This window comes from Puma concolor, chromosome B1 (assembly GCF_028749965.1).
Source record: "Puma concolor isolate L17-30 chromosome B1, mPumCon1.1.hap2, whole genome shotgun sequence".
Lineage (NCBI taxonomy): Eukaryota > Metazoa > Chordata > Mammalia > Carnivora > Felidae > Puma > Puma concolor.
In genome coordinates, this window is record NC_141670.1 from 55,557,777 (window position 1) to 55,679,672 (window position 121,896).

The following is a 121,896-nucleotide window of genomic DNA, read 5'->3' on the forward strand; positions in this document are numbered from 1 at the left end:
CGGGGCTCGAACTCACGGACCGCAAGATCGTGACCTGGCTGAAGTCGGACGCTTAACCGACTGCGCCACCCAGGCGCCCCGAAAATAATTTTGATATTGGTCTTAAACAGCAGATTTTGCATGGTACCTTCAAAATGACCAAGGGACAGACGGTGGCATTTTAAATGTTGGCCACTGTAGCAATGCTACTATTTATTTACTATTGTAACAGGCCATAAGGGATGCAGTTGAGGCTCATTTTTCAATCAGTGGTTTCTCAAACATCATGAGAACTTTCTGTCTTCTTGATGAAGTTCTTGGTCAGAACTTAGTGAAGAACCCTGTAGCTGTGAGACAGAACTGGAGGAGTAAAATTCAGGGAAGTCTGTGAATTGAGCTCACTTGTGGACCTGCTCACCCCTGGTAGATAGGTCTCAATTTGGATTCCAGCTTTGCTATTTAGCTCTTATGTGATCCTGCTCCCTTAACTGAACTTCGGTTTCTTCATCTACAAAATGGTAATAACAAAACTTTCTTTATACTAGAGGCTTGCTAATTTTCAATCCCATTCCTCCTAGTTACTCTAAAAAAAATAGGATAACTGGAAGATAAGAGACTGTGGCTACATGCACTGGAATCTTGGGGAATCTGTACCTCACTTCTAGTGTCCGTAAAAGACTAAGAGATTAAAGCTGTCAGAGACATTTATTGGAGAAACAACTTCAAAAATTGTGTCAGGTGGCACTATATTGGATGACCTCAAACCAAAGAGAGGCCAAACTGTGAAATAGACAAAGTATGTTTTCAGTACCGCCAGCCTTCTAATTTCAGGCCCTTTCTCTCTCTTGATAAGATGTTCTTGCTTGGACACCGAGTATCCCTTTGTTTCTCATGGATGCTCTGGGTCAAGCCTTCCCTTCTGGGGAAGCGCAGTGATGCAGGCTGGGTCTCAGTTCTCATCCCTCTTACCAACTATCCTCATCACAACTGTCTCATGCACAAAGCTACTCTAAATTAAGACTCTTCTCTCTTTTTTTTTTTTTTAAACTTTTTTTTTTTTTTCCAACGTTTATTTATTTTTGGGACAGAGAGAGACAGAGCATGAACGGGGGAGGGGCAGAGAGAGAGGGAGACACAGAATCGGAAACAGGCTCCAGGCTCTGAGCCATCAGCCCAGAGCCCGACGCGGGGCTCGAACTCACGGACCGCGAGATCGTGACCTGGCTGAAGTCGGACGCTTAACCGACTGCGCCACCCAGGCGCCCCAAGACTCTTCTCAAAGAAGATCCAATAAGGCAATTCACTGTGAGGTTAAATAGCTAAAATTTTTTCTTGGTTTCCCTTTGCAAGACAATTTGCAATTCCTCCTGTAGGAGATTTTAAGGCTAAAACACCATAAAGGAACCCTTTTACTATCCTTTCTAATCCCCATCCTGAACCCACTTGTAAAAAGATTTTTATTTGCCAAAGAGGCAAAGTAATGAGCAGTCAACTTGCTTGCTATCAGCATGAGATCACCAGTGTTGTACCCTGACCCAATCTAATTACGACTGCTGCCCAAAGCTAGGTTGTCTGAACAACCAGCAAGGCGGGGGCAGGGCAGTGAGACAGTTCCAGTGGCTTGTGGACACCTGTCATTAGGCTTCAGGGATGACCTTTTAGGAATTTGTAGCCTTAAAGAAAAAAAAAGATTTTGAGCACAGGCTGTTGTGGAACCATTTTTAAGGCAACCAATTATGTAACTGTCCACTTAGTCTACCTACAGGGGATGTATATCTTATCCAAAAGCATTTCCTCTGCTGTTTCCTAAGACAGGCAACACTGTGAAGGGGGGAGAAAGTTATTTCAGCCTCTAAGATCTTTCTAGTTGAAAACATTCAATTTTCAAGTGGCAAAATAAAATCGCCAATAAAAGCTAATGAGGGGGCGCCTGGGTGGCTCGGTTGGTGAAGGGTCCAACTCTAGATTTCAGCTCAGATCATGATCTCGCAGTTCGTGAGATGGAGCCCCCTTTGGGTTCTGTGCTGACAGTTCGGAGCCTGCTTGGGATTCTCTCCCTCCCCCTCTCTCTCTGCCCCTCCCCGCTCCTGCTTGCTCTCTCTCTCTCTCTCTCTCTCTCTCTCAAAATAAATAAACATTTAAAAGCTAATGAGGAACACAGTCCACCTCAAAGTGATTTTCTCACAAGTCACAGTAAAGGAAAGAGGCCTTGCACTAGCCTGCCTGGCTAGCTTTGGCACGAGAGACAGTAAGCAGATCAGGCAGGAGGTATAATCAACACAAGGCCCCCAGGGAAAGATGTTCAAGCAAAGGAGACATTTGTGGAAGGCTGGAGCCAAGAGGCTGTAACCAGAGCAGCTAGGACTGCCGCAGACAGAGACACGATGATTCTGTGACAAGGGAGGCCTACAGACACAAACCAAAAAAAAAAAAAAAAAAAAAACCGTTCTCCACATACACTCTGCAGAAAGGCCTTATCATTTGTCACACTCGGGTATTTTCAGCCACACTTGCATCCAGGGATAACCACAGTGTCAACAGTGTCATCCTTGACTACAAAGGACAACAGTGACAAATCTCAGGGCCCTTGGAATTTGAAGATAGCATTGTTAACCACCATGAATGCCAGATTTTCTATTGTCAACAGAGCTTTTCAAGTTATTTATGCTGCAGTCACTTGTATTAGATCAGCCCCCTCTTTTAGCTGCTTCCCTGTGACATGTCAGGATGAAAGTGAGACTGTTGTCACCAGTAACATGTCCTACATTGCCTGAATGACCACTGAAATTGGAGTTCCCAGATGTAAGCTTGAGACCTCTCACTCTGTAACCTCTCCACTTTAGGCTGTCTCTGTGATTCCCTTGGGAGCTTATCAATGGCATAAAATGGTATCTCATTCTTCATTCTGGAAACCTTGAAAAACTTCCAGAGGAATAAATCATTCTTTAAGGCTCCTTAAATGCCCGGTCCAAACCATGCCTGCAAGGATTTTTGAAGAACCTGCACAAGGAGGCTATTGTCTGCATATACAAATAAATGACACAACCCAATGGTTTAATGCTATCTGCCAAGTTAAACTATTTCAGAGCAGCTGTGCACATTTAAAATGATGCCTGGCACGACTGGTGATCCATAAATCAGCAGCAGCATACTTTCATCCAATTAAGAGAGTTAAATAAGAAAAAATCCACAAATTAAGATGTGTCTAAGACAGGCATGACATCATCATTCCTCTCTGTATGCAAAAATAAATAAAAATAAAAATAAGCCTTTATTTTCGCCACGCTAACTCCCGGGTTCCTTTTCCGGGGATGCAACTTTTCCAGCATGTCAAATCCTGGCATGAGATCTTGTTCTTAGGAGGTTCACTTCAGCCTCTTTAGTTTGTCTTTCTGTTAGCAGGGCAAATAGAAGTGATAACTCAACCTGAAAAGCAGTAATTCTTTAAAAGGAAGGGATGGGTAAGCCAGAACCCAAAGCTTTCCAGGGAAAATTATAACCATATTGTAAGTTTGGTGCCCTGTCTCTGTGCAGTCAGTCCCTTTGTTCTGGCTTGTTCATCTGCAGGACAAAGACATACAGCAGCAGGTCAGAAGGCTGGGCCCTACAAATGTCTCTATCCTGCTTTGGTTGGCCTTGAGTGTATACACTTGGCTAGAGAAGCCAGGTCAAATTAAAATGAAGAGAAGTTGCATAATTATAAAGTTGGGTCACTGGAGAATAGAGTGGCCAACCATCGTGTGTTGCCTGGGTCTGAACGGTTCCTGGGATGCATGGGTTTTAGTGCTCAAACTAGAAGAATCCTAGGAAACCTAGTAGCTGTCACCCTATTAGTCACCCCGATTGAAGAGCAAGTTTTAGGATATCTAAGGATGAGATACCACCTCACACCTGGCTAAAACTAACAACACAAGAAACAACACGTGTTGGTGAGGATGTGGAGAGAGGGGAACCCTCTTGCACTGTTGGCGGGAGTGCCAACTGGTATAGCCACCCTGGGAAACGGTACAGAGATTCCTCAAAGAGTTAAAATTAGAGCTACCTTCCAGTCCAGCAATTGTGCTACTAGGTACTTACCCAGAGGGTACAAAAATGTATATTCCAAGGGGGACATGTACACTGATGTTTATAGCAGCATTATCAACAACAGCCAAACTATGGAGAGATCCCAAACGTCCACTGACAGATGAAAGGATAAAGAAGATGTGGTGTGTATGTATATATGTGTGTGTGTGTATATATATATATATATATATATATATATATATATATATGATAGAATATTACTCAGCCATCAAAAGGAATGAAATCTTGCCATTTGTGATGCCATGGATGGAGCTAGAGTGTATTATGCTAAGAGAAATACGTCAGGCAGAGAAAGACAAATTAGATATGACTTCACCCACATGTGTAATTTCAGAAACAAAACAGATGAACATATGGGAAGGTGGAAAGAAAAGAGAGAGGGAAATAGACCGTAAGAGACTCTTTACAATAGAAAATAAACTGAGGGTTGATGGAGGGAGGTAGATGGGGGATGGGCTGGGCATTAAAGAGGGCATTTGTTGTGTTGAGTACTGAGTGTTACAAGTAAGGATTAACTACTAAATTCTCCTTAAAGTACTATTATACTATATGTTAGCTAACTAGAATTTAAATAAAAATTTGAAAAAAAAAAGGAAGAAAAAAGTTTTAGGCTATTTAGAAAACCTCAATTATCCATTAGTCTAAACAAGCTCAATAACAAGTCATTATTAACAATCCAGGCCCCAGCCAGAACTATGTAGAACATCACAGATGCCCCAATTAATATCAATTCATTGAGCCTTTGTTTTGTGTTCAATATTGTACTATGTACGGAGTAGGGATAAAAAAGGAAAGTGCAATTAATTCTTCGCTCTCTCTTAAGTCACCTTCATAGAGTACAGCCAAGTAAACCTATGCCAGCCACGACAGGATCTCACATTACATGGATAGACTTGCTTTTATTTGGAGACGGAGGGGGCTCTCCTGGGTAACTCCTCTACACGCTGCTTTGCAGCCTTGCTTTATTGCTCTCAACACCTCTCCAGGTCAACATCAACCACCACGCACGTGGTTAGCTTGAGTTGGCAGAGGAGGGAGGTAGACAGAGTGCCATATCTTTATGAAGATAGAAGACTAATTTCCTCTGTGGCTGACTCTCTCTACACAGAATTCTTCAATAAAGGTTCCAAAAAAACATCGTTTGAATAAGCATATAGCCTTCTAAGGGAACTCCTAGAAAGAAATACACTCATTTGACTTTGTGTAGTTTCTTTATTCAAAAACTTCATCATCTTATAGTCAGACATATTAAATCCTTATACATAACTAATAAAAGGAAAACATAATGTTCTTTTGGTAGCTGCCATTATTATAATGCAAATGTATGATCTGTGGTTAGAATTGAAATCTTATTCTTCCTGATTATAAAGTCAATTTTTTTTTCTTATGGAAAACTTAAGAAAATTCATGAAAATAGAAGAAAATTTGAGTTACTTAAATTATTATTGTTTTTTGTTGTATGTCATCCTATTCCTTTTCTGTGTGCATACATATATTTTTACTTAATTGGAATCACTGTATATCAATTTATACATTCTGATTTTCACTCCTTAATATAAAGTTTCCACTATTTTCAGTTTCATTAAGTATTCTTCTAAATCAGTGTTTGGTTCTGGGTCGCTTTACAGTCTTAAAAATTATTGAGTCCCCCAAAGAGGTTGTGTTCATGTTAGTTGATTCTACTGATAGTAAACATATTGGGAATTAAAATGAAGAAATTAAAAATATATTATTTACTTTATGCTAACAATATTCCTTATGAAAAATAACTATTTTCCAAAAAAAGTAGAGAAGTATTGTTTTAACACTTTTGCAAATTTTCTTAGTGACTGATTTGATACAAGACAGCTGGATTCTCATATCTTCTTCTGCAATCAATTCATTAGGATATGTTGTTTTGTGAAATATATGAAGAAAATCCATCTTTAAACAGATAACGTAGTTGGAAAAGGGAGGAATATTTATTTATTTATTTATTTATTTATTTTAAAAAATTGTTTAATGTTTATTTATTTCTGAGACAGAGAGAGACAGAGCGTGAGTTGGGGAGGGGCAGAGAGAGAGAGGGAGACACAGAATCGGAAGCAGGCTCCAGGCTCTGAGCTGTCAGCACAGAGCCCGACGTGGGGCTTGAACTCACAAACAGTGAGATCATGACCTGTGTCGAAGTCGGCCGCTCAACCAACTGAGCAATCTAGGCACCCCGGGAGGAATATTTAAATAGTCGTTTCAGTCAACTGTAGCTGTTCTTTGACACTACACCACAACTGGACAAGTGTTAATTTCTTAAAGTTACTTACAATGTGATATCTGAAACCATATCAATGAACTATGTGTTTCTGTTTCCTTAAAATCCATTAGTCCAGCCTGCACTTTGAATGGATCTCTTACCCATGCATGAATCATAACTTAAGGCATAGATTATTTGGAAAATCATAGTTCATTGAGTTATATATGTATTTTAAATGTTTATTTTTGAGAGACAGACAGAGAGAGAGAGAGAGAGAATATGAGCAGGGAAGGGGCAGAGAGAGAAGGGAACAGTGGATCCAAAGCAGGCTCTGCACACTGACAGCAGTGAGCAGGGCTCAAACTCATGAACTGTGAGATGATGACCTGAGCTGAAGTTGGATGCTCAACCGACTGAGCCACCCAGGTGCCCCTAATTGAGTTATATTTCAAATAATAACATTAATTAATAAAACAACTAATCTCATCATGCCTTTAAGTATTGAGAAGCTATCAAATTTGTAGTGGCAAATACAAATTTTTCAAAATTCAAATTTCACTTTAAAACTTAAATTTTACGACTGGCAACATTCACTCAAGTAACCAGCTCACTTGGTTCATTTAAAAAAAATATATCTACTAGGGCACCTGGCTGGCTCAGTCAGTGGAGCATGCGACTCTTGATCTCTGGGTTGTGAGTTTGAGCCGTATGTTAAATGTAGAGATTATTTTTAAAATAAAAATCTTTTGGGGTGCCTGGTGGCTCAGTCAGTTAAGCGTCTGATTTTGGCTCAGGTTGTGATCTTGCGGTTCGTGAATTCGAGTCCCACATCAGGCCCTGAACTGATGGTGCAGAGCCTGCTTGGGATTCTCTCTCCTTCTCTCTCTCTCTCTCTCTCTCTGCCCCTGTCCCACTTGTGTGTGCTCTCTCTCTCTCTCTCAAAATAAATAAATAAACTTAAAAAAAAATTTAAAAATTTCTCATTAAAAAATGAGAAAACACTCAAAAAAATCTTTAATAAATAAATAAAAATAAGCGAAGAAACAAAGAAATAAAAATAAAAATAAGTATCTGCTAAAACTTAATCTGAATCTGAATAACCATAGTCTGTCAGTCATTCTTTCAAGTCAAAGGGCATTCACTGAAAAAAGAGGCTAGTGAAGTTCATAACACAAATGTCACAAGTGCTTATTCTCCAGACATCTTTCACACCTCAGTATCAGCAGACGTGTTTTATCTGTGTGCCCCATTTTGTTTCACAGAATATTAAAAACATATATACTCAGGGTTGAGAATATACTGAGGGTTGCAATTTTATGAAGGCAATAGTTTTTACTGATTTTTCAAGAACATTCTTTTTGTTGTTGTTCCTGTGAGTTCACGACGTTGAAGAATATAGTGACTACTCACACAGTTAGATGACACGGCCTTGTTTCATGCTAAGGCACCAGCAGTTTTACCCACCATTGCTTTTGTGCCATTAGTGCAAACTTCAAACCTGGGAAAAAGGTAAATAATGTGTTACTATTGTAAAAATGGTTTTGATCTCACAGACTTCCTAAAATATAATGTTTATACTGGCTACAGGGTAATCATAAAGAAGGAAATAAATATTAGTATCCTCAGGTGCATAAAGGGGGAGCCATTACTTTTTACTTCTGTATTGTCTGAATTTAAAAAAAAATCATGTATGACTTTTGTTGTTAATAAAATAGAAAAGTTAATGGGTCTAGAAGCATCTCCATTAAATCCTCCATTGATCCATGGGGCGCCTGGGTGGCGCAGTCGGTTAAGCGTCCGACTTCAGCCAGGTCACGATCTCGCGGTCCGTGAGTTCGAGCCCCGCGTCGGGCTCTGGGCTGATGGCTGGGAGCCTGGAGCCTGTTTCCGATTCTGTGTCTCCCTCTCTCTCTGCCCCTCCCCCATTCATGCTCTGTCTCTCTCTGTCCCAAAAATAAATAAAAACGTTGGAGAAAAAAAAAATAAAAAAAAAAAATCCTCCATTGATCCTCAACAAAATAATTCACAAACTGAATTAAATAATACAGTAAAAAGATCATATACCATAATGAAGTGGAAGTTATTCCAGGGATGCAAGGATGGTTCAATATTTGCAAATCAATCAATGTGATACACCACATTAACAAAGTAAAGGCTGAAAATCATATTATCATCTCTATTGATGCAGAAAAAGCACTTGACATAATTCCACATCCATTTATGGTAAATTTCATAAATTTATTACAAATTTGATATCTACTTAAGATAAAATAATCTCAACAAAGTGAGTACAAAGGGGACATATCTCAGCATCATAAGGTCCATATATGGGACCTTATATGGGACCTTGCCTCAGGTCCCATATATGGTCCATATATGGGACCTTGCCTCAGGAATGAGACAAGGATGCCCACTCTTACCACTTTTATTCAATATACTATTGGGAATCCTAGGCAAGCAATCAGGCAAGAAAGATAAATAAAAAGCATCCAAATTGGAAAGGAAGAAATAAAACTGTTTGCAGATGACCTAATATTAGGTCATCTAAAGACCACACACACACACACACACACACACGCACACACACAGTTAGAACTAATAAACAAATGCAATAAAGTTGTACGATACGAAATTGATATACAAGAATCTGTTGCATTTCTATACACTAACAATGAACTACCAAAAAGAGAAATTAAGAAAACAATTCCAAACAATTTGCAACTGCACCAAAAAGAATAAAATATCTAGGAATATATTTAACCAAGGAGGTAAAAGACTTGTACACTGAAAACTATGAGACACTGATGAAACAAATTGAAGAAGGCACAGATAAATGGAAACATATTCCATGCTCATGGATTGAAAGAATTAATATTGTTAAAATGTTCATACCACCCAAAGTAATCTACGGATTCAGTACAATCCCTATTAAAATTTCATGGCATTTTTCACTGAAATAGAAAAACAATCCAAAGATTCATATGGAACCACAAAAGACACTGAATAGCCAAAGTAGCCCTGAGAAAGAAGAACAAAGCCAGAGGTATCACACTTTCTGATTTGAAACTATATTACAAAGCCATTGTAGTACAAACAGTATGGCATTGGCACCAAAACAGACACACAGATCAATTGAACAGAAGGGAGCCCAGAAATAAACCCACACACATTACAGTCAATTAATTTATGACAAAGGAGGCAAGAATATACAATGGGGAAAAGATACATGATGTCGGGAAAACTGGACAGCCACATGCAAAAGAATGAAACTGGACCACTATCTTACATCACATCCAAAAATTAACTCAAAATGGATTAAAGACTTGAATGTGAGACCGGAAACCACAAAACTGCTAGAAAAACACATAGGCAGTAAGCTCCTTGACATTGGCCTCGGTAATGATTTCTTGGACCTGGCACTGAGTGGGAGGGCAACAAAAGCAAAAATAAACAAATGGGATTGCATCAAGTTAAAAGCTTCTGCACAGCAAAGGAAACCATCAACAAAATGAAAAGGCTACCTATTGAATGTGAGAAAATATTTACAAATCATTTATCTGACAAGCAGTTAATATCCAAAACATATAAAGAACTCATACAACTCAATAGCAAAAACAAACAAACAAACCAAACCAAACCAAAATCAAAACCCAAACAATTCGGTTAAAAAAATGAGCAGAGGATCTGAACAGACATTTTCCCAAAGAAGACATACAGATGGCCAAGAGGTCCATGAAAAGGTGCTCAACACCACTGATAATCAGGGAAATGTAAATCAAAACCACCAGATATCGCCTCCCACTGTTAGAATGGCTATTATTGAGAAATTGTAACAGGTGTCAATAAGGACATGCACTATTGGTAGGAATGTAAACTGATGCAGCCACTATGGGAAACAGTATGGAGTTTCATCAAAAAACTAAAAATAGATCTATCATATGATCCCACAATTCCCTAAGAATACAGAGAAATATTCTTCAAATTTCCTATCCCATCTGTCCTATAGGACCCCTCTGAACACTAAGTTTGAAGTTAAGGTGGTGATTTTAGATTCTTCATAAATGTCAGGAGGTGAAAACGAGATGGGAAGTAGTCCTGGCAGTTTGAAGGAAAGAGAAAGATCTGCATCATCTGTCCCACCAAGGAGTCAGTGATGGGTTTGTCCTATCAGTGACCCTCAGACTATTAGCAGGTGCATCATCTGTCCCACCAAGGAGTCAGCGATAGGTTTGTCCCATCAGTGATTCTCAGACTATTAGCAGGAAGTTCTGAGAGACACATCTGAGAAATGGTTGCTCCCAGAAAGTTACACACCTTTTTAAGCCAAAAACAGGGTGAGAGTCACAACGGAAATATAACAAGGTGGCAGGGATCCCAGCAGGGTTAAGTACTAAATTTCAAAGCTGACGATGACTCAAAGGCTTGAGGAATTAAGCACACTTAAAAGATCCAAGCAGGCAAAGGCCTAGAATCCAGCTCTCAAGAAGTTTAATGTCAGGAATAATTCCTTCTGCCCCATAATGTTTAAACCTTTTTATTCACTTCGGCAAATATCTCTTGAGTAATTATTGGGTGCCAGAAAACATATTGTTTATGTTTTCTTTTTCCCTGTTAGACTATAGAGTTTTTGAGGACAGGACATATGCTATATTTATCTTTTTAAACATCTTCACACTAGGGGCGCCTGGGTGGCGCAGTCGGTTAAGCGTCCGACTTCAGTTAAGCGTCCGACTTCAGCCAGGTCACGATCTCGCGGTCCGTGAGTTCGAGCCCCGCATCAGGCTCTGGGCTGATGGCTCAGAGCCTGGAGCCTGTTTCCGATTCTGTGTCTCCCTCTCTCTCTGCCCCTCCCCCGTTCATGCTCTGTCTCTCTCTGTCCCAAAAATAAATAAACGTTGAAAAAAAAAAAAAAACATCTTCACACTTAGGACAGTGGTTTGCACACTTAACACAGTGGTGTTTTGAGTTAGTACTGAAAAAAAAACTTGTGGAGTGAATGATTGAATGAATGAATGAATGAATGAAGTCGGGTCTGATCCTAATGCAGTCAGCTTTTACACTTTCTTATGAGTGAGAATAGTTTCAGACTCCAAATCAGAGGAAAGTGAGAGGCCTACAGGTGTTTCATGTTTACAGTTGGAATAAGGCCAGGAGGCTGGGATTACAGTGAGATTCTTGCACTAGGAAGTGTTAATGTGATATGTATTTAGCACATGGACTCTAAATATTTCACAGCTGAGAATAAAGTAGGATTGCCTGGATTAAAGCAGTAAAGGAGACATCGCTAAAAAGAAAGACAAAGTAAATGTTTGAGACGGAACCTTGTCTCAACCCAATAAAATTTTCTGTTTGGAAGGCATTTTTAAAAATCTGCTTTCTGGGGTAACACACATGTTTAGGTGATAAGCCATCTTATTTCTATTTTAACTTCCATTTATCCTTCGAGATACAGCTCAGCTATCATCTCTTTCTTCCTCTAGGAAGTGACCTGTGATCATCTTTCTGACTCTCATGGAAAGCTTATACTGGATTAAACAGTGTCCCCTCAGAATTCATGTCCACCTGGAAGCTGCGAAGGTGACCTTATTTGGAAATAAGCTCTTTCGGACATAATCAAGTTAAGATGAGATCATACTGAATTGGGGTGGGCTCTGAATCCAATTTGACTGGCGTCACTATAAGGAGTAGATGTGGACCCACACATGGGGGAGAAGGCCATGCGAAGACAGAGCCAGAGAGAGACTCCAGGGATGCGTCTATAAGCCACTGGGTGACAAGGACTAGCACCAGCCACCAGAAGCTGGAAGAATCAAGGAAGGATTCTGTCTGGGAGATTTCAGAGGGAGTATGGCCCTCCCAACACCTTGATTTCACTCCTCTAGTCTCCAGACCTGTGAGAGAATAAATTTCTGTTGTTTTAAGCCACTCAGTTTGTGGTAATTTGCTACAGTAGCCCTAGATAACTAACTCGGAACTCTTTTCCTTTTATATCCACCTGCATACAAGGCCTCCACACCACTGTGGACGTGTCATTTTGTGTATATGCTCCTCTCTGAGGTTATAATTTCTTGAACACAGAGAATGTCTTACTCATTTCTGTGTCCTTAGTACTCATATAATGTCTGGAAAAATAAATGCTATTAAAGTAAACTGATTGGGGGGAGTGCCTGGGTGGCTCAGTCAGTTAAAGCGTCTGACTTCAGCTCAGGTCATGATCTTATTGTTCATGGGTTCGAGCCCTGCATCCAGCTCTGTGCTGACAGCTCAGAGCCTGGAGCCTGCTTCGGATTCCCTCTGTGTTTCCTTCTCTCTCTGCTCCTCCCCCATTCATGCTCTGTCTCTCTCTGTCTCTCAAAAATAAATAAAAGTTTAAAAAAAAAAACCAAAAAAGTAAACTGATTGGGATATGATTGGCAATTCTAAATGTCCACCAAATTCTCATTTCTTTTTTTTCTTTTTTTTTTTTTTAATTTTTTTTTCAACGTTTTTATTTATTTTTGGGACAGAAAGAGACAGAGCATGAACGGGGGAGGGGCAGAGAGAGAGGGAGACACAGAATCGGAAACAGGCTCCAGGCTCCGAGCCATCAGCCCAGAGCCCGACGCGGGGCTCGAACTCACGGACCGCGAGATCGTGACCTGGCTGAAGTCGGACGCTTAACCGACTGCGCCACCCAGGCGCCCCAAATTCTCATTTCTGATGTCTACCAAAATTCAAAACTTGTACTAGCCCCTGTCAAAGCGTTAGAAAGGCCCTACCTTATCCTGCCACTTATTCCAAAGTGAGAAGTAGGAGAGAAGTAACAAAATATTAAACTCAAATTTATTACCACTTAATAAAAGTCTTTAGTGATTTAAGATCCTTCAATATACATAGATTTTGTAGAGGGCAACAGTTAGAAAATGAATTCTTTATGGTAAACATGCTGAATACCGCTCGCCCAACCCATAGAGTATTCACAAAAACACAAAACCTGTAGGGTTTACCAGTTGCCAGACGGGAAAAATAGGGAGAGAATATGATGTTCATTCAAGCACATTCTAAAACATAAACCACCTAATTTTGACAGTAATATCACAATATTCTTTGCAGAAATACAGCTAACATCTCAGAAGGATTCTCTGAGTCTTAACCTAGGGGTGAATTTCTCTGAATCTAATTCACTTGTTCATTAGTTGAATTAAGAGCCATAAAGGAAGTTATCCATATTAGAACCTAAAAGAAAAAATAAGTTTGGTGGAGACAGTGTCATATGTCCTTGTTCAAAACAAGGAAATAATAAGTAAGCAATCATTCTGTGTCAAAGGCTCCAGCAGGAGCATCTAATTGCTGGGGTGAGGGCCGTATACCATGTTCTTCCTGTCAGGGAGAAGAGCCCTAACATTAGCTATAGTGGTAGGAGGTGAGGACCTGTCCTATATATTTGCCCCAAATAGAATATTTTTATGTGCTAGAGAATTTCCCATGTTTTATAGTAACATATATATCCAAAAATTTTTTAACACACAAAAAGCTTTATTCTTTGACCATATAAATGGATATTCTTGACCAATGGGAAGTGTTTTTTCAATCAGTAATTTTTGGTACCCAACTTCCTTCTATCATGTGACTCTGCTATTTTCAGTACATGGTTTTCAAGGGCCCTGCAGTTATTTGCATTTAATTTGGTTGAAGAGGAAAGAAAGAGCATCAAGAAGTGGTCATGAGACGCTCTCAGGGGGAGAGTCCCTGAAGTGCCCACATCACTTCTGCACACGTCCCATTGCCTCAGGACCTAGACTCAGGGCCACGTCTGAGAGCAACAAGGGCCTTGGAAACCATGTGCGTTCGGGAAGAAGAGGAATCTGGTTTAGTGAGTAACCAACAATCTATGTCTTACTGTTATTATTATCCACTATAACATTTCAAAAAAGTTTAAGTCTTAAATCAGAAGAAGCAAAATTATCATGATGCAGTCTTACAAGAAAAATTAAACAATGAAAGCTTTATTGAAAAATGTGAACTCTGACAAAAACAAGGTACGTAGACATTTAGAATCCATCAAACATCTGGATGATATTTTCATAACTTTCCTTGTAGATGTTTGATTTTTTTTATTTTTTTGAAGTTTATTTATTTATTTTTGAGAGAGACAGAGACAGCATGAGCAGGGAGGGGCAGAGAGAGAAGGAGAGAGAGAATCCTAAGCAGTCTCTGCACGGTCAGCACGGGGCCCAACGCGGGGCTCGGACTCACGAAATCACAAGATCATGACCCGAGCTGAAATCAAGAATTGGACGCTTAACCGACTGAGCCACCCAGATGCCCCTCTTGTAGATGTTTTATTAAGAAGCTCATGATTGGGATGCCTGGCTGGCTCAGTTGGAGTAGCATGATCTTGTGGTCATGAGTTTGAGCTCCATATTGGATGTAGAGATTACTTAAATAAACTTAAAAAAAAAAACAAGTTTGTGATTAATCTGTTAGTCACTGACTAATCAATATATTTCTCAGATTCCAATATATATATATATATATATATTGGATAGTACATAATTTATATGTGTGTGTGTGTGTGCACGTGCACATGTGTATGTTTCTTTATCATCTCCAATCAAAGTTTAGAATCTAGGGAGTGATGTCAAAAGATGGCGACATAGGTTGTTCCTGACTTCACTCCTTCTCACAAGAAGAACTAATAACTATTCAAGAACAAGACAATACTGAGAGAATCCTAGCATATGGGGGTAAGGCTGAAGCACCTCCCTGTACCACAGAGACTAAGTCACAATGCATTAAGTGGATAAGAGAAGTGGCTACACATTGACCAAACTGCCCTTCCCCTAGGCCAGTGCAGCCCCACATGAAGAGATCTCCCTTGAACCTTTAGTTCTCCCAGTGGGAAAAGGGAACCCAGGGGAAATAACCAGCCATGCCTAGTATTGTGGGTGACTTTGTAGGAGTTCTTACTCTGATCTCACACCACAGGAATTGCAGGGGTATCTGCAGGGCTCAACCACTGAAAATCTAACTCTGACAGAGATGGGTATGGGGCTTGAAATAAGCAGCACATGGATCCTGGCAGACCAAGTTCATACCTGCAGTTCCCAAGTAGTAATTCCAACCAGCAGTTTTGCTCATCTGCAGAACCATGTCAGGGGCACACTCTAACCAGGAAACTTGGTTCCCTATCCAAATAAGGCTGCAGGAAGGACTCCACAATTGCCTGGATTACCTGGTCATACTTACTAGATGGGACTGGGTATTACATTCAGTAATAGGTGGGACTATGAATGAGCTTCCCTTCCCTGGCAGGGTAGCAGGACAGCACCCATGGCCTGTACAGCTCATAGTTTGGGGATCCAAATCAGGCCAGAGTGTGCACTTAATTCCCTGGTTAGGTAAGGCCACCAGTTTTGCTCTGCAGTCAGGGGAGGCCACTGGCTGTGCTTTCTGTTTAAGTGCCACTGTATGTGGGGCTATTGAATGGGTTATACAGCTTCCATATGCTCTGGTTACATTCCCTGGTAGGACAGGCTGACAGCTGTATTCAGCTACAAACAAACAGAAATCCGAGAAAGTATCAGTAACCTGGAGGATAGGACATTCGAAATTACCCATAAGAACTAAATAGAAATTTTCAAAAGAGTGAAGAAAGCCTCTGAGAATTATAGGACACCAAGAAAAGAAACAATATTTGCCTTATGGGAATTCCTGAAGGAAAAGAGTAAAAGAAAGGGATGGAAAGTAGAAGTAAAAGAATGCTAATTAACATCATAAAAACATAAAAAGGTAGTATAAATCTCACTGGTAATGATAAATATATAGTCATAGTTAGAGTCTGCAATATGGCAATAGTGGTACATAATTTATTTATAACCATAGTTTAAAAGTTTAAAAATATAATACAAATAACCATAACTACAATAATCTGTTATTAGTTTCATATGATAAAAAATATGTAAATTGTAACAGCAATAACCTAAAATGTGAGGGAGAGGGGAAATAAAAGTGTAAAATTTACAAGTTCTATTGAAGTTACAAATGTAAACTTAAAGTAAGTTTAAGATATTTTATGTAAGTCTCATGGTAATCACAACAGAAAATCCTGTAGTAATTACACAAAAGAACACAATAAAGAAGTCAAAGTATACTGATACCAAAAGACATCCAAACAAAACAAAAAGCAGAATAAGAAACAAAGAACAGTGAATCTACAAAACAACCAGAAAACAGTGAACAAAATGACAACTGTTAAGTCCTTACCTATCAATAATTACTTTAAAAGTAAATGGATTGAATTCTCCAATTAAAACAACAGAGTTGGTGAATGGATAAAAAAACAAGATCCAAAAAATATGCCGCATATAAGAGACTCACGTTAGCTTTAAAGACACACATTAGGGGCGTCTGGGTGGCTCAGTCGGTTGAGCCTCTGACCTGGCTCAGGTCATGATCTCATAGTTCATGGGTTCAAGCCCTGCATTGGGCTCTGCTGACAGCTTGGAGCCTGGAGACTGCTTTGGATTCTGTGTTTCCCTCTCTCTCTGACCCTCACTGACTTGTGCTCTGTCTTTCTCTCTCTCTCTTTCAACAATGAATAAACATTAAAAAAATTTTAGAGACACACATTGAGAGTGAAGGGATGAAAAAAATTTCAAGCAGATGGTAACAATAACAACAACAACAACAACAACAACAGAAAACAGGGGTTGCTATATGTATAGCAGACAAAAAAGACTTCAAACTAAAAATGGTAGGGGCACCTGGGTGGCTCAGTTGGTTAAGCATCTGACTCTTGATTCCAGCTCAGGTCATGATCTCATGGTTGGTGGGATGGAACCCCACATTGAGTTCTGTGCTGACAGTGTGGCGTCTACTTGGGATTCTCTCTCTCCCTCCCTCTCTATCCCTCCCCTGATCATGTGCTCACTCTCTCTCTTTCAAAATAAATAAACATTTAAAAAAACAATAATTGTATAAACTAAAAATAGTAAAAAAAAAAGACAAGGAAAGTCATTATATAATGATAAAATATTCAGTACATCAAGAAGATATAACATTTAAAATATTTATGCACCCAGCATTGGAGCACCTAAATATATAAAACAAAAGGAATATATATAAAACATATATATATAATATATAAAACATATATATATGTTTATAATATATAAAACATATATATATAATAAAATATATAAAACAAATATATAACTGAGCTAAAAGGAGAAATAAGCAGTAATATGATTAGTTGTGGACTTTAATACCCTACTCTCAACAACAGATAAATCAGACAGAGAAATAATACAGAAACAGTATATTTGAAAAACACTATACACCAAATGAACCTAAAAGACATATCCAGAACATTTTATCCCAAACAACACAATACATACTTCTCTTAATAAGAGACTGGAAAATTTACAAATACATGGAAATTAAATACTCTCCTGATCAACCAATGGATCAACCAATTTCTTCAAAAAGAAATTAAAGGATAAATAGAAAGTTTCTTAAGACAAAGAAAAATGAGAACACAACATACCAGAACTTACAGGATGCAGCAAAAGCAGTTCTAAGAAGGAAGTTCATAGTAATAAAACACATGTATTAAGAAGTAAGAAAGATTCCAAATAAATGATCTAACTCTATGCCTTAAGGAACTGGAAAAAGAATAAACTGAGCTGCAAGTTAGCAGAAGAAAGGAAATAACAAATATTAGAGCAGAAATAAATGAAATAGAAAATGGAAAAACAATAGAAAAGATTAACCAAATTAAGAGTTGTTTCCTTGAAAAGATAAATAAAGCTGACAGACCCTTAGCTACACTAACCAAGGAAAAAGGACAATGGACCCAAACAACAAAATTATAAATGAAAAGGAGATATTAGAAATGATACTACAGAAATTCAAAGGATCATAATAGGTTTTTATGAACAACTGTAAGCCAAAAAACCAAACAACCTAGAAGAAATGGAAAAATTCTTAGAAACATACAACTTACTAAGACTGAATCAGGAAGAAATAGAAAAACTGAATAGAGCAATTACTAGCAAGGACATTGAATCGGTAAATAAAATTTCCCCATCAAAGAAAAACCCCATCAGATGGCTTCACTGGTGAAATTTACCAAACATTTAAAGAAGAATTAACACAAATATTCCTCAAGCTCTTCCAAAAAATCAAAGAAGAGGGAATACTTCCAAACTCATTTTATGAGTCAGCATTATCCTGACACCAAAACCAGAAAAGGACACTACTAGAAAAGAAAACTATAGGCCAGTATCTTTGATAAATATAAAAAGATGCAAAAATTATCAATAAAATACTAGCCAACTGAATTCTGCAGCACATTAAAAGGATCATACACCATGATCAAGTGGGATTTATTCCTGGGATGCATTTGACAAAATTCACTATCTATTCATGACAAAAACTCTTAATAAACTAAGCATAGAAGAAACATATCTCAACAACATAGAGATCATATATGACAAGCCCACAGCTAACATCATACTCAATGGTGAAAGGTTGAAAGCTTTTCCTCTAAGATCAGGAACAAGATAAGGGTGCCCACTTTTTTTTTTAACGTTTTATTTATTTTTGAGACAGGGAGAGACAGAGCATGAACAGGGGAGGGTCAGAGAGAGGGAGACACAGAATCTGAAACAGGCTCCAGGCTCTGAGCTGTCAGCACAGAGCCCGACGCGGGGCTCAAACTCACGGACTGCGAGATCATGACCTGAGCCAAAGTCGGCTGCTTAACCGACTGAGCCACCCAGGCGCCCCAAGGGTGCCCACTTTTACTATTCCTATTCAATACAGTACGAGAAGTCCTAGCCATGGTTATCAAGCAAGAAAAAGAAATAAAATGTATCAGAATTGGAAAAGAAGACATAAAACTGTCTCATTGCGCAGATGACATAATTTTATACACAGAAAAATCCAAAAAAGACTCAACAAAAAAACCTATTAGATCTAATCAATAAATTCAATAAAATGGCAGAATATGAAGTTAACATACAAAGGGGCACCTGGGTAGCTCAGTTGGTTAAGATCCAACTTCAGCTCAGGGTCACGATCTCATGATTTGTGAATTTGAGCCCCACATCAGGTTCTCTGCTGTCAGTGTGGAGCCTGCTTCAGATCCTCTGTCTCCCTCTTTTTCTGCCCCGCTCCCACTTGCACTCTCTCTCTCTTTCTCTCTGTCTCAAAAATAAAAATAAATAAATAAACAAATGTCTAAAAAAAAGAAATTAACATACAAAAATCGGTAACATTTCTATACACTAACAATAAATTTTCTGAAAAAGAAATAAAGACATTTATCACACTTATGAAAAACAATAAAATACTTAGGAATAAATGTAATCAAGGAAGTCAAAGAGTTGTACTCTGAAAACTACAAGATATTGATGAAAGGCATAAAAGAAGATACAAAATAATGGTAATGTATCCCTGTTCATAGACTGGAAGAATAAATATTTTTAAAATGCCAATATTACTAAAAGCCATCCATCAATTCAATGTAATCCCTATCAAGATTCCAATGGCATTTTTTACAGAAATAGAAAAAAAACTTCTAAAATTTATATGGACCACAAACCCCCCAAAGAGCCAAAGAAATTCTGAAAAAGAACATAGCAGGGATACCATACTTCCTAGTTTCAAGCTACACTATAGTCATCAAAACAGTATAGCACTGGCATAAAAGCAGACAAATAGACCAATGGAACAGAATTGAGAGCCCCAAAATACACTCAATCATTTATGATCAACAAATATTTGGCAAGGGAGACAAGAATATTCAATGGAGAAAACACAAGCTCTATAATAAATAGTGCTGGGATAATTGGATATTCACATGTAAAAGAATGAAACTGAATCCATATTTTATACTACTCACAACATATTAACTCAAAATGGACTATAGACATAAATGTGAGATGTGAAATCATAAAACTTCTACAAGAAAACATAGGAATAAAGCTCCTTGACATAGGTGATGGTAATGATTTTTTTTGGATATGACACCTATGGCACAAGCAGAAAAACCAAGTCCCAAAAACCAGTTGGGACTACATCAAACTAAAAAGCTCTGCAAAGGAAAAAAAAATATTTAACAAAGTAAAAATACAACCTGCAGAATGGGAAAAAAATACCTGCAAACATCTGGTAAGGGGCTAATATCCAAAACATATAAAGAGTCATACAACTCAATAGTAAAACAAAACCAAACCAAACCAAAACAAAACAAAAATAACCCAATTAAAAAATAGGCAAAGGACCTGAACAGACATTTCTCCAAAGAAGATATATGAAAGGTCAACAGGTGCATGAGAAGATGCTCAATATCACTAGTCATTAGGGAAATGCAAATTAAAACTACAATGAGATACCACCTCATGCTTGGTAGAATGGCCATCATCAAATAGACAAGAGAGAACAAATCCTGGTGAGGATGTTGAGAAAAGGGAACCCTTGTGCACTATTGGGGGGATTGTAAATTGGTACAGGCACCGTGGAAAACAGTATGGAGGATCCTCAAAATATTAAAAATGGACATACCATATGACCTAGCAATTTTACTTCTGGAAATATATCCAAACAAAATGAAATCACTGACTGAAAATTCTATCTGTACTCCCACATTTTTACACACACACACACACACACACACACACACACACACACACACACACGGGAGGCATATTATTCAGCCATAAAAAAAAAAAAAAAAGAAGGAAATCCTACCATTTGCAACAACACGGATGGGCCTTGAGGGCATTATGCTAAGTGAAGTTGGACAGAAAGAGACAAATACTGTATAATCTCACTTTCACGTGGAATCTAAAGAAGAAAAAACAAAAAAACAAAAACAACAAACTCATAGAAAAAGATCGGATTTGTGGTTACCAGAGGTGGTCAAAAGGTACAAACCTCCAGGTATAAAGCAATTAAGTACTAGGGATGTAATATATAACATGATAACTAGAGCTAACACTGCTGTGCGATACATAGGGGAGTTGTTAAAAGAATAAATCCTATGAGTTCTCATCACAAGGAGAAAATTTTTTTCTTTTCTCCTTTTTACCGTATCTGTATAAAAGATGGATCTATTGTGGTCATCACTTCACAATATATATAAATCAAACCATCATGCTGTATGCCTTGAACTTATACAGTGATATCCTGTATGTCAATTACTTGTCAATAAAACTAGTGAACAAAAAGTTTAGAATTTAAAGTAATGCATGTGTAGCACATGACAGACACTTAATGTGAGATTTGGCTATAAACCGCAGATTCCCTTACAAAAAGCTTAATCGTCAATTTATAATCTGTACCCTCGTTACCTATTGTTGATCTAAGAATGGGTGGGTCTACACAACCATAATTTTGATCAAACCAATTGAACTTCTAATAGTATCCATACCGAAACCCCACAAAGTTTTAGTGTTTCTTGGAATCGTATAGCAGGCTATATGTATTAACCGAAGCAAAGTTAAATTCAGCAAAAAATTTGGAACTGTTCTTTCCTTAGGCTTGTTGGCACAGTCTGTTTTTTGTTTGTTTGTTTAATCTGTGTTCCGCTTTGTCTTTTCCTGCAATTAAGATTAAGGTAGCCAGACAGGGGTTATGTCTAAGTTGTTTATCTTTAGTGTGTAAAGGGACAGATTGTCATCAGCCTATTTAAAAGATATCATATCCTAACTCAAACAAAATAAGCCTTTGGTAATTCCTAGCTTCTGCTATAGCTTTTGTTTTTTCCTTTTCTTTTCAGCTAATGTATGACCCTAACAAATTGCCATTCTAATTGTATGTTTGCTCAGTAAATTAAAAAATAGAGTTAATAAGGAAAGCAAATGAGTTAATAAGCCCTTTTGTTTTTCTTAACAAGGCATATCTTAAAATCTAAATGTTAAATTACAGAGTATTATTACAAAACCTCTCATTTGATGACATTTGTGGCTAAATGTTTAGGCCTTTTTGTAAGTTATTGCATTAAACAGTGCTGGACAAAATAAGTTGGTGTATATTTTATTAAATATGCTATTGAGCAAATGAGGTTTAAAAACAAGGAAAGATATCCAAACTGTTGTTTTGACATTGACATAGTGTGTGTGTGTGTGTGTGTGTGTGTGTGTGTGTGTGTGTGTGTGTTGTTTTGGGTGGCTTACAGAGTAAATTGTTCTAAGATTGCTCAATAACAGGGCTGCATGCTCTGAGAAGCTAGGGTAATGTTTGCTTCTTTTCTAAAGTAAGTCAGCAGAGAGCGTATAGGAGAAAGAAGACGATGAACACAGTTGACGTTAACATAAAGACAGGTTGCCTTTTATGTCTTCCTGGACTCCACAGAGAAGAATCCCAACCTCATGACTGAGTCATGAATGTTTCTGGTTAATTTGGGTATGTGGGTATTCTGGTTAATTTTTGCGTAAAAGACGGAGAGGAGAAAGCCAGCCACAGGCTTGCACTGCTGAATAACCTATGACCATCTTTAGAGATGTTTAAATGAGTAAAGCAATTAAAACCAACACACCTGGGAGGCTAGGCAGAAAACTGGAGAATAATAATTAATTAAAATCCATGCATCTAAGTCGTTATAGTATCTACATGAAGCCTGTGAAGGTGGTGGTTCGGTCAGGCATCAAGGTGTCTTGTAAGGCCTAGTAAATCACCAGATGCTCACATCTACTGAAAAACAAACACATCCACACACGGTCTATGTACAGAGGTGCATGCACAGCTTCAAGTTTACTATCACACATATACAAATAGCTTTTACACATTTGTGAACGGGATATTTTGACACACACAGAAAAGGAATGCATAGAGAACAAATGTTTTGCTTTGGTGTGGAAGTGAACTTTGATGGAACTTAGTAAAACACAGGCCGTTTATTACTGTGATGAATGGCTCTCTGGGGAGCCATTTCCATGCCCTCCCAGCTGGAGTATAGGGCTGCAGTGACAGTGCCGGGTAAGAAAGGGACGGAACAATAGGTTCTGTGAGTTCAAGGAGCTGAGGTTGCCCTCCCTGGGTGGGTGGTATGAGCATCAGTTCTGCGCAGCACATAATTCAGAGGGGAGTGATGGATTCTTGCGGAACGTGGAAATAACAAAGAGGGTAAAATGAGAGCAAATTATGAAAGTGCACTTGAATCACCCAACGGGCTGAGGATTTTTTGTGTCAACAGATTCCACTATTGAAAGGTCACAAGCCCGGTGAATTTCCTGATCAAATCCAGAAGCTACGATTCCAAGTAACCCAGCGATGTTATCCAAACTGGACATCACCGCAATTGTCCGAGTGGAGCAACTGGAAAACAAGTATCCTTCCCACCTCCTAAAAAAAAGTATCTGTTTGCTTGTTTGTTTGTTCGAATTTTAAAAACTTTAAAACAGGTAAATCAGCATGTCTGGTTCATTTCAGTTGCTTCACTGTGAAACACAGGGGCAGGGACTGCTTCAGTCTCTCTGCCTCTTCCCTTTGCCCAGCGTGTAAAGGTATCTGTTGTACTAAACTTCAAATTTCACGTTGTCTTTATTTTTCTTGATCTTAACATATTTGGTATCCTTTCCCCTGGCTTTGAGCAAGAAGTTCTTGACTTCCTCAATTTTGCCAGGTATGAGTAGGAGACACACAGGGAGAGTGTAAGGACCTGTGCTGCCAGAGAGATGCCCTTTATTACCTTTTCCACAAAAAGTTTTAAAAAAATACAGAGGTTCTTGGGGCGCCTGGGTGGCGCAGTCGGTTGAGCGTCCGACTTCAGCCAGGTCACGATCTCGCGGTCCGTGAGTTCGAGCCCCGCATCAGGCTCTGGGCTGATGGCTCAGAGCCTGGAGCCTGTTTCCAATTCTGTGTCTCCCTCTCTCTCTGCTCCTCCCCCGTTCATGCTCTGTCTCTCTCTGTCCCAAAAATAAATAAACGTTGAAAAAAAATAAAAAATAAAAAAATACAGAGGTTCTTGAAGCAAGACAACTGGCCCTAGCTAAAGTTAAATGAGACCTTTCCTTGCTGCTGACCATGGCGTGTTCTTTCATTTATTTCCTTTCCCATTTATTTGTTAAGTTCCTGGCAGTATTTGTAGACATATATGGATGTTTATTTAAGAAGCCAGGGGTGCACCTGGGTGGCTCAGTTGGTTAAGGATCTGACCTCAGCTCAGGTCATGATTTCAGGGCTTGTGAGTTCGAGCCCCGCATCGGGCTCTGTGCTGACAGCTCTGGAGCCTGGAGCCTGCTTTGGATTCTGGGTCTCTGTCTCTCTCTCTCTCTCCCTCTCTCTCTGCCCCTCTCCCACTCACACTCTGCCTTTCTCTCAAAAATAAGTAAACATTAAAAAAATGTAAAAAACCATATTTAAGAAGTCAGATGCCTGGTCACTATATCTTAGAATCCCACGAAGGTAACAACCTGGAAAAAGCTCTAAGCTCTGCACTGATCATAAAAGGGCCACTTATAACTTAGAATCTCAGCATCCTGACAGCAGGCATCCCCCTGGAGCTCCAACAAGCAGACAGAAATGGTGTCGTGGTGTGGAAACCTGCCAGGACTGCCTTGGTCCTGAGATTCCATGATTGGCTTTGACACTGGGTGGAGACCATCAAAAGCCCTTCAAAAATCAGCCTGGGAGGGAAGCCCCATTGCCTTTTGTTTCTTCCAACCCAGTGTTTCCCCGCTGCCCCCTGCTAGGATAGAGACTGTCAACACTTGTGCTCCTAGCTCAGACTTTTTTTAAAGTTTATTTATTTTGAGAGAGAGAGAGAGAGAGAGAGACAGCACAAGTAGGAGGAGGGGCAGAGAGAGAGAGAGAGAGAGAGAGAATTCCAAGCAGGTTCCACACTGTCAGCAGGGAGTCTGATGCAGGGCTCAATTTCACAAACTCATGAGATCATGACCTGAGCCGAAATCAAGAGCAGGGCATTAACTGGCTGAGCCACCCAGGTGCCCCTTAGCTCAGACTTCTAGTGGAGAAAAAAACAAAAACAAAACACTAAAACACTGAATTTTGAATCTAAGTTCTAAAAAAAATTAGATAAGTTTTTATTCTATATAATAATGGACCCTAATCCTTTCAAGTATCAGAATTCCTTGATCACATAGTTTTCCAAAAATAACAGTTCCAGGGGCCCAACCCAGTAAAGTCTGAGTCCCTGGTCCTGGGGTCAAATTCAGTAATCTGTAATTTTAATGCTCTCCCAGATGACTCTAATGATTAGTCATATTTGAGACCCAGAGATTTAGTTATTTTTTAAAACCAATTGTTCTTAAGTAGTCTTTACACTCAGTGTGGAGCCCAAAGTGGGGCTTGAACTCAAGACTCTGAGATCAAGACTTGAGTTAAGATCAAGAGTCCAAGGCTTAACCAACTGAGCCACCCAGGTGTCCCCAAACCAAATATTTTAAAATATATCCTTAGATAGGGCGCCTGGGTGGCGCAGTCGGTTGAGCGTCCGACTTCAGCCAGGTCACGATCTCGCGGCCCGTGAGTTCGAGCCCCGTGTCGGGCTCTGGGCTGATGGCTCAGAGCCTGGAGCCTGTTTCCGATTCTGTGTCTCCCTCTCTCTCTGCCCCTCCCCCGTTCATGCTCTGTCTCTCTCTGTCCCAAAAATAAATAAATGTTGAAAAAAAAATTAAAAAAAAAATATCCTTAGAGATTCCATCCAAACCTACTGCTTGCATTTTCAATATTCCAATTCCAATACTCTACTAAATCACGCTATCTCTTGCCACTGTCTTGGAATGGTGAATCTGTGGTTTATAATTATGGTAAAATATGGCCCTGCAGAAAGGTTACATTTCATTACATTGTACTAAAATCACTGGGTAACTTAACAGATGAAAAAGGACGTCATACTTCTATTTTAATAACACCCTGGAATATATCCTATTATTTCACAAAGGGTGCTGTGAAATCTTCAAAATGAAACCTCTTTGAGTTCACGTGAGTTTCCAAAGTCTGAAAAACACTGCTCTAGACTCAAGACAAGAATTCAAGGCTTTTCCTCCCCTTCTCTTCTACCCACTCTCCCAGCCTCCCTCCATCTCCAAAGGCACTCCTGTGGAAGAGCTCTCCTGTGCATTCTTTTTCCCACCGAGGTCTAGTTAGGAAAATAGATACCACACTAGGTATTCGAACAGAGAGAATTTGATATGGGAAATTTGTTGCAGATGTTGGAGGGCTAAAAAAAAAAAAACGCAAAAAGGAGCACCAAGATAAACAGAGTTAGGTAGCAGGCAGCTTCTACTCTTAGGGAAGAGGTTGGAACTGCCAGAACCGGAAGTTGGGGGAGGCCACCAAGAGATGGGACCCAACACCCTTGGTAGTCAGGTGCTTTGAGGAGAGGCTTCATGGATCTGGAGCTGACTCCCAAGAGGGCCAATTCCTGGAGCCGCTGCCACCTCACATCAGACTGCAGTAAGGCTCCGGGAGCCTAGAGAGGAGCGGAAGATACAACTAGTTATTGCTGCCAAGTGAAAGGCCACTGATAGGGCAATGCCTAGAAACAGCAAACAGAAAGGAAGAAGGAAAAACCTTCTCCCTTCCACCTGCTGCCCTGTCTCTCACAAGGGCAACCCCAAAGGAAGCCAGATGACCAAAGTGAAATATGGTGTCCAGAATTTTGGCCCCTGTATCACAAAGCAGAGGAGAGAAGGGAAGGTTTGGAGCTGGGGGATAGTATTTGAATCAAGCACAGCATCAGACAGTCCTTTGAGTCAAGACAGTAGTGAAATTTGTTTTGGCAGGAATAAGGTTAAAAGCTGTTGTTTCCAGGACTATGCTTTTTTTGATGGTCAAATAATTTTCGGAAAAGTGTAATCCACTCTTGAAGTGTCACGATGCCCATTTGCATATTAAAGGAACTGAAAAGTCCTGCAGTAAAGAAATCTGCTTTGTTTAAAAAAATGTTTCCTATTTATTATTTATTTATTTTTAATTTTTTAAAGTTTATTTATTTATTTTGAGAGAGAGAGAGCGTGAGTAGGCGAGAGGCAGCGAGAGGGGGAGAGAGAGAATCCTAAGCAGGGTCCACACTGTCAGCATGGAGTCTGATGTAGGGCTCAAAGTGGGGCTCCATATGGGGCTCAAACTCATGAACCTGAGATCAAGACCTGAGCTGAGATCAACAGTTGGATGCTCAACTGACTGAACCACCTAGGCATCCCTTTATTTTGTTTAATTAACTATTTCTAAAGTGTATTTAATGCGATTCCTTATTTTTTTTTCAGATATAATATTCCTCAGAACATGCAAACAGTATCATAAATGTTCTAATAAAAGGCACCACTTAAGTCTAAACTGTTTTTTTAGGGGCGCCTGGGTGGCTCAGTCGGTTGGGCGTCTGACTTCGGCTCAGGTCATGATCTCACAGTTCGTGGGTTCGAGCCCCGCGTCGGGCTCTGTGCTGACAGCTCAGAGCCTGGAGCCTGCTTCACATTCTGTGTCTCCCTCTCTCTCTGCCCCTTCCCTGTTCATGCTGGGTCTCTGTCTCAAAAATAAATAAACATTAAAAAAATTAAAAATAAATAAATAAATAAAAATAAACTTTTTTTATGTTAGTTTAGTCTTATGTTAGTTTCTAAAGTTGGGGACATATCCGAGTGAAATAGGAAAAAAAATAGAATTCTGTCTGTAAAGGATTTGACCTATTTCTTTTTCATGTTTCCTGATATCTGTAAAAGGAACATTCTCCTCTGTTCTTAACCATACTCTTAGGTACTCACTCAACTCCCAGAAAATCGCTATGACTTGTAACAAAAATCATCAGCTTCAACAAAATCTGAAGGAAACAGGGAAGTGTTACATGAAACTGTATAAGTCATCCCAAGAGCCCTGGGATACTGGCTTCCCTTAAATATAAAATTATCCCATGGGGCAAAGGATGACTTTATCTTTATTCAAGGAGAGAAAAGGAAACTTGATTACCTTTAGGACGATGATTATTCTACCCCTTCCATGCCTGCCTCAGGCTGAAAGAGGCATCTGACTGTAATGCCTGACACAGACTGAGACTGAAGTACAGAATATAGCACAGTAATCTTGGGGGTGGGTCTGAGGCCACCATGTGGCAGATGCAGATGAGTGGGGAGAAAAAGTTGTCTGCAAAGGCTGATGCTGAGAGAAAAGGAACAACCAGGATGGAGAGAGAGGGAGAAGAGAAAAGGGGGGAGGGAAGGAGGAGGAAGAGGAGGGGGAGGAGGGGGAGGAGGAGGAAGGGAGGGGAGGAAGAAAAGAAGGGAATAGGGGAGGAAGGAGAGAGGGAGGGAGAGAGGAAGGAAGGAATTAAAAATAACTGCCTGATGATTTTCCAGATTCCTTGGGGATTAGCTCTAAATTTTCCCTATTTAACTAGAATGTTTCATTTTATAACACCACAATGTCCAACTAATTATGAGTGTCCCCATGAAGTTATGCTAATATGGCTTTTACCTTTGAGTTGGATTTTGCTCATGAAGACAGCTGATTCCTGTCTGGAAATCTGGAAATTTCTTAAGCAAAAGCAGTGTGAATTAATTTTATCTATTCCATTCCTTATCCTAAAAACAGGTACCAGAAAGTTCCAAACAATTGATTGTGGGCGAAGGTAGCCATCACATGACTTGAGCACACTGCCTTTCATCATGATGTGCTACCTACAGACCTGATATAGTACTAACTTCGTATTAAGACATTAAGACCCAATTCTAGTTCTGAGGAACTTTTCTATCCTATTCATTTGGAAGCTGATCAGTTAAGACAGAAGACTCTGGTAGTTTTATCTCCAACAACAACATCACAAAGGACAGAAGTTCCTGAGCCAGAGACAGGAGAAACCAAGCCTACTGGTTAAGTATGTATAGTTCTAGGGGTTAAAATTTGCTATGGGCGCCTGGCTGGCTCAGTTGGCAGAGCATGCAATTCTTGATCTCTCTTTTTTTAATGTTTATTTATTTTTGAGACAGAGAGAGACAGAGCATGAACAGGGGAGGGACAGAGAGAGAGGGAGACACAATCTGAAACCGGCTCCAGGCTCTGATTGGTCAGCACAGAGCCCAACGCAGGGCTCGAACTCACGGACCATGAGATCATGACCTGAGCCGAAGTCGGATGCTCCACCGACCGATCCACCCAGGCGCCCCCAATTCTTGATCTCTTAAGTTTGAGCCCCATGTTGAGTGTACCAGTTTACTTACAAATAAAATCCTTAAAAGAAAAAAAAAAAAAGAAAGAAAGAAAAGAAAAGAAACTCTCCCATTCACATCCTAGCAGACACAGTCTTCCTCTGAAATTAGGCTTCTTTCACTGGATCTGGCTCCACTACTAGTCAAAACAACGCTTCTTAATATTTCCCCAAACCTCAGTCCCCTTTGAAGGTGACCTACAAAGGGTTGCTTCCATTTGTATTCTCTTGCCTAAAGGAACAACACGTCCTCCACCTCTTAAATTCACTGGCTTTGTCTTGCTTCTTTTTTATTTGGTTCTGGCTCTTTCCACTCTTTTGGAGTTAGTCTACATTCCAAACTTGACTTCAGCTGGAATACAAATTTAAACTTCCTTTTGCTCAATGGCCCACAGTTGAAGGCTAGCAGCTGGGCCTATCTCGTTTAGGTTTCCTCATGGAACCCCAGCAGATGCAAGAGGGAAAGTTCTGAAAATAACTCCGAGTATCCTCTTGCCCAAAAACACAACTCTGGTCCTGGGTTGTTTTGTAAGTCAAACAACCTATGAAAGAGTGCACAAATTAACCCCTTAAAGGCCTGAAAAATTAATCTTAGTAAATATTTTAGTAGTGCTTGTTTCTTCTCTTTAACACTTTTAAATATGCTTATTTTATAATCTATTTCTGAAGTTCTTAGGGTCTAATAACTTTGTTACTGCTAATGATTCTGGATTGTTTCTTCATGTATCTTGTAATTTAGGACTGTGAGTTCATGTTTGGGGATACTTTATTTAGAGGAATCCTGTGCAGGGTTGAAAATATGTCTTTCTAGAGAAGACTTTTAATTACTTTTGTTGAGGGCACCAGTATTGTTATCAGCCTGAGAATGGTTTTTATACTATTTTGTTGGAGAATCTAGGCCTTCCAGAAAGTATAAACTCAAACCTCAAATCCGACCTAGGGGAGACTGAGGTTTTCAGGTTTTTTTCAGGTTCTTTCTTTCTTTCTTTCTTTCTTTCTTTCTTTCTTTCTTTCTTCCTTCCTTCCTTCCTTCCTTCCTTCCTTCCTTCCTTCTTTCTTTCTTTCTTTCTTTCTTCCCTTCCCTTCCCTTCCCTTCCCTTCCCTTCCCTTCCCTTCCCTTCCCTTCCCTTCCATTCCCCCTTCCCCAGCAGATCAGGCTAAACAAAAGAATTTCCTTTAAACCTCCCTTTGGGAGAGGATAAACATTTTCAGTTCTCTTTCACAGATGTACAGTCAGTCAAGGGTTCTTTATTTGAGGGTCTTAGATACAAGTTTTTGCCCCTCCTGGACCTGAAATGTGTCTCCTGTACTTTCATAGCCATTAAAACACAAGCCCATTGTTAACTAGACTGGGAAAAAAATAAATCCAAAACAGTAAAAAGATCAGTTTCCAGAGTATTTTCTTTACTTTCTTATTAGCACTTCAAAGTATATTTATTATATTTGTATCCATTATATCTGAACAATTTTTAATAAGAGAGTTTTCAGATTAGTCAGCAATATTGCTAGAAATGGAACTCCTCTGTTATTATTTTTCGGGTGTTTATACTTCTAACATTTCTGTTCTTGTTATCTGTCAAGATTTCTTTGTATAGAAGTAACTTCTGAAAATGGACTTGCTTGGTAACCACTTTTGATCTCTTATAGACTTACAATGAAAATATCTTCTTAGTGAAAAGAAGATTTGTGCAATTATCTTCTGGCCTGCATCAACAGACACAATCAATACGGGGAGTGCAGCACCGCTTGTTGTATGCCTCTCACAAACATTGTTCAAAAGTTTTCTGGTACTCTCCAAAACAAAACAGATAGTGTGAGTGCTTCCTTATAAGAAAGCTTCTTTGGAATCAGTTTTGAGAAAGGGAAAGAAGGAAAGAAAGAAAGAAAGAAAGAAAGAAAGAAAGAAAGAAAGAAAGAAAGAAAGAGAAAAGGGAGAGAAGGAGGAAAGGAAGGAAAGAAGGAAGGGAGGGAGGGCGGGAGGAAGAAAGATGGCTTCCTATCCTTTAAGAAATCTAGGCTCTTCCTAAGAAAATCAGGATTTAGAACCTAAATCTAATATTTAAAATTCTCTCCGTTTTCATTTTCTTTGGCTTGACTTAAATAGAAATCTTTGAGTGGGAAAATTATAAGACTATGCTTTTATAACACTAAAATTCACTTTCAACTTGGTCAATTTAATCAAACTCAACCATCCATTAAAATATATATATTATCGAGAAAAGAGTTATACCGGAAAATTGCCTAGGGTAATGCAAATCTCATATGCTGGATAGAATATTCATAAGGCCCTATGATTTTTGAAAACTATTAATGCAATTTTTGTCATAATTTTACAAATCTTCTTAGGAATGGTATTACTTAGCCTTTCCTGGGCATCTATTTTACCGATTGCCAATACAGAGAGTATTTGGATATAACCTAAATTCTTCCTTCTGCAAATCAAACATATTTCCTCTTGTTCTATTCTTAATGGAGACCAGATTCTTAAATAATAACCCTTCATCTTCTTGAAGACCCACCCTCTCAGCCATGCATTCCACTGCATTGTCTTAGTTACCCAACACCATGGAGGATATCCTGAAGGGAAAAGTTCAAGATCAAACAAGATGTCTCTCTTCATGAAATTGCAAATACGATTTTCCCCTTTCTAGTTTTATTAACAGAGAGAATTTCTCTTCAAATAACACTCTGAAACCAAACATGCCACAGAAAATGTATCACTTTTAAACTCCATAGAGGCTTGAAAATGTTACTCTAGTAAACGTTTTCTAAATAATACTATTTGTAGAATAATTACAGTCTGAGTTTTTCTGTCATTAGTATCAAGTGGCTGATTCTCTAATGATTCTGTTTGCTCTAAGAACACAATGATTCAGACTGTTTCTGGCATGTATTATTTTGTTCAAAGGTAAACTTTGATTCTGTGTCTCTCTTTAACTCTGTTTTCAAAGTAGCACCGTGTTAATCAATTCAAAATCAATCAACCTGGATAATTAAATTCTATGCCCTTCATTCATATCTATCCTATATCCCTGCTCTTTCCACTTCTACCCCAAACACGTACAAAAATATAAAGCCTTTTATTCTCAATAATTGTTCTTATGTCTGACATTTTTGGTATATTTATACTTTTCCCCCATAGAGACCCTCTCTATATGTGTCTATTAATCCCAGATAGTAACTACGTATTTATAAGATCATTACAAAAAACAGAAGGAAAAACCATTAACAGTAAATAGATAGTTGCTGTTTAAGTACTTGTCATAACCCAAGATTTCTGTTAAATACTTTATATAAGTTATGATATTTAATTGCTTTAGCAACCTGTTATGAGTTGAATTTGTTCCTTCCAAAAAGATATGTTGGAATCCTAACTCCTAGGATCTCAAAGTGTGACCTTATTTGGACATAGGGTCTTCACAGGGGTAACTGGGTTAAAGTGAGGTCCTTAGGATGGGTCTTAATCCGGTATGCCTGGTGTCCTTATAAAAGGTGTAAATTTGGAAACAGAGATGCACATATGGGGAGAATACCATGTGAATATGAAGACAGCCATCTAGAATCTAAGGAACAAGGCCCCAGAGCAGATCCTTCCTTCAGAGCCCTCAGAATGAACCAACCTTGCCAACACCTTGATTTCAAACTTCCAATCTCTAGAACTGTGAGAAAATAAATTTCTGCTGTTTAAGCTACCCAGTTTGTGGTACTTTGTTATGGCAGCCCTAGAAGACTAAAGCACAACCCTACAATTTAAGCCTTATTCTCTTTTTATAAACAAGGAAACTGAGGAATAGGAAGATTAAAGACCTTCCCCGGAGCCACACTGGTTTTAAGTGCGGGGCTATCATTTACTGCAGATCTGTTTTGCTCGACGGCCTGGGTGCTTTCCACTATACACACTGTCTCCAAACTTAAGTTGTTAGCTCTTTTCTTCATCTGTATATATAAGAAAGCACACACAAACACACGCATGTACACAGGCTTACAGAGTATACCTAAAATTGTATAGTCAAGGTATTTTTATATTGTTTGTTCTGAGGAGAACTTGTAGAAGACACTTCTCCATGTTTCAGGAGTTACCACAGAAAGCTCAAGAGGTAGTAGAACCATTGACCTGATCTGGGAAAGCAAGGTTATCCACTGGTGCCAAGGGTATCAATTACCTTGCTCTGGACATCAGTGAGCAATTGAACAGACATGAGTGGGAGGGCCTTTGGTTGTGGTGGGAGACTTTGTCCTTCCCTGACTGATTGAGATTAGCTCTGGGGAATGGAAGGAAATATTTGATTAGTTTTCTTGGGAGAGAATCCCAGTTCAAGTTGGGAGGGAGGCAGTAAGAGAACCAGAGAACAGGTCGTTTAAAAAACAGACAAAGATCTGAGAGGAAAGAATTTCCCCACTTGAATAGCTCCTCCAGCAGAAACGCTGGACAGATGGCCAGTTATGCCAAGAAAGGAACCATTAGCTACAGTGGAGTAGATTTTTCACTCCATGAAGGTGTCTGGCCAAGGTGGCAAATAGGGACTGGAATTCGGCCTGCATTCCCCCCACTAAGCTGTGTGCCGTGGAGGTGTGCTGTGCCTTGTCGGCAAAAAGTGCATCTTTTTTCTAATTTACACAAAGGCATTGCAAAGGTTACCTGTGGCCCAAGAAATCATTACTTCAAGATCGGGGCCTTTGCATCAGACCCTCAGATCACTCCTCTGTTCTGTGGGATAGAACACAGCTTGTTGGTTATTGTAGAATCAGAAAGTAGTACTTTATTAACATAATAATTTTATGTTTTTGAGATTTTTTTTGTGTTTCCCTTAAAGTTTTTGTTGTTGTTGCTGTTGTTGGAAAGTTCCTTTTTTTTTTTTTTTTCTTTAGCTAAAGAAATAAAGAGATGCGATTCTTCTGCTTTTCTCAAATTGGGACCCAAGTTACAAGAAAAAAAAAAAAAAAGCAGGGCTGTGTGAGCTGTTAGCAGACAGGTAGATATATGTAGAACTGTAGTGCTAGGGTCGGCTCCTTTCTTGGTATAGGTGGCCATCTGTTCATAGTTTCTGCTGGAGGAGCTGTTAAAAGTTGGGAAATTCTTCTTCCCTCTCAGAGCTTTGTCTGTTTTTTAACCACCTGCTCTCTGGGTCTCTTACTGTCTCCCTCCCAACTTGAACTGGGATTCTCTCCCAAGAAAACTAATCAAATATTTCCTTGCATTCCCCATAGTTAATCTCAATCAGTCAGGGAAGGACAGTCTCCCACCATCCCAAGATCACCACTGGAGGCCCAGTTCTGCTGTGCAAATTAGGCCAATTGACTTCCTAAGTCTCATTTTCTCACTGTAAAATGCAAGTTTGTTCATTCATCCAACAAATATTTACTAGGTGTCCACTATGTGCCCAGTAATATTTTAATATTCCCAGGGCAGAGTGCCTGGTTGGCTCAGTCCTTTAAGGGTCTGACTTCAGCTCAGGTCATGATCTCATGGTTTGTGGGTTGGAGCCCTCAGTGGGTTCTGCACTGACAGCATGGAGCTGGCTTGGAATTCTTTCTCTCCCTCTTTCTCTGTCCCTCCCCCCAACTCAAAAATAAATAAATTTACTTAAAAAAAAATATTCCCAGGGCAAGGTTCATGTTCTCATGGAGATTAAGTTCTAGTTTGGGGTAGGAGGAAAAGACAAACAATAAGCAAAATATCTGTATAATTTAATGGACGAAATCCCTCTCTTCACAAATGCATCAATGTGCCTTTCTCTTTTTCATTTCTTGGTATCCCGTTAGGCAGAGCCATTTATCTACCAACGAGTAGGGGAGGGGATAGAGTAATGTAGCAGGAATGCAAAATGATTTAAAGAGTATTTAGTTGCTGAAATCCAAATAGGGTCTCTGAATCAAGAGCAGGATAATTTATGAAACCCAGGTTTTTTTGTACAAACTGAATCAAGAAGACTGACTGACTAGGGGCACCTGGGTGGCTCAGTAGATTAAGGGTTGCTTGATTTCAGCTGAGGCCATGATCTCATGGTCTGTGAGTTCGAGCCCTGTGTGGGGCTCTGTGCTGACAGCATGCAGCCTGCTTGGGAATCTCTCTCTCCCTCTCTCTGTCCCTTCCCCATTCACACATGTGTGCACGTTTTCTCAAAATAAATAAATAAACTTAGAAAAAAAAAAAGAAGAAGGCTGACTGACTAGATACAGTTTTATGTACGCGTGGAGTAACAAGGAGGATATGAGGTGGAGGAAGTTGAAAGTCCAAGAAGGGGGAAAGGGGAGAAGGGGAAGGCAGACACCAATGTCTTTGTTCTCTGCACTCATTTCCTTGAGCAGAACTTCAAACACCTGGAAGGGTGTGGGGAGAAGCCGGGTTTGTGGCTCACTTCCACAGATGCAGCACGGGAAGGCTCCCAGATAGGGTTGCAGTATAAACTGCAGAAAGTCCAATTAAATTTGAATTTCAAATAAACAATGAATAATTTTCTTTTTTTACATTTATTCATTTTTGAGAGACAGAGAGAGAGAGACAGAGCACATGCCGGGGAGGGGCAGAGAGACAGGGAGACACAGAATCCGAAGCAGGCTCCAGGCTCGGAGCTGTTAGCACAGAGCCCCGACGTGGGGCTCGACCTCACAAACCGTGAGATCATGACCTGAGCCGAAGTTGGACACTCAACCGACTGAGCCACCCAGGCGCCCCACAGTGAATAATTTTTTAATGTGAGTAACCTCCTACCCCAGCAATATTTGGGACATACTTCCACTAAATTTTTTCCCCTCGTTTATTTGAAATGCAAATTTAACTGGGCTTTCTGTATTTTTATTTGCTAATTCTGAAGAACCTTCAGCTTGGGGGTCCCAGTACCTGATGGCTTGGCAGTGATGCCATAGAAGTGGCAGCAAGGGTAAAGAATAAATTCTTCATTAATTAATTAATTGGGACTCAATCAGTTGTACCTTCTGTGTACTGTCACATCTAAGCAGAGGTTGGTTGTAACCATCATACCATATGAAACTACCAGTGGGCATAAATCATACTTAAAAAATTTAACGTGAGAATTAATGCCCTCTCTAAATGCATATGTGCTTTATTATTCCAGTCTCACAAAGCACATGAAAACCACAGCTGTTGATAATGCTTTTGATTTGCCAGATCCTGTAACAGTCCACTTGCTTTGCCTTGAACATGGCATTTGTACCACATTAAAGTTTGGCAAGCTTAATCTTTGCTAACCACTGGCAAATGTGAACATGCTATAAAATATAAAAATATATTTCAGCCAAAGCCATTATCAGGTATATATTTGTTTGGATTTGACTAAGAACCTCTAATTTGTTCATGTGTACTTGGCATCTTTATGTTCTTTGTGGTGATTATGCTTGCAATGAATATATTACATGCTTGCTGGTCAACTAAAGCTCTAAATGTGGTAGAGGAGGAAAGGAGAGGGGTGAGGTGGAAAGAAGTCCTATTTCGCTTCTGTTGGAGTGAGAATGATCCTCCATAAACGCTTGGAGAAAACTCTTCCAATGGCCACTTGCCCATCCTCCCACCTGACCTGCCCGACACTAAACATATTTTCGAGTAGTTTGTGTATTCTCTTTCATATCATCACATAAGAGAATCTACCCTTGCACGTAATTGGCCACGAGCCTCAGAATAAAAGTATGTTATCTGGCTGTTAACCAACACAAAGCTCAAGAAAACCACCATCTCTGATATTCCAACACAATGGCGTTCTTCAGTCTGGAAATCCACACGACCCATAGAGATAGAACAGGTATATAATCTCGAGATTATTGTTCTGTTTTGTTTATCCACTCATTTAGACAAAGACAGCCAGAAAAACATCATATTTCCTCCCCAAAGGATATCACAGAAAATTTTTCATGAAACCCCCATTTATTCACTTTCCCAAAATTTTAATCACCTCTTTCACATATGTCATCTCGTATTTATCTCATGACATGTTGTAAAACAGGAAAGGTGAGAACTATGTAATTATTATTTTCATTGTACAGAATAAAAGGTAAAATTTCATAGCAGAACCACTTCATTTAGCTCTCTATCCATGCCTACCTTTCAGTATCTCAGTGAACCACATTGTATGCATACTTTTCAGTGCCCAGGAAATGGACATATGCAATGAATAAAGAACTCTGAATGTAAGTGTACCCATATCCTGGGTTTAAATTGGATTTCGTTCCATCAAGGAAATAAAACAAGCCAAACCAAAACAAAGAAGCAGATCCTTTTCCTAAAAGTCATTTACTCATTCATATATTCAGTAATTATGTGAGTCTGTACTAAATTCTAAGTGCTGTCTTTGACACTGTTTACTTCAGAGAGTGAGATAATATGTAAAAGTATGTATCACAAGGCCTGATGTGTGGGAGGTAACCAATAACATGAATTTTCCTTCCTTCTCAAATTTTTATCCTTGAACTAATCAATCAAAACCAATATGCAATCTAAAGAAAGTGATTTGCTTCCAATCCAGTGTCATTTCTTTAATCCCTCCCTCTATGTAGTTATATACTGTGACGGTTAGGGATGAGCTATTAAGCTAGGGAGAATAAAAAACACTAGGCAGAATCATGGCTTGTGACTCTTGGCTTGCCATTTTGTGTTGTAAAAGAGGAAAAGTCAGTCAAGTGTTCTAGTATTAGTACGCTTTATCTGTGAACACACACACACACACACACACACACACACACACACACTTTGGGGAGCCTGTGTTCTTAATCTAAGCAATAGCTTTGTGATTCAAATTAAGCATTTATTATCTTCTCTGGTTGTTTGAATGTAACTTTTATTCACATAAAAGTTATATAAATAATTTATATAAGTAAACATAACCCTGAAGCCAACACTTTCTGTCCCATCTTGCACCCTATTTTCTATTTCTATTTGCTCTCACTCCTACCCCCACCTGAATGCTTGGCTCCCAAGACTAGGTCATCTATGGAGGAGAAACCAATCGGAGGAATCATCAATTTTGACCTTTCAGTGGTTTTCATGACCTATGCTAATTGCCACCACCATACTGACTATGTGGCAATACACACGAATCCCTGAGACATCCAGAGTCAACAGATCCTTGTATAAACACAGACTTAGAAGTAGTTCCAGGTCCAAGACATTTAAAGAACTCATCTCTGACCTCTACTGGTCATCTTATTAAAATACAACATCTACACTTCTTTCAGAAGCACTTTCACATTTTTCATTCACTCATTTACCAAATACTTTTTAGCACCTATGATGTACCAGGCACTGTTTAAGGAGTTACAGTAAACAAAAAAAGACCAAAAAAAAAACCCCACTTCCTTATTAAAATTCAGCTGGGGAGACATTTAAATGATATGTATTATACATAATTTAATTGTAGAGCATTTTGGAAGGTAACGAGTGCTTTCAAAAAAAGAAAAGATAAGTCAAGACAAAGGGAATCCAAAGCATTGAGGCAGAGCCAGAGAAGCAGGTTGCAGAATTAAATTGGACGCTCAGAGTAAGTGTCAGAGAGTAGAAGTAAGCAGACTTGAAGGAGGTAAGAACCTCAGCAACTTAAGATCTAACACATAAGTTCTCAAATTAGTTAAATGAAACATCACCCCAGGAACAGCGTTCTTTTTCAGAGTTTCCGAGATTTTGAAGTCACTCAGACTTGTGTTTAAACCCTGCATCAGTCAGCTTTGACCACAGCAACCGAATTCTCAGCGGCTTACAAAACAAATATTTATTTTTTGCTCACGTTTTATGAGGGCTACAGGTTAACTGTGGGTCAGCTTTGACTCTGATGAGCCAGCTCATCTGGCTTCAGCTCAGCTATATGTGTCATCTCGTTCCAGGACCCACACTTGAAGAAACAGTCTCTAAGGCTTGTTGTTTTCATGAAGGAGGTCAGGCTGAAGTGTACCTAATCAAACCACAAAAGTCAAAGCTTCTGCTCACGTGTAGCACATATTGAGTTCATTCACATTCCATTGAGCAAAGAAAGTTGAACTGGACAAGCCCAAAGTCAATGGGGGCAGGGTAGTATATATCTGGCCTGTGCATAGAAGTATGGCAAGGGCAAAGAGGGAATGAATAAAATTGTGAACAAATCATACAACATAATTTTAATGAGCTCCTCAACATCTCTGAATCGTACCTTGTCCATCTGTGAAACAGAAATAAGGACAGACTACCTATAAAGAACAAATGAGATATTTATAAATGTATTTATCATAATAACTGGATTATAATAAAGGATCGGTTATTATTTTTTTTTGTCTTCTTCCAAAGGTAGCATCATCACTCTGTCTCAATTCCTTTGGAGGCTTAAGAGGCCATGAGGATGTGTTAGAAAATTGAGGAGCATGAGATTCAAGAAATACGAATTCAGTTCTTCCTCTAAATCCTGAATGAATTACTAATCTATAAAATGAGGCAGCTGTCTAAATGATCTTTAAATTTTCTTTCCAGTCTCAAGATCTGCAAATATGAACCTTGTACAGGAGGTTCTTGTTTTTCGCTACAACCACTGCTTAGTTTTAGCACAAGGTGGCGCTAGACAACAACTTAATGAAAGAATATAAAGGCTTTTTTGTGAAGACTGGAGAGTTCTAGACTATTACTATTTTCTTCTTACAGACTATTATAAAACAGAACTCTTGTATCTGATAGTTCCCCCAGAAAGCATCATTTTGAGGAAATTGCATCCAAAAACAAAATGAACACTCTAGTTCTAGTACCTTGTACTTTAGGAGAGGACCCCAGGAACCTAGTGACTTAACTGAGCAATTTCTAGGGTTCAACATTAGAATTTGGGATCTTCTTTCTTTTTTAGCAGAAGGATCAGATAATTGGAGCTGTGATCTAGGATGATACATCTAGTATCCCAGTTATGGGAGAAAGGAGTGTCTGGTAAGGGGGAGAATTGTTTAGGGGACTCTTAATAACAGACCAGAATCCACATACAAGGGTCCAAAACAGAGTAGTAGGTGTGAGCATAGACATGTTAAGAGGCTGCAATAATAGGATCTTTAGAACTTGGCAACTATTTCGATAAAGAAGCTTCAAGTAGGATAAGTAATTCTGAGAGGTGACTCTTAGAAAACTAGGTAAATGTTAGGCCCACGGACAGAAAGTGTCAGAATGACTTTGAGTTGTCAGTATTATTATTCCTGTACCTCTCATATAAACTGAGAAGAAACCATGAGTGTTTCTGCCCTCTTAGGTACTGAGGTTACCCTCTGGTGCACAAATGCTGGTCCTAAAAGGGCCAGACTTGCCTGCTAGACTTGCCTGCTATTAGAGAATATTGAAACACTCCAACATGATAATTGGCCTTTTCTCAAAAAATATTTTTTTACACATTTTATTGGTGGTTATTTAAAACATTGAGGCATTTCTCTATTGATAATGGGGAAGACTATAGGATACCAGGGTGGCTCAGTCAGTTAAGCATCTGACTTCAGCTTAGGTTACGATCTCACCACCATTGAGTTCGAGCCTGGCATTGGGCTCTGTGCTGACAGGTCAGAGCCTGGAGCCTGCTTCGGATTCTGTGTCTCCCTCTCTCTCTCTCTACCCCTCTTCTGCTCACACTCTGTCTCTTTTTCTAAATATAAATAAATGTTAATAAAATCTAAAAAAAAAAAAAGATAATGCGGAAGACTATACCTATCAGGCAGGGGGTATATGGAAAAATCTCTGTATCTTTCACTCAATTCTGCTGTGAACCTAAACCTGCTCTAAAAAATGAAATCTATTTTTTAAAACCCTAGAGGATTCTGGAAAGACAGTGGGGCAGGAAGCACTAAGAATCTGTCTCCTCCACTAGGCAACAATTTCATTGGTGGAACTAGTCTTATGTAACTATTTTTGGAACTCTGGACAGTTTACTGAAGGCTTGCAATGTTGGGGGCAAGACTTGGAACATTTATTGTGATCTCAGTTGGGGGGTCTTAGCACAGTAGCAGCTACCCGTTCCCCACCTCCAGCCATGAGGCAGGCAGCTGTGCACATGCTCCTAAAGCAGCTTGCACACAGCTTGCAGGAGCTAGGGTAGGCAAAAAGGACCCAATCTTCCAAATATCAGAGATCTGTGCTCTGATCACTGGTTGCTGCTTCTGATCACAGAGGTGCAGACAAAGAGGCAGGCAGCCATTGTTGTTGCACCTCCCTCCATTAAGCAAATCTCTCCCCATCTGGGTGAAATGACATCCAGGAGATTTAAAAGGCTAGCACCTTTTCTGTACCCCTTTCATTTTCCTTTTCCCCTTCCTAGTAGTCAGACATTAAAGACCAGAACATTAAAATACAGCTGTATACATAGGGAAAATCAGAAAGTAACCAGGCACCCAGGGTAAGGCTTAGCGAAGATCTAAGACTTTAAGTTTATACTTTGACACAGAGGCTGCCTATACAATCAAAAACAAAAACAACAATAAAAACAACAACAGCAACAAAAATAAAAACAGCAAACCCTGGGAAAGGGGGAGAATCTGATTTCCAGAGTTACCACATTATTAGAGTCAAATGTTGTTTCAACAACAAAAAAAAATCATAAGGCATACAAAGAAAGAGGCAATTATGGCTTATTCAAAGCAAAAAGACTAGATCAACAGAAACTGACCCTGAAAAAAAATCTGATAGCATAAATACCAGACAAAAACTTTAAAAAAGCTATCTTAAAGATGTTCAGAGAACTGAAGGAAGATGTGGAGAAAGTAAACAATGTATGAACTAAATGGAAATACCAATAAGGAAATAGGAAACTTAAAAAAAAAAGCAAAAAGAAATTCTAGAGATGAAAAGTACAACAAATGAAATAAAAAATTCACTGGAGGAATTCAAAGGCAGATTTGAACAGGTAGAAGAAAGAGAGTGAATTTGAACAAAAGACAATGGAAATTATTGAGTCTGAGGAACAGAAAGGAAAAAGATTGAAGAAAAGTGAACAGAACCTATGGAGCCCGTGGGACACTATCAAGTAAATGAATATACACATGGTGGGAATCTCAGAAGAAAAGAGACAGGGCAGAAAGAATATTTGAAGAAAATAATGGTTGAAAACTTCCCAAACTTGATGGAAGATGGGACTATAAACATCAGAGTATCAGTGAATTCCAAGATGAACTCAAAGAGATTCACAACAACATACATTATCATCAGACAGACATTCCAAGATATACAAAAGCTGAGGGAATTTGTTACCCCTGGACCTGCTCTGGAAGAAGTGATTAAGGGAGTCCTGCAAGGCGAAATGGAAGAACACTTGAAGCCATAACAATAACTCAAGGGTACAGAGAAATAAAGACCTCAGTAAAGGTAAATGCATGGTAATTAAAAAGCTAGTATCACTGTAATAATGGTTTGTAATTGTACTTTTTGTTTTCTACGTGATTTAAGAAACTAATACGGTTAAAGAAGAAAAATTATTAGTCTAAAAGTTAGTATTATTATAACTGTGGTTTGTAGCTCCAAAGCTTGCTTTTCACTTTTTTTTTTTTTTTTTTTTTTTTTTTTAAATTTTTTTTAAATTTTTTTTTCAACGTTTATTCATTTTTGGGACAGAGAGAGACAGAGCATGAACAGGGGAGGGGCAGAGAGAGAGGGAGACACAGAATCGGAAACAGGCTCCAGGCTCTGAGCCATCAGCCCAGAGCCTGACGCGGGGCTCGAACTCACGGACCGTGAGATCGTGACCTGGCTGAAGTCGGACGCTTAACCGACTGCGCCACCCAGGCGCCCCTTTTTTTTTTTTTTTTTGAGTGAGAGAGAGAGAGCATGCAAGCAGGAGGGGGCAGGGGGGAGAGAGACAGAATCTTCAGCAGGCTCCATGCTAAGCACAGAGCCTGGTGTGGGGCTCAATCTCAATACTGTGAGATCATGACCTGAGCTGAAATCAAGAGTCAGACACTTAACCAACTGAACCACCCAGGCACCCCCATCTTTTTATATTTTTTTAAGAGACTAATGCATTTAAAAAAGTATTAGTTTATATTTTGGGGCATACAATATACAAAGATATAATTTTTAAGACCTCATGAGCTGAAAGTGTGGGATGGAGCTATATAGCAGGGCAGAATTTTTATACATTATTAAAGTTAGGCTGGTATAAATTCAAGTTATAGTGTTACAATTTAAGGACATTAACCATGTCCTTTGTTACCACATAGAAAATAGCTAAAGTATATTAAGAAAAGGAAATGAGAAAAGAATTTAAACATCTTACTACAAAAAACCAACTAAACATGAAAGAAGACAGTAATGTCAGAAATGAGGGATAACAAATCTATAAGGCATTTAGAAAACAAATAGCATAATGACAGAAGTAAACCTCCCAATCAGTAGTTACTTTAAATGTAAATAGACTGAACTCTCCAATCAAAAGACAGAGATTGGCAGAATCCAATTCAACAATCTATATGTTGCCTACAAAAGACTTGCTTTAGATTTATATACAAATAGATTAAAAGTGAAGGATGAAAAAAGATATTCTATGCAAATAGTAACTAACATTGAGCACAAGTGGATACACTATTTAGACAAAATAGACTTTAAATTGAAAACGTTTACAAGAAGTCAAAGAAGCGCATTATAGATTAATAAAAGTTTCAGTATAGCAAGAAGATATAAACATTTGTGTACCTAATGACAGACCATCAAAATATATAAAGTAAAAACTGACAAAACTGAAGGGAAAATAGGACAGTTCTACAATACTGGTTGGAGATTTTAACATACATTACCATAATAACAGATCAACTAGACAGATGATAAGTAAGAAAATAAACATTTAACACAATAGACCAACTATATCTAACAGACACACTGAACACTTTTACCCAACAACAGCATACCACATTCTTCTCAAGTGCAAATGGGATATTTCACAGGATAGATCATATCTTAGGCCACAAATTAAGTCGTGATAGATTTTAAAAGGTAAATATCAATCAAAGTATCCTCTCTAACCACAACAGATAAAAGTTAGAAATCAATAACAGAAGGAAAACTGGAAAATTCACAAAACTGTAGAAATTAAATAATATACTTTTAAACAACCAATGAGTCAAAGAAGAAGTTACAAGGAAAATCTGAAAATCCTTAGAAACTGATGAAAACAAAAACATGCCATAACATACGGCATGCAGAGAAAGTGGTGCTAATGGGGAAATCTGTAGCTATAAATAGTTACATTAAAAACAGAAAAGACCTCAAATCAACAACCTAACTTTATAACTTAAGGAACTAGAAAAAGAAGAAAAAACTAAATTCAAAGCTAGCAGAAGCAAGAAAATAATAAAGATTAGAGCAGGGATAAACAAATAGAGAAAATCAATAAAGTTGATTCTTCAAAAAGAAAATCAAAAGTTGGTTCTTCAAAAAGATCAACAAAATTGACAAACTTTCAGTTACTTGGACTAAGAAAAAAAGAAAGAAGAATCAAATTACTGAAGTCAGAAGTGAAAATGGAGACATTACTACTGATTCAACAGAAATAAAAGGATATGAGAGTACTGTGAACAATTATATGCCAATATATTGGATAACCTAGATGAAATGGACAATTTCCTGGAAACGCAAAACCAACCAAGACTAAGTCACAAAGAAATAGAAAACGTGAATAGACCTATAACTAGCAAAGAGATTGAATTATCAATAAAAGAATCTCCTGACAAACAGAAGTCCTGGATTCAATTGCGTTACTGGTAAACTCTACCAAACATTTAAAGAACTAATACCAATCTGTCTTAAAGTTTTTCAAAAAATTGAAGACAAGGAAACACTTTTTAACTCATTCTATAAAGCCAGAATTATCCTCATACCAAAATCAGACAAAGACACTAAAAGAAAATTACGAACTAATATCCCTTGTGAACACTGATGCAAAAAATCCTCAATAAAACACTAGCAAATTCACCAGTTTACTAACAGGATTATGCATCATGACTAAGGGGATTTATTCCTGGAATGCAAGGATTATTTAACGTACAAAAAAACAATCAGTGTAATACATTACATTAACAAAATAAAGGGGGAAACATGATCATCTCAATTGAGGCAAAAAAAGTACCTGACAAAAATTTAACACCCTTTCATGGTAAAAACACCAGAAACAAAGCAAAACAAAACAAAACAAAACAACTAGAAATAGAAAGAAAATACCTCACCACATTAAAAACCATATATGAAAAACCCAAGGCAAACATTATACTCAATGATGAAAGACTGAAAGCTTTTCCTCTAAGATCAAGAAAAAGGCAGGGATACCTGGTTTCACTACCTCTACTCTACATAATACTTAAAGTTCTAGTCAGAGATTAGGCAAGAAAAATAAATAAAAAGCATCCAAATTGGAAGAGAAGTAAAATTACCTCTGACATGATCTTATATGTAGAAAACTAATGTTTACACACACACACACACACACACACACACACACACACACAAAGAAAAAACTATTAGAATGCATAACCTCAGCAAAATAGCAGGATACAAAGACAACACACTAAAATTAGTTGCAGTTCTATACACTAGCAGTGAATAACCAAACAGGATATTACAAAACAATTGTCCTTATAATAGCATGAAAAGGAATAAAATACTTTGGAATTAAGTTAAACAAGGAAGGGGAAGTCCTGTACAATGAAAAATATAAAATATTGTTGAAAGAAACTAAAGAAGACAAATAAATAGAAACACATTCCATATTCATGGATTGGAAGACATAATATTGTTAAAATATCAATACTACCCAAAGCAATCTACGGATTAAATGTGATTCCTATCAAAATCTCAATGACAGTTTTTTTGCAGAAATAGAAAAACCCATTCTAAAATTCAGATAGAACCTCAAGAGACCTTAAATAGCCAAAACAATCTTGAAAAAGAAGAACAAAACTGGAGGACTCACACTTCCTGAATTCAAAACTTATGACAAAGCTACAGTAATCAAAACAGTATGGTACTATCAGGAAGACAGACATATATGCCAATGGAATAGAATAAAGAAGCCAGAAAAAACCTTGCGCATGTGGTCAATTGATTTTTGATAAGGGTGCCAAGACCATTCAATGGAAAAAGACAGACTTTTCGACAAATGGTGCTGGGAAAACTGAATAACCACATGCAAAAGAATGAAGTTGGATCACTACCTAACACTAAATATAAAAATTAACTCAAAATGGATTAAAGACCTAAATGGAAGACCTAAAACAATACAACTCTGTGAAGAAAACAGTTGAAAGCTTCACAGTATTAGATTTGGCAATGATTTCTTAAAAGTGATACCATACTGGGCTTCATGAAACCTAAACAGTTTTGTGCATCAAAAGACACCATCAACAGAGTAAAAAGGCAACTCACAGAATGGGAGAAAATATTTGCAAATCATATATCTGATTATATCTGCATTAATGTCCAGAACCTATAGAGAACTCCTAAAACTCAACAACATAGAAAACAACCCAATCAAAAATTGGCAGAGGACTTGAATAGACATTTCTCCAAAGATATACAAATGGGCAATAAGCACATGAAAAGATATTCAACATCAGTAATCATTAGGGAAATGCAAATCAAAACTACAGTGAAATACCACCTCATACCCATTAAGGTGACTATGATGGAAGAAAAAAAAAACTGTTGGTGAGGATGTAGAGAAATTGAAACCTCTGTGCTCTGTTGGTGGGAATATGAGATGGGACAGCCACTCTGGTAAACAGTATAGAGTTTCCTCAAAAAATTAAGTGTAGAATTATCATACGACCCAGCGATTCTACTTTCAGGTATATACCTAAGAGAATTGAAAGCAGGGTCTCAAAGAAATATTTTATACCCATGTTCACAGCAGCATTACTCACAATGGATAAAACAGAGTCCATCGACAAATGAATGGACAAGCGAAACGTGATTCACATATACATGGAATATTATTCAGCTTTAAAAAATGAAGGGAATTTTGGGCGCCTGGGTGGTTCAGTTGGTTAAGCATCTGGCTCTTGTTTCAGCTCAGGTCGTGACCTCACAGTTTGTGAGATTGAGCCCCACGTCAGGTTCTACATTGCCTGCTTGAGATTCTCTCTCTCCTTCTCTCTCTCTGCCCCTCTCCCGCTTGTGTTCTCTCTCTCTCTCAAAAATAAATAAATAAACATTTTAAAAAATGAAGGAAATTCTACAATATGCTACAACATGCATCAACCTTGAAGATATTATGCTAAAATAAGACAGTCACAAAAAGGCAAATAGTGTATGATTTGACTTATATGAGGTTCTTAGATTGGCCAAATTCATAGAAATAGAAAGTACAATCATGGTTGCCAAGGAGTGGGGGGAAACCTCCCACAGTTACTGTTTAATGGATATAAAGTTTCAGTTTTAGAAGATGAAAAAAGTTATGAAGATGGATGGTGGAGATGGTTGCACTTTAAGAATATATTTAATATCGCTGAACTGTACCCTTAAAAATGGTTAAGGTGGTAAATTGTATGTTGTATGTACTTTAATACACCAAAAACAAAATGGAAAAAAAAAATGGGGCAGTAAAATCCAACAAAGAAGAAAGAACAAACTCTGTGGCAATTCTCTAGCTTCTTGTATGTTAATATGGCAGCATGGTGTAGAAAAGAGCAGTGGTTTGGGGGTTAGAGAGACTGGGTTTAAATCCTAAAGTCCAGGACGACAGTACTATCACTTCCATCCTGTGTAATATTGGCTAGAAGAGAACATGTCCCTTTAGGCTTCTAAGGTACTCTATTATCTTCAACAAGTTGCTTAATCTCTCTGAGTCTCAATCCCATTCATAACATAGGAGAAACAGTATCAATCTCAGAGATTTGTCAATAAAGGTATTGTGGCTACAGAGTCAATAATCAGTAAATGTCCATTCTCTTTCCCTTTAAAGACAAAGCTGTTAGGATCTTCTTATGTGAATTCTGTCAGATGAATTCAATATCAGTACAGAGACATCTAATGGCCTTCGTAATCTGTAGCCACTTTGTATAAGAAGTGCTGAGCTCTCGTGATACAAGATACCAAAAAATTAAATCTATTGAGTTGGCCTAGAGCTCGAGACTTAAAATATTCACTGGTCCACAGTAAATAAAGAGGAAGAAGGAGTTACACAATGCATCTGTGTTCTAATTACTCAATCTCTACCCAACTGAAACTTTGCTTCATAAGGGACTAGCCATAGCCCCTGAGAGCAATAAACATCCTGAATTGCAAACCCCATTTTGTCACCTCACAGAACCCTTTAAATCTCAGTTTCAGTGAATGTATCTCTTACCCTATTTATGAAATGAATATTTTGAGAGAATTTTTACAATAGTCGTCATTATTAGTCCTTCAGCCGACTCTCCAATAGGGAAGAAAAAGAAATTAATGTGCAACATTAATATTTCTATTTTGCATTGAAAGGGAAGACAGTCTGCTCTTTTCAAGGTTTACAGGACAATTTCTGGGATGTAAGACTAACAGATATTTTCCAGAGTTGGGTCATTGCTGCTTCCATCTCATTTTGGAGACAGGCAAAAGTTATTCATCACCAAAAGACCAATGGACAAATGCCCTACAGCAAACAAGTGTGCAGTAACCACCAAGGGGGTGCACAGGGTCAACGATCTACTGCCTAAGAGAGAGACAACCAAGCAAGAGTACTTGAAGGGTTGGTGCTCCAGCTTTATAAGAGTCAGAGATAACAATGTCGGGCAAGTCATAGAAGCATATATTCTCTTTGATAGAAAGAAATGGGCAAAGCTCCACACTCTCCCACGGCTACTGTGAGCACAGCTGACAGAAAGAAGTACCCTTCTAGTTCTGCGCTTTTGGATGAGAACACTCTACGTTCTCTTCATTTGACCCAATTACCTTCCCTTTCAAATTACTTTGCCCCTTGTATTTGATCACATGAGGGGGTCCGGGTAGGAACAGTGTTTGATAGTGTAGTCTTTCCTTTCCCACCCCTTGTTGAAAGACCTTCAATACATGATCATGCAGCCTTACCACGGCCCACCCTCTTGAGATGAAGAGAACAGCAAGGCCCACAAGAAGCTGTAAGTTTGCTACTTGGTGAAACTATATAGTTACAGTGTATTCAGTGAAACTACATGGTCACAGATAATGTGACTTGTTTCCTAAGGTTCAGGGCTGTGAGACACTAGAATGCATTACAGAGAACATAATTTAGAATTATCCTCTGCTGGTTTTAAAGAAGTAAGGAGATAACTTTTGGGGATGGTTTGTGTTGAATAGAGAGAGAGGCACAGATGTTCAGGAAGGCGGCTTAAGGCTTCATGAGTGAAGCCTACGTGATGGCAATATGGGGGTCTCATACTCAGCTCTGCAGGTCCAAAGAGTGGATTTTGTCTGCAGTTCTAGGAAATTAGGTTGCAGAACTTACTTATGCTAACCAAACCCTCAAAAGATTGACAAATCAAATAAAACACAAACTTCTTTCTTTGTAACAGGTATATAATACATCTCTCCAGTGACCTCCAAACTTCTTGCCTCAATCCTGCCCATTATTAAGGGCAGAGAGACCAAATTCATAATCAGAATGTTACTTGTTGAACACACATTTCTAAACTAGTTGGATATCCAACAAATGAGTTGGATAAACTTAAGGAGTGTTTCATCTGGGTATTAGAAAAGCCTTCTGAGGGGAATGTGCTTTCCAGGTGATCTGGACACTGGCAGCCTCCAGGAAAAGTGTCTCTCTCTCCTGGAAAATGTGAAATGATGGGCAACAAATTTTCACTGCCTAGTCTCCCCTTTTCTAAATAAATGCAGATGATCTATCTACCACCCCTCTAGCCTCATCAATCCCAGTTTTCCTCAAATGGAGCACAAGGCAATTCCCACTGCTTTGTTTTCTGTTCAGCTATTTTCCTGAACCTGTATCTGGCTCATCTTGACTCTCAGATCCGTCTTTTCAGTCTTCCGTCTTTTTTTTCCATCTTTTTCCGTCATCCGTCTTTTCAGTCTTCCATTACCAGCTCTTAGGGAGGGTCACTGATGGTCTGTCTCTTCAATTATGTGTTGGTTCTTATTACTTCCTCTGACAGAATGATTTTCAGGTTTTGGGGGCACTTTGATGTACATGTGACAAGCTCCTACAGCCTGCCTGGAGGCAGGAAGATGCCTCCCATAGGCTTGTTCAGCACCATTTATTGTGTTCATCTGTGGAATGTGTTTGTAATGTGTTTTGTTTATTTTGCCTGCGCACATTCCCGCCTTTCTAGAGGAAGAGATGAATAAACCACCCTGCCTTTTCCCCCAAGAAAGTAATTTTTTCACCTTAGGTGGGCCATCTGTTTCTCCTAACACAGCTCTGCTTTGACTTGAATTGAATACATCTTGTCCCAGGCATTTTGCCAGCTGTAGGCTCCAGGAAATGGAGCAACTAAAAGTGGTTTCCTTGTGATGTCACAGGTTGTTTCTTTCTTTTTTTTTTTTTTGAAATGCAACTTATGGAATTAACTTAAAGGAAATTGTGCATCACTGTTCATAGGAGTGGTTCACAGAGTGGCAGGAATCCCAAAGTAACAGCCGAACTGTTTATGAATTTCCTAAGAATTAATCCTGTTGAGGCATGAGGGTACATCTGGCAGTGGGCCTAATAAATGGAGGGGAAGAGTGAGTATTTGCTTTGGAGCCAAAACAGACCCCTAAGCTAAGGGTTCCCAACCTTGGATGCAGATCCAATTGACCTATGGAGTTTTCGGTCTTCGTGCCTTGGTCTCACACAACTGGCTGCTTCTGATGCACAGCCATGTTGAGAACAATTCTCCTAAACTACTGAGAATCAAAGATCTCTTCTTAAGCTCTGAAGCTATTGGGGGAAAATTTACCCAGGACAAAAAGAGTGTCAAAATCCACAGGCTTGGGGCGCCTGGGTGGCGCAGTCGGTTAAGCGTCCGACTTCAGCCAGGTCACGATCTCGCGGTCCGTGAGTTCGAGCCCCGCGTCAGGCTCTGGGCTGATGGCTCAGAGCCTGGAGCCTGTTTCCGATTCTGTGTCTCCCTCTCTCTCTGCCCCTCCCCCGTTCATGCTCTGTCTCTCTCTGTCCCAAAAAAAATAAATAAATGTTGAAAAAAAAATTAAAAAAAAAAAATCCACAGGCTGCACAACAAATGATTAACAACCTACAGAGTAAGACAAAAAGCATTTGTAAATAATATATTTGCTAAGGGGTTAATATCTAAAATATATAAAGAACTCATACAACTCAATAGCAAAACAAAACAAACAAACAAAAGATAAATAATCCAATTTTAAAAAATGGGCAAAGTTCTATTTTTAGTTCCATAAAAATAGGACTACCATATGATCCAGCCATTCCATTTCTGGGCATATATGGCAAGGGAATGAAAACAGAATGGCAAAGAGATATCTGCATCCCCATATTTATAGCAGCAGTATTTACAATAGTCAAGACATAAAACAATGTCATTATGCACATTGTGGTAATTAGGGTAATTTTTTTTAAATTGGGGTAATTTTTAAATATGTTTATATACTGATTTATTGAGTTAAATTAAGTTTATTTATAAGACTTACAGTTGTTAAATATGTTACATATCATCCTTAGATTGATTGGGCAATGTGGACTTGGGGCAATAGTGATTCAACTGGTCCAATGGCTTCATTGGACCCTTGCCCCAATCCCAGGTTGGTTTGACTTGGGTAAATATGGATTTCACTTGATTTAGAAATAAAATGTTATTTTCAATTTGTTTTAGAGAATTGGGCCTACTGAACCTAGTCAAGATTTCCCAGTCATTACTATTCTCATACTTCCTGAATTTTTAGAAGGATCTATTCTGCAGCCGCAAGGTGTAAGCTATGCAAAAGAGAAAAAAGAAAAAGAAAAAAAGAAAAAAGAAAAAGTCTATTTAAATTTTCAGTAAATTTGCTAGTGAAGGCCAGAAGTTCATTCATTCAACAAATAGCTGAACAAATTATTGAAAACCTACATGGTGCCAAACAAAGTTCTAGGCACTGAGGATACTTAACACAGTAAGATGAAAATCCCTACTCATGGAGCCAACAAGTGATTGCAGGTGGTGATCATTATTCAAAGGCAAAGGATAGATGGAGTCAAGGAGAAAGCTGTGAATATGATTTCAGCACCCTCTCCCTGTGCACTCTGCTCTCCTTGAATTAGAGTTACTAGAATATTGTCATTGACACCACAGAACTGTTAAGCGATTATATGAGTGGGTGCCATTTCCTGCTCCTTTGTCATGATTTAGTAGAGAAAATTCTACCATTAGAGCAGCATTTTCCAACAAGTGTTCCTTGGAATCTAGTCCCTCAAGGTGCCTAGTTTAGGGGAAAAAATGTTTGGTGGTTAAATAAATTTGGCAAACACTTCATCTTTTGGAGATTCGCAATAAACTAACAAAATATAATCTGTATGACCTCCACCAGTTTGGATTCCAAATTTGGGCATCTTCTTTTTTTTTTCCCATGGAATTTTTTTTCCAATATATGAAATTTATTGTCAAACTGGTTTCCATACAACACCCAGTGCTCATCCCAAAAGGTGCCCTCCTCAATACCCATCGCCCACTCTCCCCTCCCTCCCACCCACCATCAACCCTCAGTTTGTTCTCAGTCTTTAAGAGTCTCTTATGCTTTGGCTCTCTCCCACTCTAACCTCTTTTTTTTTTTTTTTCCTTCCCATCCCCCATGGGTTTCTGTTAAGTTTCTCAGGATCTACATAAGAGTGAACACATATGGTATCTGTCTTTCTCTGTATGGCTTATTTCACTTAGGATCACACTCTCCAGTTCCATCCACGTTGCTACAAAGGGCCATATTTCATTCTTTCTCGTTGCCACGTAGTACTCCATTGTGTATATAAACCACAATTTCTTTATCCATTCATCAGTGGATGGACATTTAGGCTCTTTCCATAATTTGGCTATTGTTGAGAGTGCTACTATAAACATTGGGGTACAAGTGCCCCTATGCATCAGTACTCCTGTGTCCCTTGGGTAAACTCCTATCACTGCTATTGCTGGGTCATAGGGTAGGTCTATTTTTAATTTTTTGAGGAACCTCCACTGTTTTCCAGAGTGGCTGCACCAATTTGCATTCCCACCAACAGTGCAAGAGGGTTCCTGGGCATCTTCTTTTTCTAATTACTTGCTTAAACCCCCATTCCTCTAGATTGTAGGTAATTCGGTATCTCTCGCTCTCAAGGACTCACCATTCTTCAACTTGTCCAGGAACCCTGGGAAGTTACTTAGTCCAAAGGGAGCAGTATCGTTTCAACGTTCCGTGTGGAAAGAACTAATCAGTCCACTTAAAGTTCTGATTTTAATCACTCCTACGGGGTGTTATTGTTGAAAACCGGTTCCTAAGTTTCTAATGAGCCCCTGGCTTGCTATAAGGGTGTCCTTTAAGCTGAAGAACCCTGTAGAGGCAGCAGGGTAGCACTGAGGACGTGGGTTCGCGAGACGACAGCTTATTGGCTTTATACTCATATAATCAGCCACTGTTCTCTAGACCCGACAGCTTTGCCAAAGTGGCCAGGTATAATTGGGTTTCTAACCACAGCTACACACTGTATCTAAACATGCTGTCCCTAAATACACTGTCCCTACAAACCTCTAGGCCCTGGTGTTGAGCCTAAGTCACTATGCCAGACTCCCTCTTTCTTCTTGAGGAAACTTCAATGTGTTCTCTGGCCATGGGATCTCTGTTAGGGCTTTCTCAGCCCCTCAGAAAGCTCTAATCTCCAAAAGGTAGGGGATAGGGTTTTGATCCCTTTCTTTCTGGAGGATCTTTGGCCCTAGGTAAGTTTAATTTGGCATATCACGGGGAAAGTGGGAAGAACAATCTTTGTAAATTGCCTTTCCCCAGAGACATGTATATCAACTCACTTCATGTTGGCATAATTAAGATTATTCAGGGAACTATAAAGAAGATCCAGGGAGTACATGTCTTGTTCTATCTTGCCACTTCTCCAGATAAACAAACAAAGTTTCAAATCACTATGAATGTTTCTGGAAAGTTGGAACCCTTAAAAATTATTGATTATAGTTTGTCCTTATTTGAGAGGTAGCTAAAACATGGGAGTATATAGAGCATATCATTTATAAAGTTTCATGGGAATAAAGGATAGAAAAAGATTCTAGGATATGGAGGCACTAAGGATCTGAAGGGCCCCCTGTTACATGGGGGAGAGAAAGAGAAGGATTTTCCTTGTTTTATTTTTTGTCCTTAAAAGGCGCGAAGTGCCTGTGTGGCTCAGTCAGTTAAGCATGCGGCTCTTGACTTCAGCTCAGTTCATGATCTCAGGGTCGTGGGATCGAGCCTCATGTTGTGCTCTGCACTGGGCATGGACCTTGCTTAAGATTCTCTCTCTCTTTCCCTCTGCCCCTCTCCCCCGCTCATGCTCTCTCTCTAAAATAATAGTAATAATAATAATAATAATAATAATAATAATAATAGTAGTAGTAGTAATGGGGGCTAGTGTATCTACAGAAGCCCCCAAGCAATGCATCATAAGGTATGTTCTGCTTCAGAGAGAATCTGATTCCCAAAAATTCTCTTCTGAATTTCTTCCACTGAACTAAAGCCCTAAAATCCTCCAGGCTTCTTGGTAAACCAGTCCTCATCTCTCAGTGAGTCAAGTTCCTAACAGAAAAATCTCAGAACCTTTGGTCAGGGAATGCCAGCATTTGCCAACATGCCTTTAGACTCACTAATTTTCTGATACTAAAAAGATCATAATTCCTATGGAGAGGAGAAATATATTGAACCAATATATTCCTTTTTTAATGTTTATTTATTTTTGAGAGACAGGGAGAGAGAGAGAGAGAGAGAGAGAGAGAGAGAACACAAGCAGGGGAGGGGCAGAGAGAAGGAGACACAGAATCTGAAGCAGGCTCCAGGCTCTGAGCTGTCAGCACAGAGCCTGACGTGGGGCTCAAACTCACAAACTGTGAGATCATGACCTGAGCCGAAGTTGGAAGCTTAATAATGGACTGAGCCACCCAGGTGCCCCAAACCAGTATATTCTTAAGCCCCTCATTCTCACTAGTACTTGATCTTTTCCAGTTTTTCAAATATTTGACGTCAATTAACTTAAGACATAAAATAAAATACAACATTCAATGTTAAAGCTTTCTTGATGCCAGGATATTTTATACTTCAGCTTGGCTGGACCAGTCAGCACAAGTCACTTGGATACTGTGGGAAAATACAGTGAAAATTCTATAAGGTGGTAACAATGTGGGGGCAATTTTTTGTTAATTCATCCCCAAAGAAGGAACTCTCTTTGAATACTAGTATTAAAGACAAAGACTAACTTGCAATTTGATAAAAGACAGTGTTATAGAAAGACTTTTTTTCTTTTCTTCTTTCTTTTCTTCTTTCTTTCTTTCTTTCTTTCTTTCTTTCTTTCTTTCTTTCTTTCTTTTCTTCCTTCCTTCCTTCCTTCCTTGTAGAATTGTTACCATGTTTTAGACTTTTAGTGAATATATTTGCCTCCCACTCTAACATATAGCCATATCTTATGGAATAACAAGTTATGTTTTAATAGGATTATACTATACGTAACACATTCATGCGTTTAGAGATGAAATATCTAGGGAGAATATTTCCATTGCTTGTTATTGCTTGGCATTTCATGTGTCCTATCTGATATGTATTCACATAAAGGAAGCTGGTTTTAGTTATCTAATATAGTGCTATATTTATTACTTCAACTTACAAATCCTTGTATTTGGATTTCCAAACATGTAATTTTTAACATGTTTTATTAGTGAGGGAGCAATAAAGGAACAATTTTGCAGCTAATTTAACACCTATAAATGTCCCTGTTTGTGATATGAAAGAAATGGCCTTGTCAGACCACAGGTCTGCTCATATTTCAAAAAACATTAAATGTAAATATTTCTAAAGTGCCCTATATTTAAAGTTCCCTTTATTCCATAAAATATTAATGGGTTTATTGTTTATACTTTATAAAAGATGGTACCTGATTCTGAACAGATTTATTATGTGAAACTGTTCATTATTTTTAAAACAGCTATATGTGAGAAGCCATATAAAAGCTAGATGATTACAAACCAACAATTACAAACTGAAAAATGAATGTTAAAAAGATATTAACTTGTTTCAAAATTTATGTCCAAACAAAACCTGCACACAAATGTATATAGCATCTTTATTCATGATTGCAAAAACTATAAGCAACTAAGATGTCCTTTAACAAGCGAAAGGATAAATGAACTGTAGCATATCTATATAATGGAATACGATTCAGTGATAAAAAGCAATACACCATCAAACCATAAAAATATGAATATGACTTTTAAATACATATTGCTAAGTGAGAGAATCCAGTTTATAGAGGCTACATAATATATGGTTCCAATGATATGACAGCCTGGAGAAGGTGAAACTATAGAAATGGTGAAAAGATCAATGGTTTCCAGGAGTTCCAGGCAGGGGAAGACCGAGTAAATGAGGCACAGGAGATATTTTAGGGCAGTGAGACTATTCTATATCATAATGTAATAGTGAATACATGATGCTATGCGTTCATCAAAACCCATAAACCTTACAACACAAAAACTGAATCTTAATGCATGCCGACTGAGAAAACACTTGCTGAGGGTGTATACCAAAAGGACACAGGATACAGCCGAAAGAGCTCCCAGTGGCCAAAGCTAGAGCTATTAGAACAACAAAAAACTTTAAAAGTAATATTGGATTATAATCCAAAGGATAAAGTAAAGAGCCATGAGTTCATACCGATACAAATAAATAAATAAAGATAAATCTCATGTGCAGAAGAATCCCAAAAAATGTATGTAGATACTCTGTCCTCAAGAAGATGGAATATAACTCCCCCACTCCTTCAGTGTAGACTGAGCATAGTGACTTCCTTCCAAAGAGTGCAGTATGGAGAGAGAGAGAAAAAGAACAACTTCACAGTGCAGAAACCTGGCAAACACTACCTCAGCCAGCTGACTAAGGCTACTATCAACACTGATAAGTCACATTCATAGTATGTACCTTTCATATGATGTGATGAAAACAGCGCTTTAACTCTATGGTCTTCTTCCCTGAAACATACAACCCAAGTTTAATAATATGATAAATACTAGGCAAATCTCAATTGAGGGACATCTATAAAACCAACCAAAACTCTTCAAAACTTGTCAAGATCAGGGTACTTTGGCTGGCTGTTGGAAAGCATGTGACCTTTAATCTCAGGGTCATGAATTCAAGCCCCACACTGGGTGTAGAGATTACTTAAAAAAAAAATGTTTTTTTGTCAAGATCCTCAGAAACAAGGAAAGTCTAAGTAGCTGTCACAGCCAAGAGAAGCCTAAGGAGATGTCATGTAATGTGGTGTCCTGGAGAAGATTCTAGAAAAGGATATTAGGGACAAACTTAAAAAAAAAAAAAGAATAAAGTATGGATTTTAGTTAGTAGTAATGTATCAATATTGACTAACTGTAACAAATGCACCACAATAATCTGAGGTGTGAAATAATAGAGAATACTGGGTGTAAAAACTATTCTAAAATTTTAAGTTTATTAAAATAAAATTGAGAATCATACAATTATAGAAAGTGGGAAATAGAAGGAACCATAAAAATTACCAATTAAACCCTTTAATTTACAAGGGGGAAAACTGAGGATGTATGGTAGAACTTAATAGCCTGCACTTTGGAGAAGTCCTTGAGACAACAGTGGTGGCTAGCTGCTGAACTTCGTTCTCAGGGACACTATAACATTAGTCATAGTATGTGACAGATGATAAGTAATTACTGAATGGTGAATAATTTCCAAAAACCTACCCTCTACCCAAGTGTTGTGTCCATTCAATTATTTATTTAAAAAAATTTTTTTGATGTTTATTTATGTGTGTGAGACAGAGAGTCAGAGTGCGAGTGGGGGAGGGGAAGAGAGAGAAGGAGACACAGAATCTGAAGCAGGCTCCAGGCTCTGAGCTGTCAGCACAGAGCCTGACATGAGGCTTGAACTTATGGACCACGAGATCATGACCTGGGCCGAAGTCAGATGCTCAACCTACTAAGCCACCCAGGCGCCCCTTTTCAATTTATTTATTAACCCATTCATTCATTTAACAAATATTTACTGAGTGTCTGGTATCATAATTTTTACTCCTAGAACTATAATTACTTAGAAACTCTATCCAAAGGAATGACATTTTGGCCATTTTCCATATCTGACTTTGTTGAAAACTCTGTTTAGCTGATTTAAGTTTCTAAGTATCCAAGGAAGAATTGTTGCAAGCCAAGTATTAACATTAAATAGACGGAGGAGACACCTTAAGAGAACGATGGCTCTTAGGAGTCTTACGAGAGCATACATGTGGTCCATTTACACTCAAATCATGGGCTATGACCTTTTTGAACGGTATTCAGATCTCCGATCTCTCATTCTACTCTTTTCACTATTTATGAAAGCAATAAGTTAAGAGCCTAGTTTTGTCTTGCTCTCCAGTTTCTGCTCCACTTCTCGCCAGCTGTGAGCATGATCTTGGCCAACTTACTTCATCTTTTTAAGGTTCAGTTCCCTCATCTGAAAAATTACCTCATAAAAGAATGTTGCTTAGGTTAAAGAAACCAACATTTCTAGAGTGTTTAACACACTTTGGCAATGACATTATTATTCCTAATATCATTACTATTATTGTTATCATTACCAACCTACCAGATGCTTGTAGCGGTGAAATAACTGTGGGAGGCTTAGGGCAATAACTCGGGGTCTACAAGAGAACACACGCTGGCACACTTAATCGGTCGTTTTTTCTAGGTATAATAAGTGGGTTGTTTCTAACAAACCACAGAATTGTTGTTGGGAATTGGGCTATGATTCTATTTACTGTCAGCCCAGTGCCTCTTTTAGACTGCTAGGAAACTAAAGGGGTTATTTTCAAGTTCCTTTCCTTCTTGGCCTCTTTTCCTGCCAACGTTTTTTTTTTTTTTTTTTTTTTTTTTTTTTTTTAATGTTAATATTATCATTCGTTCTAAATATTCCATGGCTCCTTAAAAGTGGATAGTTTTTCCTGATACACTCCTCCCCTGATGTTCATTTTTAAAGCATACTTAATATTATATTTAAAGATCACATCATTCAAGGTGCTCATATGTTATCATATTTTTATCATATTTAAAGATCACATTACTCAAAACCTCTGTGTATAAACGCTGAGCAAAAGCCCAGCCCACCCAGCGGGGGTGGTGCCCCCCTCTCCATGCCCAGGTAAAAGAGGTCTTGTGTTTGCTATTCTGACTAAGAGTCTCTGAGCAAGAAGTGTCCGCCTCCAATTCCCATTCTAGCCACGGCTGCCTGTGTGGGAATCCTAGCAGCTGCCAAGTACATCAGCCCTTTGAATTTGCACCCCCATAGGAATGCCTCTTGGAAGCAGTGCTGTTCCTGTAGTTGTAATGGCATCAGCTCAACACTTTACTCAACAGCTCCTTGGTACTTCTGCTGCCTCCTCCGGGGCCTCACTTGAGACTACTCAGTGGGGTCTGTTCTCATAAGTTCCACGTCAGTGGCAGAAAGCTACGTCTAAGTAATAGAGGTTATCTTGTTCAACCCAGCTGCAAAAACCATTCTAAGCACAAACGGTCCAACTTCAGAGGACATCTTAAGGGAAACTTTAAATAGTTTCAATAAAAAAGAATACTCTTTTATCAAGTTCAAAAAAGTTAATAAAGCAGGTTAATTGTTTCTTTTTAACTGATTGAAGACTTTAAAGGGATTTGAGAAAGTAATTTTATCTGTGGCTCATTAGTACTGCAACAGACAGACTGCAAATTAGTTTACAATGAGCATGATTATTCTGAAACTCCTTTTGTCAAGGATACTCACATAAAACAGGTCCTGTTTCCCTCTTGGGAGGAAACTGTGAAGGTTAAAACCAGATGCTGCTTTTCCCCACACTGCCACCCTCAGTGACTCCAGAAGGATGTAAGCCTGAGGGAGATGAGAGAAAGGGGTCAATTATGGAACAGTGGAGCAGCAGATTCTAAATCAGGGCATATGCATGAGCTCCCAGAGATCCCAGAAATCAGAGGAAGCGCTTATGTGGGTTTCCAGTTTTTCATAAGCTTTAGATATCTGATGCCTAAAATTATTTATATCTAAGACATCTCCCGAAACTCCAAATGATGGGAAGGATTTTGTCGTTGTTGTTACTGTTTGTTTGTTTATAAAATGCTAATCAGCTTGCTTTTTAAATTTAATACCAATACTTTTAACAAAATTGCTTAAGTTCTATATCAAACTTTTCTCTACTCATGAGTTGACTATGTCACTAATTTGTGGGGCTTTTCTATTGGTAACAAATCTGATTGGACATTAGATTGATGAGATATACCTATATAAATCACACACACACATACACTGTCACATAAAAATATAGCAGGGAGTATTTTCTAGAAAATGGGCAGTATATTTAAATGTCCTCACCTACCACACATAAGAGGTTTACTTTGGGAGACTCCAGAGACTGTCTCGAAGAGAGAGATGGCCTCCAGAGCAACATAAACCAGGGTTTGATGAGGTCTAAGTAACCGGCTGTCAGGAGAGAAAACAAAACAAACAAGATGTCTTAAGTCTCCATATATAAGAAGACAAACAGTGGCTTCAGATTTGAATCCCAAAGTAAAAGTCAATTAAATGCAAGGAAACAAAATGAGCAGTGCAATAAAAGACATTTTAAAAAAGAATCAACACACAGGAAAATGACCGTAAAATAAAGAGGAAAAGAGAGAATTCATCTACAAGAAAATCAATTTGTTGTTGGCACCATACTTCTGGTCTAGATTGATTGACCTGGGGTAAACAAGATGGATAGCTCACAAGATGGAGTGAAGGCTGTATAGCTTCCATTGTCCTCTTCCAATGCACATATGTCTATACTTTTAAGTCATACACATAAACTAACCCTATCTGTGGCATTTTTTTTAGCCAGTATCATAGGAAACACATTTATAAATATACAAAGAATATATGTAGTTAATTGCACATATGCCTCTCATCTCTTTTCTTGAATTCCATACCTTTTGCTCCAGCTTCAATAAAACGGAGACCAGAGATTTGATCTCTCTTAGGACTGACAACTGCTCCGGGTCTTGTTGCTTTTCTCTACACTTTGCTCTACAAACCTCCATATCAGGGTGTGCATGTATGGCTTCCCTCAAACAGCCGTCAACAGGGGCCTTTCACTTACCTCCATTCTTCTTGACATGCCTTTCTTTGACTTCCATGATAATACTCTCCTGATTTTTCCACTGCTTCTTGTTCTCTAGTCATCCCTTAAATGCCAGTGGTCCCTAAGATTCCGATTCTGATTCTGATTAGCCCTATTTTCTTCTTACTCTATAATCCATTCTGAGAAGCACAATAGTGAAGGGCATGGACACTAGAACTACATTGCAAGGGACTTGCCATTTTCTGGCTCTGCGTGAGATATGGGGCAGGTTACTTAAAATCTTTGATGTTTCCGCATTTATAAAATGGGGCTAATAACAGTATCTACTTCACGGGCTCATAAGGAGACTAAATGAGTTTCAGACATGTGAAGTGCCTGGCACACAGAAAATACTTGGCAACTTTTAGCGGGTAAAGCCATGGCTTCAACTATCATTTAGTTGAATAACTTGATTAGTTATTTAGTCAATATTTTGTTGACTAATCGGTAAACTCTACTTGTCTGGCCCATACTTTTTTCTGAGCTCCAAGTCCATTTAACCAAGGGCTTACTAACCATTCCTAGCTGCATCTAGGTCTCCTCAAATTCAACATTCATAAACTAAGTCATTTCTTGAAGTAGCAGAAAAAGAAATTAAGAAAACAATCCCATTTAAACTGCACCCAAAATAGTAAGATATCTAGGAATAAAACTAACTAAAGATGTGAAAGATCTGTACTCTGATAACTATAAAACATTGATGGAAGAAACTGAAGATGACACAAAGAAATGGAAAGATATTCCATTGCTCATGGACTGGAAGAACAAATATTGCTAAAATGTCTATACTACCCAAAGCAATCTACACACTTAATGCAAACTCTACCAAAATTCTAACAGCATTTTTCACAGAACTAGAACAAAAAAATCCTAAAATTTATGTGTAACCACAAAAGACCTTCAATAGCCAAAGCAATTTTGAAAAGGAAAAGCAAAGCTGGAGGTATCACAATTCCGGACCTCACATTATATTACAAAGCTGTAGTGATCAAAACAGCATGGTATTGGCACAAAAATAGTATTGGCACAAAAATCCTTAGATCAGTGAAACAGAGTAGAAAACCCAGAAATAAACCCACAATCATATGGTCAATTAATCTTCAACAAAGCAGGAAAGAATATCCAATGGAAAAAAAGACAGTCTCTTCCACAAATGGTGGGAAACTGGTCAGCTACATGCAAAATAATGAAACTGAACCATTTTCTTACACCATACACAAAAACAAATTCAGAATGGATTAAAGACCTAAATTAAGACTTGAAACCATAAAAATCCTAGAAGAGAACACAGGCAGTGATTTTTCTGACATTGGCTGTAGAAGCATTTTTCTAGATATGTCTATTAAGCCAAGGGAAATAAAAGCAAAAATAAACTATTGAGACTACATCAAAATAAAATGCCCCTGCACAGTGAAGGAAACAATCAACAAAACGAAATGGCAACCTACAGAGTAGGAGAAGATATTTGCAAATGACATATCCAATAAAGGGTTAGTATCTAAAATATATAAAGAACTTATACAACTCAACACTCAAAAAACAAATAATACAATTTAAAAATGGGCAGAAGACATGAACAGATATTCCTTCAAGAAGACCTCTAGATGGCTAAATGACAAAGGAAAAGATGCTCAACATCACTCATCATCAGGGAAATGTAAATCAAAACTATCAAAACTACAGTGAGATATCACTTTATACCTGTCAGAATGGTTAAAATCAAAAACAGAAGAAATAACAAGTTCTGGCAAGCATGTGGAGAAAAAGGAACCCTCTTGAACTGTTGGTGGGAATGCAAACTGGTGCAGTCACTGTGGAAAACAGTATGGAGTTTCCTTAAAAAGTTAAAAATAGAACCACCCTATGATCCAGTAATTGCACTACTGGGTATTTACCTTCAAAATACAAAAATGCTAATTTAAAGGGATATATACACCCCCATCTTTATAGCAGCATTATTTACAAGGGCCAAAATATGGAAGCAGCCCAAGTGTCCATTGATTGATGAATGAATAAAGAAGATGTGGTACACACACACACACACACACACACACACACATACACACACAGGAATATTATTTAGCCATAAAAAAGAATGAAATCTGGCTATTTGCAACAACATGGATGGAGCTAGAGAGTATAATACTAAGTGAAATAAGTTAGTCAGAGAAAGACAAATACTATATGATTTCACTCACATGTGGAATTTAAGAAACGAAACAAATGACCAAAGGAAAAAAGAGAGAGAGAGAGAAAGAGAGAGAGAGAGATAAACCAAGAAACAGATTCTTAGAGAACAAAGTGATGGTTATCAGAGGGGAGGTGGATGGGAGGGTGGGGGAAATAGGTGATGGGGATTAAGGAGTTCACTCGTTGTGATAAGCGCCAGGTGATGTATGGAAGTGTTGAATCATTGTGTACCTGAAACTAATTTAACACTGTATGTTAACTATACTGGAATTAAAATAAAATAAAAAAATAAAAACATGTCTAACTCAATGGAAAAAAATACACTAACTCGTTTCTACCTCCCCCTCTGCTCCAGCCCAAACTGCTCTTCTCTTTGTATTCTTTTTCCAAGATAAGTAATGCATTATTCATCCAAGGCTCCAAGTCTTTGAGAGTTAATAAAGTCTCCCTTTTCTCTCAACTACCTCTACCCTAAACATAAAAACCTCATTGGTTACCAAATATTTTCAGTTCTGCTTCCTAACTATCTTCTCTTTTGGGTTACTGCAAGAGCCCCTCTTCTGTTTCTAGCTTCCTTCCTCCCACATCATCCTTATTCCACACTGCAGTCAGGGGCTATCATTTTTAATACTTTTTGTCATCTTTCCGTTCACTTACAGGACAAAATACAAAATGTTCAGTGTAGCATATGAGGTACTTCATCAACTTGCCTCTTTCTAGTCCTCTAATCTTTTCCCCTGCCATCCCTACTTCCAGCTACACTGAACTACTTGTAACCCCCAAAGTTGTTACCCTCTCCTTCACCGTCATGCCTTCCTTTGTACAACCCAGAATGCCCTTCCCTCCATTCTAGATTATCCCTATTATAATTTTTCCGACTCCTGCAACACTAGTCCAAATTGAGTTTTAAAAATTAACCAACAATTAAAGGAGAGTTAACAGATGCTACAATTCCAGTGCAGTTTGCTCAAAAAACAGACTGAAATTCCTTTTGTGCCTTTATTTGAGGTACAGGGTTTTTTTTTAGTCATTTTCTTTTTTACTTTCCATTGACTGGTAATGACTCCTTGGTGAGGACTTGGAGAGTTGGAATACATCTTCAACCAAAATGTTATAAGATATCTAGATGGTATCTAGAAAAAACATGAAGAAATTGTGAAAGACGAAGAGGTGCTCAGCTATTTGCCTAAATCACATTAGCCATTTTTCCCCCTTCCTTCTCCTCTCTCTCTCCCCACTCTCCCCACTATTCCCATCTCTCTGTCAGTCTCTCTCTCTCTCTCTCTCTCTCTCTCTCTCTCTCTCTCTCTCACACACACACACACACACACACACACGCACATACTTCTCTTAAATTTAAAATTATTCTCTCTGTGTTCTTTTTAAATTCTTCAGGTTTTATATTTTATTACTCCAAGAGTCTGCCTCCCTGAGGTTCTTGTTCAGACTAGTTATTTCCCTCTGTAAAGAAGCTGTTCAGTTCATCCTTGCCTGGTTTGGAAGAATCCAAAGGAGGCAGTTCTTGCAGCCCTGTCTCACTTCCACTCCCCTCCTCCCCCAGTCCTGGCTGGAGCAGTGAGTCTGTCAATCCTAGGCAAGAGACAAGGCAGACAAAGGTTTGTTTGTAAAGGACCTCCTTCTAGCACCTCCTTTTTCCTCCTTTTGCCCAAACTCACCCGGTGAATTGGAGCATTTAAGAACATTCTTCTGCCAAGAAGACCAAAAGGAACGAAGAAGAAAGGGTATGTATTTTTTTCCTTAAAAATCATTTTGTAGTACATATTCTCTCCAAATTACTGCTATAGATTAAAGCAGAAATGTATTTATGTGTTGAGTCAAAAGAGAAATGCAGAGAGAAAGACATTCTCTAAGGAGATGGATGTATTTTGACAAAGGTGATACCTCCTGGGATAAAGGGAAATAATCAGATTAAAAAGAACTAGAAAATGCTTATTCCTTAACTGGGAGAGTCGCTTCATCATAGGTTTAAAAAGAGACAGCTCCCTCACTGTTATTCCTGATTAATGCCCGTGTCCACTCTGAATCTGATCCCATGTAACAAGACCTTGTTATTCCACCTCTTCAGAACTATGCGAGAATGATGGAGTATATAAGTTTAGTCTTTTAATGCAGCAGCTATTTCTACGTGAAGTTAACTGCAATATCTAAGAAAGTAAATGTTTTTGCTTTTAAAAAATCTTGATTCCTAAAAAGGCACTGGTATAAATGTGTGATACAAAGAGCGAATTCACGGAATTCATCCTTGGTGTTCCCACCATGGAACACACTAAAGTGTCTGTACTACTAAGATAAAGGGACACTTTTTCCTTCTTGGCCTTATAAAAATTCCTCTTTAAAATTCCTTAACTTAGTTTATGCAAGCTGTAAAAAGCTCTCCCAAACGTGGGTCCTTTTCTCCAGCGATGGTGATCTATTGTGGCCAGGAAAATAAGTAGAATGGTGCAAGACTGAGTATTAATATCATCTTATAGCATTCTCCCAGCGGCCTGAAGGAAGATCATTTTCAGGGAGGATGTGAACTTCATTTTTCCACTGATGAAGGTCTCTTGGGTGCTTAAGCTGATCATGTCTGTTTTAATGATGTTTGAAGGGCTTATCCACTTACTAATATCACCTCTTCTTTAATACACACTTTAAGAAGTTCCATTCCAGAGCTCGTTCTACCACAATCCTCTTCTGACACAGTTAATGAGAAAGAAAGATTTTTTTTTTAAAAAAATAACAGTGTTTTTTCCATCATCAAAGCAAGATGAATGGGAAACATCACAGGCTAGATGGCAATTTTAATCTCTTCCAACTATAATCTTTGTTACTTTAAATGTCAAATTCTGGGCTGGAATTGTCGTTTGCTTTTACAGCCTTTGCTTCTCTCTTGCTGTGTTTTGAAAGAAATCTGAAAATGGACTGCCCTTTCTGTCTAATTCATCAACTGTGTTTCATTCCACTGCTCCTAATACCAGTTCCCAGAATTGACATCAGTATGAGTATTGCACCATAAATCTCTGAACACTTAAACTGCATAGCCCTGTTAGTTTTGGCCATTAAATGGGATAAGTTTTCTTTTTAAGTCTTCATTTAACTTAACCATTCAAAAGCCTTCTGGTGCCAAATACCCTCACACAATCAGAATTTGCAATTCCCTATCTATATGATTCTCGCAATGATTTGTTGCTTAATTAGAAATATCTTGCCCATGATTCTATATCCTCTGCCTTGATCATTTAAAAATTATGCCACTATTGGGATATGAATAGTATCATATAGTTTTAGCAACAATATTAGTTACATAAATTTGAATCCAAAAAAATCAACAGATAGCTATCTGAGGATATCTTGCTTATTCCTTTAAATATTCAGTTTTTAGCTTTATTTTCTTTTGTAATGTGGATGTACTCCAAGAGGAATTTTAAGTGCACGTACTTCAACTGAAATAGAAAAAAAAATAGAGCAGTTTGCTTCAAATTTGCCAAAGTCATTTCACTCTTGTTGGCACATGAAAATATATGGTTTTGATGGATTGCCAAGGATTAAGGTTGGTGTCTTCTAATGAAAAAAATAATCAATGTATCACAGGAACATACTGGGTCAAACATTTTTCCACTTGCTAAATAAAAGTTAAAGCTATTTATCTGCACTCAAGTAAAAGAAGAAGAGAAACTTTCAGCTCAAACATGTAATTTATAAAGTGCTTAAAAAAAAAAAAAAAACTACCAGTAAGTGCTTGCCAGGTGTGGAACTTTCCATCATAGTATGTGACTGAGAGACTGTGACAGAAACACTATTTTGTGCTCTGGCATGGACATAGTCAGAAGAAGTTCATGGTATGGCAACATACCCACTTACTTTTCCAGCAATTTATTTGTTCATTCTTTCAGTGAATGTTTTTGGAACATTTACTGTGAGCCCAGTATTAAAGCAGGCACTCTGAGAGATGCAAAAGATGTAGTAGTTATAGCCCTCGCCTTCATGATGCTGGCATCTCCTCTTCCAGTCCTCTGAATGTTGGCTTGCTCCAGGTTTCAGTCTTTTGCCTCTTCTCTTCTTAATCTATACTCACTACCCTGCCAGTCCCATAGCTATAAATATGATCAATAAACATTCTGATCACTCTCAAATTTTTATTCCTAGCCCTAACCTTCAGACACATACTCAACTGCCTACTCAACCTCTTCACTTGGATGTCTAGTAGGCATCTCAAACTTAACTTGTCTGAAAATTTGCTCTTAAATTTCCCCCAAATTGACCCTACCCAATTCTGCCTCAGTTCAACAAATGTTGATACCACTCAGGTCAAAAACCTAACAGATATGCTTGATTTTTTTCCCTCTTGCCCCATATCTTCCATCAACCTTCACCAATAGCCTTTTTCTTCTTCCAATTTTATCTCACCACAACACATCTTCACAGAGCAATCAAGGATTATCTAAGACATTATCAGATCATGTGACTATTCTATCAAAGTCTTCCAGAGGTGGGGCACCTGGGTGGCTCAGTCAGTTAAGTGTCTGACTCTTGAATTTGGCTCAGGTCATAATCTCACAGTTCATGGGATTGGGCCCTGCATCCATGCTGACAGCATGGAGCCTGCTTGGGATTCTCTCTCTCTCCCTCTCTCTCTGCCTATCCCCTGCTCATGTGCTCTTTCTCTCTCTCTCTCAAAACAAATAAAACTTAAAAAAAAATCTTCCAATGGTTTCCTAATATAGTCAATAAAATCCAAGCTCTTCATCATGTTCTATAAGGCCCTTTATGATGTTTCCATCTCTTCCTTCCTGGTTCTAGGTAAATACACAGAGTGACCAATTTACTCAATGGCCAAATGCCTTTCAGTGAATTTCCCATTTCCAACTGAAGCCATATTCTCTATCATTAATGGGAATTATTTAATAAAATTCACAGTTCTTAAAAGAATGGATTACACATGACTGCAATAGGCACATAGAACAAGGGAGCTACTAGAGTGATATGGGCTGGATCAGGAAAGTCTTCTTAAGAGATGAGTTTAAGGTTTGTACTTAATAGATGGTTTGGTCAGAAATTAAAAGAAAGGGAAGAGGTGAGAGGGAACAACAGGCAAAGACACATATAGGATTGAAGAGATAACTGGTCTGACTTTCTATTCACTGAGCAGTGGTGAATGGTAGATGTGGAAGGAAAGTGGAAAGAAAGCATTAGGATTAATCCCAAGAAGTTCACCACCTTTTAGATACCATGGAACCACTCCAGGATCTTCCTTAGGATAAAAAAAAAAAGTGTTTTCAGAGACTAATTCATGTATTACTACATATATGGACCACACATTATTGTATTAGTCACTGGGTATGTGATGGTGAACAAAACAGACTGCCTTCATGGAGTTTCTGTCTTATGGAAATGATAGACATAAAATGAGTAAGCTCATAAGTACATAATTTAAATTGTGATAAATATTATTAGGAAAACGAAGAGGGCAGAGAAATCAAGTTGAAACTACTTTAGATTGGATGGTCAGAGAAAGTCTTTAAAGAAATGATATTTCAATGGAGACCTGAAAGTCAAGAATAAGCCAGGCAAGTAAAGAGCATTCCTTGCAGAGAGGCAGCATGTATAAAAATCCTAATGGAGGAAGAAGGATTTCTATTTAATTATAAGGAAATACTCTCTATATTTATTGCAATATTTTTAAATGGGTCAGATGGGCTATTTTCTAACAAACTATAAATTATCAAAATTAACTCAAGAGAAGGAAACTATGTGATATTTAGGACATATTTATATTAGAAATTATTTATTACTTATCTGAAATTCAAATTCAACTGATTATCCTGTATTTTACCTGACTTTATATTTTAACAGTATTAAATATCATCTGAGTGGCAATATCATGTATCTGATCAGAGACACAGGCGTGTAAAAGAGTTCAAGGAATGGGAATGGTGGTATATGGATTTTGAATTCATATGCTTTTATGCAGCAGGGTGTAGTGGAGATACTCTGAGGAATATATCTCAGTTAATACCAATCTTTGTGATGAGTTTGCCCTCAGCTTTTTACTCACTTATCCTTTTCACCTTTTCTCATTATCTTATGACCCTGTACTTCTTTCTCAAACTTCTTCACTGGTTTATAAGATCTTTCTCTGACTTTTCTTCTATCCAGTCCACAAATGTTAGTTTCCCAGTGTTCTGTCCCTGGTCATCTCAATTTCTCCTTCTTAATACCTTCATTTATGCATACCAAAAAGAAAGACACCAAAATGCTAACAACACTTATCTCAACATGGACACTAGTTGAATTTTATTCTACCTTTTCTTCTCTTTATTTTCCATATTTTACACTGAGTATTATTACTTTTTTACTAAGTATTTAAAAAAATATTTGCAATCAGGTTTCTGGCTATAATTAGAACTATCTAATGGAAAGAAAGCTTAAGCAGTTAACAGTCATGAAATGAACTCAGGAACAAACTACACCTACATGCATGAAATATATAAAGGGTAATCAGAGCCCAAGTTTAATAAATGCACAACTTTTTCCAAAAGCCACAAGGATTAGACAAAATTAAGCTAGATCACTGAAAATAAGAACATGATTGCATAGTAAACAAAACAAAACAAAACAAACCCTAGGGAGACCAAAGCTATATGAAAAATGCTATTGACTAATAAAATAGAAAAATTCTTCAAACACAATTGGCAAAAAAGTTACAAAGAATTTATAACTCTCCCTCCACCTCTCTCCCTACATTTAATTTTTTGATAGAGAGTAATCTGGTAGGAAAGGCTAGAAAAAAGGGAAGTGATCTTTGTTGTTATTGTTGAATCTTCTAATAAAAGTACACACACATATAAATATATATTTTAAGTCAGGTATGAGCTGATTGGAATAAATGATAGTTTTGATAAAAAAGAAAAATTAAACAGAAATAGAGAAGTGCATTTTATTTATTTATTTTTTTAATGTTTATTTATTTTTGAGACAGAGAGAGACAGAGCATGAATGGGGGAGGGTCAGAGAGAGGGAGACACAGAATCTGAAACGGGCTCCAGGCTCTGGGCTGTCAGCACAGAGCCCGACGCGGGGCTCGAACTCACGGACCGCGAGATCGTGACCTGAGCCGAAGTCGGCCGCTTAACCGACTGAGCCACCCAGTCGCCCCGAGAAGTGCATTTTAAAGTCAGACAAAACCCTGCCTTCCTGGAGCTTACATTCAAGTTCTGGTAGACATAATATTTTTAACAATTTAGAAGTTCACAAATGCCACAAAAAAGTAGAGCAATTAAGGCAGATTGAGAATATGTGAGGGGAGATACAGTTTTAAACAGAATACATTTTATTGAGGAGCAGAGTGAACAAAAACTTGAAGAGAGTGAGTAGTTAGACATGCCATTAATTTGTTGGAAGAGCTTTTCTTTTTTTAAAAATTAATTTATTTTGAGAAAGATAACATGCAAGCAGGGAACAGGAGAGAGAGAGAGAGAGAGAGAGAGAGAATCCTAAGTAGGCTCCATGCTGTCAGTGCAGAGTCAGATGTGGGGCTCAATCTCACAAATCATGAGATCACAACCTGAGCTGAAACCAAGAGTCTATGCTTCACCAACTGAGACACCCAGATGCCCCTGAAGGAGCTTTTAAAGCAGAGGAATTAACCAGTGCAAAGGCCCTAAGGCAATAAGGTGTCTAGCAATTTGAGGATTAGCTAGAACAGGAACACCAAGGGGGAAGAGTAGATAATTTCAGAAAGATACCAGAGCCAGATTGCATATGGAGTCCATTGCAGTAACTTTAGCTTTAATTGAAGGAATTGGAGTCATTGGAAGAGGATACGTTTAGTTAATATTTTCTGAATTCTTCTGTACTGCTGGTACTTAGGACAGTGCCTAGCATAAAGGAAGCACTAAAAAAATGTCTGTTCCATTGAACCAAATTAAACCAGCTTACTCCTGTTTTCCTCTCTCTTACATAATTACTTAATTACTGTATCAGTGAGTCCTACATGAGTGCTATTCTTTGACTCCCTCGCTTTCCCAATATTGGCTACTCTTCTCCTGGATACCCTTGCAGCTTGGTCATTGGTGTGGGCAGAGGAATTGTTTTGTTTGTTTATTTTTATTTTTGAGAGAGAGCACATGCACACTTACGTGTGCAGGGGATAGGCAGAGACAGAGGGAGACAGAGGATCCAAAGTAGGCTCTGTGCTGACAGCAGAGAGCCTGATGTAGAGCTTGAACTTACTAAATGTGAGATCATGACCTGAGTTGGGGCTGGATCCTTAACTGACTGAGCCACCCAGTTGCCCCCAAAATAACTGTTAGTGATCCTTTATTTTTTTATATTTTTTTGATGTTTTTATTTATTTTTGAGTCAGAGAGAGACAGAGCATGAGCAGGGGAGGGGCAGAGAAAGAGGGAGACATAGAATCTGAAGCAGGCTCCAGGCTCTGAGTTGTTGGCACAGAGCCCGACGCGGGGCTCGAACTCACGAGCTGTGAGATCATGACCTGAGCTGAAGTCGGACGCCCAACCAACTGAGCCACCCAGGTGCCCCGATCCTTTCTAACTTTTTAAAAATTTACTTATTTTGAGAGAGAGAGAGAGAAAAGTGAAGGAGGGGAAGAGAGAAAGGGAGAGAGAGAGAGAAACCCAAATAGGCTCTGCACTGTCAGCGTGGAGCCAGACGTGGGGCTTGAACTCACAAATCGTAAGATCATGACCTGAGCCAAAGTCAGACATTAAACCAAGTGGGCCACCCAGGCGCCCCTTGGGTAGAGGATTTCTAAGTCACCTGAAGCAGTATATGAAGATTTGAGCCTGAAGATAAAAGAATGATTCCAGGCTACTTTTCAGCAGCCTAAATAATCTAGAACAAAATATACAAGCATCATTCCAGAAGTAGGAAGAGCAACCTGAATGGCTCCTTGTGCAAACCATAATGAGTCTTATTTGTTGTAATTTGGGACCCAATAGCTACTTACCCTATCCAACAGATGAGAGTCAGAGCAACCATTAATTCAAATTGGGAAAGGTTGTAGAAGGGAGAAACAACGTTCTGAGAATTTGGCTTAAGGATTAAAATGATCAAAATACCATATAGCTCATTTTTAGAATCTGTAAGATTTGGGTATGTGTCTTTCATATGCCTCCTGAAATAGCTGCAAATAGTATTTAAGAGTAATATGGAAAGCTTTGCTTCTACCCAAGATAGAGTAACAAGAACCAGATTTACTCACTTTTCTGATACAACAACAACAACAACACCCCCAGAAAAAACATATGAAACAACCTCTGTCAAAATACTGGATTTAAAGCAGGGAAGGACATCTTCCTATAAGAGATGGGAAACAAATAAGGTATAATTTCCCCCAGTCTATTCCCTTAAAGGAATTTCCAGGCTGAAAAAATAAAAGGAGAGGGAACACAGAATCCAACAGACTACCTGAATTGAGAAATGGATCAGAGAGTCAGAGAGACCAAAGCAGTCACAATTTACAGAAAGAGTACTGGAGAGAAGAAAGATACATAGAGAATGCTGGATGTCTGCAGAGGGCCCCACTGAAGAATTCAGAACACTGATATGTGTGTGCAAATGAGGAAACTATCCATGGTCAGGGGGAAAAATCGGAAAGAATTAGACAACAGAGTTTATGACACTCACAAAAAGCCAGGCATACTTGCAGACAGATTGAAAAAACTTGTAACTCATTGACCATTGGATAGGATACTCAGGAAGAAATGGCTTCAATAGTGAGGAATAATTAACCCTTGGCTGAGTCAGAACCACCTAAGAAATCATAAAAGCAAGCCCTGAAAGAATTAAACTGTTTCCAAGGAACTTAGTTATATCCCAGAACAAAGCACAAGAATATTTGTAAGAATACAAAAATATCCAGTACCCAACAAGGCAAAATTTAAACTGTCTGACATCCAATCAAAGATTACCAGCTATGGGAATGCAAGCTGGTGCAGCCACTCTGGAAAACAGTATGGAAGTTCCTCAGAAAAACAAAAACAAAAACAAAAACAAACAAACAAACAAACAAAAAAACAACTACCCTATGACCCAGCAATCGCACTACTAGGCATTTATCCATGGGATACAGGTGTGCTGTTTCGAAGGGACACATGCACCCCCATGTTTATAGCAGCACTATCAACAATAGCCAAGGTATGGAAAGAGCTCAAATGTCCATCGATGGATGAATGGATAAAGAAGATGTGGTATATATATACAAAATGGAGTATTACTCAGCAATCAAAAAGAATGAAATCTTATCATTTGCAACTAGCATGGATGGATGCTAAAATAAGTTCTTTTGAGAGAAAGAAAATAATATAGGTCAGAAACTCAGATCTACATAAAGAAAGGAAGAGCATGAAATAAAGAATAAGTAAACATAAAAGAAAAACTTATTCTTCTTGTTCTTAATTGATCAAACAGGTAACAGTGTATTCAAAATAATAGCAATAATGTATTCAATTATGCATGTTTATGTATATATCATATATACTTATTATGCTTATATGTAAGTGAAACAAATGACAGTTATGATACAAGGAATGAAGAAAGGAACTAAGATAATTTGTTATTATAGAGTACTCACACTGCTCATGAAGTGGTATAGTCTTTTTTAAAAGGGGACATAGATTAGTTGCAAATGTATATTTCTTTTTCTTTTTTAATTTTTTTTTTCAACATTTATTTATTTTTGGGACAGAGAGAGACAGAGCATGAACGGGGGAGGGGCAGAGAGAGAGGGAGACACAGAATCGGAAACAGGCTCCAGGCTCTGAGCCATCAGCCCAGAGCCTGACGCGGGGCTCGAACTCACGGACCGCGAGATCGTGACCTGGCTGAAGTCGGACGCTCAACCGACTGCGCCACCCAGGCGCCCCGCAAATGTATATTTCAATCTTCAGGGCAACCACTCAAAAAAAAGTAAAATAAAAAAGGTATAAATGATAAGCTAAGACAGGAGAGAAAATGGAATCATTTTGTGGTTTTAATTAACCACAAAAGGAGGCAGAAAAAAAGTCAAAGAGAAAATAGGAACATTTAACAAGGGCAACAAATAGAAAACAAAAACAAATATGGTAGATATTAGCCCAAATATATCAATAATCACTTTGGATGTCAATGGTCTAAATGTACCAATTAAAACACAGATCATCAGAGTGGATTAAAAAACATGACCCAATGTTAAATTTTGTATATAATGCCTTATAATTTAAAACCATTTTTAAATTATTTTTTTCCATTGAGATAAGTGTGCTCTTTAATCCACATTTTCTGTTTCACCCATCTCTCCACCTACCTCCCTTCTTATAACTATCAGTTTGTTTACTGTAGTTGGGAGTGTTTCTTGGTTTCTCTCGCTCTTTTTTTCCTTTGCTCATTTGTTTTGTTTCTTAAATTCTACATATGAGTGAGATCATATGGGGTTTGTCTTTCTCTGACTGACTTATTTCACTTGGCTTTATTCTCTCTAGCTCTATTCATGTTGTTGAAGATGGCAAGATTTCACTCTTTTTTATGGCTGAATAATATCCCATTGTATATGTATATACATATTTACCATTTTTTTGTGCTTTGTTATTTATACTTGAAAACTATACATTCAGGATAATTTTATTTTAATATTCCCCATTTTATGAACATTTCCTCAAGTTCATGAAATGTTTAGATTCAATTATTCTAAATTCAAATTGTTATCTTCCACTTCTCTGCGCTGAAATTTGGTTAAGAAAAATAAAATGATTGCTCATATCTATATCTTTTTTCCCGTTTTAATTATTTATGTTTATACCTGTACCATTCTAACATCTTTAAATACAATCCTCTTCTGGGTCAAATAATAAAAGGACCTCTGAAGGCAGCAATGATGTTTGAATAAAAGCATGATCAGATTACAATTGTTTTTATTTGTTTTAGTGATAAAATTCAAGTCATACTGAAAAGTTCAGTAATATTTAAGAGGGAGGTTGGTTTTGTTTCATCTTTGCTTTTGATTAGTTGGTTGGTTTAACAAATAAATTAAAAATCATGTAGGAGCTCTTGCTCTAAAGTAGGATTGATGGTATTACAAATTTAAAAATAGATTACCCAACAAAATTCTCATCATTCATCATGCTGGTTGACTATTGTTGACTGGTAGATTTTATGGATCATCCACATTAAGGTTTGTTCTTCTTAAGTACCTTTCCTATTGGTATAGGTATTAGTCTATGCTATAGACTATGCTATAGTCTATGCTATGCTATAGTCTATGCTATAGTCTATGCTATAGACTAATACCTATACCATAGGTATACATATACCATAGGTATAGACTATGCTATAGACTAAATTGTGTCCCCCTCCAAATTCGTATGTTGACGTTCTAACCTCCAATGTAACTGTATTTAGAGATAAGGTCTTTTAGGAGGTAATTAAGATTAAATGAGGTCATAAGGGCAGGGTCTTAATCTGATAGGACTGAAGAAAAGGAAGAAACACCAGACACTTCTTTCTCTCTCCACGTATGCACAGGAGAAAAGCAATGTGAAGACACGTTGAGAAAGAGGCCAGCTGGTAGCCAATGAGAGAGGACAAATCTGCTGGGATCTTTGACTTCCAGCTTCCAGAACAGTGAGAAATAAATTTCTGTTGTTTAAGCCAGAAACTGTGGCTTATCCAAAGCCATTTGGATATTATATCCAAACTGTGGTATCTTGTTGTGGTAGTTATTGTAAGTTTTAGTAAAGAATTGAGAATGATGTTATAAAGAAGAAAAAAAAAAAAAAATGACCCAACTGTATGTTTTCTATAAGATACCTACTTCAAGTATAAAGACACATAAAAGGGTGCCTGGCTGGCTCAGTTGGAGAAACATGTGACTCTTGGTCTTGGGGTAGTGAGTTCAAGTCCCACGTTGAGTGTAGAGATTACTCAAAATCTTAAAAAAATAAATAAAGACATATATAGATAAAAAGTAAATGGATGGAGAAAAATACGCCATACTAACACTAACTGAAGAAAGCGGGAGTAGCTATATTTATTTGAGACAGAGTAGATACCAAAAGATGGTTATCAGGAATAAAGTAGGATATTACATAATGATAAAGGGGTGAATGCTCTGGTAAGACATAGCAATTCTTAATGGGTATGTGCTTAACAAAAGAGCATCAAACTTCACTAGGTAAAAACTGATAGGATTGTGAGGATAAAGAGATGAATCTACTATTTATCATATATTTAAATATCCCACAGAAATGGATAGATCCAGCAGGCAGAAAATCAGTAAGGACACAACAGAACTCAACACCACCACCAATGGACTGAATATAATTGACATCTATAGACTACTTCACCCAATAATAGCAAAATAGACATTCTTCTCACAATCACATGGGACATTCACCAAGACAGAGATCATAAAACAGCCCAGAGATCTGGGCCATAAAACACAACTTAATAAATGGAAAAGAACACAAATTGTACAGTGTCTTCTCTCAGATCATAATGGAATTAAACTAAAAATCAGTAACAGAAAGAGAACTGGAAAATCCCAAAATAGGTGGAGATTAACATAATTCTAAATAACATATTGATGTTAAAAAGAAATTGCAAGAGAAATTTTAGAATATTTTGAACTAAAAGAAAGAGAAAACAAGTGAAATAAGTCAGAGAAACATAAAATGCCATGACTTCACTTATATGTGGAATCTAACAAACAAAAACAAAAATAAAAACAAAAAAGAGAAACAAGATTCATAAATATAGAGAACTAGTGGTTGTCCAAGGAGAGGGGTTGGAGAATAGGCAAAATAGGTGGAAGAGATTAAGAGGTACCCATTCTCAGTTATTTTTTTTTAATTTATTTTTTTAACTTTCCACATTTTTTAAATTTTATTTTTTATTTTCTTAAATTTACATCCAAATTAGTTAGCATATAGTGCAACAATGATTTCAGGAGTAGATTCCTTAGTGCCCCTTACCCATTTAGCCCATCCCCCCTTCCCACAACCCCTCCAGTAACCCTTAGTTTGTTCTCCATATTTATGAGTCTCTTATGTTTTGTCTCCCTCCCTGTTTTTATATTATTTTTGTTTCCTTCCTTGTGTTCATCTGTTTTGTCTCTCAAAGTCCTCATATGAGTGAATTCATATGATTTTTGTCTTTCTCTGACTAATTTCACTTAGCATAGTACCCTCCAGTTCCATCCACGTAGTTGCAAATGGCAAGATTTCATCCTTTTTGATTGCCAAGTAATACTCCATTGTGTGTGTGTATAAACATATATACATATATATAATAAACATATATATATATATATATATATATATATATATATATATCTCACATCTTCTTTATCCATTCATCCATCGATGGACATTTGGGCTCTTTCCATACTTTGGCTATTGTTGATAGTGCTGCTATACACATGGGGGTGCAGGTGTCCTTTCAAAACAGCACACCTGTATCCCGTGGATAAATGCCTAGTAGTGCAATTGCTGGATCATAGGGTAGTTCTATTTTTAGTTTTTTGAGGAACTTCCATACTGTTTTCCAGAGTGGCTGCACCAGCTTGCATTCCCACCAACAATGCAAAAGAGATCCTCTTTCTCTGCATCCTCGCCAACATCTGTTGTTGCCTGAGTTGTTAATGTTAGCAATTCTGACAGGTGTAAGGTGGTATCTCATTGTGGCTTTGATTTGTATTTCCCTGATGATGAGTGATGTTGAGCATTTTCTCATGTGTCAGATGGCCATCTGGGTGTCTTCTTTGGAGAAGTGTCTATTCATGTCTTTTGCCCATTTCTTCACTGGATTATGTTTTTTGGGTATTGAGTTTGATAAGTTCTTTATAGTTTTGGATACTAACCCTTTATCTGATATGTCATTTGCAAATATCTTCTCCCATTCTGTTGGTTGCCTTTTAGTTTTGCTGTTTCCTTCGCTGTGCAGAAGCTTTTTATTTTGATGAGGTCCCAGTAGTTCATTTTTGCTTTTGTTTCCCTTGCCTCCCGAGACGTGTTGAGTAAGAAGTTGCTGCGGCCAAGATCAAAGAGGTTTTTGCCTGCTTTCTCCTCAAGGATTTTGATGGCTTCATGTCTTACATTGAAGTTTTTCATCCATTTTGAGTTTATTTTTGTGTATGGTGTAAGAAAGTGGTCCAGGTTCATTCTTCTGTATGTTGCTGTCCAGTTTTCCCAGCACCACTTGCTGAAGAGACTGTCTTTATTCCTTTGGATATTCTTTCCTGCTTTGTCAAAGATTAGTTGGCTATACGTTTGTGGGTCCATTTCTAGGTTCTCTATTCTGTTCCATTGATCAGAGTGTCTGTTCTTGTGCCAGTACCATACTGTCTTGATGGTTACAGCTTTGTAGTATAGTTTGAAGTCTGGGATTGTGATGCCTCCTGCTTTGGTTTTCTTTTTCAAGATTGCTTTGGCTATTCAGGGTCTTTTCTGGTTCCATATAAATTTTAGGGTTATTTGTTCTACCTCTGTGAACCCATTCTCAGTTATAAAATAAATAAGTCACAGGGATAAAAATTACAGTATAGGGAATATAGTCAACAATATGGTAATAACTTTGTATAATGACAGATGGTAACTACATTTATCATGGTGAGCATTTCATAATGTACATCACTGCTGAAAAACTATGTTATAAACTTGAAACTAATATAATATATTGACTATACTTCAATACAAAAATAAAAGGAGGAAATTAGGAGAAGTGGAAAAATTTAAACAATGACTTATGATATTTGATATCAAACAATTGGATGATATGAAGAAATTATTAAATATTTTTGGTGATAAAGAATATTGTGTTATGTTTTCAAAAAGTCCTTACCTTTAGTGAAATATACTGAAATATTTGTAGATAAGATGAGATGCCTAGAATTTGCTTCAAAGTACCCAAAACTGAGGGAGAAAAAAGTGGAGGTATAGGTGGAAATAAGAGAGGCGATGGGGTGACAATAATTGAAGTTAGCAGATAAGTATATGGAGGTTCATTAAATTGTTATCTCTACTTTTGTATATACTTGAAGTTTTTCACAATAAAAAGAAAATAAAAATCAATACTTTAATAACAAACAATTAGAGCAGAAATCAATGAAATTAAAAACAGGAAATCAATAGAGAAAATCAATGAAACCAAAAGTTGGTTCTTTAAAAAGATTTAAAAAATCAACAAGCCTCTAGCCAAGCAAACTAAGAAAAGAAAGAGTACACAAACTACTAACATCAGAAATGAAAGAAGGAACATCACTACAGATCCCATGGAAATTGAAAGGATAATAAAGCAATACTATGAACAACTCTATGCCCATAAATCTGTTAAGCTAGATGAGTGAACCAACTTCTTACAAGGCACAGTTCACACAGATATAGACAATCTGAATAGACATATATCTATGAGAGAAATTAATAATAATTAATATCAATAATTATTTAATTATTAATTAATTAATAATTAATAATCTCTGCACACAGAAAGCACCAGACTCAAATGATTTCCCTGGTAAATTTTATGAAACATTTGAGGAAGAAATTATACCAATTCTCTACAATCTCTTTCAAAGGATAGAAGCAGAGGGAATATTTTCTAACTCATTCTATAATGCCAAGACCAGAAAAAGACATTACAGGAGAAGAAAGCTATAAGACCAATATTTCTCATGAACATGGATGCAAAAATTCTCAGCAAAATATTAGCAAATTGAATCCAAACAAGAATAAAAAGAATGATATGGTACAATCAAGTGTGATTGATGTATGCAAGGCTGGCTCAACATTTGAAAATCAATTAATATAATCCATCATATCAGTTGGCTAAAAAAGAAAAATCACATTATCATATCAGTAGATGCAGAAAAATCATTTCAGGAAACCTAATACCCATTCATAATAAAATCTCTCAGTAAACAAGAAATAGAGGGGAACTTTCTCAATTTGAGAAAGACTATCTACAAAAACCCTACAGCTAACATCCTTAATGGTGAGAAACTCAAATCTTTCCTAAGTCAGGAACAAAGCAAGAACATGCCCTCACCACTCTATCATACTGAAAGTCCTTGCTAATGTAATAAGGCAAGTAAAGGAAATAAAAGGTATATAAAGTAGGAAAGAAGACATAATACTATCTTTGCAGATGACATGATTATCTATGCAGAAAATCCAAAAGAATCAACAACAACAACAAAAAACTTCCAGCACTTGTAAGTAATTAAAGCAAAGTTGTAGGATATAAAGTTAATATTCAAGCATTAATTGCTTTCCAACACTAACAATGAATAAGTGGAATTTTAAACTAAAAACACAATACCATTTATATTAGTGCCCCCAAGATAAACTACTTAGGTATAAATCTAACAAAACATATACAAGATCTACATGAGAAAAACTGTAAAACTCTGTTGAATAAAATCAAAGCATTAAATGGAGAGATATTCCATATTCATGGATAGAAAGATGCAATATAGTCAAGATGTTAATTCTTCCCATCTTGATCTACAGATTCAATGCAATCCCAATCAAAATCCCCAAAAGTCATTTTGTGGATACTGACAAAATGATTCTAAAGTTTATATGGAGAGGCAAAAGACCCAGAATAGTCAACACAATATTGAAGGAGAAGAACAAATCTGGAGAACTGATGCTACTTGATTTTAAGATTTACTATAAAACTGCAGTAATCAGAACAGTGTGATACTGATAAAAAAAAATAGACAAATAGATTAACGGAACAGAGTAGAGCTCAGAAAAGGAATCCCAAAAGTATAGTCAACAGATCTTTGACAAAGGAACAAAGGCAATACAATGGGCAAAGACAGTGTCTTCCCAAATGGTGCTGGAACAACTGCATATCCACATGCAACAAAATGAATCTACAGACTCTACATCCTTCGCAAAACTTAACTCAAAATGGATTATAGACCTAAAAGGAAAATTCACATCTATAAACCTCCAAGAAGATTAACACAGGAAAAAAAAACCTAGATGACCCTGGATATGGTGATGTCTTTTTAGAGACAACATCAAAGATATGATCCACAAAAGAAATAATTAATAAATTAAACTATATATCAGTTAAAATTTCTCTGTGAAAGAAAATGTCAAGAGAATTAGACAACAAGCCACAGGCTAGGAGAGAATATTTGTAAAAGACACATCTGATAAAGGACTGCTATCTAGCATGTACAAAAATTTATTAAAACTCAACAATAGTGGCACAAAAACAGACACATAGACCAATGGAATAGAATAGAAACCCCAGAACTAGACCCACAAACGTATGGCCAACTCATCTTTGACAAAGCAGGAAAGAACATCCAATGGAAAAAAGACAGTCTCTTTAACAAATGGTGCTGGGAGAACTGGACAGCAACATGCAGAAGGTTGAAACTAGACCACTTTCTCACACCATTCACAAAAATAAACTCAAAATGGATAAAGGACCTGAATGTGAGACAGGAAACCATCAAAACCTTAGAGGAGAAAGCAGGAAAAGACCTCTCTGACCTCAGCCGTAGCAATCTCTTACTCGACACATCCCCAAAGGCAAGGGAATTAAAAGCAAAAGTGAATTCCTGGGACCTTATGAAGATAAAAAGCTTCTGCACAGCAAAGGAAACAACCAACAAAACTAAAAGGCAACCAACGGAATGGGAAAAGATATTTGCAAATGACATATCGGACAAAGGGCTAGTATCCAAAATCTATAAAGAGCTCACCAAACTCCACACCCGAAAAGCAAATAACCCAGTGAAGAAATGGGCAGAAAACATGAATAGACACTTCTCTAAAGAAGACATCCGGATGGCCAACAGGCACATGAAAAGATGTTCAGCGTCGCTCCTTATCAGGGAAATACAGATCAAAACCACACTCAGGTATCATCTCACGCCAGTCAGAGTGGCCAAAATGAACAAATCAGGAGACTATAGATGCTGGAGAGGATGTGGAGAAACGGGAACCCTCTTGCACTGTTGGTGGGAATGCAAATTGGTGCAGCCGCTCTGGAAAGCAGTGTGGAGGTTCCTCAGAAAATTAAAAATAGACCTACCCTATGACCCAGCAATAGCACTGCTAGGAATTTATCCAAGGGACACAGGAGTACTGATGCATAGGGGCACTTGTACCCCAATGTTCATAGCAGCACTCTCAACAATAGCCAAATTATGGAAAGAGCCTAAATGTCCATCGACTGATGAATGGATAAAGAAATTGTGGTTTATATACACAATGGAGTAGTACGTGGCAATGAGAAAAAATGAAATATGGCCTTTTGTAGCAACGTGGATGGAACTGGAGAGTGTGATGCTAAGTGAAATAAGCCATACAGAGAAAGACAGATACCATATGGTTTCACTCTTATGTGGATCCTGAGAAACTTAACAGGAACCCATGGGGGAGGGGAAGGAAAAAAAAAAAAAAAAGAGGTTAGAGTGGGAGAGAGCCAAAGCATAAGAGACTGTTGAGAACTGAGAGCAAACTGAGGGTTGATGGGGGGTGGGAGGGAGGAGAGGGTGGGTGATGGGTATTGAGGAGGGCACCTTTTGGGATGAGCACTGGGTGTTGTATGGAAACCAATTTGACAATAAATTTCATATATAAATAAAAAAAAATAAAAAAATAAATAAAACTCAACAATAGGAAAACAACCAATGATTAAATAATAGGCCAAATGGGGTGCCTGGGTGGCTCAGTTGGTTGAGTGTCATACTTTTGATTTCAGCTCAGGTCATGATCCTAGGGTCATGGGAACAAGCCCCACATTGGGCTCTGTGCTGAGTGTGGAGCCTGCTTAAGATTCTCTCCCTCCCTCTCTCTTTCTCCTTCTGCCCCTCTCCTTTGCTTTTGTGCTCTCTCTCAAAAAAAAAAAAAAAAAAAGAAAGAAAAGAAAAGGTCAAAGACCTTAACAGACACCTCACCAAAGAAGACATACAGATGGTAAATGTATGTATGAAAAGATGCTCCACATCATATGTCATCAAGGAAATACAAATTAAAACAACAATAAGATACCCCTACACACCTATTAGAATGTTCAAAATCCAGAACACTGACAACACCAAATACTCGTGAGGGTATGGAACAACAGGAATTCTCAAATGTTGCTGGTGGCTATGCAAAATGGTACAGTCACTTTGGAATACAGTTTAGCAGTTTCTTGTAAAACTAAACATATTCTTATCATATAACCTGCAATTGTGCACTTTGGTATTTATCCACAGGAGTTGAACTGGCCCATAGATATTTACAGCAGTTTTATTCATAATTGCCCAAAATTGGAAATAACCAATGTCCTTGAGTAGGTAAATGGATAAACTGTGGTACATCCAGACAATAGAATATCATTTAGTACTAAAAGAAATGAGCTGTCATGAAATGAAAAGACATAGAGGAAACTTAAATGCATTTTACTAAGTGAAAGAAGCCAATCTGTAAAGGCTACATATGGTATGATTGCAACTATATGACATTCTGGAAAAGGTAAAACTATAAAGACAATAAAAAACGCCAATAGCTGCCATGGGTTAAGGAGGGAGAGATGTATACGTATATCACAGAAGACTTTTAGGGCTGTGAAAATACTCTATGATATTATAACGATAGAGAAATGTCATTATACATTTGTCCAAACCATAGAATGTACAACACCAAGCATGAACCTGAAGTTAAAGTATGGATTTGGGGAGATTGTGATGTGCCAGGTAGGTTCATCATTGGTTTAAGAAAAAAAGTAACATTCTGGGGGCACCTGGATGGCTTAGTTGGTTAAGTGTATGACTTTGGCTCAGGTCATGATCTCACGGTTCGTGAGTTTGAGCCCTGCATGGGGCTCTGTGCTGACAGCTCAGAGTCTGGAGCCTGCTTCAGATTCTGTCTTCCTCACTTTCTCTGCCCTTCCCCAACTCATGCTTTGTCTGTCTCTCAAAAATAAATAAACATTTAAAAACAAATGAAAAAAATAAGTACCATTCTGGTGAGTGAAGTTGATATCTGGGAGACTATGCATGTGTGAGGGCAGAGAGTATATGGGAAATCTGTACCTTCCTTTCAATTTTATTATAAACCAAAAACTACTCTAAAATTGTCCTTCTGTAAAATCCATAATCTTACCTAAATTAATTCACCTTTGAGATGTATCTAATCATTGAAAACTTCATACAAAATTTCCTTTCAACAACATTGTTTTCCTTCAAAGTACGATATACATATATATCTTCCTCTCTTTTTTTAATGTTTGTGTATTTATTTTGAGAGAGAGTCAATTTATTTATTTTGAGAGAGAGTCTGTGCTGTCAGCACAGAACCCAACACAGGGCTCAATTCCCTGAGCCACGAGATCATGACCTGAGCCAAAATTAAGAGTCCAACGCTTAAATGACTGAGCCATCCAGGTGCCCCTCTTCCCCAATTTTTAATACTTCATGGTAGGAAAGATACTTTGGCATCAAGATTAAATCTGAATGGCTGTGGATTCTGATCTGATTCCTCCACTATTTTGCTAGTTTCCTTTACTACAATAGCCTCACCTTTTCATGTCTAACATGAAAGCCAGAGAAACCTGATTAAATAGATGAGGACTATTCCACAGTTGTATGCAAATACTGTATTTAAAGAATTATCTCCTGGAAGAGGAATTACTTGTTTGGTATGACCCCAAGAACTCAAACTGGGACTGGTTTGGTAGGAGCTACAGAAAAATACTTTACAGTAAGGGAAATGTTAGAACTGCATCAGTGGAGTTTATGTTGACTTAGTCAATAATGAGCTCCCCAGCATGGTAGGTGTTCAAGAACAGGCTAAATGTTTATTAGGGGGAATTCAAGCCTCTGTTTTCAACCAAGGTGAAGATGAAGTAATCTATGTGGGATAAAACTTCACAATATTACTAAAAGTTTGCAACAAAAATGAGCCCCCAAATAATTCTGCTGGATTTAAAAAACTTAATTGAGCAATAAATATGTGTAGACTATCATTTGTCAATGTCAGAATAGATAGGTTTTTTATTTTATTTTATTTTATTTTTTTAATTTTTTTTCAACGTTTATTTATTTTTGGGACAGAGAGAGACAGAGCATGAACGGGGGAGGGGCAGAGAGAGAGGGAGACACAGAATCGGAAACAGGCTCCAGGCTCTGAGCCATCAGCCCAGAGCCCGACGCGGGGCTCGAACTCACGGACCGCGAGATCGTGACCTGGCTGAAGTCGGACGCTTAACCGACTGCGCCACCCAGGCGCCCCTAGATAGGTTTTTTATTCCTGCAGGCTGGAACCCAACTTCTTGGACAATGTTGTTGTTAGAATATGCAAATCAAGAACCAGTAAACTCGATGATGATATTTGTCCTAGAAATTCACTTGAGTTTAACCACCTTAAAGAGCAGTTTTTCTCTGCTGAATGTACCAAAAACAAAAAATTACTTTTAATACTTAAAATTGCGGATTCTGGCTCTTAACTAACACCTCTCCCAGTCCCCAGCATTTCTTATTTAATGTTTCTTTGTGGAACCCAGGCATTTGATTTTAAACAATTATTCTATGGGATTTTTATTATCAGTAGTCATAAAATTACACTGAGAAACACAAAGAAAAGAGTAGAAAAGATCAACTACCAATCTTTCTATCCAAGTGTTTATGAGAATGCTACAGAACTTCATGTTCAGATGAATTCCATCTTTAAAAGAAACAAATACTGACACATTTTGCTTTTTTTCTATCTCAGGGCAAAGAGCCAAAATGAAATTGATAGTTCTTGCTGTCACTGTTGGCCTAACTTTGCTGCTAGGAGTCCAAGCCATGCCTGCAAATCGCCTTTCTTGCTACAGAAAGATACTCAAAGATCGCAACTGTCACAACCTTCCAGAGGGAGTAGCTGACCTGACAAAGATGGATGTAAATGTCCAGGATCATTTCTGGGATGGGAAGGGATGTGAGATGATCTGTTACTGCAACTTCAGCGAATTGCTCTGCTGCCCAAAGTAAGGAAATGTAATTGCAAAGTATATAGCTATGAAATGTATGCACAACAACTCTTTTTTTAAGACAAACTTTATAATGTGTTTGCTGAAATTAATCACCCTTCTTTAGTAAAATCCTAATTAAATCTCAGGTTTTTTCTAGAATCATCACCATTGTATACGGAACTGAATGTTTTCATTTACAAAAACAGAGTTTGGCAGATTTTAATAAAACTAAATGAAATCCAGAAAATAACACTCCAATACATTAAATTCTAAATTCCCTGACTTTACCATACACACACAAAAAGAAATGCCAGCAGAGGTCAACTTCAAGGTTGATATCTTAAATCAATGTGAACTAATAAAAGGCTTTAGATAAAAGATCCTACTGAACAGGACCAATTAATTGGGCAGAAAAGTGGTAATGGTCAAAGAAAAAGCTTCTAGCTCTATATATAAGTTAACTAGAAATGAACTAAATAAAAACTAGCTACTGATTTGGAAAGTAGGCACATTTTAAGTATAATACAATGGTAGATAAATCAGTAACTTTTTTTTGGTTCTTGTTCTTAAAATCGTCTTCCTCTTGGTTACTAAAGAGTCTCAAATCTATGATCTTGGCTATTTCATACTGAAATTAGCTCTTTCAAATTACTTACAACATATGTCATCATATTTTCATTTTTCTAAAAAAAACCTGTGACGTAGAAAGGGCAGATATAATCATCCTATCAAGAAAAGGTGCACAGAGGTAAAATGACCAGCACTATCCCACACAACTGGTTAATACCAGTACTGACATTAAAATCCAGGTCTTCTGATTTGGACCAGATATTTTTTTTAACAAGGCAGTTGGTTCTTAATGTGTGGTTCCCAGAACAGCAGCTTCAATGTCACCTAGTTCTTGTTAAAAATGCATGTCTATCCTTGAGCCTTAGACCAGACCTACTGAATCAGGAATGCTGGAGATAAGGCATAGCAATTATGACTTAACAAGCCCTGTAGGTGATTCTGCTAAAAGTTTGAGAATCACTTGTACTAAATATCAAGAACTTGAGTTAACTGATGCATTAAAATGACTTAATTTTTCCCAGACTACACAAATGAAATGCCATTTAATATTGAAATACCATTTTCGCTTTTTTGTAATTGTAAGACTTGAAGCCAATTAACTGAAATGTATTTGTATTTATTTTATGATATAATTTTGTCATCATCTGTGTTAATGGATGAGAACAGAAGTCTGGACATACAAAAGTACTTTCTATCTGATTTTAGTTACCTTTTCCCCAGTCCCAACAGATTTACTTTGCTAAGTTTATTTCCTTTTTCCTTCCACTGTCAACACAAATTTTAATTTGCCATCCTGTTTTCTTTTCATTTTTATTGAAATATAATTGACATATAGCACTGTAGAAGTTTAAGGTGTACAGCATAATAACTTGATACACATCTATTACATAATGATTCTCATAATAAGTTTAGTTAACATCCATCACCTCAGGAAAAAATTTTTTCTCTTGTGATGAGAACTTTTAGGGTTTATTCTCTTAGCAACTTTCAAATATATGACACAGCACAGTAAACTATACTTATGTTGTAGTTTACAGACGAAGTATATTTCTAATGAGCCACTGTAATACAATTTTATATTATCCCATGTATTTTTATACTTTACCTTTTGTGACCTTTTCAACAACAGTAGGATTGAATAGTTTAACATTTGTCCTTTCCCTATAAAGCCTAGAAATTTATTTTTTGACTTTGCCAAGAATTTTTTAACCTTATATTTCTTATCTGTAGATTTAAACTTCATGGCCCATCCCCACTCACATCAGAAAAATAGTATTTTTGGTATGATCATAAGGTTTTGAAATCATTTAATTTTTCCTTTTCTTTATAGGTAAAGGATAGCATAATATCAATGGCAAATGGGAGGAAAGTAGGAGAATTCATTACCTTCTTGGTCTTTGTTGCTTCTGTGGCAAGTCCTCCCACTCATTCGCTTTGTAGTTTATTCCCTAAAAAGAATAGTTATATCTGAAATCCTGGAAATCATTGTCCATTTTTAATCCAGAAAAGATTAATAGATATCTCAGTTCTCAGCTGAATTTAACTCGTGTCCTACTCTCTTTCAGAGATATCTTCTTTGGACCAAAGATCTCTTTTGTGATTCCTTGCAACAATCACTGAGAATCTTCATGTATTCCAGAGAACATCATCTTTCATTTCCCACATACTGCACTATATCAACATAACTGCATTTCAAGTTTCTATCCAGCGCAATAAAGCACAGATTCTATACATTCTTCCTTGTCTAAAACAGTAAACTTGAGTTAAATAAGTAGTAATAAAAAGTAATTCAATCTGAATTTTCTCTGTGGAGATTGTTGGTACTGGTTACAAATTTTGGTTAGAGTGGCACCTGGGTGGCTTAGTTGGTTAAGCATCTGACTCTTGATCTCATTTCAGGTCTAGTAATCTCAGGGTTGTAAGTTTGGGCTCTGTGCTGGGTGTGAAGACTACTTTAAAAAAAAAAAAAAACAAAACAAAACAAAACAAAAAAAACAAAGAAAAGGAAAGGAAAGAAAAGAAAAATTTTGCCTAGAAAATTTTCATTTGTGAGGTGTTCAGTAGGCTCAGTAGAAAAATTTTTGAATAGTTGAATAGCCATAACCCTGGCTCAAAGGTGGAGAACTTTTAGTTCTTAGTTGATAATTACTGACCATGTAAACTTAATGGAAAGAATCAGATATAAACTGAAGTTCTTAGAAGGGAATCTAGTTTTCTAGTAAGAGGGTAAAAGGACTGGGGCACCTGGCTGGTTTGGTTGGAGACCAGGGTCCTGAGTTCCAGCCCCATGTTGGGCATAGAGTTTACTTTAAAAACAACAACAACAAAAAGACGAAAGGGGGCCAATATTTAAGTACATATTATTATGTATGCCAAATATTTCAAGTCCATTTTCACTTCACTCTCCCAAAAAACAACAAAACCTTCACGGTAAGTATTCTTAAACCCATTTTTCAGATGCTAACTTAAGATAATTGCTAAAATTCAAGGCAGAATTTGAACAGAGTTCTAGTTCCAAAGCCCATACGCTGCACACTCACACATACAGCTCTATTCTCAAAATTACGATGTTTATCCCTGATGTATCAATTTTTCTTGAGAATAACATATATTAAAAGAAATTTGTAATGGATTAAAGTCACATGAATGTTAAAGGTAAATCTTCAAAGATATTTTCTGATAGAGGCAGCTTCAGACTATGCCCCATATCTCAGGAGGTATGCATTGACTAGTGGCCATCAGTGATAATTTCAGAAAGTCCTTCATTCTATAAAAATGTATTAAATGCTTGCTAAGCACCACCTATTATTTAGATCTGGGGATATAGTAATAAATAAGATGGACCTGTCCTCTTGGAACTTGTATTCTAACAAAGTTTAATAACTACAAAAAAAAATTCTTATTTATAAATGGGAAGCCTGCCAAAGAGGGGAAGTTTAGAGGCTAATACAAAGTATTGTTATGGGGAAAACTTTAGTACCATACCATGCAGTAGACCTATCATTTTGTGAATAAAAGTGACATTATTTAATTGAAATATGTACTTGGAGGTCCCTGATCTGTTTCTGAGGACCACACCCAGAACAGTATCTGTTCTCTATTTAGTATCCAGTAAGTGTTACTGGACTGGACCAAACAATTTTGAAGTAGTCAGAATTCAGTTCCCCTTAAAATCTACACAAAAATAAGTCAGTGTTTTAATGGTATGACCTCTTACAAAAATGGATGAAGAAGTAGAATTGTTTAAAAAAAAAACAACAACAATTCATTAGGGCTTTTTTCACTGAATTAATTGGTATTAAAATCAGACTAAATAATATAAGTGTTAGATCCTTTCTGAAACAGTGCAGAGAATAAGTACATAAGAAAATCATCAGTAAACCTGTTTCATTTTCTACTTGGTATAGACCTTCTCTGAGGGAGGAAAAAAGCGTTAAAGATTCAGTATCTCTATTTATAAATGATACATCAGCGTGAGGGCATCAGTAAGACAACAATGGCTCTTGAAGAAGTGTTTCCTTATTACTGCAAATGAAATGTGGTGAGAAAAATAGTATTTGAAAAAAAGCTAAATATTTAGTGGAATTTTATAGATTATTATGAGTATTCATCATATATTCCCCTTTCTGAAAATAACTTGTAATATGAAATTAAATTACAGTCTTTTAGAAATGAATGCATAACAGAAGCACACATTCTTCTTTATATTACCAAATAAATATAAAAACATGAATGTTCACACAACTTACCTTATGCAGTTTTTCCCAACTAGGTCAATGTATTTTTAAAAGCAAACATTTCATTCAATCACATTAATAAATAGATGCCTTACTTTGTCAATAGCTTTTAGCTACAAGAAAAGACAATAAAGCTTTTATTAAAAATTTACTATTTTTCTTAACACTGTCTTACAAATGAACGAGGTAGGTATGGTCATGATCCCTGTTTTATAGGCAAAGCACCAAGGTTTAGAGAGATTAAATAGTTTGAAGTTACATTATCAGAGAAGTAGTGCCAGGTTCTGAATAGGGCTAGTCTTACTCTAGCATCTAGAATCTTAACCGCTACATTATTTAATAGGATCATCTAATCTATTTCCTTTTTAGGAAAACAAACCTTTACTGATACGGGACACAGGATTGTACACTTCAGCTAGCTCATATAAACGAAATGCCTCCTGATTTAACAATTTCTGTATTTTTTATCTTTGATATTTTATATACTTTTCCATATGAATCTGAGCACAGAGTTGACAGTAATACTCACTAATAGCTCATCTCTTCTTGATAAAATTTCCCCTTTCCTCATCATAATCCATAGGAATGCCTTGAATATTTTTGTTTTCTGGGATTAAGTGCTAATCCTAAAAGATTATTTGAGTATTGGAACCCAGTATTGAGTATGGAGAACCCAAAATGAGCAACAACCACTGGAGGAAGGGAAGGACAAATTAAGAACATTCAACAGATCATCTTGAAATTTTAACTTCCGTATAGGTGCTCACAGGTACACAGGACTTCTTTCCAAAAGAAATCATTTTTGTGGGTCGACTGGGTGGCTCAGTTGGTTAAGTCCCTGACTCTTGATTTCGCTCAGGTCATGATCTCATGGTTTAGTGAGTCTGAGCCCCATATGGGACTCTGCATGCTGACAGCATGGAGCCTGCTTGGGATTCTCCCCCTCTCTCTGCCCCTCCCCCACTCATGTTCTGTCTCTCAAAATAAACAAACTTAAAAAAAATATCATTTCTGCAAAATATGGCAGGTGCTTTTAAAATGTAAATGATCCCGGGGTGCCTGAGTAGCTCAGTTGGTTTAGCGTCCAACTCTGGCTCAGGTCATGATCTCACAATTTGTGAGTTGGAGCCCCATATTGGACTCTGTGCTGACAGCTCAGAGCCTGGATCCTGCTTTGGATTGATTCTGTGTCTCCCCCCCGCCGGCTTGCACATGTACACTCTCTCTCTTAAAAATAAACATTAAAAAATAATAAAATAAAATGGAAACGATCCCATCAGTAAAGCATTACAGGCTTTAAAGTTATTCTCCCAAAAAAGAAAAAATAATCAAATTCATATATTTCTAAATCATTTTGCAGTAAGAGCCTAAGCCCAAACTTTACTCTCAAAGATTTGAAGAGAAATTGATATTAGAAAATTATAGTAAATTGACACTGATTTAGCTTCTCCAATTTACTTCTATAGAATGATACCATGATGGGCTCAACTTTGCAGAGTGGTGTATCTAGAGAGAAATATATGGCATATATGTAGCCCCTATATTCCAAGAATTTTACAAATAAAAACCCATATCAACATTACCCTGATACCAAAGTCAGGCATGGACAATCTGAGGAAACTCCAGACCAATATCCCTTATGAATATAGATGCAAAACTCTTCAAAAAAATATTAAGAAGCCAAACTGAAAAGCACATTAGAAGGATTATTAAATTTTTTTTCAACATTTATTTATTTTTTGGGGGACAGAGAGAGACAGAGCATGAACGGGGGAGGGGCAGAGAGAGAGGGAGACACAGAATCGGAAACAGGCTCCAGGCTCCGAGCCATCAGCCCAGAGCCCGACGCGGGGCTCGAACTCACGGACCGCGAGATCGTGACCTGGCTGAAGTCGGACGCTTAACCGACTGCGCCACCCAGGCGCCCCGTAGAAGGATTATATACCATGACCAAGTAAAATTTATCCCAGGAATGCAAGGGTGGTTCAATATAAGAAAACCATTTGAGGGGCATCTGGGTGGCTCAGTCAGTTGAGTGTCTGACTTTGGCTCAGGTCATGATCTCCTAGTTGGTGAGTTCGAGCCCTGTGTCTGGCCCTAGGCTGATAATGTGAGCCTGCTTGGGATTCTCTCTCTCTCTCTCTCTGCTCCTCCCCCATTCTTTCTCAAAATAAATACATTTAAAAAAATTTTTTTTATTTACTTTTGAGAGAGAGAGACAGAGCGAGAGTAGGGGAGGGACAGAGAGGGAGACATGGAATCTGAAGCAGGCTCTAGGCTCTGAGTTGTTAGCAGAGCCTGACATGGGACTTGAACTCACAAATCTGTGAGATCATGACCTGAGCTGAAGTCAGATGCTTAAGTGACTGAGCCACCCAGGTGCCCAAAATAAATAAATTAAAAAAAAAAGAAAGAAAGAAAGAAAGAAAAACATTTGATGTAATACATCACATTAATAGACTAAAGGGGGGAAAACACATGATCATCTCAATAGTTACAGAAAAAGTATTTTACAAAATTCAACACCATTTCAAGATAAAAATACCCAGAAAACTACATATAGAGAGGAATTTCCTTAAAATGATAAAAAGCATTTATAAAACACTTAGAGATAACATCATAGTCAATGGTAAAAGACTGAAACATCTCCTCCGAAGAAAAGAACAAGGATGCCTGCTTTCACCACTGCTAGTCAACACTGTACTGGAAATCCTAGCTAGAGCATTTTGGCAATAATAATAATAATAATAATAATAATAATAATAATAATAAAATAAATGATATCCAAATTGGAAAAGAAGAAATAAAACTATCTCTGTTCACAGTTAACATGAGTCTGTATATAGAAAACCTCCTAGAATATACACAAATACCACTAGAGGTAATAAATGAAATTCAGCAGTTGTAGTGGTCAACACACAAAAATCAGTTGTGTTTCTTTACACCAGTAATAAACAATACACAAAAAGAAATCAAGAAAATAATTCTATTCACAGTAGCAACAGAAAGAATAAAATATCAGAAATAAATTTAATCAAGATGGTGTAGGGCATGGAAACTGGAAACTATAAACATTGCTGAAAGAAATTTTTAAAAACCAAAATAAATGGAAAGACATCCCATGTTCATGGACTGATACACTTAACATTATTAATACGGCAATCTTAAAGTGATCTAGAGATTTAATACAGCATTCATCAAAATTCAAAAGGCCTTTTGGCAAGAAATGGAAAAACCAATATGGAACTACAAAGGATCTCAGACAGCCTAAATGATATTGAAAAAGGAAAATGGGTAGGAGAACTCACACTTCCTGACTTCAAAACTTACTGCAAGGCTGCAACAGTCAAAAGATTCTAGTACTGGCATAAGAATAGATATATGAACCAATATAATAGAATTGAGAATACACAGATAAACCCAAACATCTATGGCAAATTGATTTTTGACAAGGGTGCCAAAACCATTCAGTGAAAAATAGTCTTCAATAAATGGTGCTGAGACAAATGGATAACCACATTCAAAACAATTAAGTTGAACCTCTACCTCACTCCATGTACAAAAATTGACTCAAAACAGGCCAATGACCTGAATTTAAGTCCTGAAGTTATAAGCTTCATAACCTCAGATTTGGCAATGAATTCTTAGATCTGATACCAAAAGAGTAACAAAAGAAAAAATAAATTAGACTACATAAAAACTAAAACCTTTTGTGCATCAAAGAACATTATCAAGAATATGAAAAGGCAATCCACAGAATGGGAGAAAATATTTGCAACTTGTATATCAAATATGGACTTAATATCCATATACAGAAAAACTCCTGCAACAAGAAGACAATCAATCCAATTAAAAAAAATAAGCAAAGGATTTAAATAGATATTCTCTAAAGAAGATAATACAAGTGGACAACATGCATGTGAAAAGATATTCAGTATCAATGGTCATTAAGGAAATGCAAATCAAAACTACAATGAGATACCATTTAACACCCAGTAGGATGAATTTAATTAAAAAAATAAAATAGGAAATACACTATTGGCAATTTGGAGACATAGAAACTCTTGTACATTGCTGTGGGAATGTAAAAGGGTATAGCTACTATGGAAATCTGGAGGCTCCTCAAAAAGTTAAATCTAGAATTACCATATGATTCAACAATTCTACTCCTAGGTATATACCTAAAAGAAATGAAAACATGTTCAAAAAGAAACATGTACAGAAATGTTCATCGCAGCATTATTAATAGCCAAAGGTAGAAACCCAAATGTACATCTACGGATGAATAAACAAATTGTGATACACATACACACAAACACATCACATACCACACAATTGAATATTATTCAGCTATTAAAAGGAACCAAGTACTGATGAATATACCGTAACTTGGACGAACCTTGAACATACATGCTATGTGAAAAAACCCAAAAGGACATATATGAATCCCTTTATAGGATATATTCATAATGGGCAAATTCATAGAGCCAGAAAGCAGATTAGAGGTTAGCAGGGGATGAAGAGGAGGAAATGGAAGTGATTGATTACTTATGAGTGTTTTTATGGGGTGATGAAAAATTTTGAAATTAGAACTGGTGGTTATACAACATTGTGAATACACTAAATACCACCAAATTATATAGTTTAAAATGGAATACTACCATATAAATTTTACCTCAATTAAAAAAAAAAACAAAACTTCACGTAGAAATAATATATAGAGCTTGTTTTTGTAAAGAAATATATTTCAGGTACTAATTTTTAGCCTTTTCCTAAATTGCTCAATAGACGATAGTTCTACCAAATAACTGACTTATTTCTTGAATACCTGCTACTCATTATGTTTTTTTCCTTTTATCCCAATTTTGGATTCTTCTGATGCTCTAACATTAGAAGTAACCTATGCCCTTACAGAGATATGCGATTTTTTTTTTTTTGGTTCAGATATAAACACAGAAAAAGATTTCTAGTGAATTAAATTTTAAAACCTAATAGCAAATAATTACAAATTTTATATAAAACTGCAGAATCTTGAGTTCCTCAGCTTTGATGAAGTTCTCAATTTTCATGCTTTAAATTGCTCTCACAAGGATTTAATTTCACTGGATAACTAACATCCAGAACTCTTTTCACTTTTTATCCAACTACATTTTATGCAAATAATTAACTATATGAAATTAACACTGCTAGTCAAATGTTACATCATAAACAGATAATTTAATGTAAGCAAATTATTTCAACCTTCTTTCACAAGAACGGAGTGTTTTTATAGGAAAAAGTAACTCTACAGTCAAGTTTTATTAAAAAATTAACTTTTGGGGCACCTGGGTGTCTCAGTCAGTTAAGTGTCTGACTTTGGCTCAGGTCATGATTTCACGGTTCGTGGGTTCAAACCCTGCATCAGGCTCTGTGCTGACAGGTTGGAGCCTAGAGCCTGTTTCAGATTCTGTCTCTCTCTCTGCCCCTCCCCCACTCATGCTCGGTCTCTCTCAAAAATAAACATTAAAAAAATTAGCTTTTTATACATTATAGATTTAGATAAAAATATGTGGAAGTTATTACTTTCTTCAAATAAACCATCCTCTTCTAGTTATGTGGTTCACTTTCGGATAGCTAAAACTTCTCACAAAGATTTCTGGAATGCCAGAAATGACAGGATTCTGTTAATACCAATTATCACAGTCTCTGCCCATTAATAATGTACAGTTGACCCTTGAACAACATGGATTTGAACTGTGCAAGTCCACATATATGCAGATTCTTTACAGCACAGTACTGAAAACGTATTTTTTCTTCCTTATGGTTTTAATAACATTTTCTTTCCTCTAGCTTACTTTATTATAAGCATACAGTATATAATATATGTAACATACAGAATATATGTTAATTAACTGTTTATATTATTAAAGAGGCTCCCAGCCAACAGTAGGCTATTAGTAGTTAAATTTGGGGAAAGTCCCAAGTTGTATACGGATTTTCAACCATGCAGTCAGTGGTTGCCACCCCAGTCCCTGCATTGTTAAAGGGTCAACTGTAAATCTTTAAATAGTTACAGCAAGAACAAAGAATAGTTGCTTTATTTTTCACCATATTTTGTAGCTGCCAATACATTCCGTACATTTAAAAATACATGGACGAAGCTTCTAATAAACCAGTACTTTAGATTCAGCTACATCAGTGGTTCTTCACTATGGGTAATTTTGCTTCCTAGGGCATGTTTGGCAACATTTAGGGATAGCTTTGGTTGTCACACCTTTGGAGTGCCACTGGCACTAGTGTGGCCTGCATGATGCTGCTAAAACTGTAACACATAGGACATCTCCCACAATAAAGAATAAAGGCCCAAATGTCAACCTTGAGAAACCTTGAGCTACATTAATGTTCTGATCCGTTTGTTACCAGCCTAAAATCTGCACCATAATCAAGGACATTAACTGAAGCTATTGTTTTGTTTTGGTGTCATAAACTATAAATTTGATTTGTAATTATAAGAATTTTAACAGAAAATGGGCTGAGAATGTAAAAGAAAATAGGATATAAATTAAGTCAGAGCTACATATGGACCAGACTTTAAAGATCTTGTTTGATTTCTAGATCTCTCCAACTTATGAGTTTTAATTTGCAATGTAAACAATATAGGGCATGAATGAAAATTAATGGGCACTGCAGAACTTCTATGTTCATTCCATATAAACATCTTTTCTCTAAGACAAAATTTAAAGAAACAAAATTAATTCTATGTTATTTCAACTTTCAGCATTGTGTTAATCTTTTCTGACACATTAAGTCTTCTTTGGAAGGAGGTAGGTATATAAATTAAACTGTTCTTCCTAATACTCTATCAAGTAGTAATAGTAATAATAATAACAATAATGGAAATAAGAAAGAAGTTGCACCTCAATGGAAGTCTATTTTTCAAACCTGTTAACACTAAAAAGCACTTTAAAAAATAATGCTAATTAGGATATCCTTGATTCCAAATCAGATCATCCCAGAGAAAGCAAATGTACTACATTTGTTATTTCTCCTTAACCTTAAAAAAAAAAGTGGTAACAAAATGATCCTTACATTAAACTCTCAATTAAAAGTAGTACCTAATCAGTTTAATATAAAAATCAAGTTTCACAAAATGAATACACTGAAGCAACTATAATAGTAATCACCTTTATTTAAAATATTTTTTAATCTAGGAAAGCTCATTTTACATGAGTTTCCAACTAATTATTAGAGTCAGAAACAAAGAAAATAAAACCAGAGAAAATCCTCTGTAAAAAAATACACAAGGAACATTTCTACATGTGAAAAAACAGTAAACAGTCTTAACATCTGAACATCCAAGTCTTAGTCTCAATTCCATCTCTCCTAGTGAACACCACTATCAACCTTGAGATCTGATTTGTTCTTGTCATTCTTCACTGAGTAGATGAAATATGTTAAGGTGTCTTTTTCATTCACTGGAATAGACCTAAAGTGGCAACCAACTATCTATAAAAAAAAAAAAAAAATTGAAATTAAATTATAGATATTAACAGATTTCATACTAGGTAAAAAAAAAAAAAAAACACATTAATTAAAAGAAAATGTGCTATGTGATAAGAGCTATCTCTTTTTAAAAATAAACTGTTTAACAAAATACCAGCAAGATGAAAAGCACATCAGAATAAGATGTTATGAGCAAGAGATAGTGTGATTTCAAAGGACCCTCCAACCCACTCAATTAAAGATACATTAATTTAGGATGTATTTAAATTTTATAATTAGAATCTACATTAGTAAGTAAATATTTTTAAACTTTAGGTACCAATGAAATAAACAGAATGTAGATCCTACTCACAGAAAAAGGATAAATATATAGTTGAAAAAGTTTTGGTACTGGCAGTACTCTTTAAAGTTCCTTGAAAGTTTTTCTGAATAAGTATTATTGATGGAAAATGAGAGGGGAAAGAGGAACTTTCACTGAAGAATATTTATCTGCCCTCTGGCCTTTTCATTATGCTAATCTAACATGTGCACTGCAACTACCAATAGAAGTACAATAGATTAAACTAGGGTGTTGATATGCTTATCTAGATTGTAGAAAATAAAACTTCTTAATGAAAAAGTTATTCATATGATAAGATTTAAGGAGGACAGTCATCTGACTCTGGGATCACTTACCACTTATCTGCATTTCTGACTAAGTAAACTATAACACTCATGGCTGTTTGGATTGTTTCTCATTTCTAAAGAAGAAAATGGCTCTGGAAATAATATAACTTTTTAAAGATCAGATTACCAAATATTTGAGTTGTGACTTAGACATTAAAAAAAAAAAAAAAATACAGCTGACCCTTGTATAACACAGGTTTGAGCTGCAAGGGTCCATTTACATGCTTTTTTCCCCCAATAAATACAGTACCGTATTATAAATATACTTTCTCTTCCACATGATTTTAATAACATTTTCTTTTCTTTAGCTTACTTTATTCTAACACAATAAGAATATATATAATACATAAGACATACAGAATATGATAATTGGACAGTTTATGTTTTCAGGAAGGGTTCCAGTCAACAGTAGGCTACTAGTAGCTAAGTTTTTGGACAATCAAAAGTTATATGCAGATTTCTAACTGTGCCCCCAAGCCCTGAGTCATTTAAGGGTCAACCATACATTAAATGTAACATATAAAATAATTAGTTCTCTGGTTCTCATTTGTCTCAAAACAAAAGTAACTTCCACTTGATCAGTATCAGTATATATGGATACAGTTTCATCACAATAGATAATATCTGTGTTTCTGTTGTATCAAATTTAAAGGAAAACTGAATTTTTGTGGCAAGATGGAAAGAGGAAATTCTGGCTAAAAAGTCAATATATTAGATCTCAACAATGTTAAAAAGCATTCTGCCAAAGAATTATACTTTCCGTATCTTTTACCTTTTTCCATGTGCATGTTTTAGAAAACGTTGCCTTACTAAACCCCCAAGCTAAAAAATATGATAAAACTGATTTATATGTTTACATTTCTATTCTGTCTAGTAGACTAAGCATTTTTATGTAAAATGATTAAAGTATAAATATATAAATCTATGGACACCTTAATTGGATTCACAGATTTCTTGGTTCCATTAATTCCTGAGAACACACACATTTCAAAATTTACCAAAGGACTAGAAGTTAGTTCTATAACAAAGCAAAAACTATGTAAAATGTTGGACAAGAGTCTTTGCATCTTCTAGATGTGACGAAAGCATAGACACCTCAAATAAAGCAAACATCAATAAGGCCAAATTCTGAAATAGTTAAGTCAACAAGTTAAATCAACAAATAGGAATACTATTTATGGGTTTATCTGTAGATCTAATCCATCAGAAACTTCAAAAAATAAATTCTAATGATGACATCAAAGCTTATCAATTTCTTTTATTATGCCTCAATTAGGTGTTCAATAAATGTTTACTAAGTAGAATTTTAAAACCAACAGATTTCTAGAATGAGAATTTAAAAATTATCACCCAATATTTCTGAGAGGCAGTATTAGAAGATGCTTAGAAAACTATATACAATCCAGTAAGCAGTTGTAACATACAGAAATTTAAGAGGCAGACAGACATTTCTAAGAAACTAGATTCTTCCACAATAGATCTTTTATTAACTGATCCAACTAAAATGCATTGGTATATATTCTACATTAACAATTTCATTAGCCTTTAATGCCTCTTTTTTGTATGAACAGGCTCATTTAAAGTGTAAATAGTTTAAAACTCATAAATACCTCAACAAGTTGTGCTTTATTAAGTCCTGGTCTGGTTGATAGTTTGAAGTGTCTTTTGTATCTCCGAAGTGTATTTACTTGTAATTGATATAAATCAACCTAGGAAAATTAAACATATATGAATTAGTTCATACAATTTTCAAAATAGTTATCTTTGATACATACAAAAACATTTCAGTTTTGGCACAATAAAAATGTAATTCCATTATTAAACAACAAAAATTACATTACTTAAGTCCATTCCATTATCCCTTTTATATAATCAAAACTATAAATGTATTAAACACTTTAATCTTCTGAAGATAAATATTGAAAACTGGGAGCAAAAAGAAGTTAGAAGGCAACAGAGCTATAAGCATTGTCAACTGAAAACACAAGTAAAATTGTGTAACTGCTTGTTAACTGGCTATATTTAATTTTACTTTCATTTTCAGATTTTTTGCTTTAAGTATTTTTAAAAGGCGTTCATATCTTTTAATACAAGTTACAGAATGGAATACTTAGGATTTACATTCAACATACAGAAACTTTATCTACCTCTGGAGTATCAATATCTTGAACAGGTGAATCTCCTCCATCATCATCACTCCCTTTCCTCTTTCTTCTGTTTCGAACACTCTGAATTAAGTTTTTATGATAATCACAAATGTAAAGATGCCTTGCCTGAAACAAAAGTTTCACAGACTATTTATGATTATGTAACCTATGTATTAGTAAAATACACTGGGCACAGTGAATTATTAAAAATAAAAACAGTCAAAACAGGCCACTGTTAAGACAACAGCATGTTTCTATGCTTAAGTCCTGCATCCAGTTAAAACATACCATGTCCAGCAGTACAGTTAAGAAGATTGGGGGGTGGGGTGGGTGGGGAGTGGTGTAAGTAGAGGAGAGAAGGGAGACAGAGAAGCAGAATGAGAAATTTCAACTCTCTGGATTTTGTCATTAAATTGCAGGGAGGCTGAACTAGATTTACTAGGTCATGCTGCTTTTTTATCAAGGGGAAAGATGACGTTGCCCACAAATTGCTATTTCATAGTATTTACTCAAAGAGTGTATTTTAATAGCATGATGTATGCTTTCGATTCTTTCTCAACACCCAAATTATCATATAGATACAAAACTATCCATTTTTACAAATGAGCTATTGATTTCATATCCTACTTACATTTAAAGTTGAATTATAAACTTGAATATTTAATGAATGCATTTATCTGTAGTATGTTTTCCCAACCAAAGGAATGTGAAATTCAAGTTTACTTGAAAAGTTGCTCATGAGCATGACCAAGAACTACCTGTTTAACAGGCAGAAAGTATCACAAATAAACTTTGCAAAAGCTTCAATTAAATGTAGTCTTGAGAGCTGCATGGTAACACGTGAAATATTGAGCTTCATATACTAAGTTAAACTCCTTTAAAAAACCAAATCATTAAGGCCTAAAGCTTTTAAATTAACTTTTAAACTAAGTCCAAGTTAAAAATATGCAGAATGTGTACTAGATTCTGGCATCTTGTGATTCTTTTACTGCCAGCCAGAACTCCTAAAAGTGGCGACGCTTGTTTCTAAAAACCTTAGAGGGTCAAAAGCAACAACCACCACCACCACCACCAGATGTGCGAAGAAAGGACGGAAAAAAAAATCCCGATGGCTGCCAAACGGATGGCAAAACAGCAGAGACTACGTGTTCCCCACGTTCCCAGCAGCTGCGCTAGATGCTGACATCGTTCACAATCCCCGCTCCCTGCAAGGCGCGGGGTGAGCTCAGCTTCCCTCACACGGTACTTGCACGAACGGGGAAAGGGGTCTTTCTTGCTGAGGTTATCAGGTCCTCGGTCGTGGCAGGACTCCACTTTCCCTACACAAGGGGAGCTGCTCCCTGGGGTCAAACGCCAGCGAGGGCAGCAAAACAAAGAAGGCGCCTCCATTCCAGAAGGAGCCTGCCGGGTTGCAAGAAAACTACTCCGGGCCCTCCGAGCGGCGGTCCCTTTGTTTCGTTTCCCGATCTCAGGGAAGGAGGAAGGGGGAAGACTGCGAACAGAATCGGCTCGTGGAGCGCGCGGGGGGTGGGAGTGGAGGGCGCGGGGGGGTGGGGGTGGGGCGCGGGCAGGAGGGGTGGGGGAGGAGCGGAATCACGGAATGCGAGTGTGTCGGTGGGGGTGGAGGTCAGAGTTGCAGCGACTTTGTTGTTTGCTTCCTACCAGAGACCACACAACGGGTTCCCACTGCAGCCAGGTCTAGGGGGACCCCGGAACCCTCCGCCCAACAACCGCCGTCTGCACCGCTCCCGGAGCCCAAGGGGGTGGGCAGGGCAAGGCCCGTCCCGTCCCGCCGTCACTTACGCTCTTATCCAGCTCGATCTTCACCTTCTTCTGGGAGATGCTCTTCTGGATCCTCTTGCTGAAGCTGGCGTTGCCTGCCGCACGGCCGCACCGCTCACCTTCCTCCCGCAGACAGCACAGCTGTCCGGGCCCGGGCCCTGCCGCTCCCGGGGGCCCAGCCGCCGAGACGGCCCCGGCACCCGGCACCTCAGCCCCGGCGCCGGCCCCTGCCCCGTTCCCTGCCGAAGCGGCGGCGGCGGCGGCGGCAGCGACCACGGCGGCCACGGCGGCTGCCGCGTCCCCGCCGCGGCTCATCTCCTCGGGCGTGAAGCCGTTCATGTCTCCGCGCTCTGGGACGCCGGCGCTGACAGAAATCCCCGCTCGCCTCGCCGCTCCGCCTCTCTCCGGAGACTCTGGGGTCTCCGCGGGGTCTCTCAGGCACCTGACCCGGCGGCGACAATTCCTCCGGCGGCACGACCAAACACCAAGCGCCCTAGCCTGCTGGGATCTGCTGGCGTCGGGACAGTGGACAGTGCTTTGGGTTAAGAACCAGAGTCAGGCGGCGCCAAGAGTTAGGACCCCACTCACTGTCACATGGAGACGCTTCAGCAGTTGGACCCGAGCGCCTCCGCCTCCCTCCAGCCCCTCGTCTTGCGCAAGCGCGACGCGCCCTCTCCTGTCCCGCCCCTTCCACTCTGTCGCAGGGCACCACGGGAATTGTAGTTCTCGGGGGGAGAGTCAACCTGAGTTCTTCCCTGACTCGGCGCCTCAGGGATTGGGAGAACTACTAATCCTAGCATGCATCGCGTAGAGACGGGCTGGGCTGCTGCTGCTTCTTTTTTTAAAGCACGGGGAAAACAGGGGGCGTGTATTTGAGGGTTGTGATGTTTTCTCGCTTCTTGTCCCTCCCGCGAGGTTGGATTGTGTTTAGCTACCGGGATTTTGCAGAGTTGGAGTTCTAGAGGAAGAGGTCACTCAGCTCCAGAGACGAAGCGCAAAATGCCGGGGGCTGGGGCTAACAGGGGAGGAGAGTGAAGGTGTGGAGTAAAAAAGTTTCGGGGCTTTTCATATCTGTGGAAAAAGGCTTGGTGTGGTCATGCTTTTGTGGGGAACCCAAACCAAGGAAAATTCATGCAAGCTGGCCCTCTTCGGGTCCTGGAGGTCCTGCCGCTAACCCGGCTGCTGGATAACAGTTCCGTTCATTGACGCGTCAGACTGTTTAGGGGCGCCTGCTTAGGCGAAAACGCCCATCTCGACCTCGACCGTGACATGGCTTCTTCCCAAGTGCCTCAGCTTAAGGCCCTTTTTAAATCCTTGCACATTCCTGCAAGGAATACGTTTCATTCTTGGGCGCACACAAAGTCGGCCGCTTCCTGAGGTGGAGCTGCTGACGAGTTGGTTAATAACAGGGCTTCTTTCCGCCTCCACTTCCAACCTTTGCAGTTTCTCCTCTAATGGGGCGGAGTCCAGTCTCTTTAAAAGAGGATATGGAACCCCCACCAATACCGAGTTAGCATGAGTGCTCTTCAGAAACCCCGGCGTTCGCTCTGCGGAGCGAGAGGGGAAAAAGAAACCGCATTTTCTTGGGTATCCGCCAGCGCCTGTGGGCTAGACCGTATAGCGTGCGGGTATGTGTGTGCGTGAGTGTAGGTACGTGTATGTGTGCGCCTTTGCGTGTATGTGCGTGCGTGCCTGTGAGCGCGTGCTTGAGCAGGGCAGGGTAGAAGAATGAGAGCGGCGGATAAGAAAGCTGCACTTTTGCTGGTTACAGCGCGTCATTATTTTTATCAGATGTATCCTGTTCAGCAATCCCATTGTTAAAAAATACGAAGCAGTAAGTTCTTTTGAAAGTTCTTTTAGATTTACTGAGTGAATTTAGTGATAAATCATATTTTTAAAAATGTAAATGTCAGCTGCCCTGAAATTCAAAGTCATCTATTCCATTTTTGCTTTTCCTTTATAGACTATGGTAAAGGAAAAAAAAAGGGGGGGGGGCGGCATTAAAATATTACAGATATTGAATGGGCAAAAGAAAGATGCTGAATGGTATTTTGTGTTATCTTTTTAAGCTGCACTAACAGGGTATCTGCTAGCCATATGTGGCTATTGAGCACTTGAAATGTGGTTATTTCTACTGAAAAGCTGAATTGTTAATTTAATTTTAACTAATTTAAATTTTAAAAACGGATTTCAGCTATTGGAAAACCTTTAAGTGTGTTTGGAACACTAAGTGTGTATGGAAATCTGAATTTAGAATCCAAGTTGAGATGTGATGTGTGAACTACTAGCAGCATTTCAAAGACTGAGTACCAGAAATTTTTTTGTAAGTATATTGAAAAGCTCATTAATAATTTTTATATTATTACATGTTGAAATGATAATATTTTGAACATACTGGTTTGAATTAGATATAACATTAAAATAAATTTTACTGGTAGGGGCGCCTCGGTGGCGTAGTCGGTTAAGTGTCCGACTTCAGCCAGGTCACGATCTCGCGGTCCGTGAGTTCGAGTCCCGCGTCAGGCTCTGGGCTGATGGCTCAGAGCCTGGAGCCTGTTTCCGATTCTGTGTCTCCCTCTCTCTCTGCCCCTCCCCCGTTCATGCTCTGTCTCTCTCTGTCCCAAAAATAAATAAATGTTGAAAAAAAAATAAATTTTACTGGTTGCTATGGTTTGAAATGTGGCTACGAGGATATTTAAATGTTTATATATACATCATACATATTTGTATTAGATAATGTTGCCTTCATCTATTAAACATAGAATACTAGTATCTATTGTTCGTGGATATATTTTCTTAAGTGGTTAAAAATGAGAACATATGAACAGGATGGATACATTCCAACTTCAGGGTGGGGTTCATCTCTCAGGAGAGAGGCCATGGATACTATCTGGGAATGGTTTAAAGGTGGGGTCTGTTATATTTGTAAGTTTTTATTTATTAAAAAAGTCTGAAACAAATGTGTTAGGATGCTGGATTTCTTCATTTTTGTTTTTAAAATAATTCATAATATTGTTTGGTCCTTGCCCTTAGAAGTTTATAATCTGTCTCCTGCAAAATATGACCACGTTAATTCATGCATATGTGTATGGTTTAACAATGTATCAGTTTCATATGAATTTTACTGAAGTAATGATTTGTGGCTAGGCTTCCTTTACACACAATACAGTTTTAAAAAGACCCAGTTAAACACTCCTTTATTGCATACTAGGATCTTTTCTAGTTCCTGGGATTAAAAAAAATAATTGAAACAGGGCCTTAGCCATTTTAGAGTTCATTGTCTAGTAGACATGCTGCCAAAGACTGAATGTTTGTGTCCTCCCAAAATTCATACGTTAAAACCTAATCCTCAGTGTGATGGTGTTCAGAGGAAGCATCTTGGGGAGGTGATTAGGCCAGGAAGTCGAGCCTTCATGGATGGGATTAGTGCCCTCCTGAAAGAGGCTCCTGAGAGCTCCCTCATTCCTTTTGCCCTCTGAGGACACAAGTGACAAGATAGCATATATGAACTAGAAAGCCAACTCACCAGACGCAGACCTGCCAGCACCTTGGTTTTGAACTTCCCAGTTTCTAGAACTATGAGAAATACATTTCTGTTGTTTATAAGCCACCCAGTCTATGGTGTAATTTTTATAGCAGCCCAAACAGACTAAAACATATGCCTCAATAAAATGAGAAAAGGTACAAATTTAGTGCACAGGAGGCAATAATTCATCTCTGGCAAGTAGAAAGCATTCTAGGGGCGCCTGGGTGGCGCAGTCGGTTAAGCATCCGACTTCAGCCAGGTCACGATCTCGCGGTCCGTGAGTTCGAGCCCCGCGTCGGGCTCTGGGCTGATGGCTCAGAGCCTGGAGCCTGTTTCCGATTCTGTGTCTCCCTCTCTCTCTGCCCCTCCCCCGTTCATGCTCTGTCTCTCTCTGTCCCAAAAAAAAAAAAAAAAAAAAAAAAAAAAAAAAAAAAAAAAAGTTAAAAAAAAATAGAAAGCATTCTTGGAGTAGGTGAACTGTCAATTCTCAATGCCTGATTTAAAATATATCTACAAGTGACTCTATTGTTCAGACAAAGAAATTTTCATAACAACCATAGTTCATTGTTTATTTCTACAAATCTTCATATTCAAGGCAGGTAAGAATTCCTTCCCTTAAGTATTCACAGCATAGGTTGGAATCAGGTTTTGGGGAGCTTCAAACTTCTATAATTTGAGGGGTCTTCTGTTTATCTATCTATCTATTTATTTATTTATTTATTTATTTATTTTTATTTTAAAAATTTAACGTTTATTTTTGAGACAGAGACAGAGTATGAGCAGGGGAGGGGCAGGGAGAGAGAGGGAAACACAGAATCCGAAGCAGGCTCCGGGTTCTGAGCTATCAGCACAGAGCCCCACATGGGGCTCGAACCCACAAGCTGTGAGATCATGACCTGAGCTGAAGTCAGAGGCTCAACGGACTGAACCACCCAGGCGCCCCAATAATTCTATTTTATTACACTGTTTTACACCATGATTTCTTTTACTTAATTAAAATAAAGCAAGCATACAAAAATGCATAAAACATAAATGTCCAGTTTAAGTAGTTATGGAAAAATAAACATCTATATAACTGCTACCCGCATCCAGAAAAAATAATTTTGTGGAATTTTTGGTTGACATTGCATTGAATCTGCACATTAACCTAGGAGAGAATAGACATCTTTACAGTACTGAGCCTTCTAATCCATGAACATGATATAGTTTTCAATTCATTCAGATCTTCTGTAATGTCTCTTAATAAAATTTTGTCATTTTGCACAAGTTTTGTATATCTTTTATTAGACTTACCCATATGTACTTGATATTTCTGATGCTATTATAAGTGGCATCTTTTTAATATTCCATTTTCTTTGCCAATGTATAGAAATTAAGCTGCTTTCCCCCCCAAAATAATGTCTGGATTCAGCAAACTTTCCTATTCATGAAATTTCCTACTCATACTAATTTACCTATATATTCATTTAGATTATCAGTGCACTCAATCACATAATTTGCAAATATTGAGTATTGTTCCTTCATTTCTAATTTATTTGCTTTTCTTTCTTACTCTGCTACATGGCTAGGACTCCACACCAGTATTAGAAAAGAAGTGGTGTTAGTAGGCATCCTTGTCCTGCTCTCAGTCTCAAAAGAAAGATTTTCTGTGTTTCGCTACTATATATATATAGTGTTTGAGACAGATAATTTTGTCTTTTTCTAAATGTTTATACTGTTTACTTGCTCATAATATTCTCTTATGTTTTTAATGTACACAAGATTTGTACTGCTGTTTCTCCTTTCATTCTGGATATACTTTCTCTCTCTTTTGAAACAGACCTCACTAGAGTGTTTTATCAATTTCATTCGGCCTTTTAAAGGACCAATTTTAGTTTTCTTCATAGTTTCTATTTTTTTTCCTTTCTTTATTATTTTCTTCTACTTTGTTTATTTTGCTGTTATTTTACCAACTTCTTTACAAATATGTGAATTAGAAGCTATATCATCTCCCTATGAATACTCCTTTGCCTATATCCCACAAGTATTGATATGTATTATCATTGAGCTCAAAACGTTATTTAAATCCATCATGGTTATTTTGTTTTTAATGTTTATTTATTTTGAGAGAAGGCACGAGCATCAGTGGGGTAGGGACAGAGAGAGAGGGAGAGAATCCCAAGCAGGCTTGAACCCACAAACAGTGAGATCATGACCTGAACTGAAATCAAGGGTCAGACACTTAACTGACTGAGCCACCCAGTCTCCTGATGCATAATTATTTAGACGTACATTTCTTAATTTCCAAACATATGCAGATAATCTGCTACCCTTACTGATTTCTAACATATTTGCATTGTCATTATAGAAATATGTATGACTTAAATCCTTTAAAATTTATTCCAGTTGGCTTTTTAACCAAGAATATGGTTGATTTTTTTAAAAATATTCTGTGTTTAAAAACACTTTATATTCTCCTATTAGGTTAGTATTCTATTTATGTCCATTGGTCCTAGTAATTGTGCTATTCACTTTAATGTATCCCTAGAAACTTTTTGTCTGCTTGTTCTACCAATTAGTAAGTTAAAATATCCTATGCAGGCTTGTAAATTTGTTTATTTCTCCTTTTCATTCTGTCAATATTTGCTTTACATATATTGAGACCATGTTATTTAGCTGACACAAATTTAGAATTGTTATATGAACCTGGAACTGAATATTTTAACATTCTGAGATGAACTTCCTTATCTCTATAATGGTTTTATTAGCCTTAAATTCTATTTTGTCTGGTTGGTATTAATATAGTTACACCACCTGCCTTTTACTTATTAGCGTTTGCATGATATACAGTTGACCCTTGAACAATGTGGGGTTTAGGGGGCTGACCCCTCATGCTCATGCAGTCAAAAAGCTGTGTGTAACTTTTGACTTCCCCAAAACTTAACTACCAAGAGCCTGCTGTTGACCAGAAGCCTTACTGATAACGTGATAACATGAATAGCCGATTAACACATATTTTGTATGGGTGTATGTATTATATACGGTATTCTTATAATAAAGAAATGTTATTAAGAAAATTATAAGGAAGAGAAAATACATTTATAGCACTGTACTATAAAAAATCCCCATATAATTGAACCTGTTAAGTTCAAACCCACGTTCCTTAAGGATCAACTATTTTTTTCATCTTTTTACTCTCAGTCTTTCTGTATCCTGTTAACTTAAATGTGTCTCTAGAGAACATAGTTTTGCATTTTTTAAAAATCTAGTCTAATCTTTGTGTTAACCAGGGCATTTAGTCTATTTATAGTTACAAATTACTGATACACTTGGGTTTAAACCTACCATCATCCATCATATTTTGTGCTTCCTATTTGTTGTTCCTACTTGTTTTGCTTTCTTTTGGAGTATTTTAAAATAGTTCAGTTTCCTTGCAGTGGATTTGGAAGTTATAAACTCTTTTTCTATTCTTTTGATCCTAACGGGTACAGCATATATCCTTACTTTTTAAAGTCCAATATTAATCTTTACTTTGCCTTCTTTCCAGAAAGTACAAGGTTCTTTTGAGGATCATCTCCTCCCGGCCCCCCGCCTCCCCCTCCCCCCGCTTCTTTTGTTTTATTTGTTTATTTTAAAGTTTATTTATTTATTTTGAGAGAGAGAGAAAGAGTGAGTCCAAGCAGGGGAGGGACAGAGAGAGAGAGAGGGAGAGAGAGGGTCTCAAGCAGGCTCCACACTGACAGCATGGAGCCCAACGCAGGGCTTGATCCCAGGAATTGCGAGATCATGACCTGAGCTAAAAATCAACTCAAGTTACTGAGCCACCCAGGCAATTTTTAAGTTTTTCTCTTTGATTTTTTGTGGTTTTACTTCAATAATATGCCTTTTCTTTTTTAAAAAGAAAAGTACTTCATTTGGCTTCTTAAATTACAGATATCTTTAAAAAAATTTTTTTTTAATGTTTATTTATTGTTGAGAAAGAGAGAATCAGCACGAACGGGGAAGGGTCAGAGAGAGAGGAAGACACAGAATCTGAAGCAGGCTCCAGGCTCCAAGCTGTCAGCACAGAGCCCGATGCGGGGCTCGAACTCACGGACAGTGAGATCATGACCTGAGCCAAAGTCGGATGCTTAACCGACTGAGCCACCCAGGCGCCCCTACAGATTAATATCTTTAATCAGTTCTCAGAAATTCTTAGCTATTATCTCTTCACATGTAATTTCTGCCCTTATTCTCTCCATTTCTGGAACTCCAGTGTATCCCAATGTATCTTCCATGTCTCTTACTCTATCTTTAATATTTTTAATTTTTAATTTTATTTTTTCCTTCCCTCATTGTGTATTGTTTCTTTTAGCCTATCTTGCAGTTACTCATTCTCTTTAGATACGCTTTAAAATTTATCCACAATTTTTATACTTTTAGTTATTCTGTTATTTTACTTTACATTTGTCTTTGGTTAAAATGTGTCAACTTCTGTAGTTCTAGTTCCTGGACAAAATTTATAAGCTTGACTTTTTCTTCCATGACCATAGCAAGCAGAGTGATTTTTTAGATCATGTTTCTTATTAAGTCCGTGTCTTTTGTCTGTTGTTTCTACTGGTGTTGGCTCATTCTTGATTCTTCTTGCATCCTATTATCTTTGATTGTTTGCTGTTCATTTTATTTGAAAAATTAATTATAGAAATAATTTGAAGTATTGGATGATGTTATGTTTCTCCAGAGAGGAGTTTCATTTCCTTCTTGCAGGTGCATAAGGGTGCCAATAGTCCTGCATCAATGCTTGAGGATTTCTGAGCCAACCAAATGATTCCAGTCCATATCCCCATTTTTGGACTATGCTTCTTGGGGTCCTATCATCGAATGGGAGTTTTCACTAGGGTTCTTGCATATTGGACTCTAACCCTAGATCCGTGTGACTGCCAAGTGCTTGGTTTTTCCTCTCACCTCCTTAAGTTGCTTGGTTATAAATAGTAATATTTATGTCAAAACAACATTCACTGATACTTTTTAGAGTGTAACATTTTGGTCAGCATATCACTGCTGTTTCCACTGTGATTTTCTTCTTACCAGAGCATGAAGCATACAGAAAGCAACGTAGTTCCCAGATAATGCTGGAGCTTGCTCTGGGCACAAAAATATATGTGGCTGACTACTACCAAGATGGAATGGTATTAATCATCAAAAAGGGACTGAACATAGCTTTAAATCCCCAGGATCAGAAAAGAATTCTTGGAACATCCCCTCATCCATAATCCAATGAGATCTCAAATGTTCCTGTACACTGTTTAGTTGCATGGGTTCAGGAAAAATAGTTTACTAAAATTCTTTTTTTTTTTTTTTTAGCCACAGAATAAAGTGCTACTTCTGTCTGAGATTCTTCCATTAAAATTTTTTCTACACTGTATGCCTCAAATTTCTCATCAAGACTAATTCGTTGCATTATTTCTATACATAGTCTTAAAGTCATAGCAGATGTGAACATCTAAATAATTGGCTCTAATTTGGCTACTGACAACTGTAACATTCTTGTTCATTACTGAGGTCAATAATCATAGTACTTTCAGAGAATTTCTTCAAATCTTTTGAAAACATGGGACAAAAATTTATTATACTAGCTTTCTTTAAGAACACAGGGTCTGCTTAGTTCTGAACTTTTTCATTCATTCTCCTTTGACCAACCCAGAGCAGAAAGGAGAGTAGAAATAAATTCACAGACACTGAATTTTCAGCAAACAGCTGGAGAAAACCCCAAACTCCAAAATTCCATGAATGCTACAAAAGGCAAGTGAGACTAGCAGCACTAGGCAGCAAGCCCATGAAGGAAGTCAAGAGAACATTTTGAGAAAGAACTGAGATTGAGCAGAATCCAAACACTGACGAGGGAGAGACAGAGGATAGAAAGTGCCTAATCAGAGATAGGAGATCTTAGAAAGCACCAGTAAAGTACTTTTCTAAAAGCAATAATATCTTTGAAGGCAAATCGTCTCCCTGTGGCCTGTGAATAAATCAAGAAGTCAAGGACTCTGTGTGGAACCCCTTCAGAACCGGATTAGGTAATGAGAAGCAGAGTAAGGGTGGCTTCATAGAGTTGCCATATTTTAAAGAAATAGTCTTTTGCCATAGCAACAGTAGAGAACCCATGAAAGATGATTTCCATAAAGCTACCCTGGCCTGCCTTTCTACTCCTGATTATAGTCCAGGAAAACTCAAGTCATTCAAATAGGAGGATTATGAAAGTCACCTGCATAATATCCACTCAAAAATACAGTGAGAAAACTGTGAGGTAGAGTAGACAATTTTCCTACAGAAGATGAAAATTTACCAGAATATTGTTATAAATGAAATTTATAATTCTATATCCCAATGTGAATTTGAAAAACTTACTGAAAGATTCATCCTGTGAAGTAAAAATCACAAAGAAGTAATAAAGATAAGACTCAGGTAGCAGGGAGCTAGAAAACAGGTTATTAATGTCTACTTTTTATATGAATCTAATCAGAGAATTGATTATTTTGACATTTTAGGAATACTAAGTAAAGAATTAACTTTACTCAGAAAAGAGGTCTGGTCTTTACCCTCATGTCCTAGGAGGTGATCTCCAAGGAGAGTGGCTTTGTTTACCTGGAGCTTTGGGCCAGACTGGACAGTTTAACAATGTGATTTATGATGGGGGCTCTGGGGCACATGGAATCCTCTCTACCTCTGGAGGGGTTGAATGCTAAAAATTTGCCACAAGGGCAGTCAACCACACCTCGTAGTTGAGCCCCAATACAAACTATGGACACCAGAGCTCAGATAAACTTCCCTGGTTGGCAGTATTTCCTATGTATTGTTGCACAGCATTTCTGGGAAAGTAACACTGTCCACAACTGACAAGGACAGGACAACGACAAGGACAGGACAACGACAAGGACAGGACAACTGGAAACTCCACGTATGGAACTTTGCTGAACTCTGCCCTGTGCACCAATTCCCTTGGCTGATTTTATCTGTATCCTTTTGTTGCAACCATAACTGTGAGTGTAACAGCTTTCAGTGAGTTCTCTGAGCCCTTTGAGTAAATTATCAAACCTAAGGGTGATCCTGGGAGCCTTGAACTATGAAGTTGGTGTCAGAGTAAGGTTGTCTCATATAGACTTCTTCCCTAACTTTGCAGGAAATTTTTGAAGTTTTTGCCACAAAGCATATAATTAGATTTTGTAAGTCATGCCTAGTGATAGGGTATGTTTTGTATTTATATGGAACAGACCCTGATGACTGTATGTGTGGACTATTTGTGTGCTTCTGTGAATTTTTGTAATACCAATAGTTCTTGCTACATTTATTTTAATCCTATCTTATCTTTGATATAGATAATAGGTTTGGTCCATTAAAAGGCCTGTTTTTAAAAAAAAAAAATGAGGGCGGGGGCGGCTGGGTGGCTGTCGGTTATCCATTCATTCATGATTCCGCTGTTCCTGAGTTTGATCCTAGCATTGGGCTATCTGCTATCAGCACAGAGCCTGCTTGGATCCTCTGTCTCCTTCTCTCTGCCCCACCCCCTCATGCTCATGCACATGTGCACATGCATGCCCTCTCTCAAAAATAATTTTTAAACAACGAGGGCAAATTAATGATACTATTCTGATAAGGAAAAAGATAAAATACGTCTATTTTTGCCATTGGTGTGTAAGATTAACAACTCAGTCTAGCTAGAGAAAGTGTCACTCCTGTACCTAGCAACAGTGACTTCAGGATATATGGACATAATGAGAAATTAACATTCTTTACGAGTTTCCTTTTCTTCTCCTGTGTTCTGTGACTTTAGCCACTTTTGTTACCTTCAATTCCCTTGAAGACCTTCCACCTGCTTGGCAAAAATCAACCTTGTATCAGTCCAATTTTAGTTGACTGCCACTTCCTCCAGAGTGTTTCACTGCAGGTTCTTCTCCCCATCCCTAGTTAATATCCAGTTGTCAACACTTTTTCTGCCCTCTTGTTTTAACCCCAAAACCAGCCTGCTATTTAACAAAGAAAATTGATGCTAACCATCAGAAATTCCCTAGTTGTCTTGTGCCTACCAACAAAACAATCTGCATTCTGACAAATCTCACAGACTTCTTTGTTTCATTTTGTTTATTTTATTACCTCTCCTCTCCCACAGTTTTTTTGTTCCATTAATTATCTTTCCCTTTTTCTTTCAGTCTCTTTTTACAAGCTGCAAGTTTCTCCCATGTTAAAACAAAGACCCCATACAAGCTAATACCCCTCTTTACCTCTAGGAGGCCCTCTAGATATTTAACTAAGCTCTTGGATTTCTTTAATAGTCAAGCTCCTTAAAAGAGTAGTCTTTGCCTCCCATTACTTCCCATGCTTAAAACTCCTCTTCCCTTTCCCCATCCCCATTATTTCCTGTCATCTACAAGATGGTCTGAGCCCTTTATAAATTGGCCCCTGCCCGCCTCTGTAGCCTCTTTGATACCACTTCTCACGTTACATTCTATACTTCTGCATTACCCAGCCACCCTGAGCAAACCATACTGCTTAAAGCATGTGTGCTTTTCACCTGCTATTTCCTTTTTGTGGCAATTGCCATCCCTTCCTATTACACTATCCCACCCTATTCATCCTTCAGACCCTACTGTGGGATCATCTTATCTCTGAAACCATCCTTTTAGAAGTTTGAGGGAACCAAGAAAACAATACTAGGACTCCTCACCTTGAAAGCCAGCTGGGACTTCTATTGCCCTTGCATTGAATCTACAAATCAATTTGGATTCTTAAACAATATGTAAAATTTAACTTTAAAAAAAATTTTTTTCTTAATGTTTATTTATTTTTGAGACAGAGAGAGACAGAGCATGAACAGGGAAGGGTCAGAGAGAGGGAGACACAGAATCTGAAACAGGCTCCAGGCACTGAGCTGTCAGCACAGACGCGGGGCTCAAACTCATGGACCGCGAGATCATGACCTGAGCCGAAGTCGGACGCTTAACCGACTGAACCACCCAGGCGCCCCTAAAATTTAACTTTTTATTATACATTACATATTATATTTGTTTCTAGTTCTTTTACTTTTTTTTTTTAATGTTAAACTAATCTTGTTTAAATCTTGTTTAAACTAATGATGTTACCCTTTTTCTGTGTTGTCAATATTTTGTTTAGGATTGCTGCATGTATATTCATGAGACACTGGCCTGTAATTTACTTTCCTTGTAAAGCCCTTACCAGGTATTATCATCAATACAGTTGCCAGTTTTAGCAAATAAAATATGGAAATACTCAGTTAAATTTGAATTTCAAATAAACAAAATGTTAGAGTATGTGGGTATCCTGTGCAATATATTACACTGGAACATCATTCATTGTTTATCTGAAATTCAGATTAACTGGACAACCCTAGTTACCACTGTTTTGTTTACTTCACAACACAAGTTCACAGTGTTTCCTCTTTTTGTATTCTTTGGAAGAATTTGTGAACTTCTTAAATGCTTGATAGGCTTTACCGGTAAACCAATATGTGCCTTGAGTTTTCTTCATGGGAAGGGTAATTAGGGACTAAAGTTATTAATAGATCAAAACCATTTAGATATTCTATTTCTTCACCTGTCAGTTTTGTTAAGACGTGTTTTCAAAGAATTTGTCCATTTCATATACATTTTCAAGTTGATTGAACATGATGTTTATCTTTTAATGTGTAGGATCTTTATATTCTCTTGATATGTTGATTCTTCTGTGAAATGTTCTTTTTATTTCTAGTAATATTGACACAAATTTGACAGATTCAGAATGTTTCCATTACAGGGATCTTTCATCTTGTCCTTTATGGCCACACCCCCTTGACCCCTGACAACCACTAAGCTGTTCTCCATTTCTATAATTTTGTCATCTCAAAACAAAATATAAAAAAATCCATGGAAATATACAGTATGTGACATTTTGGAATCGTTTCTCTTCATTCGATACAATACTCTGGAGATTCAACCAGGTTGTTGCCCATATCAATAATTTGTTCCCTTTTTGTGCTGAGTAGTATGGTATGGATGTAGCACAGTTTATTTAACCATTCACCTGATGAGGGACATCTGGATTCTTTATAGTTTGGGGATACTATGAATAAAGCTGCTATAAATGTTCCTGTACAGGTTTTTGTGTGAACACAAGTCGTTTTTCTGGGCTAAACTCCCAGGTGTGCAATTGCTAAGCTGTCTGTATTTTCGTATTCAGGTGTTTAAAACTGCAGCTGTTTTCAGAGTGGCTGTACCATTTTACACTGTCAGCAGCATTGTATGAGCGATCCAGCTTCTGTGTATTCTTGTCGGCACTGGGTGTTGTCAGTTTTTATTTTGGCCATTCTGATAGGTATGTAGTGATCTTTCGTTGCGGCCTTAATTTGCATTTCCCTAAAGGTTAGTCATGTTGAACATCTTTCCGTTTGCTTATTCACCATCTATATACCTGCTTTGATGAGTTCCTGTTCGTCTCTTTTGTTCATTTTCTAATTGGATTTTTCAAAAAGCTGTTGGGGTTTGAGAGTTCTTTATGTGCTACAGATATTAGTCCTTTGTCAGATATGTGGTTTGCAAGTATTTTCTCCCATTGTGTCACTTGCCTTCTCATCCTGTCTTAATGTTCTCCACAGAGCAAATTTTTTTAGTTTTCATGAGGTCCAGTGTATCAGGTTGTCCTTTCACAGATTGTGCTTTTGGTGTTAAGAACTCTTAGCTCTGGATCACAGAGATTTTCTCCTGTGTGTTTTTTTTTCACCTAAAAGTTGTATGGTTTCACATGTTACATTTAATTATATTATCCAAAATGAATGAATTTGTGCCTAAGTGCGTAAGGTGTGACAGGCTAAGGTTCATTCTTTTTTTTTTTTTTTTTTTAATTATTTATTTTGAGAGAGAGAGAGAACCAGTGAGAAAGGGCAGAGAGAGCAGGGAGTAGGGGGCAAGACAGAGGATCCAAAGTGGGCTCCGAGCTGACAGCAGTGAGCCTGATGTGGGGCTTGAACTCATGAACCATGAGATCATGATGTGAGCTGAAGTTAGATGCTTAACCAGCTGAGCCACCCAGGCACCCCTCCCTTTCTTTTTTTTTAATCTATGGGTGTCTCTTTTCAGTTGTGCAAAATTCTTGGCTATTGGGTCTTCAAATATACCTTTCCCCCATTTTCTGTCTTTGCCTTCTGAGACTGGAGTTACATGAATGTTAGAGTTTTCCACGATGTCACATTTATATCTCATGCTTTTCTGTATTTTACGCTTTTCCTTGTTTGTCTCTGTGCTTTTGACCGCTTATTTTCTTCTTACCTATCTTCCTTTACTCATACTGACACTGTTTACCTTTTTTTTTTTTTTTTAATGCTCATTATTCAGAGTGCCAGGATGGCTCAGTCAGTTAAGCATCCAATTCTTGATTTTGGCTCAGGTTATGATCTCACGGTTTGCGGGACTGAACCCTCTGTTTGGCTCCACATTCAGAGTGCAGAGCCTGCTTGGGATTCTCCCTCTCTCTCTCTCCCTCCCTCTCTGCTTGCATGCTCTTTCTCTCTCTCTCAATAAATAAATAGGCTTGAAAAAAAAAAAAAAGAACTTGTGGCCATTAAAAAAAATAAAATAAATGCTTATTATTCTTTCTTATATTCCTACTTTATTTTAGGATTATTTTCCTTATAGTACCTACTTCAGAAGTCTCTCTTTAGAGCTAGTCTGTTGATCTCACAATTTTCCTTAATCTTAAAATATTTTTGCCTTTATCTTTATTTTTTAAAAAAAAATTTTTTTTTTCAACGTTTTATTTATTTTTGGGATAGAGAGAGACAGAGCATGAACGGGGGAGGGGCAGAGAGAGAGGGAGACACAGAATCGGAAACAGGCTCCAGGCTCTGAGCCATCAGCCCAGAGCCTGACGCGGGGCTCGAACTCACGGACCGCGAGATTGTGACCTGGCTGAAGTCGGACGCTTAACCGACTGCGCCACCCAGGCGCCCCTGCCTTTATCTTTAAAGTTTTGCTGGTTGCACACAGTTCTAGGATGGATCATTCTCTCAGCATTTGACAGGTATTTCACTGTCTTCTGGCTTCCATTGTTGCTATTGAGAAGTCTGCTATCAGTCTATTTTCCTTTGTAGGTGAGCTTTCTTTCCTCTTGCCTTTTTCAAAATCATTTATCTTTGATATTATGCAGTATCTGTGTTGTGGATTTCCTTTTATTAAACTACTTGAGTTACTTTATGCTTCCTAATTTTGAATTCATATTATTTTTTATTTTAATGTTTTCTAATATTTATTTTTTTGAGAGAGAGAGCTGGGGAGGGGCAGAGAGAGAGGGAGACAAAGAATCTGAAGCAGGCTCCAGACTCTGAGCTGTTATGACAATACAGAGCCCACTGCGGGGGCTTGAACCCACAGACCGCAAGATCATGACCTGATTCAAAGTCGGACGCTTAACCAACTGAGACACCCAGGCACCCTGTTATTTATTTATTTATTTATTTATTTATTTATTTATTTATTTAATTTATTCTAGAGAGAGAGCACGAGCTGAGGATAGGTGCAGAAGGCGAGAGAGAGAATCTTCAGCAGGCTCCATGCTCAGCACAGAGCCCAACATGGGGCTTGATCTCACAACCCTGGGATTGTGAACTGAGCTTAAATCAAGAGTCGGATGCTCAACCAATTGAGCCACTCAGGCAGCCCTGTCATTATTTAAAAATTCAGCTACAAAATTAAAATAATACCATCTCTTGCTCTCCTCTAGTCTTTTTTTCCTAGGACTCACCATTTTGGAATATTGATAAACATTGTTCTATTTTCGAACTTCCTCAGCTTCATTATTTATATTTTTATATCATTCTTCTGTGCTTCATTCTAGGTAATTTCAATAATATCTTCCAGTTTAATTTTGTTTTCAGCTATAATTCGTTTAGCCCATTCATTGAGGTTTCAACAATTATGTTCTTTATGTTTGAAGGATCCATTTGGTTATTTTTCAGATCTTTCTTATCATTCCTGATAGACACCTGTTGTTTCCTCATCTTTATAACTTCACCCTTTTTCTTACTAAAAAAAGGTATTCTTACTATTCTGAATCTAATGATTGTAATATCTGAATTACTTGGGTGTTCAGTGCTGGCTTTCTTCTTCATGTGCTTGGTCATCTCTGATTTTGTAGTTATATTTATTTGATCAATCTGTGATTCTTCTCTTAAGGTTAATTTGGGCTATTTTCTATAGTGAGGATTTTCAACGTTTATTTATTTTTGGGACAGAGAGAGACAGAGCATGAACGGGGGAGGGGCAGAGAGAGAGGGAGACACAGAATCGGAAACAGGCTCCAGGCTCTGAGCCATCAGCCCAGAGCCTGACGCGGGGCTCGAACTCACGGACCGTGAGATCGTGACCTGGCTGAAGTCGGACGCTTAACCAACCGCCACCCAGGCGCCCCATAGTGAGGATTTTCATATGTTTCTGCCAAGAGAAAAAGTGTGCTGCCGACATACTACCATTATAGTTTCTTTATTTAATGTCCCCACTTCATTTTCCCTTGTTTTGTAAACTGCTGCTTTGGGCATTTGTTCCCATGGTCCTCAGATTTACTTACCACTTAAAGGTAGCAATTCTGAGTTTAGCTCATGGTTGGTGCCTCTCCCTGGCCCTTATTTTGCTGGCAGGAGGAAATTCCTTAGATATTTCCTTCATTTTTTGCCAAACTAATGCATTAAAAAGAATAATTTACCAAGAACTAATTTTTGGAGGAATGTAAAAATACCCAAGTATCTAGTTTATCATAATACAGAAAGCTGCAATCACATGTTCCTCTTTTACATGAAAGATGCAAATAATCCAGTTTGGGATTTGGGGATTGCTTTCAAGTAACATCACTACTAATAATTGATTCATTTGTTTAATTCAAATTTACAAGCACTTATGTGCCAAATGCTGTTAAAGGAGGAGAAAGAACCATGTCTCTGCCCTCTTGGGATCTAGTTGACAGCATATGTACTAATAATGAACTAACTAATGAACTAATAAGCAAACAAATACATATAGTATTATAGGAGGTGATTAATGTCATAAGTATTATGAGAGAAAGTTGGGCAGTGATGTTTATATTTAAGCTTAAACCTGAAGTGAGGGAGCCAGCCATGATGAGAAAGACGGTAAGGGCATTCTAGACAGAGGAACAGCTTGTGCAAGGGCCTTGAGGCAAAAAAATTTTTGAAGTGCTTGAGGAACTGAAAGATTATCTACAGAGTTACACCATAGTGAGAGGGAGGGTGATTGGAGATGAAGTTGAAGAGATGGGAAGAAGGCAGATCACAGGTAATGATAAGGTGTTAGATTCTGTTTTATGTCAATGGTAGGCCATTGAAAGGTTTTATGCTGGGAAGTGATTGATCTGATTTGTTTTGAGAAGATCATTCTTACTATTCTGTGGTGGATAGACTGTGACGACCAAGAGTTCCTGGAACTGGGAGACTAGTTCAGAGTCTGTTGCCATATTCTAGGTAGGAAATGACTGTGGCTTGAACTTGAACTTGTGTGGTGATAGCAGAGATGGAAATAAGTAGAGAGATTCAGAGAATATATTCTAGAGGGAGAACAGAGAATGTGTTTTTTTAAAAATATAGCTGAGGATGCAAAGTGGCTGTGTAGGAGGAGATCACACCTAAGTAGTTATGCTACTTTAACTCATATCTGAAAGGCCATCATCTCACGACAACCTTCTCAGTGATATAGCCCTCCTGAACTTCTTTAGATGTAAAGTGACTATTGAAGGGGAGAGCATAGGTAGAGGGCTGTGAGGAATACTGTGATCTTTCCTCAGAGGGGAATCCAGGAGGATTAAAACTAGAATGGCCAAACACTTAGTGCTCCTCTGGGTTTTCTGGTGAATTTATCGTAAATAAGTTACTCCAGAAATAAGATGACTTGTCTTGCTTGGGGTTGCAATGCAAAAGGGGAAAAATGTTGTTTAAAAAGTTATGAAACACTGGCTAGGTGTAACCGTTAATATTTAACAGGATTGATAGGAGTTTATTTTTCTGATGTAATAAGGCTGAGGGAAGATTGCTACTGGTGTTACTTCAGCAGTTCAACAATGTCTGGGTTGGCATCTATGATTTTCTTGCCTTTCCCTCATGCTACTCAGAGTAGCATTCTCACGATTTAGCATTCTCATGATTGGTTTGAA

General features: G+C 37.7%; 2 protein-coding genes and 1 long non-coding RNA gene across 8 annotated transcripts; 2 read left to right on the top strand and 1 right to left on the bottom strand.

The window, feature by feature from the left end:
• Positions 1–6,106: 6,106 nt before the first annotated feature.
• SAP30 (Sin3A associated protein 30) lies at positions 6,107–103,876 on the bottom strand. 5 transcript variants are annotated; one of them, XR_015250121.1, is made up of 8 exons: positions 103,236–103,873; positions 101,433–101,558; positions 100,896–100,994; positions 88,787–88,848; positions 60,896–60,999; positions 60,292–60,396; positions 57,454–57,503; positions 7,534–7,793 (listed from the first exon to the last, which is right to left on the bottom strand). XR_015250121.1 is itself a non-coding variant. In XM_086703853.1 (7 exons), exons 1-6 carry the CDS (start codon positions 103,551–103,553, stop codon positions 60,335–60,337), a joined length of 771 nt encoding a protein of 256 aa, XP_086559979.1. In that variant the 5' UTR covers positions 103,554–103,873; the 3' UTR covers positions 7,535–7,793; positions 60,292–60,334. The 5 variants fall into 5 exon arrangements, 3 of the variants coding, with proteins under 3 accessions (XP_086559979.1, XP_086559980.1, XP_086559981.1); XR_015250122.1 differs by lacking the exon at positions 101,433–101,558 and having other exon boundaries at positions 6,107–7,793; positions 103,236–103,876; XM_086703853.1 differs by lacking the exon at positions 57,454–57,503 and having other exon boundaries at positions 7,535–7,793.
• Positions 65,450–89,199, top strand: SCRG1 (stimulator of chondrogenesis 1). 2 transcript variants are annotated; one of them, XM_025921794.2, is made up of 3 exons: positions 65,450–65,607; positions 86,590–86,845; positions 88,966–89,199. In XM_025921794.2, exons 2-3 carry the CDS (start codon positions 86,604–86,606, stop codon positions 89,018–89,020), a joined length of 297 nt encoding a protein of 98 aa, XP_025777579.1. In that variant the 5' UTR covers positions 65,450–65,607; positions 86,590–86,603; the 3' UTR covers positions 89,021–89,199. The 2 variants fall into 2 exon arrangements, with proteins under 2 accessions (XP_025777579.1, XP_086559983.1); XM_086703857.1 differs by lacking the exon at positions 65,450–65,607 and adding an exon at positions 76,468–76,489.
• A 9,185-nt stretch (positions 103,877–113,061) lies between the features above and the next one.
• Positions 113,062–116,840, top strand: LOC147581652 (uncharacterized). Its single transcript, XR_015250123.1, has 2 exons — positions 113,062–113,735; positions 116,503–116,840. It is a non-coding gene; the product is annotated as an uncharacterized LOC147581652 (long non-coding RNA).
• Positions 116,841–121,896: the final 5,056 nt, after the last annotated feature.

Excerpts from the sequence above, each read along its gene's own strand:
- SCRG1 (XM_025921794.2), top strand. The coding sequence starts at position 86,604 with ATGAAATTGATAGTTCTTGCTGTCACTGTTGGCCTAACTTTGCTGCTA. Across the intron at positions 86,846-88,965 it reads GAATTGCTCTGCTGCCCAAA|AGATATCTTCTTTGGACCAA; the intron begins GTAAGGAAATGT and ends ACTCTCTTTCAG.
- SAP30 (XM_086703853.1), bottom strand. The coding sequence starts at position 103,553 with ATGAACGGCTTCACGCCCGAGGAGATGAGCCGCGGCGGGGACGCGGCA. Across the intron at positions 101,559-103,235 it reads AGATCGAGCTGGATAAGAGC|GCAAGGCATCTTTACATTTG; the intron begins GTAAGTGACGGC and ends CTTTTGTTTCAG. Across the intron at positions 88,849-100,895 it reads ATAAAGCACAACTTGTTGAG|GGAATAAACTACAAAGCGAA; the intron begins GTATTTATGAGT and ends TATTCTTTTTAG.